Genomic DNA, 144,179 nt, shown 5'->3' with positions numbered 1-144,179 from the left:
AGTCATTCAGTTACTCAATACAATTACAATTACTATGTTTTTTTGTTTTTTTTGCCCTAATGCAATGCAACTTTGTTTGCTCTAATAATCACATGTCAACTTGTAATGATAATGACTGCTGACTTCCATAAAATCCATGTAATTTCTTGCAAAAGATTGCTAGTTTGACTCACCTCTTGCAAAATTTTACCCACTATCCTTTTACTTTTCCACTTTCTCTCCCACTCAGAATTCATTTTTGTTACTTCAGTTTCATCTGCAAATGGTTGAGGTGAGGAATCAAATGCACATGTTAGGGTTAGATGCTTAAAATACATTGTCAGGGTTTTTAAAGTACACTTAAGGCTTATGAATGTTAACACTTGTGAATCTGTGTTCCCCTCAGAATACATACATAATACAAAGTCAGTCCTGCCAAATACATTTTGTACGTCTGTAACTAGATTCCCACCTTCTGATCAGTGTGCTGTTAGTCCTTCATAATTCAGTATATGTGAGTCCTCATTGATACATACTTTTGTGGTTTCTTCCTGTTAAAAGGGAATTTTTTTCTTTCCACAGTTTCCTCATGCGTGCTTAGGATGGAGGGGTTGGACCAAAGAGAAGTTTTGGTGCAATCTGTTGGTTTCCCTAGTTAGGAAATAGTTTTTAGATTGGCTATGTATGTATGAATTTGACTAATTTTGAATTTAATGAATTGGATTTGATTGGATTGGATTGAATTATGATTACAATGAGTTGGAATCTAATTGGCTTGGATCGGACTATATCATTGACGTGCCTTGATTTGGCACTACATAAATAAACTGAATTGAATTGAATTGAATTAAGTGTCCAGCTAAACATGACAGGGAACCAAATGCACAATACCAGCATATCTGTTACGAATAATAGTATCTGATTCACTCATAGTGTCAGCTATGAAAATGGTTCGTGGTAGTTATTGTTTGACTCTTTTCATACAGCCCAGGACTGCTGAAGACAGGACTGCTGTGCCTTTGTTGTGGCTTGCTGTATGGAGGCAGAATGGGGGGTTAAACTTGATGTGCCACTGAGCCAGCAGCTGTGGTGGTCATTGAGTGGAACAGGCTACACTAAACACCTACACTCTTGTCATATGCTGCTATACTTTAAGAGTTCCCTTGATAAAAGCAAAATTTGCTGTTTCGGCCATTCATAATGTAGTGCTGCTATAGAACAAAATGGTATACAGTACACAACATTTGCTTTTGCAGTCATCTTGAAGCAAATGCATATAAGCAATTAAATCAGATTTGACAGATTTTGTTAAAAGTACTTGATTTTGGTTCAAAATGATGATATTTTTAGTTTTTGAATTATCATTATTGTTTCTTAATCATTCGTTTGTTTTACTTATTTCTTCTTTAAATTGATCTTTGGTTGGTTTATTTGTTACTCTTGTCTTATTAACAATTAGTGAAGAACTTTGAATTGCTCTAACTTTGGTGAATGGAGCTATAAAAACAAAGCTCGATTAATTATCCGATGCTACATCATAACGGTTTGTTCACTCAGTTGACTGCTGCTTTAATATTTGCCTTGGACAATGGTCCACTCATTGTCCACTCAAGAATTCAAAATATAGAATGATTATCATGTGTATAATTTTTTACAATTCTAATTTCTTGAGTATTAAAAGGTTAGACTGCACCATTAGGTTGACTGTGAGCACAGGTGCTGATTAAGTTGATTCACTGAGGCAATTACGGCCAGATCCCCTTTAATTACTGTGGGTTTTATTGCAACTGCGTGATAATGGTGCACAGGGCCTGCAGGAGTTTTAGATGGTGATGAGGTGGCAAAGTAGCACACAAAGACACAAATCTACAGGATGGGGAGAAATCCCTGACACACACACACACACACTGACATATACACACACAAAAATGGTGAAAAAAAACTTACATTGCATTCTCTAATTTTTTTTTCTCTTGATTTATTGCTCTCTGTCACTGACACAAAATCACACACACACACACAGCCCACTGTATGTCATTAAGCAGGTGTATGTTAGGGAATAATAACCAGACAAAACTTTTAGGCCACACCATGGCAGAGACTGATGCAAGTTAGAATTCTAAAGTGAGGTTAAGCTAAGACTGGAGTGTGTGTGTGGTGGATGATACACATTCTTAGATTCATAGCATGTCCTGCCACGCACATTTTACACACACAGACAGGCTGACAACCTCCTAACCTCCACTCCCCTACCCCTTTCACACATACACACAACACACTTGCCACCTTGCTCAACACTGGCATGCAATAAGAAACAAGTCGACAGCTACACAGCAGGCAATATCCACTGCCTTCAGCCTGAGTGCCTGTTTCGGATGCATCTGGTTAGTAAAAGCTGACAGTGGGCTGGCCATGCCTCAGAGGACACCAGAATGAGGAATTTCGGCGTTCCTCCACATCACCTCAGAGATGCAGGGAACACAGAGGTACCCCCCCCCCCAAACACTTCCCCACACACAACACCCACAACCCGTGATGTGCTCCTAAGATTCCCTGTCACCAGGAATGGAAATCAAAAGCGGCACACACATCCGTTATCTAAATGTTAACTCCAGTGCCCTTCTTGTTGTCACAGCCGGGCAAGGTTAGCCAACAGTAGGTGAGGAGCTTTGCTTTGGGCCTCTGCCATGGGAAACTCCACTCTGTTGGAGGAGAGAAAGACCCCGATGCAAACTCACCACAGCTACAGAACATTACTTCTTGTCCTTAAGTTTTAATACATTGTCAAGGCAAAGTAAAGAGAGGAATATATTTTCACATAATATTTTGCATCACAAAAATTTATTGCATTTCAATTTATTGTATTGAACTTTCTGTTTGTTAGTAGCCTGATCGTTTGGAAATGTAATAGATTAATTCTTTACCAAAGCCCAATGAATTTACATTTTAATTGATTTATTGATGCATTTTTACAATATACAAATAGTCATCACTTACACTAACACCGAAAAGAGTTGTTTCAAGGAATTTTGTGAAAGAAGTGATTTAAGTCTGAAGATGCTCTAATGCAGCAAAATCCTGATGACAAGACTTCATTTCACAAGACGATCTTTCATGGCTACTATTTTAAGCACTAGTAAAACTGCGCCTGGCAACAGTTCTCTTATCAATATTTATTTATTTAACTAACTGATAAGTTCGAGAAAGCCTTGCATTATAACTGTATCTTCTGTTTCTGAATTTGTTACAAATGTCTTGGTTGGTTTATTCTGCTTTATGGTTGGAGCAATGTTTCAAGTCTGCAATATTTATTGTAAATGAGATTTTAAAAGATGTTTTAATTATACTGGACATACAGTGTGAATTCACAGAATATCTGTACATACTGTGTTTGCTGCTGACCCCATGAAGATTCCAGTTAATTTCAAGATCGCCTACATTTCTTTTGCTGCCACATTTATCGAGACATACTGTGTAAACAGATTTACCCTTTTATTTCTGCAAAATGATGTATTTGTGATTATTAAACTATTCAACTCCGGATACATCCCAGAGCACATTTTTGACCAAAGAGGGAAAAGAGGTGAAGGACCTTTGCCCTAGTATTTGCTGTAGGTCATGTTCACGGAGTGGAACGCCCTTAAAGCTGCTGTCTTGTGTGGTGCTGATTAATCACAGCAACATGACATTTGTCTGGCTTCAGCCCAGAGGAGATGTGTTAGGCATGCAGTGCCTCAGCACTTCTCCAGGAGCTGGTGGGGGCGTCGGAGGAGACGGGTGGAGACAAGTGGACAGTTGCATGGACAGACTTGAGACTCTGAATGCAGTCTGATGCAGCGCAGGCGGTATTTACGCTCCGACGGCTGCGGGATCCGGGAGTTGGGTATATTTAGCCGCCAAGAGATCACGCCGAGATGAGATTTCAAAGTGAAGTACCTGTTTGAAGATGCATGGCATTCCACAAGGGTGGGCAAGGGCTACTGGGTATAAATCATGCACCCCTGCACCTGGTGTGAAGACAGGGAGGGAGTGTGACACCTAAGATTTAGAATGTCTAACACACAAGCTGTACATGTGTAAACTTTCATCCATATAAATGCCATGCTTCTTATGAATGAAAAATGAAAAAGACATCACATTTACAAAAATGCACAGACTGTGCATTTTTACGTTTTTCGCTTTTTTGTTCGATCAAATTCTTCTGGATGTTTTCAGGGACATCCATCATAGTCTTATCTTGGTTAGAGGAGATTCAGAGAACCACTGGGTTTGAAATGGTTCTTGGTGTGTTGGAGCAATCTTCTTTGATACATTTTTTTTTTTAAATGTCATGAAAGGCAGAGTATCCACTAAGAATATTTGCTGCTTTGATTGTCCGATGTATATATAGTTTAAATTTCAGATAAATAAATGAATTAAATAATAAATCATTCACTGCTTCCACGTGTTTTTTTTACGAGGGTAAAAACTCAAGCAGAGTTGCTTTAACTGCTTGTCTAAGTATCAACAATCATCTGGCTACACTCAGCTCACACCTTTGATTTGAGTGTAAAGTGCTGAAGGTCTCCTTGTCCTGATGGAGGCTCTATGCCAAGACATGATCAGGTGTTCCAGGTAGCTCCAGTCTTAAGACATGAGAAGGATGCCTCATCCCCCTCTCTGCTGAAAGGGCTGCATGCCACAATTTCCTCCAGTGGATGACACCAAAATAAAAACTTTTCTGGGGCATTTCTGTGTTTTAATGTCCAACACCCCCCCCCTCCTCATCCAACCATCTGTGGAACAGAGAAAGGCTCATGGACTGCCTCTTTGTGAGGAATTTGCTTGGCTACAGTTTAGATGTTCAGGAATCTGCAGCATCAGTGACACTTTAGGCAGCTGTGTTAAACAGCACGGCATTGTGTATGTGTGTGATCAGCTTGCTTTGTAAAGCAACCTCTTAGTTATTGCATTTCCTCCGAGCCTGCCACTCAATCAAATATTCATACATCCTCTGCAAGTACATGGTGAATAATTGACCCTCAGATCACTCTGTGCCCCCCAGCACAAATGCTCTTTCATGTTTCTGACAAAAATCCCAAATGTTCCATCCCCTCCTGTCCATTCAGCCCTTCCTTTTCAGATCTACACTCCAAAACAGAGGACCATCTCTGCAGATCCTTTCCTTTTGCATGTTTGATGCTCCCGCTCTATCTACATAGCCTGACGCCAAGCCATGAAGAAAAAGAAAAGGACAAAAACACAGATCAGACAGAGGATCTAAATGATGCCTTTATGTGCTTTGCCATTGCTTCCCCATGGCAGAGAACAGATGAGGGATTCTAACGGTCTGTCCATCCTCACCCTTGGCCCTGCTTCCCAACAGAAGGGACAGATCCCTCCTTTAAAAAGCACAGCTCATCATAATACAAGAATTTGTATTGTACAAGAAAACAGTCCAGCATAGCTCAAACTGAGAGGGCAACAGACAGATTATCCATGGTAACAGAGCTTTGCACACAAGGATATTTTCTTTTCCTCTACAGAGGAACACAATTGCTGCCAGTGTCAATGGGTCACATTTTTTCCGGTTCCTGGTTAATGGGCTGTAGAGATGGTTAGCACGTACGATTAGTTTTAATCTACTACATTTGACTGGAAGGGAAAGGGATTGAATTCATTTCAACACACTGCTGAGGTTTGTATGTAGCAGTTGAAATGAAGCAAACATTTTTTTTTTATTCTTCCAGTCACTTTAAATTATTCAAAGGAACCAAAAAAAAAGAAGCTAACTGACAAATTGAAATACTTTGACTTTATTCAGTTTTTTTGCCCGGCAGTGTTAAAACTTTTAAAGACATTTTGTAAGTTATGCAAACAGACATGCAGTGCAGGTTTTGCTCTGGATAAAAACACATGACAATGATTCAGGATACTTCAGTGTTTTTCATTTCACAAAAGTGCTTGACTGAGGTTTGTATCTTACTTCTACTATTACTTATTGTTTGTTTATTTGTAGTTATTGCACAGAGACAGATCTTCACTTACTGACTGGTGGAGAATAGAATCAAGATAGAAAAAGAAAGCAGGAACCACTAAGGGACGTAACATGAAATGTAAAAAAAAGTCCCTGTTGAAGAAAAAAAAAAAAAATTAAGTAAGTTGTGAAAATTGCAATGTGTACATCAGATATACAAGTATTAATATTGATCTAGACATTTAATATAACATATGTATGTCTGATTTCATTCAATTTAATCTAATGTGTCTTCTTAAGTTTTGACTTCAGATGCTGTTGTAAAATTGTACAGGTCAGAAACACAACACACACATTAGAATCTTACTGTGAAGGATACTTCATAAAACCTGCTGCTTTGTGAGGTATGGCACAAGACTGTTATCCCTTTGACTCCCGCTACCATGAGTCACTTTCAACTGGATGCATGAAAAAACAAAAAAACAAAAATTATACCATCTCATGACACTGTGCTATATTATTGCTGAGTGAAAGAAGTATAAATTGAGAAAATCGTTTGCAGAATTCTAAGATGTGTTGTTCATAGCATGTGTCCCAAATGTCTCTGTTTTGTATGCGTTTCAGAACTCCGCCCGTTTTTATGAAGTATTCTTTGCAGAAAAGTTTGAAAAAGACATTTGGCTCAGTCTATCTTCAGACAGGCCGTGGCTCATACTAAAGTCTTTTAGCATACTTCTTAGGCAAATTAAGAAACTTCAAGTACTTTTGGTGTAGCCTTAAGAAAAGATACCCAACACTGATCATAGAAGTAATCTCGACATGACACTAGCCTGGAATTCAGAGCCCCTCCATGGGAAATGCGAAAGCGGACCAATGGATAATCATATGCAAATCTCAACTAAATCTTACGTCAGGGGCTTCATTTATAAAAATGTCCTTAGATTTATACTTAAACTAAGTATTTGATCATACCTGATAGTGTTCTTATGCATGATGTGTAAAAGATGCAGAACTTTAAAAATAATTATTTAAGCAAACAGAAATGTGTGGCCCCTGCCTGACTGAGCCAACACAAATAATGATGAGGGTTTAGTCAGGATTGGCCTTAGTTACTTCCTTTTAAAAATATACACATTTTATAGCATCACACGCTCTTCGAGTACCCCGAAATGTGGAAAATTATTCCCCAATCTTTTAGTTGACAATCACGTTCTTCTTTAACTTAATGGACAGTCTACAAGATAATTGGATGCATACGCCTCCCAAATGGTAATACTGACATACAACTATTGGGAAAAAAAATCACATCAAGTCTAGTAGTAGTTAAAGGTACAATTGTTTCCATGTTAAAGTAAGATTTTATAAATAACAATTTAAACATTGTATCTTCTTGAGCCATATCTGAGAGCAAAAGTAAGCCAATTTTATAAATGATGCCCCATGTCTGACAATATCTATTGTCTCCATAAAGTTTTGATTACCATCTTGTCTAGAAAAATACAATTAAAGGTGCAAAATGTATAGCATTCTCCTTAGCGCTGGTATTTTTAAAAAAAACTTAGGTCTTCAGATTCAGCAGAGCACCAAAAGATATCCAAGAGGTTCCTGACAAGTTATTCAGTGTGTTCACAATTCCAGGACACAAAGGGCTTACCAGTGAGTAAGAGTTTTGTCCAGCAACAGCTTTTCCAGGACATAAGGACTGTGTTAATGTAATTTTAAAAGTTCTATAAACCTCTGTATCACAAAAATCTAATACATGAGGCGTTGGATTTCAAGCTGTTCGACTTTTTAAAAGGGGACTTTCCCTGTCAGTACTTTGAAACAGGGTTGTCAAAGCAGCACAAAGTCCCCAGCGGTGATGACCGTTTTCTGTGTGTTGCGAATGAAGGGCCATTCTCGCTTCTCTGGGGTCAGGCCTGCATACAGGTCGTAATCTCTGCCGTGACCTTGCATGAACGTGAACGCCGGGTATTTTTCCTTTGCCGATGGCTGCAGAACCTGGAGCAAAAACAGACCTGCCGTTTTTGTGTTGAATTTCAACACTTAACAAAATAGGAGGTATTCTCATTCTCTGAATGCAAATTACATTCACTCCAATACAAAGAGAGAAGAACTCTAAGCAGAAGCATGATACATTTAAGGAGGGAAAATTGGTCTAAAGCATCTATTCACATAACGACTGTGTGGAGAAGCCAAGCACAAATTAAGTTAGATTCTTGGCTAAATGGTGCCACCTACTGGTCAACTAAAGTAAGACTGACAACAAATGGCCACAGCAAAAAGTAATAGACGTGAAGTATGTTGAAATCAAAATAATTAAAATATCTGAGAAATTACTTATTAGATTGTGGCATTGGATGAGTTATTGTCTAGGTGTGCTGTGTCTCATTTTTCCACACCTTGGACAGCTCTTCCCTGATTCTCTCATAGTCTTGAACACTTCTGGAATAGAAACCAATGGTGCAGCTTGGGTCCATCTTGCTGAAAGGCATCTTTTTTGGCGAGGGGCAGTGATATGACTAGACAAAAAGAGAAAATATATCTGAACATATTCATCAAGCCGAGTAACTGCAGGGCATATATACACTCCACGACAGCATCAACAAAAAATAAGACGTATTCTGCATCATTTGATGAATGAAATCCTATTTATCGGCTGTCACAGTATCCATAAATTTACACCTGTGGTGTGTTGTCACATTGTATGCCACAGCATGTAAAAGCATAAAACAAAGTTGCAACACAATGCTGAGTGCTGATTTTTATTTATAGGTTCTGAAATATTCAGCCTCACAGTGCCAGATCCTGTATTTGGAGTATTTCTCTTAAGTGGCAGCTTCACTTATCTGAGCAGCAAATAAATCAGTAGAAAGGGACTCTGTAATTGGTCTGAGCGGTGCTTTAAGATTCACACCCTTAAGTACTAACAGAAACTATTAAATTCACGTTACTGGGGCTCCAGTCAGCTCGTCTGTGTAATTTCACATTACCCGGAGAGGGAAATTGCTGGTGCTGACATCCACAAAAGACTGACAGTAATGAGGGTCCATGTAAATCAAGCTGTCATCTGCAAGGACAAAACAGAAGACAAGTTATTCAAAAACATCAGATTATTACAAAAAAAAGAAAAAAAAAAGCGCCTTTTACCAATTTCTATGCAGAGTAGCTCAAAGTCACCCGCTTGGCCTAGTGTTGGGCTTGTGTGCGTCAAATATGCCTCCCAGAAGGTTGTTGCTTTTTAATATCCACCAGGGTGGATTAAATTCTGCATAATCAGATCAGTTTGTACAAGCACATTCTTTATCTCTAAAAAAAGAGGCTGTCATTTAATTTTTGTGTGGGGGAATTACTTTTACAAACACGCAATTATATTCGACCATTTGCATAAGATAAATGCATTGCTGAGCCGTGCCCTGGCAGGGAGAATGTATTGCTTGTCATTTAGACATCATCCACCACTGTATTTCAAATTGGTAAAATGTAAATGCGTAAATATTGACTGCCAAGATGTACAACTGAAGGTTCCTTCTGGCTCCTGAAGGTGATGAAGAGTGGCTCACTTTGGGCCCCGGATAAAATTTAATGCATGCCTCCTATGGAAATCAATTACAGCTCACAACTTGGGAGGTTTACTTGTGATAAATGGGTGAGGCTTTGATGGGTCAGAGAGAATAAAGTAAGCTCTGCTTCACTTGCTTTCATCTCCACTCCTCACCGTTTTCCTCACGCAAATGTGAATACATTAACTTATTTTGTCTCTACACATACGAAGGGTATATTATGCAAAGATAATTTGTTATTCACTCCAACCTCTGTGTGTGTCTTTTTCTGTTTTTCATTATGCTAACACTAACCTTGAAATCCCACAAAGTAGCACGCCTGTTTGGGCTTTCCTCCGATTATGCCAATGCAGTACTCCAGACTCAGTATGCTCTGAATGAACACACAGGGACAAAGCAGAGAAGCATACGTTACGTCTGACCGAGAGAGACAAAATACTTTCATTTTGTTTAGTGCTGACTATCATCCAATTAATTTAAATCAGACATTCTAAATCACCCATTCCCACTACCTGATTTACTTTGCAGCATAATTTGACTTGCTTTAAGGTTTTGAAATCTCCATACAACATTTTTTTTTCTAGCATATGTAATTAGGTTAAATGGTAAGTTTAAAAAACGGCATAGACTTAGATAAATCCCTCACCTTTGCAAAGTCAAAATACTCAGGGTTAGTCCTCTCCCCTCCCAGCCTCACAGGGATAAGGATGATGACAGCTCGGTTGTCTGGGAGGGTGGGTGCAGATGCTGGTTTGTCATTGTGCTCCAGAGGAGGGGTGTGCAATGCCTCATCAGAGGCCTCCCCTTCTTTGGTTGCCCTGTGGCAATCAATGACATCGGCACTGTACACTATGAAGGATCAATAACACAAAGATTAGATGGGGGCGTATATCCCCGTTTGTCCTCTCTTGGCTGTTTCAAAAGTTTCTGGATTTTGAAAATGGAAATAAATGGCTTAAAACACTTTTTCCCCCCAAACATGTATCAAATGTTATCAGAACATACACATTGAAATTGTATGGTACCAATCAAATTATGTTGTTATAAATGTTACCTAATTTTGAATGAACAGCAAACTCTTAATAACAAATTTCTGCTTTTATTTTCCCCTCTTTCTTGTCTTATTTTTGACTCTGAAGGATCAGTCTGATTTTCTGTACTCTGCATGGATCTTTGATTACACATAAGCGTAGATAAGTTAAACTTGTTTATAAAGAGTATAAAATGTAAAAGTAATCGGAGAGGCAGCAGATTTATATTCACATAAAACAGAAAATTCTCATATTCTGTTGAATAGTCTAATGTTTTGGTTATTATATGTAAAAGCATGGGTTCAAGAGTCTTATCTCCCTGTGATTCTAGCATCACATTTTCAACACACCAAGATACTGTCGCTCACACAAACAGCTATTTTCTGCTATTGAAAAGACAAACATGAATCAACACCTAAGATATTGAGGTTAAGAGGAGGTCGGACTGGGAGGTTATAGATTTGGAATGGATGTGTTTGTTGGGGAATAGACACAGTGAGACTCCTGTCACCACTTTAAGCAGCTCCAGTCTCGCAGCCGCAGAGAGATGGTGGAAAAAAGAAGGGTCGGCTCGGCTCCGTGCCCAGTATCCTGTTTTTATCAACAGCAGGATCATCTTTCATACCTGTGCAGTCCTGGGAGACATAGGCAGTTATACCCGCCAAGCCAGGGTCCATCGCTTCCTCGACAGCTTTCCTAAGAGAAAGAGAGAGGAAAAGAAGACCAGAAGAGGCAAGTAAGGAGAGAAAGTGAATGAGAAAAGCATAAAGCTTTAAAGGCATAAAGGCTTTGTATACAACTTCATCATGAACTTAACAATAAAATTACTAATTGAATATGCTAATTGTCAGATTGGAGCATTTGTAAAGATTTTTCTACAAGTTATGGGTGTTATATTCACAAGCATCTTTACCAACAACCACAAAGCCTCTGAAACATACATCACTGAGTTAATAAAAGGGTTGAGGGTTACAGCTGGTGTGGTCTCCAGCTTGAACACATTTTGCTCATCTACAATATGTTTCCACTTTTTATGCAACTCCTGCGGTCATCTATGAAGTTGTGAATGTGCATGTATAATGTTGCAAACAAAAATCAAGAAAGCTACTTTACAACAACAGCCAGAAGTCACGCCACATTTCCACAGTTAGACAAGACAACAAAAAAACTCTCTTAATGCTTAGATTTTCATTTTAGGCATTTAAATAGTCGTTGTGTATACTGCGTTTTATACAGTTTTTGCTTGTGTGTCTCTGTGCTGACTTTTTTTTACTAATTTGTCAAACAACTAAAATTTCCTTTGTTAAACTAAATGATGATGATTCACTGCATAGAAATAGCTATTCAAAAACCTCAAAATTATTCAAAGGAAGTGTCCAAATATAAAACAATTACAATTAAAAAATATGCCAAGTTTCCTAAAGTTCAGCTCAGGAGTTTCACTTGATGGCAGGAATTCATAGAAGACAGAACTAGACATGACTTGTCAGAGTCAACTGTTACAAATGCAGCTGACTGAAACTTACTTGAGGATGTGTGCCACCACAGCTGGACCATACCAGTCCCCTGCCTGTCTTCCCATCGTCAGGCCTAAGTGGACAAGCCTATGCAGGCCCAGTGGAGCTGATGAGCTGTCCCCAAACCAGGACACCAGAGTCCGGTGGTACATATCCTTCAAATGTGCATCTGCCTCCTCTGCCGATACAGAGGCTTGGCCCTGGGGTGGAAGAGATGATCTGTTATCGGACGTCCTGGGGGAGGCCTGCAGAGAAGCCTCCAGGGAGGCGACGAGACGCTTGGCTGCAGTGATGGTCCACGTCTCTGTGTCCAAAGGCTGGAGTGTCAGTGCCTCAGACCAGGTCCAATCTGGACAGTTAAACAGGGTTGAGTCAGATTACTCTGAGAGGTAGTCATTAACTAAACTTTACAGTAATATGTAAAGCAATCTATCGATTACAAAATGTAATGTTACTTGCTGGTATGCGTGTGTATGTATAACATGTGGGATGTTGTTCATCTCTTGTAAAAAAAAAAGAGCTTATCATGAAAATGCTTCATAATCTTAAGACTATAAGACTGTAATATCATCATAAGACATAATTACAACAGTATTATTGTGATCTGGTTATGTAATCTTAATTATTTGTAATCCAATACCGACTCTAATAATATCACTTTTTTTTTTATTTTATTTCATACTTCACAAATAGCTATTTTTCAAACAGACACTGACCCACTAATGATCATTTAGGGGTGATTTTTTTTCTGTATCTGACTTTAGACATGGAAGGAAGCAGTAACTGATAAACAGACATCCTGGCCAGTGGACAACTAACTGCTCCTTCTGAGTATAAATGTGTAACATTTTGTTACACACTTTTAAAAAGCTCTCAGAGGAGGCATTACAGAACAAAACACATAAAAGCAATTTGGACAACATGCCAGCACAGAAAACCAATAGAAATTATACATCACATTTTAATTGTAGTGCAACAAAAAAAAGTTTGAAAATCTGACAAAATAAGGAAAACGTCCCCTCCGAGGCTTCCTGAACCTGATCATTTCACACATCACTCTTCCTTTTAAGAGCATTAAGAAAAGTCATTCAGACCTTGATATTAAAGTTTTTTTGTCTTAAAACGTCTGAATCTCATATGCTTCAGCAACAAATTAAGTGTAATTCTGTTCAATTATAAGTTTGAGTATTCCAGTATTTCACTTTAATAGTATCTTAGCCTTACAAACAGGGTGGGAGCTGAAGGCGGAGAGAAGGGGAGTGGCCCGGGCTATAAAACAGACACGAGCCGAGTGTAAGGAATTAACTAAATGACCTTGATTCAAAGTGAATAAAAGCGAAATTGATCAATAAATATCCCGAAGTGGACATTAGTCTTTTTATATGGAAATATTTCATTTGTGACATATTTCAGATTGGACAAAAGGCCAGTTTTAGATGTTGTTTTCTAAATGACTGCATTAGACCGACAGCCATCTCCATATGTGGACCCATAAAGTTTTTGATACGTAAGAGATGACAGATCTCACAAATATATGAGGAATTCAATCATTCTGATGTCTTAGATTTCTAATCAAACTTTTAGTTTTAGGGTGAAAATGACAAAAATCGTTCTTTAAAACCAAAATTACCCAGATAATATGAGGATTCAAATCAGAGACTTCCACCAACAAGCCCACTCTTAGACAAAGAGGATCCAACTTCTTTGATCAATGAATGACCCTTCATAAACAAATTCAAAATCTCCAGAACAACAAAAGTGAACCAAAACTCAAATCCGCTCATAGCATTGGTCCCATTTCACGTCTTAGTTGTGGTACCATCCTTTGCCTCACCTCTGCCCAAAAAGTGCAGGACAAGAGCCTGTGCCAGCATCATCTGTCCAGCCCTCAGCATGCAGCCCCAGCCACAGTCGGAGGTGAGGGTGCTGCCTGGCATTGGAGGGAACTCTTCCCTGTATGTCAGCCACACGCGCGATGCAAAATCCTTCCGGAAAGCCTCCGCATTCCCCATGACAAAGTCCTCATCGGAGGCTTCGCAGGAGGCTTCAGTAAGACTGCCATCATCTGAGGAAAATGAATCAGAAAATACACCAAAGATCCTGATAAATGCATCTGTATCGTTATTTAGATAATCCTATTACTGTCTTTTAAAGGCTTATGTCAAAAGACACAGTGGATTTGTAATGTCTTTCAGAATCTCTAGAAACAGCTGTAATGTGCACCCAAAACATAAAGACAGGAGAAAAAATATGTTTTGGCTGCTTTAAAGCCTAAATTTGGCAAATGATGTTTAATCCTCTCATCAATCATAATGTTCGTTTTAACAATAACTACTCAGAAAATAACTTATTGGTTTACAGGAGGCTGACATGCGTTAACACTATAGAAATTGTCTGTTGTAATCGTTAGTCCTTTGGATCGCATTATGTAAGAAGTTTAGCAAAACATGCTAAACTAAGGCAATATTTTGATTTAAAGAAGAGATTTAATTGACCATTAAGTCCTTTCTAGCTGGGTCCGGCACAGATTGACAAATAACTGTAATACATTATGTTAGAAATATCAATCATAAATTTGAACAATTTCTATGTTTCCTGTTTACATCTTTACGAAAAATACCATTTCCAAAATTGTTTCATAATCTTTCTCAGTAACCAGGCTTTGACTGCCATCACATCAATTAACAGTTCTTTTAATTGTTAACCCTCTTTCGGCATGTTTTCAATAGGATTTTGGACAATTTCTCTTCTGCAACAGTCATCAGGTCGTTTAGTTTTGAAGGGTTTCTTGTTATTACTCTGGTTTGTAGTCTCCAGATTTTGGATGGGTTTCAGGTGTAGTTTCTGGCAGGGTCACTCCGAAATGCTGAGAACGAATCGCATTAACCGTTTCTCAACTGCTTTGGGTGTTTGTAACTGAGCATTGTGTCATTCAAAGGTTCAATCCTGCCCAGTGGTGTGTTTTTCTGCACACTGTCTAATGGTTTCTGCCTGAATCTTAATATAATCCATCCTACCAGAGACTATCCAAAGCCTAAGAATTACCACTGTGGACCTCCTGAAGAATCTGAGCAATTCTGGTACCAACATCTCAAAGCATATTCTGGGGGAAGTCATCTTTCAGCAACAATGGATCTTACATTACTACAAAGACATACAACAAACAAACATGTTTGTGAGGATGCATAGGCACCATACCTTCAGCCTTGAAATGGTAGCATTTTCCCAGAAGCAGCACAGGGGAATTTCTACTAAATGACGTCTTTGATTTGAGAACCCAACCTAAGAGACAGAATAAAAAGACAACAGATCGAGGTGTGGGTAAGGTTAAAAAATGTTCTATTTACCCAGTTAAGTGGCACACCCACTCTAAACCATTCATCATTCAACAGTTCCCCCCCCCCCCCCATCACTTGTCACATGAGAGGCATTGTAACCACTGTGTTTTCTGGGTTGTTTTTATTTGAGTGAACAGAAAGAGAAAAATACACGTTTTCTCACAAAACAGTGTGGACAGTATGACAAAGGACTATTTTAAGGACTGACTCAGCAGCAGCAGGCTCTTGTCTCATTGGATTCTGGAGACTTTTGATTTGTAATGGCACTCGCGTTCACAATATATCTAATTGTTTATTTGTTTCAGTTGCAAAAGTCCACTTTAGACAACCTGCTTGTTTAGATTTTCTCAGTAAAATGCTGTAGTTGGGTTCATTGCCAGGTTAAAACAGCACCGCGTTGATGCATGAAAGCAGACACGTTGAGGGTAAAGCATGGGTGGTAGCAGGGTTATGAGTGCGTTTGTGTTTCTGTCCTATACTCTGGTGTAAATTACTTACTGTACTTCACATTGTGCCACGCCGACAAGAACTTTGTCTTCATTTTTTCCACCTCGTCGCTCCCTTTATTCTCCATTTGGACCAGCGAAGGAAGTAACCCATTCCAACACAGCTTACAAGCCTGAACACTGTGCACACATACACGCGCACGCACACATAGCTTTGCGTTGCAGTATCACTGCACTACAAAAGATTGCATGAAATTACAGCTTTAAATTAAAGCGTGGCTACCTTGTAGCGCTTGTTCAGTCCAGCAGTTTCCCACTTAAAGACGCGTTGCTGCTCTCTATCCAAGTTTAAACAAAACATTGTGTATTACAGATACTTTAAAACACAGCTCCTTTCATGACCTACTGTGCAACTTCGCACTCCCCAGCGATAAATAGTGTTTACATTTTGAGGAAGTAGAGTGTCAAGTCAGGCGATATCGCGGTGTTTCCGGCGAGAACTCGAGTGAGATGCGATGAGAGAGGTTCGAATTGGAAATAAGCATTGCCCGAGCGGGCGGGGCTTCACGAGGTTTTCCGGATTTTAAAGCTCTGTTTAATCATACGTGCCTGGTTTGGGTCTTTCCTGTATTAAATCAAGCATCCAGGTTTTAAAAGGACAGGCTGTGGAGTGACACGTTTTCGTCACAAAACTTCAAGTTTCCCCCCACTTCAGCGCAGCTATTACACCGAGATGTTAAAGTTCATTTTGAATTTGAAATATTCCGCTGTGACCCTTATCCAAATAGCTATGGTGACGTCACATACAATAACAGATAGTATTTGGACGAGTATCACGATTGCATCAATACACTGAAAAGGTCATTTAAGTTCTGGCAAACTGTGAGCTCTTGAACACTGCATGGTCATGGATTTAATCAAAGAATAAATCCATTTCAAACAAACATTGTAAATGTGTCACTTTGGACATGATATCTCTCATTTGTTTCTTAATGTTCACAATCTGGGGCTTCAGTTGGTTAATTGTGAAATAAATTAAATCAATAATAATAATAATGATAATAAGTATAGTAAAACATAGCTCCAAACATTTCATTTAATTAAAATGTAATCAAATTCTGCTAACATTTTACCTTTCCTGTATAAACTTTATGCACTTTTAGTTTGTAAAACACAATGAAAATTTGTGAGACCAAAGTTGACAGGGAAAAACTTCAAGTACAAGTTCTCAGCAATGGTGAACAAAGAATAATTGGAGAAAATTGCTCTGCCAGGTCATCTGTCCATAGACGATTAATACTAAGATGTAAACAAATTGTCTTTTCAATTTGTGTGTATGTGTCAAAAATATTGATAAGCATGTTCCCTCTTCATACAGATTAATCCTTTAAATGTCAAGATGACCAGACTACCTCACGATAAAGAGGAGAGCCTTGCACTCCCATATTGACAACATTTTCAGGTCCATAGTAAGGTTTATTACCAGTATGCCTTCTTCAACAAACCTGACATGATAGGAAAGCCTAGCATCCTTGTTTCATCTGAAGGGACAGGCCAGGTGGTGAGGCCCAGATTTAAAACCAGTCATGGTCAAAATGCCTTTTGACTACTAAGCTTCCCACAGCTGGAGTAAGCTACCACTGCAACTGTAGATACCTTTATAACACCGCTAATCACTGTTGTTTTCCCACTGTAATTAGTATCCCACCCTTAGTAAACAAATTCTGATTTAAGTTTACATATGCTTTTGTTAATACACCCATACATGGGTCATAACTTTACTTTGCATGCTTTATTGTTTAGAAGCATACTTTCTATTTATTGTGCATTGCTGTAGCATCTTATGATATGTAAAAAAATTGTTGAGTACAGGCACCTACAAATTATTTGTTGGGGATGACCCAGTTGCCAAAAAAGTACATCAAGATGGTGAATACAGGGTTGGACATAAAACAAGATGTATGCTTCAAGAACAGTGCTTCTTTTGAGATAGAATAACTTTTTTGGTGTGGGTTGCTGGTTTTATAACTTTGAAACAACACACTGAGCCTCTTTAGACTCATCTGAAGTTTTTTATATTTTAAAGTAAACTCCCGTTACAAACGAAATAGGCCTATCAAAATCTTTATTTTCAAACTGAAACGCGCACAAACTTTTCATTGGGTGTGTTCGGTTGCACAGCATTACAGTTTTTACGGTAATAATCCCGTCCTCCCGTTTTCCCTGTGGCCGTAGTGAGTGAGTGGAAAGCGGAGCGCCTGCTGCCTGCCTGCCTGGGAATTCCGTTAAAGCACATCAGCGGCCACTGCCATGGCTGAACGCCGCGCCTTCGCCCAAAAAATCAGCAGGTAACGACTTAAGGCTCAGAAACGAGCTCACTAAATGAACACCGAACACTTTGTCGCTCTTATGTAGGTCGCCCTTAGACCACCGCTGCGGGAACCCTGTGAAGGGAGGCCCAGCAGCCTGGCTGCTCAGAGCTAACCACTCGTTAGCTGTAACGGCAGAGATGCTCAGACCCACCCAGAGACAGCGCAAGCTGCCGTTTTCATTTTACACTGAATGCTAACAAAGGAGTAATATCGTTGGGTTCATGGTAGTAAATTGTCTAGAAAGAAATCCGCTTTCCATTTATATCCCGCACTCACAGAGTCTCTGCTACTGTAAATTATAATGGATTTTGAACAGCTAGCCATCTCGCATACTGTAGCTAACGATGGAGGCTACTGTAGATACTAACAGTGGCAGAGATGCGACTGAACTTTGTTGAGCTATGTTTTCAACTAGACCTGATAGTGCGGAGAGAGGAGGTCTGGGAACTTACTTGAAACAAAAGCATCCTTAGAGTGCCATCAAATACTGACATTGTAATCTCCTCCCTGCCTCTCAGACAGATCAAAGTAATCTCCTTAACAAAGGGCTTTGTGCAAGCTGTCAAATGCCAACATCCCAGTGGTAATACAGAAGGGGAAATCCACATGGACACGTTTATTCGCTATTCTTGATTATGCCTTAATGCTCAAATCATTTTATATCATCAGTTATTTGACAAATCATCAACTCTTTTTGTTATTATATGCGATGTGTTAATATCAGGAAGGGGCATGACTCTGACCTCCGATTAATCAAATCTACAGCTTATTGGGCCTTTTTATTGGTTAATGTGTAATGTGTTATATTGTATATTATGTTACCTAATTGAGTTATAAACTAAACAAACTAATCCACTGGTGAATATGCAGGCTTTGCAGTACAATGGCATGGCAATGTTTTGTCCTCGGATATTACTGTCGTAAATTTCAGCTTACATGATATCATGATTTTCACTCAATTCAAACAATTATGACCAAGAAAAAGAATTACAAGTATGATGTTATTATCATAACTGCTTTTCAAAAGGCAAAGCATGATTTCAATCAAATTGATAATTGTTTATTGTGTGTTTGGCCTCTTCTTTTTCTTAATAAGTACACTCAAAATATGAGTGTAGGAAGATGGAGTGGGTTTTTAGTCATAATTGTAAGAAGGCACACAATGAACTGAATGAACTTAGAAACAAAAAATCTACAAGATCTGCTGTTAATTAGGGTTGTCAGGGTTATAAAGTTTTAGTCGACCAGTATTTGTCATACAAATGATTGTGATTAATCTTTCCATTTTCTCTCTTAGTTTAGTGCCTCCACTACATTACAAGCCCAGTAATATTTTAATTATTCACATGACAGTATTTTCATCAGTCGTAACACGTTTGTTTGGCTTTAAGGCTTTTTGAATAAAATGTCCAAGCAGCGGACAGATAAAGGCCCGACAAAGGACAGGCGTGCGACAAAATGACGTCATTAAAAGGGCTCAAACTCTGCTGGTCAGTCAACTCTGATAAATATGACATTTCTGTCAGTCTCACTCAGCTATTTTCAAACAGGTAAATGAGGACAAGACTAAGGACTAAGATTATCTCAAACAATTGTGATTAAACAATTTAATTGTTAATTGTGACAGATCTTCTCTACAGATAGTTTGTGTATAACACCACATGAATGTGTATGACTTAACGCCCTCTGATCAATACCTCTGATCAATTCCTCTGATCAATTTCTCTCAAGCTTTTCTGACTATGACAATTTTTTAAAAACAAGCATTCAGTTTAGAGTAAAACACTGAATATTCCCAGAACAGCTGACAAATTATTCAGATCTGTGTAATAATTATGATATAAACGTCTTATTGGTTTGGCAGCAAAAGATTATTCTTATTCTGTTTTGGGGAATATTGCAATATTGATTATGAACGGTTTTATTATTATTATTAATAATGCATTTTTTTGTAATTTCACTGATAATAAAGGGAAAAAGAATGACCAAACAATTGGTATCGGCTATCGGACAGTTTGTTTTTAATAGTGGCCCATGATGTCACAACTGGTGCATCGCTAGTTGTTTGCCTTTCTCACAGACTCTTATGAGTAGTGGACACAGTTCACTATAGTTTGTCTTCTGGAAGTCTTTTTTTATTCTAAGACCCAATTTCTAAATACTTTACCTTCACGTTCATATCATAGATTAATGATAACAGTTTGCTTGTGTTTTGATCTTCAGCTGCTGTCTGTTCATGATTTGTTTCGTGGAAGTTGTTTAGCCTGTTTACCTAAATCATTTATTTGCCTGTGCGGTGGTCAGTTCTAAGTAAAGATCTGGTGAGAGACGTTGGGGAGGACTGTGGAATGTGTTTGTCAGTTCAGCTTTTCTGCCGTAGGGACGATGCTACTCTGCAGAGGCCACCGGATCTCTTCTAGCGAACATTATCACGTTCATCTTAAGCTGGCAGTTTGGATCTCAGACTTAAAACGATGAGAGCAACTTCTGTTTGGCAGCACTCAAACACTTAAGAGTAGACTTGAGAGCCACAGGGACAGTGGGCAGTTCATTGGTTGTATGGAAAAGTTTAATAAGAAAACACAGATAATCATGGACCGTTTTAGCCTCTGTCTTATCTGTTTAACCTTGATTCTTTTGTGTGTAGCCCTTTTCCAAGGTTGTAATTTGTTATTTGTTTGGGTCACTTTGGGCGGCTTGCTGTGTTGTTATTTTCTTCAAGGCAAAGGTCTCTGGGTGGTAGTTGGTGTGATTTAAAGGGCCTGTTTGAGGCCAGAACTTTGTGCTGACCACTGGGATCCAAGTATTTTTATTTTTGTTACATTGTTTATGGTGGTGGTTTTTTTTATACATATACAGACATATATCTGTCACAAGATCTGATCCATGAGCAGTCATACCAAGTTGTTGAGCTCCTTTTGATGCATATGTTCTTTTCAGTAACAGATCATATGTATATATACATAAATATATATATATATATGATCCCGCCTTTATTTTTGGAGAAATTTTAGGCTAGGACTGCATAGTGAGTTCTGGTTATAAGTAAAACTGCCATGTCTTGTTATTTACAACTACACTGAGTTTTTATAGTGATTGTGTTGACTCTCTTCCTCTCCGCATTTCTCTTCTGTTTGCAGGACTGTGGCAGCAGAGGTTAGGAAGCAGATTGCTGGTCAGTATGGGGGGTCCCCGCAGCTCTTCAAAAACCTTAATGTTGGGACCACAACAAGCAACACAGTAAGTAGTACACAGACCTGCGTTACTGAGGTTCATTTCTCCAGGACATTCTATCGCAGCTCCCGCTCAAAATCCAAGCTAATGTTTGAAACATGTCTGATAAGCCTCTCTCCACTTGCGTTCCTCACAGTTCTAGTTTCCCTGCCTGCCTGAATGTGTTGTGGATGTGACTATGCTTTGACTATACAATGTCATAATGCAACAGCATTACATTGTTTGATGAGATTAATTGGCTTTACAGGGTGTGTATAATGTGCAAAGTATAGTAGAATGCCAATGTCTTGACATCGAACAGTAAATTTAGGTGCATCTCAGTGTCTGGCATCCTCAAATTATTACATAACTGTGCATTGCTACTTTGTCATCATCAAGTTGCTCCTGTCATTGGAAATTTCTTTATGGCTTTTATGACAAGCAGCGTGCCATCTGAGAACAGTGACTGACCAGTTTAGAATTTGCATAAGTCACCACAGATGGATTGACATACCAGGAGCCACGTTAGGATCTTAATTTCACGTAGGCTGCAAACTTTGTCGCTGCATAAATCTTTCACGCCTGCTTCTTGAAACATCTTGAACTGAGAAATTTCCATGCCTGTAGTTGCAATGAGTGCAGATTTGAATTTATCTTTAAAGATTTACAAGGTTAAGATGCAGGTTGGACGTGCATCATCACATCATCACATATAACTTTTTTCTGTTGAATTTGTGGTTATGTGAAAGGTCTCACAGCCTAAGTGTATTAACGGCTGCCCAAATATGTTTGACAACCCACATACATTTATTTTTTTAATTGAAATCTGAAGTAGTGGAATCTACTTCTGCAAAGATATGTGCAGTGCTTTGACTCAGCCCACTGCTCCTCTCTGTCACAGACATGGTACATGACCCCCTTCCAGCTTAATTCCAACTCATCGGATCACCAGTCACCCTACAAACACTCGTTACTGTCGCCAACCAGGTTTAGCAACTTTAAGACTTCTTTTTTTAGAATCTTTCAGCACCTTTTCACAAAAAAGCACCCAGACAAAAAATGGAGCATCCTTTTGAACAAACCTTAATTGCTCTCTTTGCAAAACTGTCTACCTCACAGTGTTCCTTCCTGCTTCAAGCACAGAGAGGGAGACCTCTTATCGCTACATTACTGATTAGATACTGATTAAATGTCGTCTGTTCAGTGAATGCAGCATCCCCCTGCTTCCATACGCCACAATACGCCTCTGCCCAAACACAAGCAAATGCTCCCCCTACTCTTCTCAATTAGGCCACTGTTGGTTGTTGATTAAACTTTGAAAGGTTGAATTTGTGTTTAAATTCCTCTGGAGGGGTGAGACAGATACAAACACACACACACACACACACACATACTTAACAGTCTGTTGAAACCCATCACCCCTGTGTTTCTTATTTTAAAAGCAGAGAAAGACCAAATAAATCATTAGCTTGTGCTTGAAGTAGCGCACTTGGAAATCTGATTAGTTGTTACTGAACAGAAATGAACACATATTTAAGAACTGTTTTTGTTACACATGGTCTGTAGTTATAGAATGAAAGTGTTTCCTGAAAAATGGAGATTTCCAAACTAAATTGAGACTTTTATGTACAATATAAAAGAAGCAGTAGACACATCAGCAGTACACCTCAGCTGAATAATATTCCCATCTGTCTGATCTGACTCTTTCTCTTCGCCCACTAGGTTCCCCTCACAGAGGCGGTGGAGCCTGTGGATTTTGAGGAGTACCTCGTCACTCACCCTCCCATCGTTGAGTCCGGTCCCCTCAGAGATCTGATTGAGTTTCCCCCTGATGACATTGAGGTCATCTACACACCCAGGGAGTGTCGCACTGTGGTACAAGCTGTCCCAGAGGAAGGGTAAGTATATACTGTGGCTGAGACTTAAGTGGCACGTTTGGAGTTAAACCACTTCATAGTGTAAGAGTGCTTTGAGTCGTGACTTGAAAAGCGCTATATAAGTACAGTCAATTTACCACTGAAAACTGCATTGAAGGAAAATCCTTTTTAAATGTGACACATATTAGTGTATGTTTGAAAAGTGAAGGAGTTTAAAACAACCTCCAGAAGAGTAGGGGTGTATGAAACGTGCAGAGACATCCTTTATTTCTCAGGCTTTCAAACGGTTGCCCTTCATTCGATGTTCATAGACATTCTTGGTCATAATTTTGGATTACATATATACATAAAGCTTTTTCGCTTTGCATCAGACTTGAAAAGGAGAAGCAAAGGCTACTTCCTACTAAGACAGATGTACAGGCATAGATTGAATAAATGTTGACATTTGAAGAATGAAAGCTTTTGAAGTTTCAAACATTTTGAAGGCAAAATAGAATCACGTGCTACATCTCCCTAATAGTTTTCCACATTACTATGAGGCTGTCTATGTTGTCCCGTGTTACTTCACAGACACTAAAGGATTCCTATGCAGAGTATTCGCTAATGAGATTAATGCTAGAGATCAATCCATCTAATAAAACCACGGAGTGACATGGAAACAAAGCACTCTCTGTTCATGGATTATAAATTTGGAGGGCATTGTCCAGCTTTGACCATAATCACATCTACATCATCCAGTCACTAAAGGTTGATAAACAACTTCAGGCTTGTCAGAAGAGGTAGCACAAACACTGTAAGCGTACCTCACTCAAAGACATACCAGAAAGATTTAATGACATCAGTTTTGTATCTTAACATCTATAGTTGCATTTAAAGTCTGACTCCGCCAATTAAATAAAGCCTGTTTGTTTTGTCTGTCTGTCTGGCTGCAGGGACACTGACACTCATGTCAGAGATTGTGTCAGATCCTACACAGAAGACTGGGCCGTTGTCAACAGAAAGTAAGGCTTTTCTTCAAATTAGACTAATTGGATTACAGATATTATTACTATTATTATTATTATAATATTGAAATATTATTGTATGCTGTATGTAGAGTAATACTTTTAAGATCGTGACTATGTTTAAAATGGCTGCTTGCTCCCTCAGATACCATAAGCTTGGTACAGGTTTTAACCCCAATACTCTGGACAAACAGAAGGAACGCCAGAAAGGCCTGCCCAAACAAGTGTTTGAGGCTGATGAAATGCCTGACAGCAGCAGCTACCAGGATGACCAGGTACCAGTGTTTAGGCACTCTTTAGCTAAAGGGTACAACCTAGACAACAAGCAGCCCACTGCTTTTTTTTTGCACCCCACGTGAGATTTTCAAATATAACATGCAGTGTTCTTTTAATTGCCCATTTATAGAGATTATCTTCAAGACGTTTCCTCGGTTGTGTGAATTTTTTTAGGATGATCTGAAACGGCGGTCGATGTCTATAGATGACACTCCACGGGGCAGCTGGGCATGCAGCATCTTTGACTTGAAGAATTCTCTCCCCGATGCCCTCCTCCCTCACCTCCTTGACCGTGCCCCCAATGAAGAGATTGACCGACACAACGAAGAACAGCGCAAGTCCAACCGCCATCGTGAACTCTTTGCGCTGCACCCGGCCCTAGATGAGGTACAGCATGACTCTAAAAAACTTCTCGTAATCACAATTACTTTTATATCATTCATTTTCTCATTTTCACACATAATCTTCTATGAATGTGTAGGAAGAGCCCATTGAGCGCCACTGTGTGCCTGAGGTACCTAAAGAGCACTTTGGCCAGAGGCTACTTGTCAAGTGCTTGTCCTTGAAGTAAGTGGTGGACAGCCCTTTTCGGAAAAAAAAGGCAGGTAGTTCTTTTATTTAACTGCTGCTTTCTGCTGACCCACTCCTTTTTCTCTCCCACTTGAAGGTTTGAGATCGAAATTGAACCCATATTTGCTAGTTTGGCCTTATACGATGTCAAGGAAAAGAAAAAGGTAAGCTGTTATGCTTTCCTCAGTGCCTCCTCAGCTCTGAGTTGTGTGGTCACTTCCGCAAACCATTAAAACTGTTGGGAGGCCAAATCGAATCTGATGAGTGGACGATAAAATTTTATGTTGTGGTCCTGTTATGTTTCTGAGAATGCAGTTAAATCATACACTGGAACCATGTTTCTATCTGAACAAGCCCATCTAGTGCTGCTTCGTTCTGCTCTCCTTCAGCTACAGCAACAAACACTAGAGGGTAGCAGTAGCCTTGATAAGTGGATTTCCAACATATATTGTAGCAGTCTGGAGCTCATTTTTGACCTATGAGCAAGAAATCAGGTTGCAGTAACATAGCCATTGACTTGAACACTTTGATTTTATAATGCATATCATTATTTTAGCAAACGGTTTTATCTAAAGTGACTTAAAGTGAGGAACGGACTGGATCCCATATGGGGTTCAGCATCTTTGCTTAAAGACAGTTTGACGTGTGAAGTTTGGAAATTGGGTCAAACTTGTAACTGGAGAGAGACCACTTTACCTCCTGAGCTACAGCCGCCACTAATAACAGTTGTGACAGCGTAGTCATGGGAGCACATTTCTGGTCTATTTTGATCAGGATTGCGATGACCTGTTCTTCTGTTTTATGTGTCCCTCAGATATCAGAAAACTTTTTCTTCGACTTAAACTCTGAGCAGACGAAAGCAATGTTGCGTCCGCACATACAGACAGCAGCCATCTCCACGCTGGCACGCTCTGCCATTTTCTCGATCACCTACCCCTCCCAGGATGTCTTCCTGGTCATCAAGGTGAGGCAGCTTTACAGTGGTGTCCTTTCGCTTATCAGTTCTTATTTTTCAAATAAATGGATTACAATTATTCAGTTTGATTCAATGCTGAGTGTTAGATGAATGATTTTGGGATGATTGTCAAAGTGATGAGGTCAACAAATGACTTTATATTAACCTAATGTAACGAAACAGATGATTGGTCCTCAGTCTGTAGATGCAGTTAAGACATCAGGAGAGGCTTTCAACTAATTTCCATGTGTTCGTTTTTACTTTTTGGCAGAAAAACACAGAATACGAGTCATGACATAAGAAACTCTTATGATGCTTGCTGTCGATTTGTAACGCTGACTTTCCCTGAAAGACACTGTAAATCAGCTTGCAGAACCCTGCTAGCCAAGCAAGATTAGGGCTGCCAGTAGTTCATAATGTAATACTCGGTTAAAGAGGAATTGTTCCGTTGATACTCTCTAAATTCAAAAAGAATTTTTATACTGTGGGTATATTCTTCTGGAAAAATATAACCTCCATAGCAATTTGAAAAAAACTCATCTTCTTCTTACTAATGAGCTTAGTTACTGAAAACCAACATGTTCTATGTCAACAGCTGGAAAAGGTACTGCAGCAAGGCGATATAGGAGAGTGCGCAGAGCCCTATATGGTCTTCAAGGAGTCAGATGCTGCCAAGGTACGATCAGTCAAAGTTGGATCTTGAATGTTCCAATAGTCTGAATTAGTAATTACTATTAGTAATATATTGTTTGTTATTAAATCACAGGTAAATTTAACTTAATCTGTCTTCCTTTTTTTAACAGAACAAAGAGAAGCTGGAGAAGCTTCGCGGTCAGTCAGAGCAGTTCTGCCAGCGTCTGGGCCGCTACCGAATGCCCTTTGCATGGACCGCCATCCATCTAATGAACATTGTAAACAGTGCTGGCAGTCTTGAGAGAGATACAGAGTTGGAGATGAGCCTCTCAGGTCTGAGCTTCCTTTTAAACACCAGATGTTAGACATTAAATGTAAATAAAGACTGGATTTCAGTTTGAAGTTGCTAGTAGCCACTATGGTGAGAAACAAACCTTATTTTTTATTCCCACTTACAGTCTCAGTGTCACTTGTTGTTATGAAGAAACAGAGACCCTTACTAAACCTTGCAGTCATGCATGAGGCTCATGGTTCTGTCAGTGCATCACCACACGTGAGAATCTTTATCTAAAAAACTTTCCAACAACAAATAGTTGAGCAAATTTAAACTGGGAGGGAAAAAAAACAACAAAAAAACAAACAACTGCATTGATCCTTGGTGTGTAATTTTGTGTTTGACCCTTGTTGTTTGTCTAGCCTTTGACCTCGTACGGTTTCTTTGAAACTGACTGTGGGGGTTGCCTTTTGTTGCTAGGCAGATGAGAAAAAAATGAAAAGTGTGTGGCCTTTTAAATGTTGGATGACTTTTTCTTGTCTGTGTGCAGAGAGAAAAGGCTCGTGGTCAGAACGGAGGAACTCGAGCATCATGGGAAGGCGTTCACTGGAGAGGACCACCAGTGGAGATGAGTCGTGTAGCCTGACAGGTTTCAGACCAGCAACACTTACTATCACCAACTTCTTCAAACAGGTGTGCACATATTTTATATAAATTGACTCTTACATTGAAGTGTTATGCTTTCTTTTCAAAAACGTTCTCTTTTTTTCAGGAAGGTGATAGGCTGAGCGACGAGGATTTGTATAAGTTCTTAGCTGATATGAGAAGGCCTTCTTCAGTCTTACGGAGACTTAGACCCATCACAGGTGCAGATCATTTTAGAACACATCAGCTTCAGTTCCTTTGTTTATCATGATGAATTTGAAGATTAAAACTAGTTTTTGTTTGAAATTGACATTACCACTTTTTTTTTCTTAATTTCCCCGTCACTCCCTTCCTCTTCTGTTCACAGCCCAGTTGAAGTTGGACATTTCTCCAGCTCCAGAGAACCCCCACTATTGCTTGACTCCTGATCTCCTGCAGGTTAAACCTTACCCAGACAGCAGGGTACGCCCCACCAGAGAGATCCTGGAATTTCCTGCCAGGGATGTCTACGTGCCAAACACCACATACAGGTACAGTAAACCATTTAAGGGTGGATTATTTACTTCTCTCACTTGTCATTACTGAGGTGACTGACCTGTACCTCAGCCAGCAAGTAAAGACCTTAATAAGAGACCTAACTACACTAAAATTCAAGGCTGTGTACAGTGATGTCCGACACTGTGGCTCGTTAATGTTTACTTCATGTCTGCCATTGCATGCACGTCATGTCTGTAAAGGGCAAACAAGAGCTGCATACATTAGCAGATATGATCTGTGTACTTAATCCACATTGTCCACCTGAATAAACGGGATTTTTGCCAAGGTCATTCAAAGAGACAGTTATTACCAGACATGGTATCTGACAGGGCCTCACCACCACAGGCTTTGATTGTCTGCAGGTAGGGATTTAACTAATGACAGCCCAAGCTGAGCATCCCATGTAATCCCAAGGTTGGGTACTAACAGATTACATGTAGTTGTAATTACAGTACAATAATCACTTGGTGACACCTGTAAACATTTTGAATGCATTATGTTAAATGTCTGTTAAAGTAGTTGTCTTCTTTCAGATTGTCTGTTTTGTTGGTGTTGATTTACCTAATATTCATAGCGATTCTCGCGTAAAGGAGTTTTAATTTCTTCTTCGTAACACTGGAAATGGAAGATGAGCATTTTGAGTTAGTGCTCGCTATGCATTAAAACAGCCTTCAAGTCATTCATGTTGAAAGCTGCAGCAACAAAACTAAACACGCTCCCACATGTTGTAGTATTGTAGTGTACACTCGGTACGCCACGAGATTGCGCCAGGTCTGTTTGTGTGGAAAGAAAAAGAAAACACCACGTTGGTTAATTATTTTGGCACCTTAATTTTATTTTTATTCATTTATTTTTGTTCATAAATATAGTTTGTCAGCATACAATGCTTATTGTGAGGATGAGAACAGGTTGTTGTGTTGTAATGACGACAAGAGTCAATATGACTCAATAACAGGAAATATACGAACATGATGTTATCTAACAATACCAACATATTATATAATACCATGAAAATGCTTTAAATACTTTACAGAATAAAAAAGGAACAGACAAAGAAAAATACTACATCAGTGCACTGCCAAAGTTTTGTATCACCAATATTTTGTAGACAACTCAAATGCCGGTCCCGTACCCATTGTGGTTTTTTTTCTATGACAGCGGTGTGAAAGAAGAGTAAGAAATTAAAAGTCCTAACCAGTATGGGCACTTTTGCAGCTGTTGGAAATGACATGTTATTTCTTTGACTTTTACTTATATAATTTGCATGCATTATATAACAACCTACTGGGGATTGTGCCTGTAGCCTGAGGGAACAAACAGTGCAGTTTCACGTCACAAAGACAAAATACACCTGAAAATAGCTTAGTTGATATAGAAGCTGTCAAATGTGCTTAAGTTCACCTAAAAAATGGGAACGTGATCTCAGTTTTGAGATTGTAATTTCCTCATAGTTTCCTGCAGCACTGTGGTATTTTTCTGCCAGCTTGGAAGCGGGTTGCTGATGTGGATCAATATGTCTATTTTGCAAATGATTGCAGGTGTTGCATAATAACAGTTCGTCTGTCCTTGCTGGATCAGCCGACATGTCACATTTGAATTATTGCAACAGATCTGCAAGTTTGATTTCTGACGTTTTTGGCCTGCTATCTGACAAAATGTTTGGAAGCGATAAGCTTTTTGCTGCAGATGAATTAGGGATTTAGTGTGATAGACATATCTGATGTTTGTTCTATGCAATTGCACTCTGTACAGATCTTTTTTGATTGGACATTAGATATCAATAAATGTGGAAAACTATCAATAAAACTATGGGAGAATGTAAAAATTGTGGTGCTCAGTTGGCACCATCTGCATCTGGTGCTGGTCGTAAGGTGATCTTGGTCTTCTTAAAGGAATACGAGGACCCTGTGCCAGGCTTCCAGTGAATACCCTTCCTCCTCATAGAGCGTCCCTTTGCCCTTAACCACAAGTACTTTCCATTTAAGCTGGTTTCGCCACAGGCACTGGCCCACCAACCACCTGCCAAAAATAGAAAACAGCAGTTCATCAACACAAGTTGGTCCGAACAAGTTACTCTGAACTAAACGTCTAAACTAAATCTTTTCCTCAACTTATCTTCATTCAATCATCGTTTGAAAAATAACAAAATAATCTGACGCTGATTATTTTGGTGTTGTGGTTGGGATGCAGCGTTTTTTCTGAATAACCACAGCAGATTCTGTACCTGTGTTATTGCGAGCACAGTTGGAGTTAGGTTGGTTGTTGGTGTTCCTGTCTTTTGTCGAGAACCTCCTGCCGTTGAGGCTGGTCATTGCATCTGGTAGGTCACCTGAGAAGTTGCTGACATGAAGGGTGTAGTCACTGGAGGGTCCTTCCAGGGAAAATCTGTACTCAATCCAATGATTTTCATCCTCCCAGTCCTCCAGAGCAATACGCAGAATGTAAGCTCCCTCTTGTGCAATACTGTGTATCTTCTTTAGGCCCAGCCAGAATTCTTCTGCATGACACATCAATCAGTGAATTTATCTTGTTTGGACATTTTATGTATATAAAATAATCTCCTTTGTAGGTAAAAGGTCTGTTTATTAGCCCATTGGTTGGAAGAGAACCACAAGTAATTACTAATTCACCTCCAACATGCTCTTTTTCAACCATTTTTTAATAGAAAAGGTGTGTCTCCAGTATCATATTCGCCTTAAAACAGGTAGCATTAGCAGGTACCTGTGAAAGAGTGTATAAAATTCATAGGTACAAGGGCCTCTTTTTCTTTTGAATTCAGCATGAATGATCTTAGCACTGCAGGGAAAGCTGCCAAACTGGATGTGTACTCAGATAATGCAGGAAGTCATTTTGCCAGCTTATTATTGATATTTAACAGTTACTATTTCTTGCAACCGTGACTATAGGGAGTACTTTTAAATCCACACCATTCTCAAAAAAAGAGAAAAATAGGCATCTTGGCATCTAAAGAGCAACAATTAATTCAGGAACAAAAATGTATCTTATCTATGTATTTCTTGTACAAATTCCAATCTTTTGCACCTGTTCAGTTTATAGTTAAACACACAGGGTACTTACTTTCCATATCTCCAAAACCGTTTTCATACTTTTCCCATGTCTGATCAAAATGCACTGAACCATCAGCCCTGCGCTGGATGACAGTTGAACCTCCATCTGGTGAAGAAATAAGAAATGCAACTGGAGTTAGGTAACTGTTGTACAAGCCACTAAACCAACAACTGTCAGCTGAAGGATTACAAAGTCTGCTTATTATTGATCGTATCGTATCTGTCCTATTGTCTACCCTTATGGATTACCTATTCCTGTTCCTGTTCCTATCTAACTTTTTTTTCTTCAGAAATCGTGTTTTGCTGTTCTGACTGAGAACACAGATTGTTTTAAGTCTCACTCACCTGAATCCATGTCGCAGTAAACGTTGAATGGCTCTGATTGGTTTGGTTTGATAACATAGATTCCACTTCTTACTTCTCCTTTGTTAAACACCCCACTGCAGTCTGCAGGGAGTTCTGAAAAACAAATGAAAAAAACACACATATATATACATATATATATATATTAATACATCCTTAATATCACTCTTATTTAATTTCACAGTTTTAGCATCTATTCAAACATTTAAGTACAGATTTTACCATTTGTTTCCAGGCCAGTTGTGTTTCCCGTTAGATATTCAAACATATCAGGGACGGCATCATCAGAATCCACTGACTTATCGACCGTATCTTGAAAACTGTCGTAGCTCAGCTGCAGGAGAATGTAAACAATTCCTTGTGAATCATGTTTTCACCCCACGTAGAATCTCTTATTCACACCGAATCAAAGAATTTGCACAGATAATGCAAACTGCTCAATCAGATTCTCAGAGATGTCAGATCGTTTTCCTGCTGTCAGATTTTCCACAACTACCTTTTCCTCCAGGTTCTTGATCTTGATTTTCTGGTGGTCCAGCTGGTCGTGCTGCTCTCTCACAGCTGTAAGAAGATTGTTGATTGTTTTCTCTTGAGTTTCAATCACGTCCTAAAGAAATAGAATTAAAGTTTTGTTTATTTGTCTTACGCTTTTACAATGTTGTAGATTTTTTGAGAATTTTGAGTTATGGAAAATGTACACATTTGAAATGTTTCTTACTAATAATCTGTAATGTATTGTGGTCATATGTACTTCTCACAGTATGGTCTTTCTTAAAATCATACTGCAGTGGTTAAAGTAACCCATTTGTTGATAGTGTGCAGACAAATTGCATGCATTTTAATTGTGAAATCACTTTTGGGGAAACTTGTAGTGTGGCGATAACTTTTGACAGTTATTGCATTGCAAGCTTCTCACCTTGAGTGTTGTGATTTCACTGAGCTGGTCAACGGGGATCATGGTCTGCGACAGTCCTTTCAGCCTTTCCTCAAGGCTCCCCACTTTGCTCTGCAGCTCTGTACGCTCCTGCAGGATGCTGTTGATCTTAGAGTTTATTTCCAGTGACAAGTTCTTGATCTCCTCATTATTGGCCTTCAAGATATTGGTGGTCTTCTTGAGTTCTTCCTCTTCTTCTTTGATTTCTGACGTGACCACAGAGAGCTGGTAAAATGATCGGTCAAAAATGTTAAGCTTTTGGAAGATGTCGTTGATTTGACCTTTGGTCTTGTGGACGAACTCTCTTAAACTCTGGCCAAGTTGGAGGAGGCCATTTGCTAGTAAGCGAACATCATCCAGCATGGCAAAGCGAGACTTTGCCTCCGTTGGGCTCGATGGCGTGCTGAAAGCCTCGGAAGGCATGGTGGGGTACTCTTGTTTGCCTGAGTTGTCCAGATTGACAGCAGCAGTACAGCTGGATAGCACCAGCACCAGCAACAGACAAAACAGCTTCATAATGGTATTCTTGTCCAACCCTTAACTATGGAACTTTTTCTAAAACTTCTTTTGCTTTCCTCCTCTTAGTGCTCTTTTCAACACCCTTCTCTCTCCCTCTGCTCATGAGCTTGTCTCCCTCACTGTTAAAATGATGTGAGAGCAGCAGGCTGCCCTGTGTTATATACTGCCCTCTCAGTAGAGGAGGGGGGATTAGCTGATCATTAAACCCTACTATGTTTTTAGCTTTGTATTCCATCTCCTCCCAAATCCCCCCCAAGCCCTCCCTCTCCTGAACAAACAAATCACAGTAGTGTGCAAATGACATCTACACCCCCTCTCTTTCTCTGCTAACCATTTAACCCCAATCCACTGTCCATACCACACCCTACCCTGCCCTGCTCTCCATCTGTGGTGCAGCACTTTAGCTGATCAGCAGAAAGCTAACAATGGCCATCGCTGTTTTTGATGGATCGTCAGTCTAATCAATCTCAAACCTTATAACTCTGCACACACTTTGCTCTGATTGATAATGCTGTGTGTAATTAATGTTCCTCGGTTTGATTTAACATCCTGCTGAATCAGCCCAACCGGTCTCTCTCTTGCTCTCTGTCTCCATCTCTCTCCTCCTCTTCTCGTTTTGTGTGGGGGGTGAGGCGAAGGTCAGAGATCTGTGCCAGGTTTGAGCTCCTGGGCATGTATGATGGTGGAGTTTGGACAGTATGTACTTTTGTTGCTCAGTCGTGTCATCTTTTATGTCATATCATGCATGCTTTGTTATAGTGAATATAGTGTATAGTTTACAGATTAACTTGACTTGCCTTCCTGTGCAGTGTGCTCTGATGTATATGAATAAATGAATAAATGAATGAATGAATGGTGATTATGAGAATCACTGAAATGACAAGATGTAGTATTTAATTAGACGATCAATATGCCGTTGGCACTTTACGCTGCATGGTTTAGGCACCGATGGATTTCTGATGTTGTTCTTGGGATCCATTGGAGCCAATCGCAATTCGGGTCACGACCTTAAGTGCCACAGTCACCACTGGGACCAATAATGTTGCCTTCCCTTCCCCTTACTAGCTTTGGTTTAGAATTTTAGCTCGTTGGCTGTGACAGCGCACCTTGAAATACCACACAATCATCTTTATGAGCTTATTCGTTGTTTGCTACTATCAGGCGTGATTACCTCATGTTCCAGTAATGAAGAATTTTTAACATGAACTAAATTTTATCAGCTCAAAGCTGGTAACAATATTAATTATCTTTCATTACAACAGGGTGGTTAAGAGTTTTTATCTGAATTGGCATGCTAGAGTCAGGGCATCTGGAACTGACATGGTTGGTTCATGCTTGTTCTCAGGTTCAGTTTCCAGTGGAATTAAAAAACATTGCACTGATTTTTTTCTCTCCTTTTTTCCCCAGTATCCATACCCAGATGTCATTGGAAGTCACCCTTATTGGCCCTTTATCCACCTATATTTTCCCAAAAAATGTCACCTTGTTTGTATTGTTCATTAATATTACTTGTCCTTTTTTTTTTTGCAACGTAGCATCATCAGTAAAATAGTTTGTCATCTCGTCTGTTGATGAGGAAGTAAACGTCTTAATGCAGAGTGTGTAAACACCAACAGTTTTCCCTTTGTTTAGCCTCTTAACCAAAAATAGCAAAGCCTCAAAACTGCTGTCTGTAAGTGTCACGGAGAGTTGGAGAGTTTGCAAGGTTAAGTTTGCTTTCCCATGTGTACTGATTAACCTAAGTTCAGTCTGATGAGATGAACTGACCAATCACTGCTGCTTTCAGGATATTTGAGGTCTGTTACAGTAGATTTTTCTTTGGGTCTATTTCAGTTCAACTACCCACTTCAATGGAGCCATCACAATTTTGAGGAGATGTTAGACGAATGTTGATAGAACAGGAAAATAAGTAAAATTCCAATCATCAGTCAAATATTCCCACGGTTCCCTCTCTGTTGTGGTTCCAGCTGTTGTCTCTGTGGATTCATCCCCCACAGAATCAACAACGTCACTGTGGTTTGTCAGCTGATCAGAGGTTATTTTATACTTCCTATTCTGTGGCCTCCTCCTCCTCCTCCTCCTTATCTACTACATCAGTATCACTCTTGCTGGAAATAATGACAAAATGGGTGAAACAAAACAACTTTGTTTTCTTCACCATTCTATTCATACCAAAAGAAAGTTTGCTAATATGTAGAATACGTATTTTTTTATTATTATGATCATATAGGATTTAGTAAATCATTTAATGTTGGATCATACAACGAGGCGAAGCCCCTGCAGTCTCACAAAACAAGGTTCCTAAAAGCTCTTGATGCAGATTTGTGGGTATTTGGTAAATTGATTAAATGCACAGTAACTGAACACATCAACTAAGCCATACGTCTGCAGTATTAGCTTATTTTCTGATTTTCTGTTTTTAACATGACACATACTCCTGACTAACATGATGCTTTAACAAATAACAAGAAACCCATTGTAGGTATCTTTTGCCCAGAGGTCTTAGAACCTTTTTAAAACTAGCTTTCAAATGGCTTATTATTAATTTCTTCTTAGCTTTTGCTGATATTTATTGTTGATATCTGTAAAGCCCTGTATACACTTGTTTAAAAAGGGCTTTACCGACATAGCTTATTATATCACTTTACTATAAATCTATCCAAGCTTTAATGTTTCCCTCTCTGCACTGTATAAATGTAGATAATTGCAAGTTATTACCACCCATCACTTTAAAGACAGAATATTCCTGTACTTACAGTAATTTACTGGCAGACCAAGCCTCCAGTAGAAACCAATCAGAGTATGGGTTACCTAACGAAGAGGCCTTTTCCCCTTAAATTGATCAGTTCATGGAATCTGATGTAACTATGTTGGGTAACTAGGTCAAACACTCAAAGAAACTTGGTTTAATTATCATAGTATTGTAAGAGTTCATGGATATCGGTTCAAGTTGATTTATATTTTGTATGTTTGACGTTTTATAGAAGAAGTGTGGAAAAATTCCCTTTTAAATCACCCACTAAATAATAATGAGACTGTTGTGACAACTGGGATAGACTCAAGATCCAATACATATTCGAGTTTGTATTGTGAATTTGGAAATATGTTGTATGCTCTAACTTTTTATTTTTATTTTTAAATTATAGCCTTCACGACTCTCAGGCTTTGTTTTCTGTGTTTCTTCAAAATGAGACCAATTTGTGCTCCTTTAGGCTCATCCAAGACCTAAAAAACTATTTTAAAAACAAGTTGTAGGATTGCATTGATTTCATAAACCCCTCAGTTGGGAAGAAATTGAATGTAGTAACAGTTCAGATTCTGTTTTTCTTTTGAAAGGAAAAACACGGAGATGGAAAATGCTGTCAGACATTGTACATGCTCTAAAATGTGTTTTGCTTCGGCTGTGTTTCTCTTTATCGTACAGGTTCTTTGGTACAGTCTATGTTCTCTGAATAGGTGGATTTTTTCTTCATTTCAGGAATCTGCTGTATGTGAACCCTCAGAGTCTTAACTTCGCCAATCGCCAAGGTTCTGCCCGCAACATCACAGTGAAAGTGCAATTCATGAATGGGGAGGATCCAAACAATGCGATGCCGGTATGCTTATTTATGCAAGATAATCTAGTCAGACAAATGTAAATGTAATGTTTTATACATACCTTTCTATACTGGCAGCTTTGGACTATTTTATCAGAGTAATTGAATTGTAGTGCATCTGACAGGTTGTATTATTCTGCAAGTGAGGATGTATCAGTTACAAATGTTAGGATGTATTAATGAGTAATGTTTACATGTCATCAGAGTGTTGTAAGATTATTGCTTTTATTCTGTAGGTTATATTTGGGAAGTCAAGTTGTGCAGATTTCTATAAAGAGGCCTACACTGCAGTGGTGTACCATAACAGGTGAGTGATGAATCCACAGTGTCGCATGTATACAAAATCAGTTTTTTTCCTAAAATATTGGTGATTCAGCTCAGAAAAATAAGAAAAGTTACATTTACCCAGATATCCAGACATTTTGGCATTACACTGGTTATGGTTATTTAGTCCCTTACCATCCCAGTATGATTTCTCACCCCTGTGGGCAGGTATGGCAACTTCAACACAAACTCAGTATTCGTTAGAAGAAAGCAGTGCCAACGGAATTTCTGCAGATACCACAGAAATGTTTCCAGGGCAGATTAGGTTGCCAGATATTAAACTGGAAGTCTTTACCTGCGTTGTAGCTACTGATGGAGACCTGAACCACACCACTACTTTAACTCACACGTCATATTTAAGATTAAAAGTATTCTTATCGGTACGTTTTTATTTTTCTTGAAGAAAAAAAGAAATGTGGTGAATGGTCATTTCAGGCTGACATCAAGAACGCATCCATAGCTAAACAGCCAGCTGACCAACGGTTGCTTTTAGTTAACTTTTAGCTGAGTTAACTGTGTGTGGGGCCCCTGGCGAAATTTAGTTCCTTTTTGACTTTTTCTTGAGGTATCTTTAGATCGCATTCAAGAGATTTGCAGCGCTTCTGGCAATGGGTTCTGTGACCGTTGACTATAGTGCAGCTTAACCACACTTTTGAATTTTTAGTTCTGTCTGCTATTGTCACTGAAAGCAGAGTCTCTAAAAGCAGGTGTTGGTGTGAAATCTCCAACATTGCATAAACAACGTATGCATAAACTTGCATAGCGTTGCATCAGGTGAATAGGCGCTCCTTCAGTGACACATTCACAGTGTTTTAAGAATGTGGAAACAAGTGCCCGATACAACCTCTGAATGTGGCCTTATCAATCTGAATCAGGATCATCCAGGATTGACATAGATTGATGGCTTCAATTAGGAAACAAAGTATATGTAACAATAATAGATGGTCCTTGAAATGTCTCTGGTAGTGAAAGCAAAAGTAACAATGCTGAGGCTTATTGTTCCTCTGGTCTTTAAAGATTTTTCCTTGGGGGCTGACCACTGTGATTAAGATGTTTAAAAAGAAGTAGAAGTAGTTCTTGAAGTCAAAAATGGCTAATTGTTCACTTCTATAAGAGATGATTTGTAATTCTGAAAAGATTCCAACATTTTGCTGCTTTTTGATCTCGGCTCTCATGTAATATGCCAAGCCAATCTTTTCCACAGCGAGGAAAGTTGCTGATGGTGTTCTTTCTCTTGGATTTTTCCTATTCTGGGCCGGAACCAAATAATTGTTCCCATGAGAAATGAGAGCCCTTCTCTGACCCCTTTAAACAGTTTTGTTTGTGGGCTTGCTGTAGTTGTGGGTTGCTTGTTTCTGAACCGGGGCCTGCAGAGAAAGTTTTCTCCAGTGGGACCTTAAAGTATTCAGCTGGAGTAAATGATGGTGTTGTGTAATTTCTCTCTTTTTAGACCAATTATTATAGCTGCCACTATGAACTCCTGCTGTGCCTGGAAACAAAGATTGCCAAGTAGCATATGGATGGATGGAACATGTGCAGACCTCATTGATCTTCACATATGTATTTGAAGGGCTGCTAGTATGTAAACCTGTTTGGACAACTTATGTAAATATTTGCAGGAGCTTACAGAAGCAGTCAAAGTCTTAGAGACAGCAGTGGGATAACCCGTTGGTATTTACGAACCACTTGCCTCTTTTCAAAAAACAGTTCTGCTCTTCAAACCAAGAAGGTTAAAAAAAAAAACTGCCAGCATAGTACAGAATGTGATGCACATCGAGGGGGATTAGGAAATGGGTACAGTCAATGTTGAGTGATGGCCCTGCACTACACACCTTCCTGTTAATCAACAGAGACTTTGTCTATGTTTTGGTTATATAGTCATTTCTGACAGTGGCAGACGGCACATGGCAACTTAAATTCATTATGTGTGATGGGTGGACCCATTTGATTTGACTTTAATTTAATAGAAAATATTATTTGTTTGAGTAGCTCAGGTTAAAAAGGAAAAAAAAGCCACATGTCAACAGATTTATTGTTGACTTGGTAGGCTACAATTACTAGTCCACCCAACCCTTCTCCTCCAATCTCATTGACTCTCCTCAAACTCACAAGCGTCCACCATGAATAATGCAGTTGTCTGTCCCGGCTGCTGTGAATAATTTACACATTAAGTAGCGTGTTAATTACCCTTCTTTACTAACGCTGGCCTCTGCAGGGAGAAAAGGGAACAAGTTGAAAAAAGACATTATAGTAGAATTCGAGCTGTCAGGCATCCTGGAACAGGCGTTCCAAATCAGGCTGGGTTCAGATGATTGATTAATGAATTATTCTAGGTCAGGTGGTGTGGAAATTAAAATGCCTGCAGCCATCACTGGACAAACTGCAGACATCACTGCAGCCCGTAGCTTACAAACAAATCTATTTTGGCTGATTTCCATTCCCAATCCATCACATTGTTTTGTAGAAAGTAGTTGTTGTGGAGCAGATTTTACATCATTGTTGCTAACTGTTGCAGATCCCCTGACTTTCACGATGAGATCAAGATCAAGCTGCCGGCCTCTCTGTCAGATCACCACCACATCCTTTTCACCTTTTACCACATCAGCTGCCAGCAGAAGCAGAACACACCGCTGGAGACGCCTGTGGGATACACTGTACGTAAAACTACAGTAATATATATATAATGTATATTACAACTCTTTATGCTCTCACTTGTGTTGGCATAGTTTCACGTTTAAACATGTTCAAACACCACAAGCCACAATAAATATACAAATATACATACGCGCACATCAAATGAATCTTTGTATCTTTTTTGTTCTCTTGCAATCTGTTTCTTCCTCGCTAGTGGATCCCCATGCTGCAGAATGGACGTCTGCGAACGGGACACTTCTGCCTGCCTGTATCTCTCGAGAAGCCACCACAGTCATACTCTGTTCTCTCCCCAGATGTAAGAAGCAATTAATTGGTCATGCAGATGACCAATTCTTAAAGTATCAATTAAAGTTAAAGTTCCATTCTGCAAAAAATCGACTTTTTCATCTTGTTAACATGTTCATAAGGAGGTTTTTTTATGTGTTACAAGACATTACACTACAAAATCAGCCATTAACACACCATAGCTGAGGAGCTCTGCCGTGCACCATGCTTCAGCTTCTGTCATACTTCCTACATTGGTCATTACGCTTTCCCTGATATATTAAAAGGAAAAAGAAAAAAAAAATTTTTAAATAAAAAGATAAAATGAGGTGAACAAGCGTTTGAGCCTGTGCACATTAGTGTTTAAAGCAGAGCACATTTCTCTCCTGGGCCCTTACGTTTATAATTGTTTCTTTCCGTTTTGCCAGTGCAGCCCAAATTTAATTGAGTATTGTTGGATTTCAGGTTCCCCTCCCTGGAATGAAGTGGGTAGACAACCATCGAGGTGTCTTCAATGTGGAAGTGGTGGCTGTTTCAACCATCCACACACAGGTAATATTATTTTGTGCACCATTGTTACTGTAGCTTAAAGCATTTTTATTGATTATTCTGATTACCTGTTGCGGCTTCTTGTCTGCAATACTGTTTCATCTTGCCTGCCTTTATCATTAGTTTGTTTTTCAATATGAACTCTTGATATCGCTAAGATGTCATATTAGTTACCATAGGATCATTGTCATAACTATCATATAGGTAATGTTTTGGAATTTCAATTAAATTTAAGAGAAACAGCAACACTCTTTTTTTTTCATTTAGACAGTAATTCCTTACCAACACCAGTTCATTAGTGGGTGCATCTTACCTTGCCAGTAATTTACTGAGGTCTACTCCATCTCTGTATTGGCTGTGGTACGGAGGGCTTGACTCTGGTTCCGAGGAGCCTCACTGAGAGTAATGTGCTCATAAATCACTGTTCCTGGCACAGATTAGATTGGCTGGATTCTCCTGTGTTTTTGTGGTCATTTTCGTTTAGCAGTTTTTACTCAGTGAGCCAATTTGCGGACTCAGACTCGAGTAAAGATGAGAATATCTAAGCTTACTTTTGGTTTTTGACTTCTCCCTTCTTTCCCTCTATTCTTTTACCTCCCCCTTTTTTTATATATATATATAACATTTTGTGCATTATATTATGAACCTCTGTTTTGCCAATTCATTTTTACTAGTTTTTCCTTTTCAACCCCATCATTCCCAATTTTCTTCTCTAGGACCAGTATCTGGATAAGTTCTTTGCATTAGTACACGCCCTGGATGAGCACATGTTCCCAGTCAGGATAGGAGACATGCGTATCATGGAGAACAACCTGGAGGCTGAGCTCAAGTCCAGCATTGCAGCACTTAACTCATCCCAGCTGGAGCCAATAGTCCGATTCCTTCATCTTTTACTTGACAAGTTGGTGCTGCTCGTAGTTCGTCCACCAGTCATTGCTGGGCAGATCGGTAGGATTCTGGATTATACTGATTAAAAATGAGAGGGCACGTTTAACACTTTTAATACTTTCTGTGGTACATGTAGCTGCATTTGCAGCGTATTAAGTTTTAAAGTCCTCAGTGTTTTGTGCACATAGCACTAAATCAGAACATGGTTGTGTGTGTGTTTAGTGAATCTAGGTCAAGCATCCTTTGAGGTGATGACTTCCATTGTGAACCGGCTTCATAAGTACTTGGACACCAGCCAGGACATGCATGGCCGCAACAGTCTGCTGTCCTCCTACATCCACTACGTGTTCCGCCTGCCCAGCACCGACCCCAACTCACCATCGCCAGGTATTTTACAGTCAACGCATTTCATGTTAAACTTTTCTTTGTTCATGCTGTTCTTTTTCTCTGCTTTTAAGTTAACTTCATCCAAAGTCCAGCTCCCCCTCACCGCTTGTCTATGACCAAACCGGCCTGCCATAATTTTTCTTCTTTTTCTTTTTTAAAAAAAAATCTTTTGCCGTTTTCTCCTCACACATCCATTTGTCCTCTGCCCGTTCAACACAGATCCCAACTCATCTCTGACAGGTAGATACGGTCCGGTAGTGTATATCTTAGTCTGTGTGCAATTGCTTTACCCTTTGAATGTGAATTACAGTTTTATTTTCAATTAATTTGTACCGTGGCAGAACATTTGATGTGTGACAGTTGTTTTTTTGGAATCTTTCTTTATTAGCTCATAAATCATCCACTACCAGAGCACATTGATTTCCTTACATTACCATTGTTTAATCATGATGTTTATAAGTGATGCTGGAGTTGTGTGTTGTGTGCACCCTATCTCTACTCTGTCACCTCTGACAGAGTTGGACTAGTGGGTTTCTTCTATGTAGTTTATTGTTAGCTTTTTGTATAGCTTGTTATATCTTGATTTGTAAGTCGCTTTGGATAAAAGCGTCTGCTAAATACATAAACATAAACATAAACCACCATTGGGTAAGGTGCTGCGGCACCTCCTTTTACTTCCCAGTTGACAAATTCACTTCTCTTCCTTTGTGTGTTGTACCAGGTCCTGGAGGGTTGGGAGGTTCTGTTCACTATGCCACCATGGCTCGCTCAGCTGTGCGACCAGCCAGCCTCAACCTTAACCGCTCCCGTAGCCTTAGCAACAGTAACCCCGATATATCTGGTACACCCACATCTCCTGATGATGAAGTTCGCTCCATAATCGGCAGTAAGGTAAGGTCATCAAGGAGCCTGTAACTTCTCTTATCTCAGCACCATTAGTTTAGCAAATTTGAGCAAAAAGCATAGAAGAGGCCACTGTCTTAACATTTAACCTGTGATTCCAATGTGGACAGAACCGACTGTGCAGATATGCTTTTGGGTACTTAACCCTGACCACCTTTAGGCTTGTCAAAAGCAGATGTGGATGATAGACATCATAGTTAATTATTTAACATTGCTGTAATTTTATTGATTTGCGAAGTATTTTAGTCAGACTTGGGTAAGGTAGTTGAATATTTCTTAACCTACATAAGGTGGAGGCATCCATGTGCACCGTGACCCAGTGGAGTTTTTATCAGCATGTAAACTGTATAGCCAATGCGTAAACATAGGCTCGGACATCTTATCTCTCTAACCGCTGTATCATCAACCCATCACTCACAGACACGTGTACAAACAATGCTGAGTGTGTTCAAGTTATGAAAAGCATACATTGCATTTACTTTTCAGTTTGTCGGTAAAGCAGGTTCTATGAAGAGAAGTCACAACATTTTAAAGGCAGTAACCGTAGCATACTTCCAGTCTTTATTGTGTTCTTTGCCCCCCTCAATTTAATTTATGTTGTCATGTATTTTGTCTTGTATGATTTTTTTATTCAATTTGCCCTCAAACATTTTTTTTGTTTCCCTCAGAAAACACATGAGCAGTGAGTGAATGATGTAATGTGCCTTTCTAATGGTCTTGCTGTACTTGTAACCATGATATGATGGATGCAGCCCCGTTTTAATGAATGCTCCCTTTCCTGCTAATGCTCTGCTAAACCTTTCCTCTCTTGTCTCTGAGGAAGGGGAAGTTATTTTTAATTACCGTGACAAAGGGAGAGAGAACCTGTGTGCTTTGTTCTTCTGTGGTGCTGATTTGGATTTTGATTTACTGACAGCTAACCTTTTTGGGGCCTTGGCTTCTTCCAGCAATCTTGACCTCTGAACCTCTTTAACTTGTCATTATTCCTTCCCTCCTCCTTCCCCCGTGCTGCTCGCTTGTTCCCTTGCTTCCTGCCTGCCTTGCGTCCTTTGACCTTGGCACCCCTAGGGCTTAGACCGCTCCAACTCGTGGGTGAACACCATGGGCTGTAGTGCCCCCTGGGGATCCAGCCCTGGGTCAGCTCCAGAAACCATGCAGGTGGTTTTATGAATGCCCCATCCTCCACTTTACCTCACTACAAAAGCAACCTTATTCACACTGAATAGATACTGGAATATGTGGAGTTTTGGTTCATTTGTGTACTGTACTAGAGTCACTGACAGGGAAGAAGATTGTTTGCATTGTTACTGATTCTTATTGATTTTTATTTTTCTTCCTCTCTCTTGTTTTGCTATACTCAAACCTTCCCTTTATATACTCAGCCTATTGTGAAGCTGCTTACAGTGGTTTTAAGTCACATGACTGGCTGCCAACCACTTTTTACTCAATTTAATCAAACTGAAAGATTTCTAAGCCATGCGCAGTGTTTCTTGTATAACAGAATGACATATAAAAGACCAAAACTTCAGAATATTACAGTATTCTCTTAAACTTTAAATCACAACTCTCCCATGGTCCCACACATGGGAGTCACAGCCGTCTCCATGACCCTTTCATATTAGGCCTTGTTCACACGTGGCATTAACATGCATTGTTAGTTATCTGATCATAAGTGGACAGCCCCAAATACAGATGTGAATGTGCACACGATGCGCCAACAATGCCTTGGGACCAGATTTCACACCAGATTGACCTAACCCTTTCAGTTGGTTAGAAACAACCCCCTTTGGCAGAGTTTGCGCCAGTTCTGTGGGTAACAGTCGATTTTTTTTACTGAACATTTAGTGCCAAAAGTAGTGAAAATTTAAAATTGGATCCATGCAAGACCTGCTCTTTAGATATAAAGCAGAGGAGTGAGTTCTGCTCACAAAGGGCCCTTTCAGACTCAAATGGAGACATTCTTTTGTCAGGTGTGAATATAATGCTTTTAGGGCTGTGCACTTGTGATGAGATCACCCTGTACCCGCATTAGTGCCAGGTATGGAAAGGAATTTAGACTCTCAGATGTCAGTTCTCTTCTCTTATCACATCAAACACTTCTCTTTTTCTCAGTGCTTGCGTAAAAAAGTCACGGATGTTGTAATATCAGTTTCGATTTTAGACCAACACCGTTGACCTTCCTTTCCTTCCATGTCTGGTTTATGATCCATCTTAGGTCTACATCAGTTATTGCTAAACATAAAATTGAGACATGTGTGTACATATTCCACAGAAGCATTGTTGGAATAGTAAAGAAAAAGAGTTGTGTTAGAAATAATTTCCATTAGATTTTTCACTCTTCTTTGTAATTTCCTTTCCATCTGCTCCCAGCCACTCTCCCGGCACGACTCTCCTCTAACCCCACATACCATTCACTATGTCATTGGAGCATGGTCTGTTTGTGAGTGTGAATGTGAATCAGCATGTGAGGCCTTTGCCTCACTTTACATCTTTATGAGATGTTATGTCTTCTATCATTTTGAGTTGTCATGACATAAGACTCTATTCATTATTGATTTACAAATCAAGTAACCAATATTGAATTTTAATTGAATATTACAATCATAGAAAGGGACCTAAATTACCGTCCAACCAGCAGGAATTCCTTTGATATTTTAGGGTAGTCTCCCTGTCTGTCGTTTTTTGTCTCTGCAGTATTGTATTTATCTAAAGGGATGCAGAATGGTGCACTATTAAACGACGGCTGTAAAATTTGGGAAAAAAGTTACTTGATTACATGGCCCTGTATACAGCCATTTTGCATCTCTATTTTAGGGCATTTAAGCTGCTGGTGTTTTAGACGATGGGTACAACACATAGGTGTTGTGTCCTTGTCCTGTGTCTTTAGTTTGTTGTGTAATCATGTGTGAAAAGTCTGTGAAACAGATCACAAGTGTGTTTTATGCATGTGTGTGGGGGTGTGTGTGACTCAGCACACGGAGTTGCCTGTGTGCTGAGGAGTTACCCCACACTCCTGTTGCTCCTCCACTAACCTTGCTGTCACCGTTCCATTCATCCCACTCATAGGCCATGGAGCGCTGTGGCAATCGCATGTCTTCGCACACTGAGAGCGCCAGTTTCTTGCAAACTTTAACAGGACGGTTGCCTACAAAAAAGGTAGAGCCACTTGCTCTGGGGGAGGAGCCAACCCCACCCTCCTCTTTTTCACCTCCTCACCTGTCCTGTCTGTGGTGTGTGCCTATGGATTGGTTGATGTTGTGTTTGGCTGTGTAGTCTTGTTGAATGCTTTATGTCACTGATGTGCCTCTTTTTCTTACTATACGGAGAGGCTTTGGATGTTGTTTACAGTCTGGCTAATGCTGTCTGTGAGGTACAGTGAGCTGCATCCACATAGTCAGGGGAGTCTTCACTTATTGTGAACCATTCCCTCAAGAAGAAATCCCAAGACTTTGTTTTGTAACCAGCTGCTGTGATTCCACAAGAAACAATGAACAAGGAAGTATACAGAAATGGGAATTATTCAAAAGCTATTTAAAAGCTTTATTGAAATAAGTTGTTCTTTCTAGGAACCTTTCAAAAGCATTTCTCAGGTTCTGCATACTTAAGAAAAATGTTTATTTCTAGTAAAGACTGAAATAACCTGAAGAACAGTATTTATTTTCTGTTGGCATAATGGTTTTAGAATTTGATTATTAATCATGAGGTCCTTCCCCTTTCTTATATTCATTATGTTAAGGTTAAAGGAAGACTTTGTACAATTTTTTTACAAGAAAAAATATCTGCACAATATTTCAAGGAAATGAGTAACAATAAATTCTTGATACCATGCAAAACTAAATGTAATTTAAAGACATGAAAGCCATATTATCAGACTATTACACAGCAAAATACTGTGGTGTGCAAGGTGATAAGAATGCACCTATTTTTTTTTAAAGGTGTCTATTTAGAGTTTGTAGCCTGTATTATAACACCTAACCTTGCTTTGCCTTTAATGAAGTTCATTTCCAGTATTGGGGAGCAGGAGCCTTACTGGACTGTTTTATTCCTTCATGTGGAGCACATAGTTATTGCTAATCATTAAATACTTTGAATTTAGCCCCCAGGTTAATAAGTTTTTTTTTTCTTTTGTGAAATACCAACATCTATAGCCAGTTAAAGTTCAATTTTACATCATGACCCCCATAGTGTTTAAGTACATTTTGAAGTCCTGTTTCCATTTTGTACCGGACGTAGATGTAGTCACAGGTTATGACAGCATAGAGGGGGATACTTTTCCAGGCATCTCACATTATCTCCATCTGGTTATATTGCTTTCTCTTTCCCTCTCTCTGTCTCTGTCCTTTTCTTTCCACCTGTTGGTCTTTGTGTGATTTTAATTTGCTACTCAGCTCTTCCATGAGGAGCTGGCTCTGCAGTGGGTGGTGAGCAGTGGAAGTGTCCGGGAGGGTGCTCTGCAACAGGCCTGGTTCTTCTTTGAACTTATGGTAGGACACAAAATCTTGGTACATACAAATAATGAAAAAAACAAATAAATGAATACTTTGACTTACACAGTGTATGCCTTTCATTGTTCCTTTTCTTTAACCTGTGACATACGTGACAATAGCTCATGTTTCTTCACCACAGGTGAAGAGCATTATCCACCACCTCTACTTCACTGAACGACTAGAGTCACCCAGGAAGAACCGCTTCCCTGAACGCTTCATGGATGACATCACAGCCTTAGTCAGCACTATCGCCGGTGACATCGTCTCTCGCTTCCAGAAGGTAAATAACGGCCAAGTCAGTTGTCTTATTGTTTCTCTGACAGGCTTACTCAGAGACTTCCAACATACACGAGCAGTTAGAGAGGGTTGGTAATGTAATGAATTTTAAAAATGAGTGACCTTGTGTCTTTATATTATAATATGACAGTGCACATGCCCTTTACATCATCTTTGGCAATACAAAGCATATTTTTGACTTGTGTTTCTCTTCCATACAGGATCTGGAGTTGGTGGAGAGGCTAAACACGAGCCTGGCCTTCTTTCTTAATGACTTGCTGTCAGTCATGGACCGAGGCTTTGTCTTCACCCTAATCAGGGCATACTGGAAACAGGTATAGTTTTTATTTCTATGGCAGAATAACTCAATCCATGGGTGTCATTAACTTTTAGATTAGGAATAGATTGTGCATGGTAAATTGTATTGATTGAGGATCTCCTTTCAAGTGTGCAACTTATGTTCCGTTTAAGAATTATAAATGAACGAGTACCAGGATGTATTAAGAACCAATTTCAAGACTAGTTTTTTGACAGCATGTAGTCCCATTTTCAATTTGAAATACATCACAATTTAGGTCTGTTTCATCTCTTTAGGTGTCCACAAAGCTTTACACCCTGCAGAACCCAACCCTGGAGTCTTTGAGGCTTGATTTCTTAAGAATTGTTTGCAGTCATGAACACTACGTCACCCTGAATCTGCCCTGCAGTCTTCTCACCCCACCTGCCTCGCCCTCCCCCTCAGTTTCCTCAGCGACTTCACAGGTCTGACAAAAACAGATGGAGGGAGATTGTACATTGTCATGTCACAATTTTCACTGGAGTCTGAAAATCTCAAATTACAGTCAAAATAATTGTGGTCTCTCTTTTGGAATTTCGCTGTTCTCTTACAGAGCTCTGGGTTCTCCACACATGTCCAAGACCAAAGGATAGCAAACATGTTTGAGCTGTCTGTCCCATTTAGAGAGCAACATTATCTGGCAGGACTAGTACTCTCTGAACTGTCAATAACACTGGACCCGGACAATGAGGGGTTAGTATGTTTGTGAACAAAATGAAAGTGTTTAAATGATGGTAAATGTGTTTTAGCTTTAGAATAAGTTTTCACTTAAGATGAAAATACCGTACGTCATCGTTCCTTTAACTTATCTAATACCTTTTCCTTTTGAACTGTTTGCCTGTAGAATGTTTGGTCTACATAAGAAAGTGGTGAGTGTTGTTCACAACCTCCTGTCCAGCCATGACTCTGACCCACGCTATGCTGATCCTGAGGTCAAGGCTCGGGTTGCCATGCTTTACCTGCCTCTCATTGGCATTGTCATGGAGACGCTGCCGCAGCTCCACGACTTCACAGGTACAGATGAGGCACTTGTTTTTAGCATAAAGGAGTATAACCGATGAAGACCTTCTAAACGTGTATCAGATGTGAATGGGTTAAAAAAACAAACATAGGATTAATATCAGAAATGTTTCCCATCAGTTCTCTTTCTGCTGTACAGTAAACAGTGCTCCATCAGATTTCCCTTATTTAAAATAAAATTGAAAAGGACTTGTGGAACAGCAAAGACTGAGTTTACTACTGGTATCAAAGGCATCGGTAGAGTTCTATTTGTACCTTTAAATAGCATCATCCCCTGTAACCTGAAAGGTTATCAGTTGAGCTTCAAAGGATATTGCCTAACATAGTGTACCAGCTAACCTCAGTTCATGCTGATCTCATTTTTTAGCTCTGTTTAGCCGCTTATTCTCATTAGCATGTCCACCCTGCCTTCCTTTCGAGTGAGATATTGCCTTTGAGTTTGTTAGAATTAGGAGTTTTAGAAACGTTTGAATAACAGCTGCAGTATTTCTCATCTATTATGTGCTTATGGCATCTGTAGTTCTTATACCACACAGTGAAATATAACATTTTCATTTTCCTGTATTTTTTGTCTCAGGTGTAGTTACTTAGTAGGGATGCTCTATTTTTACTTTTTTGTTACCAGAGTCCCACAACCAATGGGGTCGGCCAGGTGGTCCCCAGGCATCAGCAGTGGGCAGCGGCGGAGAAGAGGCAGAGGGAGAGGGTAACAGTTTGATCAGTCAGACTGTTGCTATGGCAATAGCGGGCACCTCCACTGCATCTCCAATGTCACGACCGAGTAGCTTCTTGCTCAACTCGCAGGTAATTTATATTCCCTGCAGGGCATAGTGAGAATCATATAGAGCTATGTTAATGGCAGGGTTTCACCACATTATATTACAGCCCATGCTCTCATTTGTTTTCTTCCTCCGGGGTCTTTATCTGTCCCCCGATCCCTCCTGGTCCATATCTTCAGGCGAGTCGTCAACACGGTAGTTTCTCTGCTGAGTCGAGTCGCAGTTTGCTGATCTGTCTGCTGTGGGTGCTAAAGAACGCTGATGAGCTGGTGCTACAGAAATGGTTCACAGACCTGTCAGTGTCCCAGCTCAATCGCCTGTTGGATCTTCTATACCTCTGCGTCTCCTGCTTTGAGTACAAGGTAACATCAACAGAGAATACACTAACTCAATGATGAGCTGGACCAGTCAACCACTATATTATTGTAAAGAGCACACAGATGGTTGGGGCATCTGCAGTCCAGAGCATGTTCATATCTTCAATGTTATATTAATTGGAGTGGGCTTCAAAAAGGAATGATCCCTCATGCACTGTCCTCTTTAATGTGGAATAACTGCTTCTGTGTGCTTTGACTACTGTGGTGATGGAGAAAAGTAGACACCCGCTGCTCTGAGTGCTATACTTATCTATTTCCTTTTATTACATGTCAAGGACTTCCTGCTATGCCACATGTTTACTGTTTGCTCTTCTTTGCTTGCACCTTTGCTTTCATGCCACTAACCTGCTTTGCTCACTTCTTGCTGTGCTGCAAATAATTTCCCTGCTATGTGTTTTCTGCCTACCCACTCACCGCCTTCTTCATGGATACAAGGCCCATGTTGTGTTCACCATGCAGGGGAAGAAGGCATTTGAACGCATGAACAGCCTAACCTTTAAGAAGTCCAAAGATATGAAGGCCAAGCTGGAGGAGGCCATACTGGGCAGCATCGGGGCCAGACAAGAAATGGTGCGACGCAGCCGGGGCCAGCTAGGTGGGGGCACCTGTTCATACATGCATGCACAGATACGAGTAGATCAGCAAAGAACAAGTGCAAAGAATTTAGAAATTCTTAACTGAAGAAATTAATTTGTGACAAATACAAACTTCTCTCTTGTGTGCATAAACAAATATCTATACACAACTCATGAGGGCAACTGTACCCTTTAATGTCATTGTACATACTGTTATAGTCGTGTTTTCTAGCTTACACACAGCTTCTGTCACTGACATTCAAAAAGTAAATAATGTTTCCTCACCTATTAGAGAGGAGTCCATCGGGCAGTGCTTTTGGCAGTCAGGAAAATCTCCGATGGAGGAAGGACATGACCCACTGGAGACAAAACAGCGAAAGAATGGACAAGTATGCGCTTTTCATCATTCTTGCTTTGTCACAGAAATACTTGCTGTTCTGTGAGAACAAAGACATGTCAGCTTTCGATTCAGAGTCTCAAATCCAGAAAATCAGAAGAAAATTCAATTCAATGTGCATATCCATCCTCAAATATCATGTAAATGTAAGGAGTTGTGGTACCAGACCATCAAACCAGAACCACCAGCAGTTTAACTCTACAGTTTCCTCCTCAGTCCAGGCGTGTGCTGTTTTGATTTGCTGCTATTAGTAAAGATTGGAGTGACAAATAATCCACATTCTTCATTCAGGCAGTGATTTTTTTGCTGTGTCATGATGTCACAGTTTGATTTTCCTGATTCTCCAGTTTTTCCTCCTTGCCCAAGCCAAAAACTTTTCTGGTGTATTGAATCCGGGGGACATGTGCTCTTATTACACGTTTTTCACATTGTGTCATTAAAAAGCGTAACCCAGTTCAACGTGCACCATGCTGAAATGCGAAATGTAGAAAACATTTATACTTTTTAAGAATTTTGATGCTTAAGTATAACATAGAAGACGCAAACTCACTGTTCATTATTAACTTCCATTTGATTTCTTTAGACTTACAGAGGAGCGCAGTGAAGCTTATATAGAATACGACTTTGCCAGTGCTGCTATGCGTGCGCTCTTGAGGCTTAAGTTTTCATGTCTTGTGTCACAGTTTTTGTCTGATGACAGAATAAAACATTCTGCTTTTTTTGTCTGTATTTATTTTCTGTTCTTTTGTAAATCCTGCCTCAGCATGTTTTTTCTTTGTGTTAATTTCCATTTGTTCTCTTATGTTGCTGTGTGTTTATGTAGGAGTCACAGATCACTCAGGTATTGTATGGTCCACATTTGCTGTGTGCTGCTTTCAGTTACCCCCCTCTTTAGTGCCTCTTTTAAGGCGTGCCATCATGCATGTGGGACATCAGACAGTTGAAGTGGAAGTGGAAATTGATCAATTAGTTTGTAAGGGCTCCTAGCTGATTTGATCATAACCAAATCATATCTTTTTTAATTGATATGATTTTGGGTAAGACACACTAATGCTACAGCCACTGGTGTTTTTTTAGCAATGATTTCTTCTCCATTTCAACTAGTACTCACATGCACATGAAAGCACAATCAGAGACCCCTGATCCTGGTTCAGTCCCTTGATTTCCCTGCCCCATCAGTCCCTCTGTCCTGGTAACAACATATGTCTTGGGGTTGGTAGTGGTTGCTGTGGGTCTGTTTTGCTTTTTAACAAGTATGCTTCATGTTTTCGGGTTTTGACTCATGTGTTTCTCTGGTTGCTCCTGCAGGAAAAGCTAAGTAAAACAACATAAATCTAAAAATAGTTATTTTGGGTATAAAGTAGAAGTTCATAGGTATTAGCTGCTATTCCTTCCATTAACCTGGAACAGAATGCTTAACTCTTCTCTTAGTCAACATTGAAGAACTATCTCCTTCATTCCCTCAAATCTGTTAACCCTCTGGACATGGAAATAGTACGTATGGGCTAAACCTCTCTTACTGGATTAGTATGTATTGTAACAGTTGGTCATTTGAAAAGGAAAGAGTACAATTAGGTTAAGAGATGCCATTGAGTGCAGTCTAGGATTTTACCAGGATCAAGAAACATACTTTATGCCATATTATGTCTCAGAGCAATTAAGTTCATATAGAAACCCTTTGTGAAACCCACACTTCAAACTTCATTATTGCTATGATCCTGTGCAGTTGGTGGAATGAGGAGGTTTAAAGATCATCATACAACATACACCATCAACATTTTTTGTTGAGGTTTTTTTTGTGACATTGTTTTCTGGTTTCTTAATTATAGGACAAGAGCAGAGCTGGAACATGAAGCTCTTATTGATGGTAACCTAGCAACGGAGGCCAACTTGATTATTCTTGATACTTTGGAGATCATTGTTCAGGTATACAAGCAAGCACACAGGAGCACATTTGTTAGTTATAGGATTTAAAGCTTGTGCTGTACACGGACTTCCGAATCAAAGTTCAGATTTGTATGATCTTTTGTGATGTTTCATGCACCTTCTTGCTCCTTTAAAAACTACATGTGTCACTCTCCCTGCAGACGGTATCGTTGACAGAATCTAAGGAGAGTATTCTGGGTGGTGTATTGAAGGTCTTGCTCCATAGCATGGCCTGCAACCAGAGCGCCCTCTACCTTCAGCACTGTTTTGCCACACAGAGGGCCCTGGTGTCTAAGGTTAGAGAACAGGCCCTTCATGATTCAAAGTCCTTGATTTCAGCTCATCTTTACTATTTCTTCTCAGATTACTTTCTAATGATTTGTCAACCTGTGTGTATTTAACTTTTCCCGTGTAGTTTCCTGAACTGCTGTTTGAGGAGGAAACGGAGCAGTGTGCTGATCTGTGTTTGCGACTTCTGAGGAGCTGCAGCAGTAGCATCAGTACAATCAGATCCCACGCCAGCGCCTCCCTCTACCTCCTCATGAGGCAAAACTTTGAGATCGGCAACGTAAGCACAGCTGCAGAACTAGAAGCTAGCAACCGAGAATATTGTTCATTTGTTGCGTTCCAGGATTTTTTTCCTTCACCTGGGATGATGGATTTGAAATATTAAAAAGCTCTTGATCTACAGCTTTCATATTGGCACCACTTCAGGGATAGAAACAGTTGTGTGATGTCTTGTGTTTCCTAAACCAATTTATACAAAAGTAAAAAGTGCAGTCAGTTACTGGTGCATCATGAGCTTTGTTGGGGCTTTTTACACCCTACAAAAATGACTCTAAAGCTGTAAAAGACAATGCTCACTGACCGCACAGTATTTCATTGCACTGTCCACATCTGTCACATGCTCGGTAACAGCATTGACAAAATGTTAGTTTTTGTAATGCGTTAGTTTCTGCTCTTTGTGTGTGCACTTTTAGAATTTTGCAAGAGTGAAGATGCAGGTGACCATGTCTCTGTCCTCGTTGGTGGGAACTTCTCAGAATTTTAATGAGGAATTCCTCCGTCGCTCTCTGAAGACCATCCTTACCTATGCAGAGGAGGACCTGGAGCTACGGGAAACCACATTCCCAGATCAGGTACTCATTTATCTGTCAAGGTTGTGAATTGTTATATACCACTATGTGAGAGGATAGACTTTTTTTATTTAAAAGACTTCATTTTGAATATTTACTGGGAAAATGGCTTTTTTTTTAAATCCCGAATTTTACATTCTTATTTCCAGGTTCAAGACCTTGTGTTTAATCTACACATGATCCTGTCTGACACGGTAAAGATGAAGGAACATCAAGAGGATCCTGAGATGTTGATAGACCTCATGTACAGGTACAGAACACATTAGCACCCAAGAAGCTTATTTTGGGCAACTGCAATAAAAAATAATCACCACATTATCAGTAGTATATTGGTAGCTGTGTGCGCCCCTGTGTGTGTTCTGGCTGTGACCTTCGACGTTCACCAACAGGATAGCGAAGGGATACCAGACATCTCCAGATCTGCGGCTGACATGGCTCCAGAACATGGCTGGAAAGCATTCGGAGAGGAACAACCATGCTGAGGCTGCTCAGTGTCTGGTGCACAGCGCTGCGCTCGTGGCAGAATACCTCAGCATGCTAGAAGATCGCAAGTATCTCCCTGTAGGCTGTGTCACCTTCCAGGTAATGACAATTCTCTTAGAAATGTAACAAGTACGTGTTTCTTTTACCAAAAAATTTCTAATAATGAGCTTGCATCATCATGTTTTTGTGCATGTGCTGATGTGCATGTGTTCTCCAGAATATTTCTTCGAATGTGCTGGAGGAATCTGCAGTCTCTGATGATGTGGTGTCCCCGGATGAGGAGGGGATCTGCTCAGGGAAATACTTCACTGAAATCGGTCTCGTTGGGCTCCTGGAGCAGGCTGCTGCCTCTTTTTCTATGGTGAGAGTTGATTAGTTGAACTCTTATAGGGAATATTCAGGGATTTTTCCTGTAACAAATTATCACATTTCACTTGGAGATGATCTTAATGAATATTTTAGACACTAAGTTACTTGATATGATGATACATACTAGAAAAAGAATTCTGATTCGCTAACATAATGATTTCTTAAATGCATTGTTTGGTCAGTTCACATCCAAAGTTCTGAGTACAGTACAAATGCTCTAATCAGGTGCCCATTTATCTTCATTTTGGCTTCCACTTCTTTTCCTTTTTTAAATCTGAGAATGTAGGCTGAGGTTTTGGTTATTTTGGGTGATTGACTGTACTCTACTGGTGTTTGTGTTAATGTCCCTCCCAGGCTGGGATGTATGAGGCAGTGAATGAAGTGTACAAGGTACTGATCCCAATCCATGAAGCCAACAGAGATGCAAAGAAGCTAGCCACCATCCATGGTAAACTACAGGAAGCCTTTAGCAAAATTGTTCATCAGGTAAATACACAACACTTCCTCTTTCACACCAGGGTGCAGTAGTTTAAGGTGCCAAACTGACACTGAATTTAGAGAAAAAAAACAAAAGAGAAATACTTGTATCAGTGTGAACAGACTGATTATTTTTCGTTGTCTGTCCTTTGGTTTTATCCAGTAATTTATGGATTTTATTTCTAATATACATCGTGTTAGAGATGTGTAATTTAAATTGTTGTAAGTTATTAATGGACAACATGTTTCAAAATCATCACCAAGTGGAAAACCCGGAACCTCACGCTCAGGAACTGTTGAACAAGTGCACCTTTCTCTCACACATTAGGTGTGACATTAATGAGGCAGTAAGAGGCTAAAGGCCCTGACAGTGTTGCGTGATGCTATTATTTTGCATTTTAGTTTCACTGTTTAGTTTATTTTGTGTGCTTTACCTGGCATGCTTTATTTAGTCTGTGATGTCTGAGATGTCGGAAGAAACTCCAACTTTGTTTTTTGTTAAAGTCCAGTTGTGTGACTTGGAATGATGACGCCAGGTTACAGCATGAGCATGGTTTCGGTCGTCTGGTGTGCAAAGCAACTATTCTCGCACAGTTTTGTGGTGACAGAAAAAAAAACCGATCAGATGCTCTGCACCACAGTAACCTGGATTAGTTTCAAAGCGCTCGTTGTCCTTTTTGTAACATCATGTGTGTGTGTGTGTGTGTACCACACTGTGTGTGGGGGGGGTGTTTAAGTCTTGTCGTTCACATGTTCTATATTCTCTTTGTTACACAGAGTACTGGCTGGGAGGTAGGTGGTTAAATAGTTCCTGCTTGGCCCTGCTCATGTTTATCTTTTTGTTTTTTATTTACTTGCATCTTTTTTATTTGCCAGCTGTGGGCATTCTGTTGCTCTCTTTGCTTTGTTCCATACATCCAGTCCATTAACATCTGCAGACAATTTCAACTGTCTGCCTCGCTGGAGACTCTTGCTGTATCGTCAGCAATGTCCTCACCTGTTTTCCTGTTTCCTCCGTCCTCTTCTTGTGCAAGAGGAGCTTGTGTTATCTTCTTTAATGTGACAGTGCTGACAGGCTGTGCATGGGAGCCACGGTGTGTGCCACTAATGACAAAAGTCTACGTGAATGCATCACCTGCACAATCCACACTTTACCCATCCTCATCTTCTGTCTGTCTGCTGCTGTGTCAGTCAGCACACACTCATTGACTGGCACCATCTGCTGTCGCACTTCATCTCATCCTCATCCACAGGGCTCGATTTCAGTGCACTCTTATGACATGAAGAGTACGTGTTAGCCCCCCCCCCTTCTCTAGCCGTGGATCATTCTCGCCACACACAAAACGAAAACTTTTGCCCAAAGCTGGAACCAGATGACTAAAGAAGTTTCTTTTTCCCCCCAAGAGGGTTCAACTCTAAGTAATCTCAGGGTTACTTGATTTATCCCTTTTGATTTGAACTCTTATTCTTGTTGTTTCCTTTAATGATTTAAACTAAATCGACCCCTGCTTTTTTTCATCCATTCTGACCTTTTGTTAACAGTATTAACCTCTCAGTTTACGTGGTTTTTTGCATGATTTGGATAGAACTCTCAGTGTTCCCATTTGGAAATGCTCTATGGTGTGCTAAAGGGCTGTGGACCTTTATTTTTCTTAACTTTTTTTCGTCACCACCTTCCCTTGCATGTTCCGGACTCTCCACAATGAGTTTCATTTCTTTTTCAAAATCAATGGAGATATGTTTGCTGTTGTGTGCTCGTTTGTGTTGTTTTTGAAATTATCTGGTACAACCCAGTCCTGATTAAAATCTGTTCTGTTCTCTCCTTTTTTATTTTTTGCCGGTTGCTGACCCTTCCCACTTTACTTAATTGTGTCTTTTGGTAAGTTTTCAGGGCATCTAAAATACTGCTTAAAAATCTATTTGAAATCAGAAGTTGAAGCAACAACGAATTAGCTCTTTTTTCAGTTTGCTCTGAGGAGTTACTAAGATGGTTTAAGAAGAAATTGTGAAGCTTTTGCCTCAAATTCCCTAAAGCTGCTTCCTTTTTCATTCTGTGCACACACCTCCACATTCTGTACCTCCTGACACGAAGTGTTGGCTTACGGTGGACCTGCAGGATATTGCTGCCTGTGCTGAGCAGGGTTTTGAGTTTCTAGATTTAATGGGTGCTTTTCCTCTCACTGAGCACAATAAGTTTAAAGGATTCCATTTTTTTTCTTAATGAGATGATTATGACACGCTTTGGTCAGAATACCGCAGAAAAAGACAACGGCTGCTTTTTCTGCCATAGATTTACACCTCTGGTCACATCGGCCTGTTTTATGGCGTGGAGTGACACTCACCAACCCATGAATCATTACCATAAAAAGGAGCATACGATACTCAGCCTGAGAGCTAACGCTAGCAAACAGGTCTCAAAGTGACAGAGATAAACTTGTCTGGCAATTTTATTGTTAAATACTTACATTTCCCTTGCCTGTTTAACCACAGACGGGGGGGTACTGATCCCTCTTTTTGGCACAGTTTTGCTGTGACTCATGCATTGGACGGGCCAAGATTATTAAAATAATGGTCAGCTGGTGGGCGAATACACCAGTACCTCTGTGTTTTGTTTTTAGAGGCTAATGTTAAGAACTTTAGCTTATATGGGCTTCTTTTCACTTTTCAGTAATGGCCAAGCTGCTGGTGGTAAGTTTGTTGGCAAATCTGAAATTCCAATCTGTCTAGAGAAAAAAACAACTAGCAAAGCAAAAAGCAAGAGCAAAGGAGTTTTAACTTCCTAACTCCGAGGCACAGTGAATACAGCTTGGTTTGAAGCTGAAGCAGGGTGGAGGTAAAGATGAGGAGGCGGGACATCTCTACTCTGAGGTGGAATATGTTGCATCAAATAAAACATTTTAAGTTTTCAATCGGCTGTTATTTCAGATACCCAAATAATAAGTATAATAAAGAGCACTGAAACAGAGAAAAATACATTGAAAGATAGGAAAAGGTGATCAAGTTAATAGTTTTAGTTTCACAGTGTTAACTCTGCTAAGGGTTTTTGTGGTTGATTTGTAACTTTTCTGCTGCTTTGATCTATGGTGATGTCAGACGTAGATACTAACTGTTTTTATCTCAACGCCGCTGTTAAAGCCTCTCGCCTGATACTGGCTTTCATGCACGTCCCATTACAGTCCACCTGTGTGCACATTGAGAGGAACAATCAGATTTGTCACACATTACATGAACTTGTTATTAACCATGTTCTTTATGATTGGAAAATCATTTTGAGGATTGCTTTACAAATGTTGCACTTTTAGTTGTCGGTTCTGAAAATGCATCTCAACCTCTTTATTTTCCTTCACCCCTGTGAAGAGAGCTAAAAGCTGTTATCGCTGTGTGAAATGATCATCAGATTATAAAAGAAATCTTTTTTTTTTTTTTTAAAAAAGCCATCATTTCATTGAAATGCTTACAGGTTCACATTAAGGAATGAGTACAAGTTTCTTTCTCATCAGTCCACTGGGATGATGTCATGTTTTTATACCTAGAAGTTTGTTTTAGTTGAGTTTTTTTCCATATGCACAGCCCTCTAACAGCTACTGTCCTCTGCTCACAGGTTGGGAAGAGGATGTTTGGCACATACTTCAGAGTTGGATTTTACGGCTCAAAATTGGGCGACTTAGACGAGCAGGAGTATGTGTACAAAGAACCTGCCATCACGAAGCTGGCCGAAATCTCTCACAGGCTAGAGGTGAAAACCTTGCAACCTCTATTTACTCTTGTGATTAAGTTATTCTTAGAAGTCAGTATATCTAATATGTTAGCATTTAGTTATCCGTTTCCAAGAAGTGAAAAGGCCCTGCTCTCTCTTGTTTTAGGGCTTCTATGGGGAGCGGTTTGGAGAGGACCAGGTGGAAGTTATAAAGGACTCCAACCCTGTAGACAAGTGCAAGCTGGACCCCAATAAGGTCAGTGTTGGCTAAGCTGTACATCTCCTTGCAGGTTTTATTTGCAAAAAGGTTTTTTTTTGTTAAGTTGTTGTGTTTCTTTATGCAGGCATTCATCCAGATCACATATGTGGAGCCATACTTTGACACTTATGAGATGAAGGACCGCATCACCTACTTTGACAAGAACTACAACTTGCGTCGCTTTGTTTACTGCACTCCTTTCACCCTGGACGGGAGGGCCCACGGGGACCTGCACGAACAGTTCAAACGCAAGACCATCCTCACCACCTCGCATGCCTTCCCTTACATCAAGACACGGATCAACATCATCCATAAAGAGGAGGTAGGGGGACAGTTTTACATCTGTTAACCAGCTGAGAACTCTAACTAAAGCCATTTTTACATGAGAACAACATGTCAGGGTTTTTTTTAAGATTTGGTGACCATGTGAAGGTGAGGAGGGCTGTAAACATTCATCTCGCACATCTCTCTGATAAATAAAACCGCCTGACTGTTATACCACAGATTATATCCACACCCATAGAGGTGGCGATAGAGGACATGCAGAAGAAGACTCAGGAGTTGGCCTTCGCAACCCACCAGGACCCTGCTGATGCCAAAATGCTACAGATGGTTCTACAGGGTTCTGTGGGCACAACTGTAAACCAGGTGAGACATGCAGAAGAAAATGGCCGCTGTCACTATTCATGGGATTGGTCATGAGGAGAGGAGTTGTCGCTTCACCCTAAGCAAGTTGTGCTTTCTTTTTTTTCCTCAGGGTCCTCTGGAGGTGGCTCAGGTGTTCCTGTCAGAGATTCCCAGTGACCCAAAACAGTACAGACACCACAATAAGTTACGGCTGTGCTTTAAAGACTTCACAAAGAGGTACAGTACAGATGCATACATCAGGGTTAATGACTTATGTGTGGTAGCAGACTATAGAAAAGTGTTTTTTGTGTAATACACATGCCCGTATTACACTGACTTCTCATCCAAAGGTGTGAAGATGCCCTGAGGAAGAACAAGAGCCTGATTGGACCGGACCAGAAAGAGTACCAGAGGGAGTTGGAGCGGAATTACCACCGACTGAAGGAGGCGCTGCAGCCCCTCATCAACAGGAAGATCCCCCAGCTTTACAAACCGGTCCTTCAGGTCAACTCGCACAGGTAGCACGAAACACGGTTGCTGCGTCTGTGAGAGAGCGAGTGCTGGTTATTTGCTTTGGATGTTAATTTGAATTCGTCTTTGTTTTTTTGCTTCTGTAATAATCATGCAGCAAACGGACAGCTTGATAAGGTAGTTGTCAGACTACATTTTGTGTTCTGTGTTTCTGTCAGTTAGAAATCACTTTTAAAAATAAATTAGAGCATATGTGTAGGAATGTAGTAGGAAAGCCACACACAAATAGCAACAAATCATCAGTAGTTTAATCAGACTTAGCGGGAACCTTAAATTTATCATTCCTTTACGATCACAGCCCTGTGGATGGTGACTGAACTATATCGACTTTTTTTAAATTGGGACAGCTCACAACACATATTAGATGCAAGTGAAAAGAACGGCCGATAATCCAGCAAACTGTAAATGTGTTTTTCTTCAATTTGCAGAGATTCCTTCAGCCGAATGAGTCTTCGCAAGCTTGATATCTGAGGAGGAAGAGAACGCACTCACTCGCTCACAGATTGACCTTCACAGACGTAACAGAAACTGCAATATTAATTTATTCTCCAGTGTAAATAGGAGTGTCTCTTGACAGACGGTAAGTGTTTTGGAAAGCGTGTAAAAAGCAAGGGTTAAAAAAAAAGAAGAAAAAAGCCGCAGCTTGGTACGTCATTCCAGTGTCTTAATTTGTTTACATACCAACTGTTACACAATCAGCAAAGCGAACAAGTGGATCTTAGAGATTAAACAGATACCTTGGCGTTTATAAGTTGTTTGCTTGTCATTTTTTATTTTAAGGGATGTTTGGCACAATGTTACCCTAAAAAGTTAACGTTAGCCCTGACCTAACGCCAACAGAAAACTAGCTGTACACTGACCGACAAACCAGCGAATATGAAGAATGCGCAGAGACCCGTTTAAGTGCCAAAAAAAGCCCCTTTTTTCAGCCAGAATTTGTACAAATGTCTGCAGAAGAGGTACGATTTTAAAAGCCAAGGTGTCTTTTTAATCATGTACGATGTGTCAAAAAAAAGCTGTATTCAATTCAGTGTGCACTTTTTTATTATGGCGTAGCAGTGCATTTTACAAGTTGAAACTTTGTGTATTTCAAAGTCGAGGGAGCAAAAAGAACCCCAAAAACCTGCAAACACGCAAAAAAAAATGGTACCAGTATTTATCATGATGCTTTATTATCATTTTTAGTTGAAGCGACAATGTTTTAAAGTTAGGTACTTTAAACATCCTTGTATAATTTTATGTAGTTTTTGTTTTATTTGAAATATTTTACTAAATAAATATTTTAATGTTCACAAGGTGTGACGTGATTGTGTTATTCGTGTGTTCGTGTAGGAGAAAAGTTCAGTTGGAGAAAACGTATCGGTAAAGAGGACGTGAAGGTAAAAACTTTATTGCTCATAAAATTAACCCTCCAACTCAAAGTTTATTACAGGTGGGATGCAGGTGGTTTAACTGACATGTGTAATAGGGCTGCTTTCATATTAGATTTAAGTGAAATACCAAAGTCTTAGAAATCTTTCCCTGGTATACTTCAGTGTCCATAAATTAACACGGCTAAATGAAAAACAAGTCAATCCTCCAAGCCATGATCAGACTGAGAACATTGTCTCCTTTTCCTGAGGCGTTGAAGCTTTACTGACTTAATAAGCCATGTAACTATATAACAGATCACTGAGCAAGTGTAAAACACTCAATTCCTGATGAATAACGTGGACCATAAAACTCTGAGATTTCTGGGAAATTCCAGACTTGTGTTTAAGAGCGTTCCACTAGTACTAAAATCCAAAAAGAGGGGATAGATTTTCTGAAGGTGGGGTTTCATTCCTCCATCCTCATTCCAAATCAGAGCCACGTTTCACTCGGGTGGTTCTGGTAGCCCAAAACAAGACAAATCTGCGTGTACACAACTGCAACTGTCAAAATACAGCTCAATGTGGGAATTTAGTCTTACGAAGCTCGTTCTTGTGCATTTCGCTCTGGATTTTTTCACTTAAAAAGGTAAAAGTGAAAAGAAACTGGAAATGGGCGGTGTGCAGTGGGAGTCAGGATGCCACTGCACAGGGTCTCTTGAGTATTAAGCCCTTTCTTTTATCCTCCCTTCACACAGCACAGAACTCAATTAGAGCTCAAGTTGTACAATTTAACAGTGAAGAGGCTATAAAGCCTCCTGGATTGCACATTTGAATGTGGATTAGATGCAATCAAATAATATACTGAAGAACTCTTAAAAGTGTCATTCGTTTTCTTAACATGAACACTGAAAAATCTGATATCCGACCTAACAAAAAACCCCATATTCTAGTACCAGCAAAATCTTTTTAAGCTCCCTAACCAGTCTACAAAACATCAAGTGAATATCTGTTGCTGATGTGACTTAAATCTGTCCAATATGGCTGGTGTCAAATACACAAAGGAAAAGAAACGTATGCATGTACCTGCTGGTATAAACCCCATAAATAAGGGGTAATTTAAAAAAAGACGGGTAAATTGCACCAACAGAACAGAAAAACAAAGTGTCCACTATTTTGTATTTTTACTTTAGTGAAACTTTAGTTCAAAAGTGCTTATTCACTCGAAAAAAAAAAAAAAAAAATCATCTTCATTTGAGAGAGAAAAAAAAGACAAGACAGAGTATTAAAGCCAATGTCAAAGAAATTACAGTACAGACAGCAAAAAGACTGTACAAAAAAAGAGAAAAAAGACATCCCTGACAAATAGAAAATGACCTCCTCATAAAACGTGACTTTGAACCCCGCTGGTGTCCATGTGATGAGTCTTTGTGCATGGAAAGGGCCTTGGTCCCACAGAAAAAATGACTCATGCAGGTACAGCTTTCTGGCTTGGGAAATAACCTCAGCTAAGATGGCCGAAGAAGTTTTTTTTTCCTTCCCTTTTGGCACTGGAGAATTACAAAACTACAGCCGTCTTTCAGCTGCCAAGATAGCCACGTTTGTTTCAGTGTCCTGGTTCAGGCATCCTTTTGTAGAACAGCAGGTAAGGCGTTGACGAGGAGCACGTTTCAGGACAGCAGGCTCGCAGAAAATCCTCCTCCTCAAATAAACGCACCTCAGAGTCATCAAACAGCAGCCATTTACCCTCATATTCCAGGAGGTTGTTCAAAGCCTGCTCAACTCCGCCACAGGAAGTCACTGCTGCCTCCTTTGCAGCCTCTGGCTCCTTTTTAAGTCCAGGCTCAGTGTTTTGACTGGAGCTGGTGATGGTCTTCCTCCGTTTCGATCCCCCTGCTGCTCCGCTGCTTCCTGCTTTTTCCGTATGTTTGTTGCTACCATTGTTTCCAAGCTCATAACTGGACAGGCTCCTCTGTCCTCCCAAGAGTCCAACGCCACCCTCTGACAGCTTTTTGTTCCCTGATTTAGAGTTTTTAGACGCCAAACTGGAGCGTCTCTGCCCCCTTGCACCAAGGCTGAAAGACACCTCTCCATCATCGTAGTCCAGAACTACGTCTTTCTGTGCCACCTCTTTATCTTGTTTCTCCTCCTTCTCCACTTGAGTTTCTTTTTTGTCCCGCAACCACAGCTTAACATCTTTTAGGTCAGACATGCGTATGTAGGCGGTGTAGTGGCCACTGCTGATGGTGACACCACTATGCATGACAACTGCAAATAGCTGATAGCGTTGACCTTTAGTGGATGAGGGCTTTGTACACCACTCCTCCAGAGACAAGGTCAAGGGTGTCTGCAAGGGAGTGTTCACTTTAGAGAGGCCTGCATATGGGTCCAACCTGTGAGAAAAACACAAGGAGATAAGGTTATGATACAGAGAGGATCAATAACACTGTCTAATCAGTCTTTGTCTTTTTTATAGCTGAGCATTAAATGAGACTCCTCCTGTTTGCGGTACTACCACAAAGATAACGCTAATGCAACAAGCTGTTTGCTAACTGCTGTGAAAACAAAAGAAGAGTGCTCAACCACTGCCAGGCTCGGGTACAACCCATCTCCTCCCAAGAGCCCAACACCACCCTCTGACAGCTCCCCGATTTAGAGCTCGCCATGAGTTTAGATGCTAATGGTGCTCCAACGAGAGAAACAGAGCTAAAGCTAGAGAACACAGCCGTGAAACAGCTCAGTGTGAACTCCTTCAAAAACAAAGGAGAACGACACCCATTATAAACGTCAAGATAAAACGAGCATGCCATAGGTTTCCCACGACTGTCACCTGACAGCAAACAAAACGATGGGGATGTATGACAAACATTTTGCTCAATGTGAATTACAGCACTGCATCACAAATAAACATTGTAAAAAGGGAGAATGGCTGTCAATGGCACCTTTGTATGCGTTGAGGTGGTGGGGATTCCTTGTAATTTCAAATGGTATTTCTTACGAGTTTAAACCTGCTAAAAGTAAGACTGCTTCCAAGAAATAAAGAGGAGAGGAAACGGAAGCAAAAAGACCATTTTTTGAGGATGTCCTATTAAATTGTCCCGCTCAGGTCAGCTGCTGCTCTGCATTAACTCGATCAGAACTTCAAAATGCAATTATGCACAAAAAGGATTTATTTTGTCCTGTACAAGTATTAGTGATGAGAAACACAACTCTAGTTCACATTTATTCAAACAGTGTAAAGATGAAAAGTTGTTTTAAGAACTCACTCCAAGCTGTTGGCAGAGAAGCGCTTCAGGTGAATGGTGATGACTTCAGGAGTTTTGTCAAACAGCAGACTTCTCTCAGCCTCGGTGTAATGATGGCAGGTTTCACAGAAGTATTTGTCCTCCCCAACGATGCGCTCCACTGAGGCAAACTGCGCAATAGCCCATTTCAGGGTCTTCAACTCTGGTTTAGGGTCTGGAGAGACTGGGAAGAAGAAGAATAGCAGTTAATGCCATTTTTCTGACATTCGAATTTGCTTGACGTTGCTTTTTTTTTTTATAAACCATGACTGATTGTAATCATTGACGCTAAAAGTCCTCACCCTCAGAGAGGTCGTCCGGGCTGCCAGGTTGGTCATCGAGGACGGGGACACTGATATCCTGAAAGTCCTCTCTCCTCTCTGTGAAACTCTCACACTCCAGACATCGAGTCCTCAGAACCAACTGGCCCTGGAACAACTGTTCCATCCAACCCAGACCCTCTGAACCCAACAGAAACACAGACACAAGGCTGAGTGATCCACTATAATTAACATCCAAGGCAAAAGAATATTTTTCCTGTATGCCTTAAAAGCTGTTTTGTTTCTCATCTCATACCTTTATGGTTCTCTGCGCTCTCTTTCTCAGCTGAGTCTTGTCCAGTCTTCTCATTCTGCTCGTCTGTCAGTCCACTTTCTTCCTCTGCTTTGTTCTGGTTTTTCACGGTCATGGAGCTGATCTTTCCCACGCTGCAGAACTTTGAGAAAATACTCGGCTGCTTCCCCGACGGTCTGAGCCAGCTTAGCTTAGATCTCCTCTTCCTTTTCCCTTCTGTCTCTTTAGATGCCTTTTCATCATTCCCTTCTTCATCATCGTTTTCTTTCTTCCTCCCTTCCTCTTCTTCCTCCACTCCATCTTTATTCTGAGTGCTTTCTGCTGTGATGTTACTGGAGGACTTCCTCTTGGAGCGAGTCAGGGGTTTGCTTCTACAGATGTTTTCCTCCCCGGTGTCAGACTTCTTAGACTTGGCAGACTTTGGCTTCTTCTTAGCATTTCCCACCTCAGTGTCACTCTTCCTCTTGCCACTAACTTGGCCGTCCTCGTCTGCGGGACATTTAGATTCTTTCTCAGAGCAGCTGGAAATCGAATGGATGCTGTTCTCCATTTTAACTTCTCTACCATCATCAGCACCCTCACGTTCCACCTCCTGTTCCTTCCTGATGGTGTCACAGGCCTCCTGGATATATCCCAGGATGCACTGCAGAACCTCCTGAGCGTCGTGCTGGAGATAGCCTTCATACATGGGGTTCAGCTGCCTGTAACACGAAAGCAGAGTTGACACTTGAAACATGAATATATACATAACTTATCAGCTTGTTTTGAAATAAGCTTTCTGTTTGAATACACATCTGAAGTAGCAACTGGAATACAAACACTGCTCTAATTTCCCACAACAATACCTGAGAGTGTGAAGTACTTTACGAGGCGGCGTGGCCAGCTCTCCTTCACTGAAGCTCACAGGGTTGACCAGAAAGCTGGACTGCAGCTCCTCGACTGAAGTTATCAGACTGTTGAAGCTCCCAAGGAGCTCAATGTGAGATGGCAGAGTCTCAGACACAGAATCTGACTGGTGACTTTGTGGCTGAGGAAATGAAACGCATCAAAAGCAAGATCTTTAATTTTACTCTTTATATTGCAAAGGTTAAAAAATTACACAAGTCTGAACTCAAGTCAAGAATGTTTTTGTAATACATTCTGACATGTTTTTTTACATCATTTGTTTTGGACCAACCTCTTCTTTTTCATTAGTTTCTTCCTTTGTTTTTTCTTTTCTTTTTGAGAGGCTGTACAGCTTCTTTATGCCTTCTCTGAACCCTGGGCAGTAATACAGAACCTGCAGAAGCAACGAAACAACACAAAATGTATTACATTTTCAACAACACTTATTCTCAAGGAATCCATCTATATAGAAAACTCAAAACCTTTGTTTTATTAGTGTGAAGGAGTGATGCTGATCAAATGCAGCAAGATCGACTTGTATGAAAAGCTCTTAAAAAGGAGTGTAGTAAGTTATTAACTGTTGTCATAGAAGATAAACGTGTTCATCTTGTCCAGGAACTATGACCAAATGCTAAAATCATTATGTGTTGCAGTCACCAACGACAATATATAAGATATCAGTGAAAAACAACAGTGATGGAACAGTCCGTACTCAAAGTACATGAAATTTTAATCTGACCTGTTCAAACATAACCAGCCGCAGCTAAGCCACAGGTGAGGGTTAAGGTCGGGGGTCTGGAACCTTTGACTTTAAAAAGATAAAATGACTACAAAAACACTGGAACATTTCCAGCATGTTTGATGACACAAGCTATCACCTTCTTGTTCCTTGGGCCTAAAGAGAACACTGTCCTTTTATCTAATGTTCTTGACACTAAAACGGGAGACATTTCTCTTATTCCAGACAAGTGGTGAAATATGACACCACAGCTACAGACACCGAGTCAGTTGTGACAGATGACATCATCCAAGTGCCCCGACTCTGTCTTTACAACCAAACACTGCCTCTACAGATAAGCTACAGTGTGCTGATCTGGACACACAGTGCGTCACAGTTAGGAGGACAAACAAACACTGGAGCAGCAACTTATCTCCAGCCTTAAGCTGTTCTAACAGAAGACAATGTTTTGTTTACTATTTCAAACACCTTTTAATAGTCTTAGTAACAGGAAAATCATTTTGTCTGCTACAGGAATCGTTTCGTTGCAGCATGCTTCTTTATTTCATGATTCTAAATGCTGTGATGCATTTAGCACATTGTAGGATACTGAACTTCATCGCCAATGAATACATGATCTCATTTTGGACCGATAAGCTAATTTAACAGGTTCTGCATAAACTTGAATAAGAGAAAACAAATAATGAAATACTGTGAAACACAGAAGCTGAAAATGCAATCCAGCATATTCACTGATGGTCTCAAACTTGTGAGACTCGTTTGTTCTAAGATATACATGGACTCTGTTCCAGTTAATGACCCACCTGTAAGATACTGTTCAAATAGCAGGTGTTGCCCAGATTGTTGAGCCCCACAAATGGCACTAAGTTTTCTCTCTTCTCACATGGCAGAGGAATGCCAGGTGATGCTGGACAGGGAGAGGGACCAAAGACCACCTGCTCACTGCTGCAGAACAGTGAAAAGAAAGACAGCAAGGAAAATTCCTATGTGTCATTTTTACATTCATTTAATCATGCAATTATTCAAATCAGTTATTGAGGGGTTTGAGACCCTTGAAGGGATCTCAATGCATATTTTTTCTTGTCGGATTTGTGATTCCATTACTAGTTTACCAAATAAAGATAGTTGAAAAATGAAGAATGACAGCGGTGCATATTTAAAAAGGATGAACACAACATTTTTTTGGAAAATGAGAATAGATTGGAAACCAAATATAATTTAAGCATCAACATCTAGACCATGTTATCAAAAAGGCTAATAAGTTAGCAGAATTGCATGATTGAATACTGTGACAAGGGTGTGTAAGTAAATGCTTGTACAGTAAGTTGCTTGGAACCTGCCAGAGGGGCACATTATCGTCCAAACAAGTTAGGTCCTAAAGAAAAATCATCAGCTTTGTGTGACCTACAATAAACCAAACTTAACCGAACACTGGCACCAAAGACCTACCCTGCCTCAGGCTCCTCTGGTTCGGATGTTTTGGGATCATCGAAATCCAGAGCCCGTTTGGTTTCTTTCTTCTGGAAGAACTTCAAAGAGAGCTTATTCTTCTTCACGGGGCTCCCCTGCGCCGCCACAACGTTTTCACCTTGTAGACTTGGCATCTTTTACCACGGCACCGTGAGAGTGAATCTTTCCTATTGAGACGCAACAGCGCACCCCACTGGCAAAAGAAGGGAAATACAGAATTTAATTTTAGTGGGCGCCATAAGAGCTCAACACGAACGAACGTAACTACGCACTTAAGTTTATGCTTTAGTGATGCCACATCCAACAAACTGTCTCGATTTAATCGATGTAGACTGTTCTATAGTAACATGCCAAACACATTTACCAACTGAATTGCGCTTTATTTAACATATTAGCTGGCTAGCGTCAACTTGATAATACCTCGATCAATGACTCCCTCCTTAACAACTGCTGTGAAACCATTAGTCATTTAATTTAAGGAAATATCGACAACACTGAAAAGAGTGCAGAATTAAACGTAGTTTTTGAGTACTTTCGAGTACCGCGTCGACCTAGTTTTGTTGCGGTGTTGTGAAGAAGTGGGAGGAGAAAACAGACGGCACGCTGTTCCTAACTGTTCACTTCGACCAAACTAACAGTCATAATACACACATTAAAGACAGCTTTTTAAATCTTACCAATGTAAGTCATCCCAGGTTTAAACTCGAAATACGTTCCCAAACATCAAGCCTTTGAACCATTAGACTGTTCAGACGGTGCAGCAGAAGTTGGCGCTTTTTCCTGCTGGAAGATCCGCTGGCCGTTACACCGCCGGTGAAACACCAACACGGCTTAAAGATATCAGACAAAAATGTCCATACAATGGCCACATCCGTCAGTAAAATTACATTCTACGTTTACGTAAAACTTTAAAAGATGAGTAGATCAACATAATATTAGATATTCAGAAATATTTCCAGCCACGCCGTCAGGACTAGTTTAAGACAACTAAATTGATTAGGCCCATACGGTGCGGTACCAGCCGCCATGTTTGTAGTATTTTGTGTGGCTCCATCAAGTTAGAGAGGAATATCCGCAGTGGCGGTTGGGCCTTGCCTTCAAATTATAAGCGGTGAAGTAGTCGACGGGGAGTTACTCTTGAATGCAAATGTAAGAGCCCATATGCTTTATTCCAAAGAAAAAGAAGAAGCAGCAAAAATAGATAAATAAATAGAAATCATATATAACTTTTTAATGTGCATTTGCATGTTAGACGATTTGCATGTTTTTCCCCTCACCCTTAACACGTTTTCTAAGATCAATACTTTAATTGATTTATAAAGCTTTGATGAAGAAGATAAGCAATACATAAGGTCGAGTAAGAATATAAGAACTACATGCAGAAAGCCAAATAGGCTACTGTTCTTTTTTTTTCTTGGTCACTTCAGCATTTATTTTGAAGAAATTAAACAGATGTGTATTTTCCATTGTCTACTTTGACAGTAACCCTTCCCGAGAAACCCAAAATAGCTATATAAATTTGATAAACTTATAATTTCTCTTAAAAAATTTAAACTGATTTCATACACGCAATGGTAGAAAATAAGTTTTTACAAACAAGAAAACATTGCTTTGATAAACCTGACGACAATACAGTTGTAGTCATCTTTAACCGACAGGGGGCGACATTAACCAGGGGAAAGAGATTGGACTGTCCAGCATCATCATCAACATCCTCACTGGACCATATCCTCATCTGACAGTCAGCCTCCACGATTTTAACGGTAAGATACAGTTTACGTTTTCTCTGCTCCCTGCTTTCATATATAATCCTAATATCTGTTGAATTTCATCGATGCCAGAGCAGTTTAATCCCCTTTTCAACCTAATTGCATCAGTTTCACTGTGTTGATGTTAATAGCGCTACAGAGTGTTGATGCTGGCGTGCGTTTTTACGATGAGGAGAGTATCGTAGCGCTTGAATGCTGTGCAGAAATAGGAATCGACAGGTACGTCGTTGTATCCTCGTATTCACCCTGTGTAGGTATTTGTCAGTACAACGGTATGTGCGCTGGACGAACCGCTGCTGCTGCAGTTGCAGAGTGGCTGCTTGGTCAGCAGCAAACATGTATCGATGAACCTGAGCTACTGTGCTGGAGCTTCCAGAAACCACTCAGGCTCTCTGGCTTGGTAATCAAGTGATGTTGCAGCAGAGAGGCAGATACAGAGATGGGTAGGAGTAGTTGAGGGGTGCAAGACTTCCTGGGACTGCCTGCAATTACTGTACTATCGCCATCCTCAGTCTAATGCCCTAGAAACGGTTATCTCCCCAATTTCCAGCTCAGGGCTGACTAACAGTAAATGTTTTCACTAACCAAAAAAACCCCTAACTCAGTTATATTGGGTCCAATTGATCCAAAATGACATCAATGATGTTTAATAGTTGCCTAATGAAATAGATTTAATTATAGATGTCATTTGTCCAGATAAAACAGGGATGGTGGGGCTGTGTTAGATATGCTGCCTCACGTCCTATCTAAATCCTAACCAGGAGATGCATTATAAAGGAGGATTACTGTGTTCCACTTTCCTCATCACCTCATGATATCATCTTTTCTCAAGCAAGCCTGCCACCCATGTCTTAATCTTTACAGTAAGCTGTGAAATCCTCGTTTTTGATTTGCTTTTTCATCACACATTGGATGGAACAGCATTGTGAAATACTGACTGAGAACACTTGGCAGATTTGAGCAAAAAAAGCTTTGGAAGAAATAGTATCTCTCCAGAAATGTACTCCTAAACTTATGCAATACTTTTTGAAAGGGATGAAACCACTCATTCAAGGTTTAAAATGCATTTGAACACACTGCATCTGCTGCAAATGCTGGCACCTCAAAGATATTGCCGTTTTTTACCCCATATAGCAAGAATTTAACCTCCCAATCTTTGGTGATAATGAGGACCATTCTTCATGCGCTGGGCATTGGCCTTTATCAAGGCAGGCTTTGTCCCAGGAGGCACTGAGTTCTCATGACCAGAGCAGTAAAGGTGGGTGCTGTAGCAGCTCAAAGCCCAAGACATGAAAAAAACACCCCGCCTCCATCCTCTGTCTCTGCCAGGAAGGGAGAACTGGTGGGAAAATGAAGGCATGTTGAACGACTGGCAGTGGTTCTCTACAAGAATGAAAAGCATGTCCTGACGTCAACAAATATGTAACACATGCACACAGTGTTTCTGACAACTTCTTTATTAACATCACATACAGTATAACACTTTTTGACTGTCTGAGAATGTTACCCTCAATGTGTTAAATCAGTGTGGGCTTCTTTTTTTCTGGTTTCATTTGAATAATTAACTGAAGGTCCCAAACAAACAAAATAAACAACTTTGTTGAGGAGTTATGTTTCCTGCCCTATGTGGCATCAACCAAAGGTGAGCAGTGCTGGATTTATTACCTAATATTTGGAGCTCTGCAGATTCATGAGAACACATTAAGAGCAAGACATTTAACTCTTTAGTAGTAGTTTTAGGCATGAAGACGGTCTTTGCCATTTATTTTTTTCCACTGAAAATCGCTTACAGACAATTCTTGTAGGCTATGTTCAGCTAAGAGAACAGTTTTTTTGTGTGAGTGTGTCAGTAAAAGTAAGTTAATGAGTGATCACAACCCCACACATACATATATCAAGTAAGATCAGATTCCAGGCTACACACAGGATTTCTCTCTGTCTGCATACTTTAGAGCAGGCTACCATTTGATGCATGCTGAGGAGGTGGGTGTATCCAGCACAGCCGCTCTGATGTTAGGAAGGAATAGCTCTTGCATCCTACTCAGTCTGCGCTCTACTCTCCTTGCTGTCCTGTTTCCTCCAGCCTGTCTGCCTTCAAGCGTAGTACTCTCCTTTTACTCGCTGCTATTTATCACCATCTAGGAGATATTTACAAAAAATCACGTAGGTAGAAAGAGCACCGTCCTAGAGGATTGAAGAGTTTGTGATAGGCTGATAGGTGCAAGTACATTGCCCTGGAAAGACTTAGAAAAAGGGGATCTGTAGTGGCACTGCTGAAACTGAAGTTTCTTCCTCATTATATTTTTAATCCCAAAGGATACAACACACAGCTGCAGAGGTAAGAGAAAGATAGATGTTGGAGCCTTTTTTTTTTTGTATTTATCTTTCCAGCTGTTAATTCATTTCTTGTTTCTCTTTCTTGTCACTACTCTTGAGATTTGTCCTCTGTGTCTTAGATTTCTTCTTTGTCTTATTTACTCTTTTTTACTTTACTCTGGTGCTCTTTTTTTGTATTTCTTTTCCTCCTGTCTCAGCACTAGTTATTCTAATGGCAGAAGCAAAAAAAGATTCTTGCAGCACCATGAATGCTGAAGTTTTTATCATCTCCCTTTCTTCTCTGTGTGCAGACTGTTTTCCTTATGCCCTGAGCTTAGGAATCTTCAGGATCAGTCTGATAATCAGATGCAGCAAGCCAGGCGTGCACATACATACTTGTTCATAAATGCGCAAACATACCACTAAAGGAAATCTCTTTTTTGTCTTCGTGCCTTCTATGTCTCGCTCATTACCAGTTGATTCTTCCTCTGAAGCTTTTCATTAGCTTGGCTAGGTTTCAGAAAAAAATCCTTGCTGGCCTGACTAACATTTTTCAGCTGGAGCCTAACATGTGCACATATGTATGCAATACAAACATTCTTCAAAAGATAACCAGGCAGGGGATAGATAAAAAGATAAAAAGCATTGATTGGTTGTTTTTTTTTAAAAATGATCATATGTGCAACTTTTGCGCTTGGCTTCTGCGTGCACATGCTACATGTCTTTGCTTCTCTATCTAACCTCCCTGCCTCTCTGCTCTCTTGTGTCTGCATGTATTCACAGTTAGTCTCAGTCACTGCTCTGCTATCCTGCCACAGACCATTGGTTGGTTGACTAACAGCAGTTACACATTAATATAGGAAAAAAAAAGTTCCTTATACACAGGGTATGTGCACAGGATGCCACATTGTGCTTACATGTATGTTGTATGCTACCTGTAGTGACTCCATTTACGCTCAGGATAAAGAGCATATTGTCACTCGAAAATGCCTCATCTGATTCAATGGCAACCTACATTAGCCTACAGTCCTGCACAGTCTCTGTGTTTATGTTTGCATGTGTGTCAGTGTGGTTTATTTGGAGGTGCAGAGAGGTGAGTCATACCAGCTCACATGCTGGTGGCTGCCAGAGGCATTCAGTGGAATGATATCATGATGTGTGATTTGCAAATTGACTGTGTTTGGTGAAACAGTGCATCGGCGAAATGTCAACCTTTCTGAAAATGAAAACAAGCAAATCTGCCTTTTTTTTCAAGGCATGATACCCATTAAAGATCATGCAGTGCAATCTGAGAAGACTTTTGTAGTGTAAGTCTGACCAGAATCTTCTCAATACCCAGAGGAGTTTATATTTTTTTAGTTCAAATCTTAAAATTTGCAAAAGCAAAGTTATACGGTTGGTTTCGTGCTTAGCAGCAGTACTATGATGCATTCATTTTAATCTAATCTATAATGTACCCCGTGGAAATGTAGGTGTGTTTGTGGGTATGTGTGCAAGCTATAGGTGATAGTTGGGGTTGTCACAGTCAATTTAATTGACGATTGATTGTTATATAAATGTTGTGATCTAATAGTCTTCTTCTTTTTGATTTAGATTAGTGACTTTGATGGCCACCTTTTGGCTTTAAACAAGTTATTGAGCTATCTTAATGCAATCAGCTTGAAAACCAAAATGAGCCGCAGTGATGCATTAGTGTTATGCTTTTCAACTAAATCTATGATATGAAGGTTAATTGTTGCCCACTGAAATTGCAATTTGTTGAATATTTCAAGTCAAGCTTTACAAGATAAACAGTTGTTACTTTAAACCATTGCAGAAGAAGGGGGCACAAAGAGTGAAAAACATTGTGATTTCATCTAGCAGTCTTAATACAGGTGAAGTCAAATAATTCCATTGATCATGCAATAATTGATCATGCAGTGACTGTGCAAGCGATCACAGTCAATTCACAAAATTGCAATCAGGTGATAATGTCATAATTAACTACAAAGTAACCAACAAGTAAACTACTTCTTTTTGTTAACATGGGGTTTTCTTGTATGAATTGCTAACGTTTAGCCATGTAAGCACAGTAGTTCTATGGGTGGCAACATCTGTTTGTCTGTTGGTTTTCCAATCTATCCAACACCGATTAAATCTTAACAGTTACTAGTTAATCTCTGTTAAACTGTTCACAGACTGTCATGGGCTCCAGAGAAAAAACTGTAAGATGTGGGTTAATTTGAGACTTTTGCTTACAGAAACTTTGACTTGATGGTCAAAGTGAACTGCTGTTGACCTCGTTAGTGGAGTGTACAAAGACTGCAGTCAAATTGGACACATTTACTAGCACGAGTGGTCCACAACAATGGCTTAGCTCTTGGGAATACCTGCCAGGTCAACACTGTTAGAAGCATAAGAATATTTGATTGAGAATCATAGACATTAGAATATTCTATATTCATATTGCTTGGAGTGTTAAAAGAAAAATAAATCTGAATGATAAAAAAAATATGACTTCCAAGGAGATTACAAGTTTGACATTAACTGCAAAAAGGTTTCCTACTGGAAATGAAACTATTGTGTGTAGGGCTCAGATAAAAGATGAGCTGCCAGAATAAAGTGCTTCCCATTTGGGAGAGATAACCATAGCATATGACAGACGGAAAGTGTCACACATCATGTCTCAGTGAAGCTTTAAGCCAATCAGGGAAAAGGTGCATTTTCACAGAAGTGGTTCCCAGTTGATTTGGAGAAAAGCACCTGCAGTGTCTCACCTGCCCTGACTGCAGCTGCCTTGTTCTCACAAGTTTTAGATAATCTGACTTGTAGATGAAGTGCAATACCAGCTGAAGACCACCGTGGTATGATGGTCAAAGTAATATAATAGTATTATAATAATAACAAAGTATGGTCAAATTCTCCCTCCTGACTTTGGCGATCACATGACTTTTTCTCTAGCACCAAACAGGAAGTTGAAGGATTGATTACAATCACTTTGATCTTCTGACATTTCATCCCAACGTCAAATGTGTTCAATACTTTGGTTTAAGACAAAACATCAGCAAAATTACTGTCACTGACATCTGAATTCTTTAGGTTTACTGCTTAAAATATGAAATGACAGCACAAACAATGTTTAACATGGCTACCACATGCATGCTGGTGTTACCATTTAGCCCAAAGCTTTGCTGTTAAAATTAACTTTGAAGAAAAACCTAAAATGAACAATATTTTCTGAGGAAAACTAAATCACATGAATACTAGATTTCCCCAGTTTGGTTCCGCAGTTGAAATCAGGCCATTAGGGACCAAAACCTTAGATAGAACTGTACTATAGAAAAGGCTTAGCAGCCTAATCTGATGGAAAGTGTATTGAAGCACTGAAGCAGACACACTAGGCCCACCCAGAATCTGTAGCCACTCCAGTGAGCATCTTAGGATGGCTGCTCTTATACATAGCATAGAACAGAGCTGCTGTACTGTGAACAACTAAACATGCAATGCTTTTCTTTCCTCAACCCTCTTGCAGTGTTTTCTGAGTTTGTGATTGTCAAAATAGTAATTTTTTATTATTCTGTGGATAGCCATCATCAAAGAAACAACGCAACACAAACCACATGGCACCATCCTTTCCCACAGACATTGTAGTGATCTAAGTGTGTTTGGCATGTTTTGAGCAGCATGTCAAAGGCTGAGATGGCCAGTAATGTACCTGTTGTGTGTGTGTGTGTGTGAAGCAAGACGGTGCCAGTAGATGCCAGTCTGTGCTCTGTGTTGACTGGCTGGGTGCCCGGTGTTCCTATGTGGTTCATTTTCTACAGTTTTCCTCATCCACTGACTTTTCTTAAGGCTTCACTGAACCTATACATGTCATTATTGGCCCACACACTGGGAGTATGTTTATGTGCAAACGTGTGTGCTAAGATGATTGCTTGAAGGGATACATGTGTTTGATGTCCCACTGAAGCAAAAAAAAAAAAAATCCACAACAAAGAATACCAGCAACAGCAAAAAATAAATAAAAAATTCTTTAAGGTTGTGTGTGAGCTTTCATAAACACTTGCTTACAGTTGTGTTCGACGTTGAGCCACGCTGTGCGACTAAAGGATGGATTGTTAATTGTTTTATTTTCATGGTGTTCCTGGTTTAAAAAGATGTGCTTTCATTGAATAAATGGCTGTCTAGGAAGCTTTAGGCCTTCTTAGCTGTGCTGTGGGAGGGATGGGACTCCTTAAACTCTCTGTCTATGTCAGTCAAAGAAGACAAAAACCCCTCGCTGAGAACACACACAGATACATGAGAGCCAGGAGTCAGAGCACACACACGTACCAGCTGAGTGAACGCCTAGGGAGGGCACGATTATTTCCATTCTCTGCAGACACACTACTCATCAGCTGTGCCATGCTTTCACATCTCTCTCTCTTACAATGTTGGTATCCTGAAGCTTGAAGTGTATTATTTTCTATCACTGTCAGCAGAAGGGAAAGTTCACAGCAGGCCAGAGGTATTTGTACACTTTGTGCCCACAGCACTTCTGATCTGCAAACCACAGCTTCCCACTGATTGCTCCACTTTAAAAACTGAGCACTTTGCAGAAGTTTAAATGGAGTTGTGTTGCAGTTCCTGCATGAGTTTATATGGTATATAGAAAATAACTAATTATTAGTAACCTTTCTCACTGAGAGCAATACTATGCAGGAACGCAGAGTACATTTATCCATTTATCAAAAAAAAGAAAGAATCAAAGACAAAAATGAGACTTTATGAAAGATTAAAGTATGAACCCAGAATAACTGTGCATTGTCATTTACCATTTGTTTGTAGACTCAGCACTTTGGCCCAAGACAATCTATGAGTTTGTTGTTGAAGTTGATCCAGTCCATGATTGGACAGAAGCCAGGCAGTACTGAAGTCACTGCCAAGATGGGCAGATTTAGTTATTTGCCCTGAATTCACATTTTGTGTTTAAAGGAATGCCAGCTGGCTTAGATGTACCTGCAGTACATTCTGAACAGATTTGATGTACGTTTTAAGTTGGGTCATTTAGATCAGAATAATTCAAATCAGCATTTGATCACAGACACTGGTTTACTATCATGCTATCGCATGGAGTATCACATCCTGAAAAGCCTCAGTTTAGCTAGTTTTTGTGGATTAGGACATTGTATTAATATAGATTTGTGTTGATTAAATATTTGCAGTTCATGTTCAACAAATTGCAGTTTTATAAGTTGCATCAACTTTTATGCATTGATGTGGAAGATGATGAATCTGCTGCTGATTCACGCAGTTAAAACATCTGATTAGTCACCCTTTCACTCAATGCTCTGCTTTGTTTTGTGCTGCCAGTTGAACCACATCACTCCTCTCTGTGCATTTTTTGCTCTTGCTGTTAATTTTCCCTGTGTAATATTCTAATGAACTTCTTGTTCTACATCTTTTTCACAACAACATCGGTCACTGAACATGTTAAGATTACTGTAACTACATATTTTCTTGGACACATGTCTAAAAGAATTGGTACAGGTTTTGAAAAACAGTTGGTTATGCTTGCATAGATCTGCTTTCTTTCTGAGCGCAATTGTACGTGTGTTTTTGTGGAGCTTTCATTGTGGATGCATGAGTGGGTGACAGCCTCACAAGGGTCACTGAGGTGGGTTGCAGTTCACGTTCGTATTGGGGGAAGGCATGAAGATCAGAGGATACTGTAAGACTTTCCTTTGTTCTATGGTTTCAGCTTGGATGGAACATACTAACATGCTTTTAATTTTCCAGGAACCCCCCCCCCATTCAAATCTTTTAGCTTTTCACTGTACCGACAACTTCTAAGCAGTTTTTTTCCACCTCATCTATTATGTACTTATCTTTGTTATTATTGTTTTTGTCTTTATTTTACTATTTAATTGCTAGGTTGGACCATTGTGAGTGTGTCTTTATGAAAAGTTTAAATATATAAAGGGGAAAGTGTATAGTGATGGCAACAGACTTTCAAAGTTGTTGGAATTATCTTAAATAAAGCTAAAACAGATAAAAAATTGTTTAATAAACACTCTTAGCATGGAATGTAGACAACCAGCAGACATATGGATTCTTGAGAGGTTAAAGTGCACACATACTGTAATTCATACTTTTCAAGTAAAATCGTAAGCGAGCCTCTGTCAGAAATAGAGCAACACAGTTGGACGTTTCTCAAGGAACAAAGCTGAAAAACAATAGCTTGGTCCATCCTTGCATTGTTTCCCCACCACTGCTCCTTAATGGGTTCCTGACATTGACAGACAGGAAAAAACAGAGACTGTCGTGAGAGGAGTTAAGAGTGTCGAGGGTAACTCGGGACTTCCGTAATGGAACCGGCGTTGTGAAGTGTGTTTTAATTGGCTGAATGCAGGAACTTCCTGTTTTAATGTTATTGGAAGTGACCACTCCCTGCATCTAGACTTGTTGAGTGTGTGCATGCATTTGTGCATGAAATTGTGTGAGGATCCTGTCCGTTTTAAACCAGAGATCAACCTTGATTTTCAGATTTAAAAGGAGTAGATACAAAATCCTGAAAGTCGACAGAGATGGGTTCTGTTCTTGTTGTGAACAATATGCATCAAAGCTTTAAAGGCGATTCAGGCAAACTGTGAAAGTTGACCTTGTTGGATCATCACGTTACACTGAAATTGGGAAAAATATGCCAAAGGGGGTTGAACGTTTTGATACATGTTCTGTGTTTGTAAAGTCCATCTTAACTCAGTCCAGTTTTAAATGCAGTTTTATATTTTCTCAGATTATCGCAAGAAACTTGGGATTTGTCAAACCAATCTACATGTGTTTCTAAGACTTGGAAAAAGCTTTTGACTAAGCTGCTAGGGCTGCTTCTGAATGCTGTTGGACCGCTGTATACAAGGAGTTTGAGCTTTGTCCTTTTAGCATGGTCACAAAAAGGCTAACAGCCCGCACTGCAGTGTTTTGCACTATTGTTTTCTCCCAGAAATTGATGGTGTCCTCTATTCAGGTAAGAGAAAATAGTCTGTCTCAAGGTGAAGATTAAATATCTCAGGATCTTGTTAAAATTGATGGGAAAACTGACTTAGGTCGAATATAATTTGTGTATGACTTATCCAGTAATGCAGTTGCTGTACCATATCTCAGTAGTGGTGAGGGATCTGAGCCTTAATGCAAACATTTCAGCCAGTCCATATTTTGGCCAATCCACCCACCTTTGGGCAGTGAACAAGATTGTGAATGTGGCTGCACTCAATTCCTGAGATTAGATGTTTGGAAATCTGGAAGAAGTTCAGACTGATCCAGCTGCTCCTCCACATTGACAAGAACCATATAGTTCAGGCACCTGATAAGGATGCTCCATGCAGAGGCTTCCTGGGCAGAGGTCGATACAGGAATCACTTGAGGGAGCTGGCCTAAAAGTCGCAGGAAATCTCCCAAGTGGGAATATTTGCTCCCGTTTTGGTACAGTGACCCTGAAATTAATTAAGTGCTTTGAAAAATCAGGCATACATGAATGGATTATAACCCAATCAGCTCTGACATCAGTCTACTTTACTTAAACTTCTGCCTTCTGTAACAAGTAGAAAAAATGTTGCCTTGACATGTCTGAACTGCACTTACAAACTTGTTAATTTCCAGCATAGCCTTCACCTTTATAGCATTGCAGTTCCACACCATCCACCTGCAGCTCTGATTATATATTGTACTCAAATAAAGGTTCATTACAGTCACTTCCAAGTCCTCCACTGCACTGAACTTAATGTACACCTACAGGGGGTGATAAGACCAGTGCTTAGTCCTTAGTTATCAGCACTGTGCACACATCCACAACTATGTTCCATGTGAATTTGCTGACAGAAAAACAGTATCAATGTGTGTGGTTTACTGTTTGTACTGACAGCACAAGTGATGAGGAGGGACTGAATGTAAACAAAAACTATTTGAGAGTCAGAGAGTCGGTGTAGCTGCTGGACAGAAGGAAGATGCTTAATGTATCAGTGAAGTGTTATATCAAAGTGGAGTTGTTGTTCACCCCTACATGATAGAGTGACACTTTTCCATCGACAGTTTGCAAAGTTAAAACTGTATTCTTTAAATATGGTAGAAGATTGAGGCTCTTTAACTGTCCAAAAGTACAGGAGGAACAGAGAGAACATTTAAATCAATTTAAAGCAATTTTAAACATTAAAACATTTAAAACTGCTTATGCGTTTTTTTTCCCTTTATTCTTTGTTCAAGCTGATTTTTAAAAAAAATAACTGCGCAGCAAGTTATCTTTGCTGTATATTGCTCATTTTAGACTTTTGAGTTTGTGACCGTCTAAAGCTAGTTCCATGAACAGTTTCACTTCTACAGTCTCTTCCTCTCAGATTATATAGAGCGGCATTTATTTAAAGGTTATTTATGACTGTCTGAGCTACTGGTATCCTCTGGCATTTCCATCTCCTTATCTCTGCAGATGTGTTGTTTCTTAGTTTTATTCACTTTGCCCTTTCCTGTGTTATAGGTGGTGTTTAACGTGCACCCCCTCTGAATTTGTGTGCACACGCGAGGTCTGAGTAACATTTTTTTTTTCTGGCTTGTGCTTGAAATTCCCAAACAATTTTTTCAGGACAACCTAACACATGCTTTCTCTATCCAGCAACTCGTATTCCTTATGAAAGTTTTATGTATCCAAGCCAAAGAAAATTTGGCTTCACAATTTCCTCTTACCCACACAAACACACAAAAGACAAAGATGCTCACTTCTGTTCTTTTCTACGTAAATATTGTATTTTCACACCTGAAAATGTAGAAGTAAAGAAGAAATAAAGACAGGAAACAAAGAGGGAAAGGGAAAAAAGAGCTGAGATGGTGCACAGGTAGATGTGAAATATAAGATTTTTTATGTAAAAGAGTATATTTATGTGTGTGTGTGTTGGTGTGGGTGGGTTTGTGTGAGTATGTGGAGTTCAAACAGTCATTTGATCTTCTTCCCATCTTTCAAACCAACTGTGGTGAGATATGCTGCCCTAATGGGTTGCATGAAGCTGCGGAATGTAGATCAACAGATGAATACCTTGCTGGTGCATAGAACTTGCAGTGTGTATTTGGTTGTGTGAGAGTGAAATCCCAGTGGACAGAAATGCAGTATCTACATCTACACGCATCTGCTTTCAGTGGTGTGTGTGTGTGTGTTTGTGTGCATATGGTCAGTGCAGTTTCTTGTGTGAGATGCAGAGAGTTAGGTCTCAGTGGAGCTGCTGGCTGACCTGGATTTAATGAGCCTTGAACTCTGACTGCTGTTGCACCTGTGTGTGTTTGTGCTTTTTAGTTTCTCACAGTTTCTTATTGGAGCTGCTAAAACACTTGTTTCCCACCGGGGACCATGTGGAGGTTTCTATGTTTAGCCAGTGTTCTACTTTTAAATATACAGTTGTGGTCAGTGTTGTTTCAGTCATACCCAACAAGCTCACAAAGCATGTAGACTGAATGTTCACTAAGTCGTTGTTGGAGACATCAAATCAGAATTCGGAGAATACAGTGACAACATAAAAAAAGAGCAAAAAAGAAAAAGAACATGCAAATATTTCCATATAGTTGGTGCATCAATGAAAAAGTATCCTATATGCAAACATGCAATTCAAAAAACTATGTGCTGTCAGAGATAATAGATAAGAACTAGGATTTTCTGGCAACTTGTTCCAACACGTTTCAATTGTTAGAGAAAAGGAAGTTCACAGAGGTTAACACTTTTATTCAGTGAGACGAGGGAAGGATCAGGGGCACCAAGACTGCAGTCTTGGCAGGATGAACATCCACCACAGAGAGGTGGCAGACAGGAGGCAGGCATAATACATGGCTCAGTTAAAGTAACAAGAAACCTGCAATCAGAGAGACTTCAGGCCAAAAAAAGATTTTGAATAGATTTGAAATAAGATTTGTCAAAAGCGGTTTTCATTTTCATTACTTACCTTCTGAAGTGAGAGGTTAAATAACAAATACATAGCAGCAGAGTGACTGAATTTTGCATGACCAAACACATGGTTCACATACCGAATCCTCTACAAACTGACTCAGTGGCATAAAAAGTGGGAAATATCAAAGGTGCGGTTGTCACTGAGACACAATCAGGCTATAGATTATAGAACTCTGAGCTCCCATACCCATGATGAATGACTCTAATCAGCAAGACTTTATCATCAAGAGGACCTCTTGTGACATTCAATCAGGGCCAACTGTTCGAGGCACTTTTTCATATTTAAAATTAGCCTTTCAAACGTCTTGATATTAAAACAAAATCCAAGTATATATTTTAAAATGTTTTTGCTCTGAAATCAGTTAACGAAACCAATCAATTAAAATATGGTTAAAAGTTTGTGGATTTTTAGCTTTTATTTAAGCTTACAGGTTACAATCTAAGAATTTCAATGTGGACAGAAAGCTTATTATTCTGGTGGACCTTAAGTTTGTGTAAGTCATTAAAACTGCTGCTGTGCCCGCTCAGACAAAACTCTGTACCAGTGCAAAAAAAAACCATAGCTGCAACGGTTCACACAGCTTTCTCCTGAGAAAAGCTCAGAAGCTGAGAATGATTGAGATTGGCTGTAACTGTGATTATGACTTTGAATAGTTACAGCACAGCCAGACCTTTTTCATAGCACCAGAGATTCATTCACAAATGCAGCTGGAGTCTAAGCAGTAATTATCTACAACAACAGTTTCACCTATCATAGCCGGGCAATGCAGCTGCAGCCTTGACTTCAGTCTGTGGCAACAAACAGCCAGAGACCGGCCCTTTGACAAGAATGGTGCGGTAAATGCATCATACAAAATGTATTCCTTAATTGGCAGTGTATTAAAACCTTAAACATGCTATAACACACCAATGGCTCGTATGGATCGCGAGCACAAAATGTATTGGAATAATTTTCAAATATCTCTTGGCCAAATATTGAAGAAAAACTGTAAGGAAATGTTTATGCATTTCCTATTCATCTTTCTCAGGCCCTTGCAGCCCCAGAAGTTGCTGACATGGTGCCATTATCTCCTTATTCTCCCCAGTAACTAAAATCCACAGACAGTCCTGCATTTCAGCCAATCAGATAACAGATAGCCCCTGATTTATAATCAGCCATGCATGCTGTCATCCTGGTGCTAGACAGCATTTTGCTTGACAGATAGGAACCTGCAGAATGTTTACTGCATGTAGCATTTTCTCAACATAATGAGATATGGGAAATAGATACAGATGAATGATAGTGTGCAAAAAATTAATAGATGAGGTAAAAGAACAGGAAAATAGATAAAGACATGAAGGCTGAACACAAATAGAAAGCAAGAATTGAACAGAGAGAGGGGGTGATGAGAGGAGGAAGACAGAAACCCTCTTTGAGTTCAGATGTCTCATGTCAGCTATTTAAGAAAGCCGGAAGGAGAGACGTTAGAGTGAGGAAAATGCTGTCAGTACAGCATTCCAGAGGCCAGGTTTTCCTCCTGTAACCCTCTCTGTATGTATGCCTACAATCTGATAGTTCTATCAGTCAGCATGTGTTTGGGAAACTCTGAGATGTCTTTTTTTCCCATCCAGCACATGAGATGTAGAGAGATAGGTTAGGGGAAGGGTGAACGAATGAGGATGGAAAGGGGAGCGAGATGAGGAGGCAGCAGTGACTGCTGACAGAGAAGTGAGAGAGCGCAATCAGCAGATATATTTAGCATTTTAAATGAGGGTGTGGGTAGCACTAGTGCACCGATTCTACTTTGTGTATTTCATTGCATTGCTGTCATTTCCCAAGCGACATTAATGAAACAAAGCCTCAGATGGAATTGCTTTCCTCTTCAGTGTGATCACTGGTTATTCCACACCACACATTTGCAAGAGGACTTTCCTGTTCACATAAGCCAGCTTGGTCTGTCAGTGAGAATTAATTTAACCATTAAGAGTAAGAAGAGAGCAGACACACTGACAACTGAGTGCAGTTTGCTTTTCTTCATCTTTTCTTCATTCCTCAGAGGAATGTGCAATATCTGACCATCAAAGCAGAAACCAGGTGTACTAGGTGGTAGAATACTCCATAACTTCTCCTTTTTGTAATAGTGAGCATTTTTGTTTAGGCTTTCTGTCTTATGACAAGACTTAGTTGTGTATAGGGACATTTTGAGAGATCTGTTTCAACATTACTACTGAGGATTTTGCAATGAGCTGAGGGAAACCTGGAAACTCAATACTGTGGGGAGGTGATTGGTGATGGGGTGCAGCTGTGAAACAAAGACAGGTGACTTGAGTGAACCTAATGTGAAGAGGGAAAAAACATGACAAGAACTAAACCTAAAACCTGAAAATAAGATATGACAAAAACAAATCTCAAAACATGACAAAACTCAAAAACATGGCATGGCAGGTTTTATGTTAACAAATAGAGAGTGAAATAACTTTTTAAAGCATTTCTTTTTTGTCTAAAGGTAATAAATCTACATAAAGTAAGCATGACCTTTTACTCCACAGTACTTGGAGGCACCTAATGTGTGAAAATGAAATGCCTGACAGCGACCAGCTCCTCCTTCATTTAGCAAATGGTGGTAAGAAGTTGTGCTCATTTACGTATGTCAGTCAAACTAACTTGCTTGGTCACCAAGGTGACCAGTGTATTCTTAACCAAACACAGACTGCACTACACTCTAAAAACAATCAAAGAATAGAGAATGAACTATCTGGTCTCTTGATTTAAGGTTTTGGGGTTTTTTTTCAGGCTATTTCTGTGAGATCCGAAAGTCAGATCACATGTCATTTTTCTGGATAGCTAACTGTTTCAAAGTTTAAATGTATTATTCTTCCGGTACGATATGCTGATTAGAAGCTGTTGTTGTGCACAAGGGTTGTGTCACCATATGTTGATGCCAAGGACTGAACCATCAAACATGCAACTATGATGGCAACAATTGCAGCCAAGCCAAAACAAAGCAACATGTTAAACTTGCCAAGTTAGCAATGTAAGTTCATCTCTTTCTAAAAACGGCACATCATAGATCACTACTTGAATTTCATGACCTGTTATTTTAGCTTTTTTTCTTGCATGATCAAATCAGAATTTAACCAAATACTTGCAAAACAAACATTCTCCTCAGCTTTAACTGTAGCCTACTTCACTGAGCTCTAAACTAAGATGGTGAATGTGATAAATACATGCCAAACATCAGCACGTTAGCAGCAACATTTTGAATACATTAGCATTTAGCTGATCATAGCATAGCTCATACTGCTGTGGTGTGTAAATACAGTTTCCCTGAGCAGCTTGCAAAGCTGGACTCTTCGTCTTTTCTCCATTTTTTTGCTTTTCGTTTCTACAGCCATCTGGGATATTTTAACAGTGACTGTCGCACTTTTGTTGTGTTGGCGGCTGCTGTAGCACATCTGAAATTAATTAGAATAAATGACAGATTTAAGAGACAGCTCTCAGCTTTAATTTGAGTGTTAATCGCTTTTGAAAAATATCTACAGGAGCTACTTGCAAATATAATGTAATTATTGTCAAGAGACAACCAAAACCAGTAAACAACTGTTAAAAACTACAACTGTTACCACCATGAAGCCATTGTACATCACTGTTTTGTCCCTGCTGTGTGGTCATGCCATTTCCTAGCAGATTGCTAAAGGCGCTAATGCTTTGCCAGCTTGCATTGTGGCACAAACACAAGCCAGTAATGACCCACTGCTTCTTTGCTTTTCTGTGTCATGATGTGAGCACTGTGCATTGTCTGCTTCTGACTGAGCCTCTTCAAATCTCCCAGTGCAATGCGGCAGTTTGGCCACAACCCAGAGCCCCAGATTTATCCCTAACCATTTCAATTGGGAGAGTCCCGCCAACTGTCTTAATATGGAGAGAACTAACTACCCAGCGTAACAAACCCAATTTGTCACCAGGATGAGGCAGATGGGCAGTATGTCTTCTGTTTCCAATCTCTTCATCCAAGTAGTTTGCAGTTTTGCACGCTTGTCTGACCTAGCCTTGTAGGTGGTCGTTTGTTTATTGCAGAAAGGTGCAGGCTATCTAAAGCATACCTCTATGTATTTTATCTACCAGTAGATTTATGGTGAGCCTATATCTTCAGTATAAAGCATCATTGTATTTACAGTGTGTATTTGCACCAATCCGTCTTCTTTATCGACATTAAACATGCCTCTCTTCCTCAGCCTCCCTCAGAGCTTTAATACAGTGAAGACACTCATAGATAAACACACACAAGCATATAGACAAACATAGACGCAAATGGACAGAGAGTTCTGCTGGATAAGAGGAGTTTTCTGTCTTTTTCTGGCTCTTAGGGTTATTTTTATCTTGAATGCTGGTAAGCTTGTGAATCTTCCTTTTTGCATACCTATGTCCCAGAGTGACTTTTTCCCTCCTTTTACATCTCCCCCACTCCTTATCTACATGTATTCATTAGGTCTGTGTGAGAGTGAATTTGAGGGAAGAGATGAAAGACTCCAGAGTGTTTTTTTTTAAAATCATATATACACATGTACACACACATGCAGCTGTCCTAACTACTGTGTGTATGTGTTGGTCCTGAACTTATTCATGTGTTCGCGTTTTTTTCTTTCATTCTTCCAGTGTTTTAAAAATTTCAAGGGTCAATGTACTTAAGTTGTCTAAATTAGATGTATGTTGTCATTGTGTCTTCTAGCCAGTGTGTGTCTGTCAAAAATAACCAAAAGAAGACAGTTACCATGAAACCGTGACAGTGCATTCTGAACTTTACAAGGAGCATGTGTGTGTCTGTGTGTTAGTGGGCAGACAGTTGCATGCATAATACTGGATGTGAGTTACTGATGCCCAATTTGCATATTTTTGCAAGAATATGTACACACACTTTCTAACTCAGGCAAATACATAAATCTATATTCCACTGGAGCTGTAAAAATAAAAGCAAAAATGATATAGTAATATCGACACAAAACAAAGACAGGCAAGAAACTATCATCTGACATATTGAAACCAGCAAGTATTTAGCATTTTATTGATTATTTCAGTCTTTTAAAAATCTTTTTACCTTTTTTTAGTGCAACAACACACTGTCTACAGATAAAATGCCATCTAAAAAGTCACTGACTCAGCCACTAAGAATGGAAATAAATTTAAATGTTGTTCTTATCTCTGTTACTTTGAAATGTATTACCCCATCTAATTTACTTTGACATTGTGAAAATCCTTTTTGCAGCATGCTGAAATTGAATTGTTGCTGGATTGAATGCAATATTCCTGAGTGGGGGTCCAATGTCTCAGAAGCACACTTGACTCTTGACTTACAGCTTTCTGTGACATTTAACATGTTCGTGAATGGGGCGAGGATAAGATGACGGCAGGAAGAGCCCTCCTTTGATGGGATTAGCACAGTGACAGACAGGGACTAGTGCGTTATATTGATTAAAGTGTAATCCTGGTGGATAATCATGCCTCCTGATGTGACATGTGTGGTCAGGACCCTTATGCAGCACCCCCTATTTCTGTAAATACACACTTAATCACAAACAAACAACATCACAATCACATTTGTCTCTAGCTGTCGGTCTCATTCTTTCTTTTGATGGTGTTCCTCAACTGTTCCTCAACAAGAAAAAGGTCAAGAATCAAAGAGAAGAAGGCAAAGATAAGAAATGATCTTTATATATCTTAAGATTTGAGCTGAATTTTACAAATAACGTCTTGCTTTTATATGAGATAATGTATAGGTTGTGTTCAGTTCATGTTAAAGTAAAATGACTCCCTGACTGAACAGAACTACTTTACTACTTTACTCTACTTGGTTGGATAGTGTATGCAGAGGGCCAGGGATGATGCAAAAAGAATTATGCAGTGATGTAGCTGGTTCATGATTTGTTTAATGATTTATAACTTGATGCATGAGATGGTTTGTTTCTCACAACCATATATTTGAAAAAGGATAGGTACTTTTCAAAAATACTTGGCAGGTGATTGAATGAAGCATCTACCACCATCTTACATTAAGAAAGTTCAATCAGTCTGATCAACAAAAGGTGGTCAGTCTGTTGATCAGACCATTTTTGATCCATTCTTGCCTGTTGTCACCTAAAACCTGCTCATAACTGTCATTATTTGACATTGATTGGTCTGAACTATTGTGGTTTTGTCTCAAAAAGCCGAACAGCTTTTTTCTTTTGATTGTGATCTTGCAGATCTTGCAGATATTCAGCTGCCTCACAAGATAAGATAGTTTTGTCATCGCCCCTTGCTGTCAGAGGTGCACAAATCTTGTTGGCTCTCAACCTTAACATTATGTTTAAAACCTTTGTTTCTAAAATTTCTTCGTCACCATCAGGTATATCTGTTCTTCTAGTTTTGTGCCCATCACAGGATGGAAATGTGATTCGTACACATATGTGGTTGCTGTGATTTAATGTGAGAGTTACTCTGATTAATTACTCGCTCTTTTCATTCATGAGCTCAATCAGACATCCTTCAGAATATGTGGTAAGAAACTGGCTGGATAAAGTCCACATTAAAGTCTATTCAGATTGATTCTGATATTTTTGTATTGACATACAGCTCATCCAGGTGATCTTTCATGCTGCAATGCAAGCATTAAAAAGGAAAATGGGGCAGGACAATGTAAAGTTTAGACTGGATTCCACAATGATACACACACCACATTTTTTCCTCCAAAATAAAAACAAAACAAACAAACAAAAAACACTACAAAAACCTCAAAATATAGGATATTATCACTGGACATCTAATTTAAAAAGCTAAGAACAATGGGGTTCTGCAAAAATACATTCTTTACATACCGTCACTTGTAGTCTCTTCAGTATCCATAACTGACTCACGATAAACTTCATTACACGTTGGAATCAGATGGTTGAAAGTAAACACTCAAAGCATCACATTATCTGTTGACAGAATGTTTTTCTTGGCTGCTCATTCAATTTTTGTTTTTGTTGAGTAAATCACTTCTTTGTCTGAAGCTCATTTTCATTCTTCAAGTCCAAGTTTGGCTCACAACTTGTAGGTTTTCAGACACTTCATTTTGTACAGATTTGATTGGGCAGACTCCTGCAGAAATGTCATTTATATCTTCCCATTACTTTGAAGTCATCTAGCTTACACTGTTCTTGTTACAGACCTCTGAACCATATCCCACATATCAGCCCGATGGTAGATATTTATAGAATGGTTGAGCAGAGGTTACCATGTCAGTATGGATTCAGTAAACACAGTAAAATGATGACGGTTTGCTGAGCGGTGACATACTGACAACTTTAGCCGTCCAATTTGGTACAGACTTTCTTCAGTGTTGTTGTTCAAACATGTTCTTCATAGCAGAATGGAGATCACAACTGGAAATGCTCTGGAATGGTTTCTGCGTAAAGCACTCACAAGGCGAGACGTGTTGATATCAATACCACATGTATCAGGATGTCTTCAAAGTATTGACGAGCGAGAGGAAAGCAGCATACAAAATCAGCAAATCTCAGCATGCACACTGGTACACAAATAGACTTATTTATCTTACAAACGTCTTACAGGGTTTCTCCCTGGGCACTTTTCTGCTCTCTCTTTCAGTTTCTTGGGAACATTTCTGAGAAGTTTCAGGGCTGGAGTGCATGTGTAAAGATGGCTTTAATTTATTTCAAATTTTGGGCGGGTCAGACTAAGGAGAGTTTTAAAGCTGAGAGAGCTGAGCTCAAAGAGCATGCTGCCTCTTTCCTCTTGCACCTCCTATTTATTACTCATGTTATGCAGTTATGCAGACTAGTCACAAGTGCATGTTCATACATTTGAGGGTCTATTGGAGATATTTATTTCACTGAATAAGCCACCTTTTTCAGTCAAAGCCAATCCAATAAACAGAGGGACGAGAACACAGTCTATATTGGGTTGTGTTTTTATTTTTTTTTGTGCTAGAGAGATCTTGGGCTCTATGTTAGTTTTCACTCTTGAAAATGATAAATTTCTTCTAGGCTTTAAATGAACATTCATATTATTATCCTTTTTTTTTTGCACCATCTAGTACCAGTACCCCAGTAAGTTTTAAATTGATATTCATTGTCAAGCAAAACTACGTCAATTTTCCAAGCTTCATACCTGAATATATGATAAATCAGATCAATGTGCAAGAGGGACACTGACATTATGGAATGGACCACAACAATTGGTGGTTACTGAGGCATTTTCATGATGGGAAAGAAAGCTGTAAGCTCTAAAGAGTCATTGTGATAGCCCTAAGTATGATAACTCTCCTGCATCCCAGCAGAGGAAAAAGGCCACTCATGGTGGGTTTATTTAATACATCCACAGTCCAATTAAATCCATCTTATTTTTCATGTTCCCACGGAGAATGATAATGTTATTATAGTAGGTTTTTTAAATTTTATTCATACTCTTATCCATTATTTATGCAGTTTATTCTGCAAATTGAAGAAGAAAGATGACAGAGAGGGAACCGTACCAATATGGACTGTGGGAGAGTAAAAAAAGAACAAAAAAAACTGGTACCCCACACTGGCAATTACAAGATTTAACCAGGGCAGAAAAACATGCAAGCGGCCATAAAACAACTCCATATCAGCTCTAAAAAGCATTCAGACAATTGTATTATGCGTTTCTGTAGTTAGTCATCTCAATCTCCTTTCTTTCTTCATTTTTCTCACCTGCATGAGCTCTAAATTTATATCCTTTCCTTTTACTCAAGGCTTTCATAATATCAGTGCAGCTCTAGCAGTCACATTTTATCCAGCGAGACAAAGCAGGGAACTGGGAAGGAAATCAATCTTGAGAGAATAATAGAGAGATGACATGAGATGAGATGATGCTTGTTGTTATGTGCAAGAGAGATGAGTTTGGCACAGATCCTGGAGTTAGTCACTAGTCATAGAGCCTTCAGAGAACATGTTTTGCATGTTAATACATGGAGGCACTTAATCCTGGAAGTAGTGACATTTTTTACCCATATGCTATACATAACTGTCTTTTGATGTCTCATTAGATTATTTATGTATTTATTGCCTCCCTTACATAAGTTTTTTTCTAGTTTCTGTTACTATTTTTCTATATCGCATCTTGATCAGACTCTGGCCACAGATTCTGATATTATCTCAAGCCATCTGTACGGTTTGTGTCTGACCATCTGTTCATTTACTCTCTCAGTGGTCGAAATGATAGTACTTTCAAGGCAAGTGAGCAGATTATTTTTTATTCCTCTAAATCACTCAGTGTGCAACACAAACCACCTTAACAGTAATACAGACTTGCTTCATTACAGCATTGTAAGGAAAGAGGATGTAGGATCTGAAGGACACTTGTCTCTGATAAACACAGCTGCTTTAGCTTGTTGTGGGTTGCTTTCATTTTTTGGGAAAAACACCTCAGGGGACACTTTAATATGAATTCCTGTGAGAGTTACTAAATATGCATGTAATGTGTTGAAATTATGTGCTTAACATATAGACAGTGGCTTTACAAGTAATCTTTACACTTCAACCGAGAACAAAAGAAATGCCTTTTCTAAACATGTTGAACTATTTATGCAAAGACTGTGGTGTAATTAGAGCTAACTAAAGTAAAAGTGCTCAGTCATTAAAATGCATAATTAACTTCCCTCTAATACTTCATATTGTGAAATAAATCATTTTTGTGGACTTTTGGTAAATAACTAACTATGACTATTCATAAGGTGATGTTGCAGCTTCATATTTGGTTAATTTATTGTCACTATGAGTGGTGACACCCTTAGGGTTGTTATTTATTCAAATGTTTTTCATCGTCTCCCTTCATTCTTTGTAATTAAGCTTCCTTTGACTCCCTTAGAACTTAGAATGTACTGAAAATGTACTCACTGTCCAGAATCCCAGTTGTAGGACATGTTTTTTATCTATACAAGTTTGCAAAGCTCCAACCAGTGATCCTCCTCTGAGCATTGGTTGTGCATGATCTTTGAAGTTAACACAAGGTTATGCAAGATGTAGTATAGATGTGACCTGTATTGGTGGTGAAGGGCAAGTAGAGCTTTTTCATACACAAGGTATAATAAGACTTAAAGGTTTCAAGTGGTGTTGACATGAATGTCACGAGTGACAATGAATACATTTTTAAAGCAACCAGTGACAAATGCAGTGACTTTTAGAGCAAACCATGGCTCCTTAATAAATGGGAGTTGCCACTGCCACCCGAGGGCAGGATCTGCTGTGTGTGTGTGTGTGTGTGTGTGTGTGTGTGTGCGCGCACTGCAGTTGAAGGTGTGGACAGGATCGTGCTCGCAGCTGCGGTGCCACCAAAGTGACAGAGGAGGAACTGGAGCAGCAGAGGCTTTCTGCCATTTCTAACTTTCTCTCTGAGTGATCATCGTAAATGTAAATACAGCCTAAGTAACGGCACAGACATTTTCTCTAATTTAAACACGACTATACGCTACATAGAACCCCTACTTGTGATGTGATCTCTTGCAACAGTTTACGCAGGCAAGAGTGTGAACAGTTACACTGACCACGGAGCCACAAGTAAATGTATTAGTTGAATTGTCTTTGAGGATTCTCCAGCCCTCTTTCACACACGCTCTCTAAAGTACACTTCTATGGTTGTACAACAGAAAACTTCCCATCAGCAAAAAACTTACCTTAACAACTGCAGCACCCATATAAATGTCCCTTGAACAAACAGTAAAGAGCTGTGGTTTAACTAGACAACAACTAAAAATGCAATACATCCTTTCACAACTGTGCAAATAATGTATGTGGGGACCAAAAAAAATTCCACATACAATCGGAACTTTCATTTTTTATGATTGTACCATTAAATCTCACTTTTCACCTAATCTTGCATCTTCTTTTGCATTCTTGGACCATCCAACGCCATTCTAAGTCATGTTAAATCATAATCTGATTGAAATGCAAGGATTTATGTTTTTTTTTCCTTGTTTGAATAATCTTTATCTTTGGTAATAGAAAAGTGCAGAGCGAATGCATGAGCAATATTATGCCCTGAGCCAGCAGAGTCGTCTAAATACAGCCAGGTTTTTTCATGGCCTGTTCTTTTCTCAGTTGAGCGTTGTCTCTTCTTCGAAAGTTTTACGACTGAGACCGCTTTCTTCACAGCTGCCATGACTCTGTAATTTAAATGGTAAAAAACTGCTCTTTCCTTGCACATATAAATCTGTTTTTTATTGTGCTGACATTAAGAATTGTATAAAGCTTAAAGAAAAGTTTGTATGCATCTGGCATGATGTCATCTAGCCTTAATTTGTACCATTTCTATTAGTCCTTTTGTAACGTACTATTATCTATCATGTACTTTTTTACATATATATAAACATCTGAACTGCCACTGAATAGTCTGCCTCAAGTCTGCCAACCAGCTTTTTGTTTCAGAGTTTAATCGATGACACAACCCAAGTCTCTGTTAGTAAACCAGCTCCCTTCAAGCCAAACCACACTGTGTTCCCATCAATTTTATTTGATGGTTGTCATTGTGTGTCAATATGCAGTTTGATGACTGAATGCCAGTGTCCTTACTATGTCAAAACTTTTTGTGTTGCTGCCTTAAGCTACAGTTCTATATTTTGACCACTAGAGGCTAGCTCCAACAAATCTAACTGGACTTTAGGTGAAGGGAAAACTCTTCCTTTATAGAAATACCAAGTCAGTGAAAATTTTCTTTGAGATGTGGGGGCATTTCTGCTTGATTTACAGATGTCTTATCCAATCAACTTCACCTCAGGCCCATGTAAGCTGCAGCATGTTTGCCCAAATTCAAATTGTATCCCGACAACAGACATTATGACAGCTGGTAACAGATTCAGCCCCAGGGTATGGAATTACTCCTTTTCAAAACTATTGAGGACATCAAGGAGGCTAAGTTCTTACAGCTTGTTATGCAAGCATGAAATTTGCCAGCAGAACAGAGACATGACAGCAGCTATATAAGATGTGGATGAATCTTAGTCTCAACCAAAAATTTCAACAACTGTGTGTTTTGTGTTTGTATCCCTTTTGAATCTCCTCCCTTTGTCCTGCAGTGAACATAAATACATGTATCTCACCAGAGAGCAGTCTATTTCAGGAAGCTGGTAATTTGGAAAGCCTTGGAAACAAAACGATGATGGAAGAGTTGTATTCTCACTCCGTCTGTCTGCTCCCCCTCAACTGACTAATATGGACATGAGCTTTCTGAGGTTTAGGAGGGGAAACAGAATAAAGCCTCTGTCTTTTACTACAGATTGAAAAAAAAAAAGACGGTATGTGAGAGCAATGTGAGATTTTTTTTAAGCTTATTAAACATCTTAAAAAGTCTTGCCATAATCTTGGTAGGGTTAATCATGTGTAGCCATCATTGTCTTGACCTTTGTTTTTGGGTTTTGTGCTCAAACTTCCTGTGCTTTGGGATTGTGTGATTAATGTGCACTCATGTTATCATTATTTTGTATTCCAAAAGAACTGAGATATATATAGCTTGACAGTTGGATAAGGCATTGCAAACCTTTTAACCTCAAACTTTTTTTACCACTAAAGTCCCATCATCTCTGTCCATTGTTGTATTATTCCTAAAGTATCCATCCATTTCTTCTTCTAAAAGAAAAAAAAATTGTAAAGTAGGAAAACACTGCCAGCAAAGAATACAATTATTTTGTGATATTTGTATGCAACATGCTTACAAGGGTTAGGATTGAGTTAAAAAAGAAAAACAATTGCGTGTTGCCCTACATTACCCTTATTTAGCGAGTCTTATCCTCTGACAGTTAGCATAATGGCTAGCTTGATATGCAAATGTCGCATTTATTTAATCTTATTCTATAGTTTATATATGCTGTAGTTTATATTGATTTTGGATACATACTTTTAATTATATAAAGATTTCAACTATGCCAGTGATGTCAATACATTTTATGTGTTTCAATTAACTTGACAGTGATGTGACTGATGCTAGAATGGTTTCAATTTTATTTGTTTAAAATCTTAGTGGGCATTAACGGTGCTTATGCATGTATGTATGTATGTAGCAGTCAAACATTGCACTAAGTAATTAAAGCACTACTCCCATTATCAGTGAGAATGTTGCCTATCCTCTGAGAATATTGATATGAGTGTGCAGCTGATTGTGTACAAAAGATAGTACGAGAGAGAACAAAGTGACCTTGACGACCCTTTTTTTCTGTGGAAGAGGCAGCAAGGACAGGAGTGGGAGACGGATTGAATTTGATATCCCTCCCATGCTCTGGGAATACTCCCTTCTTCCTCTTTCAGTTGAGCTATCTGTGTACCTTTTCTTTTTGGTTTACAGCATGATAAAAGCTGCCCTTGGAATTAATTGCTTAGTTCTTTGTTTCCACTAACATGGCACTTACAGATGATACTCTCAGGGATCATGGATGGATTTAGTTTTACTCAATGTGTTTATATAGAAGCCCAACAAATTAGGATCAAATTGAGATTAGTGCATTAAATTACGGTATCCTTAGATCTTTTTTTTGCCCTTTTAGAGCTTTTATACACACACACACTCACACATTTTTTATATTAACAATATGGACTCTCCACAACCACAATGCATTCCCGAGCCCCTTTTCCTTATCACTATCAAACCTAACTAACCTGAAAAACTAAATCACTTTTCATCTTGGGAACAGTGATTATGTCCTCAAAGACAGTCACAGGGAGTCCCCTTAAGAAGGTGTACAATCAGATTTCCATTCAAATCATGAAAGGAAAAAAAAAACAAGTTCACACAGACATACACACAGGTTTATTTAAAGAAGGCTTCTCCTCGTAGCTGTAATGAACTGGTCAGTCTGGACTCTTTGACGTAATTGTGACGTAATGCAGTGAGCTTTTGTACTGTCAAATGAGTTAGAAACACCCAGACAATAATTATAACATTAAGTGTGTGCTGTAAGTGGTTAAATGTCTTGCCTGTGGAAGTAGAGGAAAGTAAGACATTCCACACTGGGCATTGAGCTCAACTGGACAAAAGAGGAGATGAAGAGTCATGATAAAAAGGAATATAAGATAAGAGTGAGAGAAGAGAGCAGACGGCACAGAAGGAGGCAGTCAAACAGAGAGAAGACAATAGTGGAGGACTGGCAGTGTAAGTAAGCTGACAGATCCTGCAAGCTGTGGGTCAGAGGAAATGTATTTTTTGTGTCTGTTCCACATTTCATCTTCTCTTCACAAGCAGCGACATGAATAGGCACCACCTGTGCCACAGGTGTGACCCATTTAAAGACTGCTGACCCACACAGGTCTTTTCACTTCATTTACTGAAGCTGATTAGACATTTAGTGGAGTTGAGTATGGCGATCTCTGAACGCCACTGCCTCCTTAAAATCCAGAGGCATAAAAATGCAATTTATTGGTATTCAATATAGGGAGATGTTATTATAGAATACATAATTATGGTAATGTAAACCGGTTTAAAGGAGGATGCCGTGCACATTATTGTGCACTGTAGTTAATTCAATCAAAACAGGAAGAAGCTAAAATACATAAATCTGAAGCAGAACAGAAATGTAGCTCAAAAACATTATAACGTACAGGATAAGGAACCAGGGAAGTGAGTTCATGGGATATTTTATGGAACTAGTTTAAAAAAAGAATGTTTTTGCCTTTAAACCAGAATTGAGGATAGGTGATGGTACTGCATGTGTCTTCAACTGGGTTTTATTCCTGCATGGACAAAGGAAGAAAAAAGAAGGGAAATGCCTAGATTTCACTTATTTCTGCAAAGATTACAATGAGATGTGTCCGCTTCCAGAAACCAGTTGATCTTATAAGGCTTTGCAGCATCCAAACAGGGTGATGGAGGAAGTTTGATTTATATTCACCCTACAATTTAATCTGGAAATGTGTTTCATACATATAGTGAGGTTAATGCCAATAAAGATGCTGTATAGAATATAACCTATAGGCTGCTGTTGCTGTTAGGAGGCAAGTTATTCAAGATCCGATATATTCTGACATATTGACATATTCCAGCCTGATGTAGTTGCACGCAGGCCAAGTAACTTAATTTTTCTGTGTGATATGAAGAACCTCCATCCATCCATCCATTTTCCATACCCGCTTAATCAAATTTAGGGTCGCAGGTGGGTTGGAGCCTATCCCAGCTGCCATTGGACGAGAAGCAGGGTCGCCAGTCCATCACAGGGCAAGGACAAATAACCATGCATTCTCACACTCACTCCTAGGGACTATTTGGAATCACCAATTAACCTAACGTGCACGTTTTTGGCCGGAGTACCCGGACAGAACCCACGCATACAGGGGCACAACTCTACACAGAAAGGCCACAGCTGGGAGTCAAACCAGGAATCCTCTGGCTATGAGGCATGCAGCCCATATGAAGAACTTTTACAAACCATTTATAAGATTTATCTCATTTCTTAAATCTGTCACTGGCCACATGTTTCTCCCTCCTGAGCTGTCACCTTATCGTGGTGGGGGAGTTTGTGTGCCCCAATGAGTCTGGGAGCTATGTTGCCCGGGGCTTTAAGCCCCTGGTAGGGTCACCCAAGGCAAACAGATCCTAGATGAGGGACCAGACAAAGAACAGCTCAAAAGACCCCTTATGATGAACAAAAAATTTGGACCTCGTGATCCCTTGCCCGGATATGGGACACCGGGGCCTCCCCCCGGAGCCAGGCCCGGGGGTGGGGCCCGGCAGCGGGCGCCTGGTGGCCGGGTCTGTGCCCATGGGGCTCGGTCGGGCATAGCCCGAAATGATGACGTGGGTCCCCCTTCCGACGGGCTCACCACCCGTGGGAGGGGCCAAGGGGGTCGGGTGCGATGTGAGCTGGGTAGCGGCCGAAGGCAGAGGCCTTGGCGGTCTGATCCTCGGCTACTGAAGCTAGCTCTTGGGACGTGGAATGTCACCTCTCTGTTGGGGAAGGAGCCGGAGCTGGTGCGCGAGGCTGAGCGGTTCCGGCTAGATATAGTCGGACTCACCTCGACGCACGGCTTGGGCTCTGGAACCAGTCCTCTTGAGAGGGGTTGGACTCTCTTCCACTCTGGAGTTGCCCGTGGTGAGAGGCGCAGAGCAGGTGTGGGCATACTTATTGCCCCCCGGCTGTGTGCCAGTACATTGGGGTTTACCCCAGTGAACGAGAGGGTAGCCTCCCTCCGCCTTCGGGTGGGGGGACGAGTCCTGACTGTTGTTTGTGCCTATGCGCCAAACAGCAGTTCAGAGTACCCACCCTTTTTGGAGTCTCTGGGGGAGGCACTGGAGAATGCTCCTACCGGAGACTCCCTCGTTCTGCTGGGGGACTTCAATGCTCACGTGGGCAATGACAGTGAGACCTGGAGGGGTGTGATTGGGAGGAATGGCCCCCCCGATCTGAACCAGAGTGGTGTTATGTTGTTGGACTTCTGTGCTGGTCATGGACTGTCCATAACGAACACCATGTTCAGACATAAGGGTGTCCATATGTGCACTTGGCACCAGGACACCCTTGGCCGCAGTTCGATGATCGACTTTGTGGTTGTATCATCGGACTTGCGGCCGTATGTCCTGGACACTCGGGTGAAGAGAGGGGCGGAGCTGTCAACTGATCACCACCTGGTGGTGAGTTGGCTCCGCTGGTGGGGGAGGATGCCGATCAGACCTGGCAGGCCCAAACGTATTGTGAGGGTCTGCTGGGAGCGTTTGTCAGAATCCCCCGTCAGAAGGAGCTTTAACTCCCACCTCCGGCAGAGCTTCAACCATATCCCGGGGGAGGTGGGGGACATTGAGTCCGAATGGGCCATGTTCCGTGACTCCATTGCCGAGGCAGCTGATCGGAGTTGTGGCCGTAAGGTGGTCGGTGCCTGTCGTGGCGGCAACCCTCGAACCTGCTGGTGGACACCAGTGGTGAGGGAAGCCGTCAAGCTGAAGAAGGAGTCCTATCGGGCCTTTTTGGCCAGTGGGACCCTGGAAGCAGCTGATAGGTACCGACAGGCCAGACGGGCTGCAGCTTCGGCGGTTGCTGAGGCAAAAACTCGGGCCTGGGAGGAGTTCGGTGAGACCATGGAGAACGATTTCCGGACGGCCTCGAAGAGATTCTGGTCCACCATCCGGCGTCTCAGGGGGGGGAAGCGGCTCACAGTCAACACTGTTTACAGTGGGGACGGGGCTTTGCTGACCTCAACTAGGGATGTTGTGAGTCGGTGGGGGGAGTACTTCGAGGAACTCCTCAATCCTACCAACACGTGCTCGGAAGAGGCAGAGTCGGAGAGCTCGGAGACGGGGCCTCCCATTTCTGGGGCTGAGGTTGCCGAGGTGGTCAAAAAGCTCCTCGGTGGCAAGGCCCCGGGGGTGGATGAGGTCCGTCCTGAGTTTCTCAAGGCTCTGGATGTTGTAGGGCTGTCTTGGCTGACACGCCTCTGCAGCATCGCGTGGACATCGGGGACAGTGCCTCTGGACTGGCAGATTGGGGTGGTGGTCCCCCTCTTTAAAAAGGGGGACCGGAGGGTGTGTTCCAACTATAGGGGTATCACACTCCTCAGCCTCCCTGGTAAGGTCTATTCGGGGGTATTGGAGAGGAGGATCCGTCGGATAATCGAGCCTCGGATTCAGGAGATGCAGTGTGGCTTTCGTCCTGGCCGTGGAACAGTGGACCAGCTCTATACCCTCGGCAGGATCCTGGAGGGTGCATGGGAGTTCGCCCAACCAGTCTACATGTGTTTTGTGGACTTGGAGAAAGCGTTCGACCGTGTCCCTCGTGGAGTCCTGTGGGGGGTGCTCCGGGAATATGGAGTGCCGGACCCCTTGATAGGGTCCGTTCGGTCTCTGTATGACCGGTGCCAGAGTTTGGTCCGCATTGCCGGCAGTAAGTCGGATACGTTTCCGGTGAGAGTTGGACTCCGTCAGGGCTGCCCTTTGTCACCGATTCTGTTCCTAACTTTTATGGACAGAATTTCTAGGCGCAGCCAGGGCGTTGAGGGTGTCCGATTTGGCGACCTCAGAATCGGGTCTCTGCTTTTTGCAGATGATGTGGTTCTGTTAGCGTCGTCAGGCCGTGACCTTCAGCTCTCACTGGAGCGATTCGCAGCCGAGTGTGAAGCGGCTGGGATGAGAATCAGCACCTCCAAATCCGAGACTATGGTTCTCAGCCGGAAAAGGGTGGAATGCTCTCTCCGGGTCGGGAATGAGATCCTTCCCCAAGTGGAGGAGTTCAAGTATCTCGGGGTCTTGTTCACGAGTGAGGGACGAATGGAGCGGGAGATTGACGGGCGGATCGGTGCGGCGTCTGCAGTGTTGCGGGCTCTGCACCGACCCGTCGTTGTGAAGAGGGAGCTGAGCCAGAAGGCGAAGCTCTCTACTTACTGGTCAATCTACGTTCCCATCCTCACCTATGGTCACGAGTTGTGGGTAGTGACCGAAAGAACAAGATCGCGAATACAAGCGGCCGAAATGGGTTTCCTCCGCAGGGTGTCTGGGCTCTCCCTTAGAGATAGGGTGAGAAGCTCAGTCATCCGGGAGGGGCTCGGAGTAGAACCGCTGCTCCTCCGCATTGAGAGGAGTCAGATGAGGTGGCTCGGGCATCTGGTTAGGATGCCCCCTGGGCGCCTCCCTGGGGAGGTGTTCCGGGCACGTCCCACTGGGAGGAGACCCCGGGGAAGACCCAGGACACGCTGGAGAGACTATGTCTCTCGGCTGGCCTGGGAACGCCTCGGGGTCCCCCCGGAAGAGCTGGAGGAAGTGGCCGGGGACAGAGACGTCTGGGTTTCTCTGCTCAAGCTGCTGCCCCCGCGACCCGACCCCCGGATAAGCGGCAGATGATGGATGGATGGATGGCCACATGTTTCACAATAACAAAAAAAATCTACAGGCTTTCAACAAGATTTAGATCTTGGATTTGCAACCCTCTTTTGCAGGTGTGCAGTCACTGTATTATCGGCTTACTACTCATGTTTTTGATATGTGATAATGAGTTGATGTCAAAATCATGAAATTCACATATCAGATTACCAAGAACACAAGGGTAAGATTTGCAGCTCTTTATGTTATAAGAAGAATTTAGTCAGAAGTGGGGGCAGGGCGACAGCTAAAAAGTGATAAAATTCTCTTCGTTATTTTCCTGTAGCTCCATCTGTTGTACAAGATGTAGTGGTTAACATAACATTGATACATAAATCATAAATAAACCAGTTTATTGCATTTTAACTGCTTGAAAAATGAATTTAGCACATTTGAAGGCTACTTGTTGGAGCTGGAATAGTTACAATTAAAGAACAGAGAAACAGAGTCTCTTCCAAAATTTGTCCCAAATACATATGCACTTGGATAAGGATAGAGAAAGGTTCTGGCTGGTGTTAAGTTAGTTTTCTGAAGCCGGGTTGGTTCTTTTCAAATCTTCTTTTTGCCTACAATTCAATCACTTTGAATCAAATTTCACTAAATAAATAAATCACTGTTTGATAGCTTTTTTCCAGTCTCCTAGTAACGCCTGCCCCTTAGGCTGCTGTCAACACAGAAGGAGTGATGTTATATGTTCTCTCATCCATCATCAGCTGTTTTCTAAACCTCATGATACTGCAATGACAATAAAAATGAATGCTTAAAAATTCAGGGGAGGCCTTGGTTCAGAGCGTAGAGTGGTTGTCCTCCAATTGAAAGGTCAGTGGCTCAGTTCAAACCATGTCATCTTGTCAAAATGTCATTGGGCAAGACAACAAACCGTACATTGCCCCTGATGTGTTCATAGGTGCGTGACTGTTGACAAAAAATGCTGCATATTCTATATACAGTGCATATATGTTGTTAATGTAAATGAGAATCAAATGCAAATTAGAAAGACAAGGTTAGAAAAGTGCAGTCTAACACACCTCACACAGCTATATGCAGCAACAAGCCTATATCTCTGACCAACATTTTCTTCATGGGCTCTGCAAGATGCAAAAGTGATGGATCATGCCAGTGCAACCGAGTGGAAAATCAATTTTCCCCTGAGAAAACTTTCTCTTACATACATTACATTTTATGCTGTGTGACTCAGACTGAGATGTTTTATTTTCAGAAATTTTGATTCCGCTCACGGCAGTACAGACAGCCTGGTGATTGAAAAAGTGGGAGTTGGTTAATGAGATAGGGAAATACGGTACTTTGGAAGCAAAGCTGGGTGATGCAGAGTTGTAAAAGTGTTTGTACTCATGCAGCTTTTTGGCCTATGTTGGTTATTAGGGCAAGCAATCATCTACAATGCTGTATTGCTTGCTGGGAAGTGTTTATCTGTGGCTCCTAGAAATCTAAAATGGTAATAATTTGCTCTGGTAAATGGGTTGTGGGGAGGGAGGGTAATGAGAGACAAGTGGTCAGGTAATTTGGAAAGGAAAGGTGGAGAATTGTAAAATTAGAATTTGACCCGTGGAAAAAGAAAGCAAAGAGGAAAGAGCTTGAAGAAAAACAAATGAGTCATGGCCTAGAGAGGAAATTAAACCACATCCTGAGCAGGGAAAGGAAGAAGAAATAACAAAGATGATGTGATGTTGATAATTAAAAATGTCCAAATGCACACATTTTTGTTTACTTTTGAGAGGAGAGCGTATTTCTCCACGTCACTGTCGGCTGAGAAAAAACATTAGGTTGGGTATCAGCAAATTGATTTGTAGAGAATTCTGAAGGGGAAGTCGAACACATGTTTTATATTAATTCAAGTGAGGGGTGTGCTTCTTCCCTCCACTTGTCTTTCTCATCACGTCAGTCGTGAAAAAAAAATAAAGTTTTGATCTTGTGCTGTAAGCATTTTCAGTATGGCCTGACAACCCTCACTCAGCCCTGCTGCAAAATGTAGCTACTTGATGTTCATGGCAACAGCAACTTAGATTATTTGCCCCAGAGATAATGAAGCGATGCAGTCTGTGGCTGCTGCAGTATCAATCAATCTGTCACGTTGCCACATGAGCAGGTGGATACAAATTTTCAGAAAAATTCATACCACTTCACTCAAATATGAACAGCTCTCAGGAAGCATGCAGTATGTCCAAAAACTGAGATGGTAGGGAATATCTGGGACACCTGCATTTTATCAATGGATATATCCTTGTAACCTTCCAATCCACTGAGGTTGGAGCTCAAATTTTATTGAACCCGCATCTATCAAAACACTTTGTCCCATGGGGTGTACCTGCTTCTGTAGCCAACCCCCTGCTCAACTCACCTCATTATATCTATCACTGTCTAATAGAAGTCATCTATCTCTGCAGCAACCATAGGAATAGGTAATGGCAAATTCCAGCTGGAGATACAAAAACAAACTAAAGCTTTATTCGATCTGAAAGACAAACAGAAAAACAGAAGGCGAGGAGTGAAAGAAAATGTGAAGTAAAGACATCAACATTTTAACTGAGAAACGTGCCAGCATGCACCGATACAGAAGCAAATATTTCACAGTAGAGGCAAAGGTCTGAGACAACGGCTCAACATTTGTGTGGCCACGAACATGTCAGGCTATCTCAGCCAAGCAAACTTGATACAGATATTTCCTGTTAGATAAAGAGTTTGAGGTTGAGCGATAATCAACCATAGCAAAACATGCTGTAGCCAGTTGAATGCTGTTAATATACTTGTACTTATATACTCTGAATTTTTTTTAAGACTGCATACTACATTATCTTTTTCAATAGATACATACACATACACACTATTACAATAAGCTATTAAATTTAGAGTTCTTTCATCACTTGAAATCTCTTCAAACATTTGAGTTGTCTAAATTAAATGGATTCAGTTCTAACCACATAATACGAATAATATTTTTATTGTTGATGTTTCCAAAAAAATAAATAAATAAATAAGAAAAGGACCAGGTCTCACTCCCACATTATTCAGAATGTATAGACCTAAACCTTACTTGCTTTTTATAATGGATAGGCATGTTTATCATGGCTGCCTCGCGTAGTCTGCATTTGTTTGTGCGTGTCATCAGAAAATAACGCTATGCGTTTGCAAGCTGCAACATGTAGGTGCCCAAAAGGGTAGTGTATGGACAAATTCGATCTGAGGTAGGGCAGTAGGGTCAACTGCGGAAAAAATGGTGTGAAGTTTGGAAAACAAGCTTGTAGAACAAGTCTGCAATTACCCAAATCTTTGCCACTGCACAGTGACAAATATGCTTGTAAACACAAGTGTATATTTTTACCCATACCCATCCAGCAACCCAAATCTATGAAAACAAATCCCGAAACAAAACGTCTTACAAAGAAGCCCAAGGTATCTTATAAGCAGATCTGTCAAATCTGGACTGGAAGCCACGGATTGTAAAGAAGCAGCGAGTTTTGCCAGATGCTATGAAGACTCCATTTGGAAGTAATAGTGTGATTAAGGTGTACACACAGCTTAATGTGACTATTGCTTACTCTGAATATGACATTATTCAGGTTAAAGTAATCAGAAAATGCTGTTTATGTAGTGGTCTTTTACTCAGTAAGGTCAATTTATTCACTCACTGCTTTGCATTTAAGCCAGTGAGTATTGCAACATCTTTTGCTATAAAACCAACTGCTCCTTCTCCGTGCAATCCTTCTGCCTGCAGTACTGTGTTGTCTTTAGTGGGCTCATCAGTGTGGGGAGGCAAATAACGTATAGGTGGACAAAGAAGGACGGTGAAAAAGTGAAAAGGTTTAACCGTGACCTACTATTTTACAGCCATGGGCAGCTTTTACTCTACAATGTCATTTAACAAACCTCTACCCTTTTGGTTGTACTTAATCTCTGAGATTAGACACTTGGCTTTTTTAAGATGGGGACCCATGCAGAGTGTCAGGAAAGATAATATAGTGGGTGTGACATGTGAAAAGGGCTGCGAGTCAAACTTGAACTCTTGAAATAGATGGTAGGAAGCTTAGCAAGCTTAGTCACCAGCCTTGCCTCTCCTTACATTCCTCTTTTTCTTCATCTTTATTGATAAATTTCTTCTCTACCCCTCCTCAGAATGATAAAGAAAAAACAATGAGTAGGAGTAAAATGCCACAGTCCACATTCTTCTTGTTTGCTTATAATTGGAGCTAGTCCAAATAATTTATTTCCATTGTTATCAGCAATTATGCAAATCCCTAAAGTCATTCTCAACATATGGCCCCAGTTTTTAAAGATTCCAAGCATTTTTGTTTGAATTATAAAGACTTAAGCATCCTATGTTTTGGTTTTCCCTTTTTAAGTCACAGGGAAACATTAAATAAACACAATAGGCTCCCTGAAGGCAAATGAAGATGGTTCTGATTTATGTGAGTAATATTCAGCGTTCTGGACTATTGCAGACTATAAGATGAGTATATGTTGTATAAAATGATGTTTACATTCCTATGGTTTTTACCCCATATTCTGTCAGGCCTTTTGATAGTAACCATTTTATTACCATATTGCACATGATATGCTTAAAGACTGAGGAACCGCCATAGATTAAATCAATATAACATCAACACACCTCTGACCTACAATGCATTATTCCTCCCTTCTGTTTTCACTTATGTTAGGAGAGATTCCAGGGAATTGTTCAGACAAGGTTGTGACCCCATGTAACTTCATGCTAAAATCAACAAATTGCCATCACTGAGAGTATAGGTTGCCATGTGGCAAACACTGCTGTTTTTTACGAGTACAGGGTGGCACTGATTGAGTTGTGGAGGTTTTTCTTAATTACTGTTAGTGACCTTGAGAGATTGTTTTAGGGGGTCAAATTGACAGAGGATTACACTTTTTAGATAGGAGGTGGAGTCCCCAATATTGGTGAGACTTGTGTAGAGAAGTTTGACTTGCAGCATGTTGATGTTGTGAAAATATCTATTAGGACCACAAAGTACAAGCTTTTCTTAAACCTATCCGAGGAGCTCGGTGGCCTAAACTTAGAACAGAAAAAGTAATGAAACCAAGTAGAAGCCATCCATCAATCATCCTATTCAGAGCGGTGAGGGGTGGGGGTAGGAGCCCATCACAGCTGCCATCAGGTGAGAGGCAGAATACACCCTAGACAGGTCTCCCGTCCATCACAGGGCCAACACAGAGACAAACAACCAAGCACATTCACTCACTCCTGTGATCAATTTTGAATCCACATAGAAACAGCGACAGACACACTCAAGAAAAAAAAAAGGATACTACAAATATAAATAAAGAAAAAGCTCCCATACAGGACTCCACACTCTGCTGAGAAAAAAAACCTGTCTTTGAGACCTCAAACATTCTGAGTGGACTTTAACACTTGTATACAACTTGTTATTTCCAAACATTAATATATGTAATCTTGGAAGTCACTTGCAGTCCACCAAATCTATATTTTTCATGAATCATCATCTCCGCTCACAACATCTTCATACAAATCACCCACAGCATAAAAAGTAGGTCTTCTTTAAAATTTCTTAAGGTATGTTGTCTCATAAAGCAATATCAATTTGCTTAATTTTTCATTTTCATATCAAGGTACTGTGGACTCCAGTTGGGCTAACATCACACAATAGTAAACAAAACTTAAAAAAGGTACATATATGCATCTTGAATCTGATCCTTCTGTGTCCTTTCAGAGTAAGGCTATGATGAGAGCAAATGAAAAATGCAGGTGAAATACAAACACTGGGAAGATGTCATGATCTATGGATGGGTTAACCAAACTGTGGTCTCATTATTTCATCATTCCTTTATCTTAAAGCAACACTAGAGAAGCTAGTGAAACTATGAGCCAACTTGTTTTGAAGCACATTGACTTTTTTATGCATACTTCTAGACCTGTATCTGCCTTAATTTTGCTTTATGGTCGCTTGACATTTTTGTGGTCTCTTCAAGATGACAACAAACTCATGTACATTGGTGTACATGTGCAGGGCCCACACGGATATTTGTATTTATGACAGTTGTGTCACATCCCACAACTCTAGGGGGAGGCAAATTCTCTGGTGTTACTTTAATGTGGTCATTCTTTTAGCTCTTGTGCAATGCCCTTTTGGCCAAACCCATAATCTGTGCTGAACATTTAATATCATCCAAAAATTAAAGTTAACCAGCAAAAGAACCCAGTAGCTAACAATAGAAATAAAAAATCCAATGAATCAAATTAGTTAAACCAAGGCAATAAGGGAACATGTCAGGGCAGTTAAACAGAGACTGCAGGTTTAAGTACCACAGTGGGTGATCAATTGAGTGGAAACAGGTGTGCAAATTGACAACAAGGAGCAGGTGAGAAAAACAGCAAGAGTGGACTAATCACAGGCAGATGGAAAGGTTAAACAAAATAAAGACATGATTACATATATGATTATTGAAAAAGCCCAAAAAACTGACAACCATGACAGTGATATTTTTAACCTGAACTTTATGTATTGTTTTTAGCTTGTTTACACTTGTGTGCTGTTAAATTACTGTAAATCATCTTCTCTAAGCATATGTGATGGGCTTGGATAGATTTCTTAACTCAGGGTGTCTGTCCCTCAGGTAATAGAGTCAGTTTTCCACTAACCACAGGGTTGGCAGTTTGATCCTCTGCTCTCTACAAGCCAAACTGTCCTTGAGCTGGACATTCAGCCTCAAGCTGTTCCTGATAGCAAGTTAGCTCCACTTGTGTATGAGTGTGTGTGATCATTTGTAGGCTTTCAGTGACTTCTGGCTGATGGTCAAAAATATAAGTCAAAGTCAAATTTATTTGTATTGCACATTTCATGTACAAAACAATTCAAAGTTCTTTACATAAAATAAAAGCATTGCAGCAGGGAGCAGAAAAAGAACATAAATAGAAAGAAATAAAATAATTAAAATTAATTAAAATTAATAAAAACAAGCAACAGTCTAGATAAGTTAAAAGATACAGTGCAGATTTCATGCATAGACACATGAGAAAAGAAATGTTTTTAACCTGGATTTAAAAATGTTTACATTTGGTGACAGTTTAATCTCCTCTGGCAGTTTGTTCCACTTATTTGCAGCATAACAGCTAAATGCTGCTTCTCCATGTTTAGTCTGGACTGGACCAGCTGACCTGAGTCCTTGGATCTCAGTAGCATGCCAATACAAAATGTACCGTGCCTTGACAAACACCGTAAAATGCAAATAAAATAAAAGACATAAACTATATCAGTGCCTCATCCTTCTGTGTTCTGCTGCTGTGGTTTTCTTGGATGTAGTGATTCTGAGTGATATTAGAGGCCAGCTTGCTGTCTGCAATGTATCGCCCCCGTGGGTCAGTATAGTTCAGTTCGGCAGAAAGAGGCAGTCTGTGGGAAGGGAGATCTGCTCAGCCATATTTCACGTGCACTTGAAGATTAAATTGTTTTTTGTCCCTTTCAGTCTTTTAAAAGAGTTTATGTTTTTTTTGTTTTTTTTTATCTCTCTCTCTGTTTTATTAATTTTTGTCATTCTAAAGTTTTTCTTTGACTTTGCAATTTGACTCAAGCCAATTCTTACTGAAGAGTGCCTTGTCCAAAATCAATTAAAGTTGATTATGTTGTGGCTGAGCTTTGGTTGCACTGTATCGCATCTGATGAAAACGTGCACGTTCAAAAACTTCTCTGATTAAATTTCTGATACTGATACACATCTTCATCTCAGCGTAGTGCATTGAACCAACAAGAAATGTAATCGATTTTTGTGTTGTGGCTTATTGGCTAGAAAAGTCAGAAATCGCATGGACAATCATGGTCACGTAACATCTGCAGTGCTTCATCTGGGAAAAATCGGAATTGCATGTGCCAGTCTGTGGTATGGAACTATTTGGCCGTCTTTTCTTGCTCAGTTCAGTTGTTTACATTTTTCACACTGAGGAAAGCTCTTGTTAGGCACATGTTGGACCATGGCACAGATGCTCTCCCTCTGTGCGTCTCTTTCAAAGCAAGGATCTCTATTGGAGCTAGAATGACACATTGTTATATTTAGCATGGACTTTAGTAAATCTTGTAGGGTTCTGACGAGAGTCTTAAATGACAGGGCAAACCACTTAAATGTGCTTTTAGTTTTCATAAAGGGAGGCATCTGGATTAGTCAAAATAAACAGAGTAAGAAATACAGATGGATACAAAATATGGGGCTAGAGTAGAACTCTGTTTTCCTGTTGTTGTTTTCTAGCATGAGAATAAGGAGGCCTCTGCCTAATGCATTTATTTTTGCTTCTCTGTCAGCTGGCACATTTATACAGTGACTGCACCTAAATATACAGTACAAATAGAGATGAGAATGAAAATATGACTGAGGTAGCATGAAATACCCCCATGGCTCAAGAAAGAAAGTTTAAGACAGTGCTTTAAAAGCAGTGCCTTTAGTTCTTTTATTCTGTTTGCATGCATACTATTTAACTGGATGGCCAATGAACCAAAAGTGTCAGTTATGGATTTCAAGCTGCAGTCATGTGTCTTTTCAGCTGCTTTTGACTTAATCTTTTTTTCATGTGCATGCACTGCTCAAGATCGTTCAGATGATTTCCACTTGAGTAGGGAGGTGTGTACTGTGGTCAGCTCTGAGGGCGTCTGTTTCAACGTATAAACAGTCTTTTCCCTGCCTGAAGGCCTTATCAGCAACTGGCCTTCCTCAGGATATCTGCAAGTCATAGACCAGCAACACATAAACACAGACACACATGCGTCTACCATGGGAATTCTAGTCATAGCCTGAATCTTTTTTTATTATTATTTTTCTGGTTTCCGAGCATATTGTTTGAATTCAGATTCACTGCTCAGTCAACTGTCAAAATGTCTTTTTTTCTGGGTTTTGCAGACAGAAAAAAAAAAAACTGTCAAAATGTCAAGAGCAGTGCTCCATTTCACTCCTAAATTACTAAAATTTTTATCGTATTATGCTACTGTCTCTCCTCCTTGCGATATATAAAGTAACACACATTCACCTACGCACAGAACTAAATATTTGACCAGACAAACGCTTTCTGGAGCTGAAAATTCACCAGTAGTGTCTGCCAGCAACACTTTGTACGAGTGTGTATGTTCAGTGTTATTCTCGTCTTGTGTATACATGTGCTTTTGTGGAAGGAACGAAAGAACAGAGCAGTAAAAACAAAGCAAAAACATTAAGCACACATTCTTTTTGTCGATAGGGATTTGGTTGATATCAAGATTATCACGAGCTAGTGCTGCGAGGCCAGTCGAGACTATATATGGACTGAAGCTTGAGAGCTTACTCAAACAAAGATGTATGTATGTGTGAACTCAAGCAATGATGTATGGTCTCAGTAATACATACACACGACAAGTGATGTTTGTTATGAATTAAAACCAGATTTAAGGATCCATTGAAACAACTCATGTGCTCAAAATTGTAAAGCTTTGCTTGATTAATGAACCCACAGTAATGCTATGAAAAGAATGCCAGGACTAAACATTGCTGTATTGGTGCAAAATATGATGTACCCCCTAGCAGATCATTGTCTCACTTGTGAATAATTACGTTACTGAATAAAAAAAAGTGTTTCTTAAATGAATTAATACCAGATTTTTTTTAAGGTGTAAGATGCAGTCCCATTTTCACACTCAGGTGTTGTTGTGCAGAGATAATATACATCCTAAATTGAAAATTTGAAATTAGATAACTTTTTGTTATGTGCTCATCTAGTACTTTTTTGATAAACTTTTATGGATGTGATGTTTGAGAACTGTGAGCTTTGCCAGTAAAAACAGTTAATGGTATTTTGCACCAACTTAGACAAACTCACACACCAGCTGCAGACAACACATGGATAATTGTCCGTTGCAGGATTGCAAAAATCTCACAGTGCCAGTGTTCCAAAACTGTGGAAACAACACGCAATATTATGTTATTGAGCATTTTTACTGATAAGCTGCAGTGTTTACGGCAGCATAATGAACGTTGATGTTAACTACAGTTCCCAAAGCTAATATCATTTTCTAAAAAGTGCCTGCTGAGTTTAAATATCTGACAATGAAACTCCATTTTTGGTAGAACCTGTGTTAAAAGAAAAAAAAAATCAGGTGCCTGGAGGTTTCTACTAATCATTAGTTATAATTAGATGCAGCATTTTACAAATATTTTTGAGATTAGAATGTATCTTTGTAACTCCCACAGTTGTTAAAACATTCTGTATATAACTTCAAGCTGTTAGACCAGATTACATGTTTATAGGCTTTGAAGTACAGCAGTTTTACATTTTCACACTTACGCACAGCCAGACACATTCAGACACATACATTTGCAGAATCCTGGGGTGTCAGACTTTGCAGAACACTGATGGTTGTTATTTTAATCGTTTTAACTGTGTATTTTTGCCTGAGATGGAATGTTGATATAAAGTACTTTCTTTAAACATACATATCCTTTACAAATGCATGTTGGCTTGCCAATTTTAATTACTTTACATCATAAAGGTCTCTGAAGCCAGAAGTATGTCCACACCAAGTTATCCATATTAGCCTACTAAGTTGTTGCATGCAGCAGGTTTCTGCAGTAAAGCTACTATTCTTAGAAATACTTGGAGTTATTTTCACCCCATAAATCTTGGTTTGTTTTAACATCCAAATGGGAACTTTAAACAGCAATTGATGGGGAACTCCTGCCACAATAGCTTTTTAAGGCCATAAAAGTGTTTATGGTTAGCATTAAATTTAGGTCAGGATAATGATTAGTGTTAGGTATTCACTTGTAGGGGTTAGGGTCAATGAAGAGTCTCACAGAAATACAGAAACAAGGCTGTGTTTGTGTGTCATATATCACAAGAGTGCAACAGGCAGATGCAAATCTTTAAATGTGTGGTTTGATTACAGAGCTCACTGAGTAATCATGAGTTGGAATGTCATTATACTGGCTGATGTGAGCCCATAGTAAGGTGGTCTCTGGCTGATTTCTGAGGGTCTTTGATCAGACTCAGGTCATCCTATGCTTCAAACAGGTGTGTGTGAGTTTGATTGATGACCAACTGGCCTTCTCTGAGCATATAGCCTCTGTTGCCCGGTCATGCCGCAATGCACTATTCAATATAAGAAAGATCAGGCGGTTCCTGACACAACAAACTACCCAGCTCCTGATACAAACCATGGTTATTACTTGCCTTGACTACTGCAACACCCTCCAAATGAGCCTCCCGGCTTGTGGAATAAAACCGCTACAGATGGTCCAGGACGTGGTGGCGTATCTGATTTCTCGATGTCCTGAAAAGGGCATGTCACATGTTCATTGAGCAACACTGGCTATTTGCATCTGTTCGCATCAAATTCCAATTGCTAATGCTAGCAATGCTAGCAAATAAAGTGATTTCTGGGTCTGCTCCCACCTATCTCAGTGCTCACATAGAGACCAGAGTTATCCCTGGACTCCTTCGTTCCTCCAAGGAATATCATCTGGTGCTTGCCACCCCCACCTTCAAGAAGCTCTCCAGAGTATCTCCCCTCATAATAAACTAGTCACTCACTATATTTATCATTCACTCATCTTTGCAAAAGAATTCAAATAAAAAATATGTTTGTAAAGAATAAATATGGCCAATTCTCGCCTACAAGAGAGAATGATCAATGCACACCATCTCTAACTTGAATTTTATCATAATGGTATTTACATGATATGAGACAAACAAAAAGCGTCTTACCTTCACATACAAAGAAAAGACCAAAGAGCAGCAAGACTCCAAAGGTCCTTTGAGTTTAAAATCTGATCACACCTGACAAGAGAAGGCTCATGTGATCAGCAAGAGAGAAGCTTAACCCCCGAGGGTACATTACACCCTGTTTCACCCCACTGCTTTAGATGAAAGGATGAGAACCAATTTTATGCAGTGTTGGACATATACATAGAGGGGAGGATTTAGTCACAGAATCTGTGACCGATGTCTTAGTTTATGTCTGACTAAGGGTTTGTGTGTGAGTCAGCACCCTTAAGAAAAAAGGTCTTCACATGAACAGTGTTGTCCATAACACAGTTAAGAGGCACATTAGCAGCTGAGCCTACAACAGTGTAAATGTTAACAAACCAAAACCTTTCCTCTCAGTCTTGATTCAAATGAAATGTGACAGCTTTCCCATATACCCCTATGATTAAGTCAGGTGCATATGAGCACTCACATGGCATGCCAGTGAAATGTGCGTATTTAGTGTTGTGTGCTTGATGCTGTGCTGTTTTTGAATAGGTGTTAACTCATATTCGCTGTACAAAGAATTAGAATTTGCGGACTGAGGGATTGGTGCAGGAAAGATAAAAGAGGACCCATTAGCCTGGGCAGTTAGCCTATTTAAAAGGCAGTAAATTATTTAAGTCATTTACACTACAGAGCCGTCTGGGCTCACTACGGTTTACTCATCACAGCTTTACCGTTAGTGAGCCAGTCAGGGGTATCTAGGGGGGTTACTTGTTAGATTTGACAGATGTATGAATATGTACCTTATAGATCACTAAAAATCTGGAGCTTCTGGAAAGCATGATGAAAGCATTGATGCAGCATGGATCTGGACATGGTGAAAGTTGGACCCATGTGGCCCTGTGGCAGCTCAGTTGGGGTAGTTTTTACTCCAGTAATAATTGGACTGGTGCATGGTGGGAGTTTACTGTAGGGCGAGCCGTATGGCTCAAGGCAAACATGCAGACATTACCACACATGCACTTACTACACACAAAATGAGTGATCACAACCCAGCACCAAAAAGTTTGCATTGGCTTTAAAACAAAAAGGCTACTGTGCTTAATATTTCCTTTGTAACCATTTGCACTAAAGGAAATCCCATACTTTCATCAACTCTCTTCCCAGTTACAGTTGCTGCACAAATAACACAGAGGGAGGTGGTGGATCTCTGTTTTGTGTTTTCACATTTTTAGTTGCAATTGGGAGAGCTAATAGTTTTACCAACTGTCCTTCTCTTCTCTTCTTTCTCTTCTCTTCTCATCTACTTCATCTGCCAAAACGTCAGCCCTTTCCCACCCTTTCACCCTCCTCTCTCTGTTTTTTTCTTCCTTTCTTTCTTTCTCTCTCTCTTCACAGACAGGGTCAGTAGCTTTCACAGAAACAGAAACAGGAAAAACAGGAGGTGAGAGGAGCTCCATGGCAGGTGAGAAGCATATTCCACTCTATGAATTAACTCAAATTCTCTAACGTATCCTTCCATTTTCCTTATCTTTTAATCATGCGCTTTCATTTATTTTATCTTTAAGTCTTATAGTGTCTTGTGAATATTTAACTCTCTTCATATCTGTGTTGACATCTACCTTGATTACATTTTTTACTTTAAAATTGATAATTTAATCTGTTACCCTCAGCTCTCTTTTTCTACTATTTTTTCACTCCATTTCTGCAGGATAAAACATAGTTTACACATGTTTATTGGAGATATGAAGAAAATTGTGAAAAGATGAAAAGGCAGTGTGCATTTGTGTGCTTGTGTGCTATATGTCTGTGATATTTTTCTAATTTGTGTTATCCTACTTGTGTATTTTTCTGGAAGTGGAGGCACAGCTGGGAGGTTGTGATCATGTCAAAAGAGTACATATTTATGTGTTGATTTGCTCCCAACTATTCTGTCTGCCCTGTCGAATGTGCTGCCGTTTTGGACCTCTTGACTTTGTCTGGCTAACTTTTTATCACAAGGAGAATAATTATGTGCTTGCAAGAATTTTGTGAGTGCTTGCATGCACTAAAGATTTAGTTCATGAATGCCTGACATTTTCTAATGCTGCAGGATATAATCTTGTAGGTGCTTCATATGTTTTGCCTTTTTCAGTAAGTAAAGAGCGGGGACATATTTATTTAGAATTTATGTTTATGTGAGAGTGTTTTAACTCATCTGCTTTGCTTATCTTGTGAGTAATTTTGTGTGTTTTTACAGTGGCGCTGTAATGTTTGTAAATTATTGAACATGAAATGAAATATTAGATTTTCATCCTAGTCTTAAAAGGTAGATAAGGATAACACAATTAAATAAATGGGATAAAGTTATAATACTTATACTATAAGTTAAGTTAAGTTATAAGTTATGATGCATTCTTTTTATTAACTAATAAATGACCATTACTTATCTGTGGGTGGTTCAGGAAGTAAATCTCTTGGGCTTAATATAAAGGTGAAATTAGTGTCTATTTTCAGTCAATAGGATTTTAGTGAGGTGCCCTGTTTCTCTTAAATAGCAGGGCTATATCAAAGTCTGAGCTTCACAACACAAGATTGTAGATGTATCATTACACAAACAGAGGAGATTCTGAGAACTTAAGAATAAGTACTGCTCAAAAGCTGGAAAAGGTTACAGTACCAAGTTTAAAGAGTTTGCACGCCACATAAGTTCAAGACCATTCTTATCCTACACAGAATGTAATAGAGCTCAAGGTTGAGAGCCAGACACAAAAAGAAGGGTAACTTCTAAGCAACTGACGTGCTCTTGCATTGACTGATGTTAATGTTAATGAGTTCATGATGTAAAAAGCAGAGCACACACCTCAGCAACTTAACTCAGCAGCACACTTTCATGTCAGAGAATAAAACAAGTGGATTACCAGCATTTATTGTGAGATTAAGATGGGTCAGTATAAAAAGACAGTGGAAACAAAACACTAATCAGCAAAAAGATCTGTGGATGGAAACTGTACCTCCCAGTAAAAGACATGTGACTGTCAGAGGCAGAGACAGTATTTGTAGGTTTAACTTCAGGGGAGCACTGAACGAGAAAAGTGTTCACAGCAATCCTGCAAGAACAAAAGGCACTGCTCTCCAAAAGCAGCAGTGCAGTTGATCTGCAGTTTGCTGGAAATATGCTTGTGAAATGATAAGAGCTAAATTCAACTTTGATTTAAATAAGAGTGTTAATGTTTGGAGAAAGAGAAAAGTGATTTGCAAAGTAAGAAATGTGTTCTGTTGGTGAAACATGGTGGTGGTAGTATTATGATTTGGGCCTGCTTTGACGCTTTTCAAAATTGGACAGAAAATGATCAAGAAATCTGTTCATGAACAGAATCTCAAAAGAGGTCACACTGGAAGCCTGCAGTTCTAAACAGACATTCCACTGAAGCGTGGTTAAAAAAGAATAAAGTTAATGTTTGGGAGCATCCAAAGCTCTAATCTTAATGAAAAAAAAATCTTGAAAATGGGCCCGAAACAAGCATTATTTGTCAACTAACCTACAGATATCCTAGAGTTGTAACTGTTCTAAATACAATACAATAAATGTATCAAACGTTAATTGAAATATTTAATTACACTTATTTTTGCACCAGTCATTTTCCAGTAGAAATAAATTGCGAAGTATCTATTTGTCTTGTATGTTTAATTAGATTCTCTTTATCTTATTTAGGATATTTGTAAGAAGCATGTTTTAGAACTTGACAAAGATTCAAGGCTCATTGTATGTGTGAGATGCTCACTGTCAGTCAATAGGAGAGAATGCGTTGGGATATTGTGCCATTGTAAATGATCCAGTGTTCTATCGCAGCATACTCTTTTGTCCTTCTCTGATATATTTCTCTTTTATATTTTACCACCCACCCCATCCTCTAAATCTGACTATAAAACTGACTCTCCTGATATCATTCTCTTCCACTTTGTTTTTCATAGATTTATGCCCATTTCCCATCTTGTTTCTCTCTCTGTTATCTCTTCTTCTGCCTCTTTTTCAGTATCCTTCAACATCCGCTACTGTTGGTATTGTCAGATGGCCAAGTGCTAATTAGCTTCAACACTCTCATTTACATCCACCAACGGAAGCAGCCATAATAATAGCTAAGTTCCAACTAGAGGGGCTTGTGTGCTCCAATGAATAATAGATGTTGTGTCACTTCCTTTTTCACTAATGAAAGCAGGCAACTGCTCCTCATACTGGAAAACTCCTACAGGGCTGTAATGGTAGTCTGAGGAAGGAAGCTACTCTCAGTCTGTGTATGAAGGCATAAAGCTCATGCAACAGAGAAAAAAAGATAAGTAACCGTTTTAAGGAAGGCGTGGCGAAAAAGTTATCTTTTCCTAGACAGAGGCTCGACAGGTGGTAGCAGTCAGGTCAAGTCCATGGCAGATAGTCCAAAGTGCATCTTTTTAAGCTGTCACTTCATTTAAACTTTCTACATTCTACATTACCCCTTAAAACATCTTAATTTCTGAATTTAGAAATAACCAATCATTAAGTACATGAATCTTAGGTCTGATAAGGAAACAAAGACTTGATTCTAAATGTTGAAGAGATGGGTGCATTTAGACAGTTGTGTGTTTGCAGGTGATCAGGTATGTCAGAAGTAAGTCCTTGCATCATTTCTTTTAGTTTACCGACATGGTGCACAGCATAGCATATTTTGTGGGAGCATTATTCCAAAAATCTTAGTTAAACACAAAGACTACACACATCACACACATCATCTTTTAAGTACTAGGAGGAATTCATTGGATTTTACAGTGACTGATGCGTTTACACCCAATCTCTTTTCTGTATATGGGAGAAAAAAACTGCAGCTAACAGTAGACAGACTTAAAAGGCAAAGGTTTGCGCCTTTTGGTTTCTTCGGGGTTTTGTGTGTGTGTGTGTGTGTGTGTGTGTATGTGTGTGTGTATGTGTAAGGACCAATTTCTATTGTTTGCCCTGAGCTTAGACAGGAAATGATTATATCAATCTTTTATTATTTAGAATGTGGAAACAATGTTTAGTTTATGATAGAATAATGAAAACACACATTTGTAGAAAGACATTTTGTTTCTTTGTCTCTGTTTAGTTCAACAAATGACTGACTGTCAGTAAAAAAATTTAAGGCAACCAGGTTCTCTAAATGCATTGTCCATACAATTAGGTATTATCTAGACAAGATCTGCTTATTATTGTTCAAATTCAAGGTTTGAATTAAACTATCCAGTACATACCTTAAGCTGAATTTGAATTTAAAATTACAGTCTTGCCTATAGTAAAACAGCAGTCCACTCACTATGGCCCCGTGGGATCATTTTCATGTTATTTAATGAACCCCATGAACAGACGTTCCTTCTCATTTTCTCTGTGGAGTTGAGAACCAGATGTTGTTCGGCACAAAGTGAAAAATCCAGCCTCTGCTGAATACAGACTCTGTCAGACTGGACTTTGCTAGATCATAACGGGTTAAAACTCAAAAGAGGATGTCTGGAAGATAAACTAGACTGGATCCAAATGACTGAGGCGAAGAAGATTAAAGGCAAGTTGACTCAGAATGTATCCTACAAGAACAGCATTGCCAATGTACTATACATAGACAAAGATAATCTTAGACAGGCGTCAGATGGACAAGACTGTTCTCAAATATCTGTTGTAGAGCAGGGAGATTGATCTGTTCCTGCAGAGAAAACACACACACACTATGATGTGCGATATCAAATAATCCCTGTCTTCATGATGTGGATGCTAACAGCGTCTGTCATTTGATCTGGTTCAACAATCATAAACTCTGCTGTTCCCAGTTGTCATGTTGGTGATTTTTCTCAATTTTCTCAGGTCACTGCACAGGAGCATCTACATTCTGTGTTATGCCATTATGCAAAATTGTCATCCACAGCTGCAACTCTCTATATAGATGTAATTGAGTCATCAGCTGCGTCTCTCTGCCTCACACTTGTATCATAGGAAAATTCTCGATAATGTTTAATTTACCGTAAGGTACCACGTATACGCAAATTGGTCTCAGAGCAAATCATGAAATAATAACCAAACAACATCTTTCACTTGTGAAGAGGGATTCAAGGAGTTTTAGCATGTCATCTACAAAAAGAAGCTTAGTGGTTTAATTCTTAGCAAGATACTGAACTACACATTGACTGCAATGTGCTCTTTGATAATTGACTGTGTGTATGAGTGAGAAATCGTGCAAAGTACAGAATATAAAAGCATTGTGTTGAATGTGTGAATGTGACTTTTACTGTAGAGCACTCGTTATCAACAAACCCAGTCCAATTACCATTACACAAATAATCTTTTGCAACAAACTTCAAAACTATTTAACTTTAGTTATTTTAGTTTAGTTTCCTTCATGCTTGCATCATGTTCTGTGACATTTGTGGATGGGGTGGGATTATCGTCAGTACCATTGGAAGTGGAACTAATATATGGTAGACATTGCAAGAGTCAGTTTTATACCAAGTCATGTTGTTATGGTAACGTAAACAAGAAATGTCTGAACCTAACCAAGTTGTTTTAGTCCCTAAAGCTAATCAAACAGCGAGTAGTGTTTATTTTGTTATTAGAAAACAATTAGCAGAGGTATTACTATTTGGAATTGTTTAGCACATGTCCAGGTTACATGTTTTTTTTTTTACAAAATGTCATGAGATTGTGCCATCATACCGAAAAAAACTAAGGCTGAAGGTGAGAGATGTGACTTTTTTGTAAGATGAAAGAAAATTGTCACTATTCATTTCCAAAATTACATATAGTAATTTTAAAGGTAGGGACATTCTAACTCAAGTTATATAATGGTGCTTTGAATAACTGCTTAAAATAATTTAAATGTTGTTAACTGGTATTGTTCAATTGATTTCTCAGGTAAAGAGATGAAGAAACTCCAATGATAATGCAATGTCTGATGTCGAAAACTGCTGGATTCTTTTAATCCAATAACTTAAAATGTCAGAACTTCCCGGTTACCACCTTTAGATGTGTTAAAATTACACCAGCAATTTTGTGCCACAGTAGACTTTCAGTAAAAGTATTTTGTATCTTGTCTGCAATGTCTATCAATGTGTCTTTGTCTGCACATGGCTTGTATTTGTTTGTGGAGAGTTGGCATATTAAGCTGGACAGTCTGCTTACTTTCTCAGGATAGTACAGGGTAAACAGAGATAAGTGGTCCCATGTCAGGGCAGTGATAACGACTTGACACCTGCGTTATAGTTGCTCGACTTGCCTGTTTCTCTCATCTGCAGCTGCTTGCAGTTCTTCACTGCCTTTTTCACAGCTGATGAATACTTGCTTTTAGAGCTGCAGCTGCACTTCATGGACATACTTCATGTGAGAATGTAATGTATTCATAAGCATTTTCAAAAAATTATGTATAAAATGAAAACAATGAGAAAGGACATCTTGAAGAGTAGGAAACATAACAGTAAGCTTCTCTGCATATATGAGATATGAGTACCACTGCCACTCCCACTGCAGCCTCTTTTGCACAAATTTCTTCTCCGCCCACCTCTTGTCCCCTGCTTGCTCTCTCCAATCTTATTTCCTGCTGGTCTGTCTTCTGTCCAGTCCTGCTTTTTGTCAGTATACCACTAATTCAATCTCCAGTACACAGGCACTGCAATGTAATGACCCATGACATTCAATTAATGCTTCTTGGTGAGTTAGGTCAGCAGTAATTTTATGCGTGTAGATGTGTGTCTGTCTGATGTGCATGATGTGTGAATCCCTCAGTAGGTGTAGTGTGTAGAATTTATCAAGGAAGGTAATCAGTATAACCTTACTTGATATCCTCACATACTTCTCTTCAGACTCTTCTTGACTCTCTAAATTGACTTTTGCCTTGTTTAAACTCAAGTGTTTTGGAGCATTTATCTGAGTGTCTTCTTCCTTCAAAATAAGTGCAAAACACAACTATTATGCATGATTGGGTTTCCATGTTGGTGATGTATGACAGCCCCTAGCTGTCAGTATGAGCTTATTTACTGTACTGTTATTACTCCTGTCTTCCGGCCTTCACATTACAAATATCGTTGCCTCTCTCCCAGCTGTCACATATATTGGATTGGCGCTGACAGATTACAGCATGCCCTTTAAGAGGTTATGTGCATGTGTGATACGTGGTTGGAGTTTCCTGTTCAAACACCGTGACTCAGTCAGACTCATTCTATATGAGCTTACATAGTAATCAATGTTCAAGAACACACAAACAAGACCTCACAAAAGGGAGTGACACACACACAAACAGTTTTAGATACACTTACCCATGGTTTCATTTAAGCTTTGTATAGCCTACAGCAAATACTTTCAATTTGGATTAGCATGCCCTTCATAAGCTTTCAGCTCATAGTCATTATGACTGTAATCCAGAGTGGATCGTGCGTTAGTGTCAACACAGGCTTCCAAAATTTAATTAACCTAACCTGGTTAATCTACAAGTTAGAGTCATAATATTATAAGGCTCAACATCTTCTATTAATTGGATAGTGTAGTGGTATGATTTCTACCTTTTGTGTGGGAGACCAGGATTAAAATCCCCTGCATGAAAGGTACTACCTCTAGTAGGGGTCATTAGGCAAGACCCCCTTACCTGTAAGTCGCTTTGGATAAAAGCGTCTGCCAAATGCATAAACATAATTGTCCATATTACTGTGCTGAGGCTCACCAAATAAGCACGATTCTTCTGTTGCTCTGAGACTGTCATGAGACATATACACATTAGGAGTGACTTTCATTTTTAATGTTGCTGTATGTTCATTTACAGGTTCACAAGTGAATTATGGGGGGCCTGAATGAAAAGGTTTACGTGTTTTTATTAAGGACATTATTATTTTTATAGTGTACAATGATGCAACACCTCTTGATCCTTTTGCCTTTGTATTAGCTCCTGTCTCTTTAAAGCTCCATCAGTTGACTGATCAAAAATGGTGGAGTGCAACGCATATTCTAATTGTTTAGGTGCAGGCAAATAGTAAAAAAGACTTTACCCTCTCATGAAGGAGGGACCAGTGTTTATTATGCCAAAGGAATTTAAAAAAAGAAAACATTTTAACCTCCTTTCCTCACCATTTACAGATTACAACATGTTACTATCATGGCTAAAACTCAGCCTTAATAATTCCAGATAGTTTTATTCAGTTAGGAACCTCCCTAAGCAGAAAAAGATGATTTGACCGCACCCAGCATTCGAGATGTGCTGAGACTCCCTTGCTTGTGGACTTTGTAACATTGTAGATCTTTTTCTTGCACAAAAGTCTATGAAACAAACTGAAGAAAAGTAAAAAATAGCACAATATTCCCTCTTTAAATATTCTCACATTTTTTTCTTTAAAAGTTCCCTGAAGTTCAAGAGATTGTGACTACCATATTTTCTTTTCTTTTGACCGCATTTTCTTCTCGGTCACTTTTGCCCACCATCTTCCATCTGGACAAACCTGTGTGCCCTCTTTGTCTCTTTGTCTTCTACGCTTCATCAAAATTTCTCATCTATTTTTCTTAAGCTTCTCTGTTTTTGTCTCCCCTCCTTTTCCTCCACCTTACCTCTATGTCTCTTTTAAAAACTGATCTAATTAAAGAAGGTGTTGCTGCTTGCCCACTGTGTGCAAATGCCAGTAAGGTCTGCCTGTACTTTATTCAGTAATTACTTACACATTCTTTTGCTCCCATATCGGCTAATTAAGCCTCAAGGACAGCGAGCTGATCGTAGTTGCATTAAGAAAAAGGAAGAGTCAAGAAATGCCTTTGCTCTTCTCCCTCCTGGGACACACAGAGCGAGTGGATTGTAGAATGGTTGCCATGGTAACAATCACACAGTGTCAGATGCTTTCAGTCAGTAGATCTGTGAGTCTCTCCTAGGGTGTGTTTATCTGCTCATCTGTAACAGAGACAACAGTTCTGCTCTAGGTCACCTTTTTTTTTTTTTTTTCATTATTAGGACTCAATCTGTGAAGACGGGACAACGGCCAAATAGAGCTTGTCACATTTCCTGTTAAGGGTGGACTGCTTGTCATTTTGATTGATTACTTTGCCAGCTCATGCTCATGCTCGCCTTGCAGTATGTCACCACTCATCATTGCACAATTCACAGTTTTCTTCACGCCAAGGGCTATGCACTTCATTTCGTACTGGTGTCAATAGTTTTTGCACTATGTGGGACAGACACACAGGTGTCTCTAATGTTTTGCTGTAAAGGTGATTTTGCATATTAGATTGGTATCCTGCACATGGTCAAAAGCAGCAAAGGGCTCTATCACATGAAGAGAATAGTGATAACCTTTTTGAAACACAGTTTTGTTCAAAATCAGTGAAAACTTGATCTGATACTAAATTATTATTTTTTTAAATCATCTTTATGGTGCCAGAACAAATGTCAACTTTTTACTGATAGCTGAGTCTTTTTGCAGAGAACATTTTTCTCTTGGCAGCACATACTTCTTGCAGATAGAGTCAGTGTGGGGGTGTATTTTTCCACCCTTTATCAAGACATCAAACAAATAATATGAATGGGAAAACCGCCTCCTAAGAGAGTCCCCATATTTCGACAAGATTTTTGATCTTCTTTGAGTGTAAAAATGGCACCATAATAAAGAAGCAAATGGCAATTTACAGAGAGAAAGCTGCCAAAATGGAAATGCACAATTTAGTCTTACATCAGCTTTAATATTCCCCAGGGGTATAATTTAAAGCAATGCATGATAAGAATCACTTGTGAAAAAAACAAAAAAAGAGAAGAAATCTGTTGTGTTCAAATACATGTTCTAAATACACTGTGGTGGATCCCCTTCCAAGATATTGGACATGTTCAATTTAAACTGCCTCACAAGTTGAAATCTGAACTCCAGCACTTATTAAACCACAGCTTCAGGCATATATGCACTATGTCTCCTGCACAGCATGTATTTTTTTCCTGGGACACAAATTTGCATGGGAATCACATGAATAATGTGTGCCCCTTTGCTAAATACCCTTAGAACTGATATTTGGCTTGAGGGCTTAAGTGTTCATTTAAAATAGATTTGACTTGTGCAGCTTACTCAAAGATGGGTAAATTGCCTGTGTTTTATTATTAGGATTGGATATTTTATTAGACAGCTTTACAAAAAGCCTTTAAAAGTTTGGACTTCACATTTTGAATTGCTTTTCACTTCACTTACAGCAGCTCTGGTTTCTTGGCTTTTCCATCTGGAACAAATGATATAAAATGGCACCAAATGGCCCCTTCTGTGAACCTGCCGAGGGTTGTGTCTCTTAAATTGAATCAGACCAATGGACGTTGCAGCACTGTTTTTAACTTTCCTAAGCAATTATTATCTAGTTTTACTCAAAGCTTAATGTAATTTTGTCTGCAGTAAACTAGCTAAATTTACAATGTTTGACTGTTTATTCGTATGTAAATGTGATAAAAAATATGCATAGTTTATTTGATTATGAATTTATGAACAGAAATGTGATTGCCTCAGTACAACCATCTGGACTGTTACCACAGCTGCACATCTTTACATTAAATGAGGTGGTGGTAAAAATGTGTTCTGTTTTATAGTAACCTTGAAATACTGCATTATTATTCAACATTCTGTCTGGTTCACGTAAATACTTTTTCAAAAGATATAAGTTGGAGTTGACCTCTGGAGTCCTATTTTTAATCACAATTTTTGTTCTCTCTAATTTGATATAATCTTGTATTTCATATCATTAACAGTTTACTTGTTTAAATTTAGTTGGAATCTGTGTCTTGGTGTCATTATCTGGACTTTTTAATGTTACTGTGGACTGTGAGTTGTATTTGGCTGATATGAAAGGTGACTGCTTGCCATGAGTCAGCCTATTCTATGATATTTTTCCACCCAGCCAAGCAAAAGCTGAAGTAAGGTCTTAGAACTAACCATATTTGTTGTGTCAGAGAAATAATTTTGCCATATTTCAGTTACCTACTTTTTATTTCAGAAAATATTAAGCACATCTTCTTGAACGTTGTGCATAAGTTTTCCTTTATCTGTTTTTAAGTGTGTGTATTTCTTGGATGTGAACAGCACAAATATTACCCTTGTTTAATTTTGTGCCTGTTATTTCTCTTTTATCCAGGCTGCAAGCTCCAACTGTAGCAAACACAAGTAGATGACTGAGAACTCTGCCTCCCATGATGGACAAGAAAAGTGGTGAGTGCCTCTAAACCTCTATGACACCAATAATGTCCTTGCTTCTAACATGTGCCACAGATCACATCTTATTTTCCAACTCTAAGCCTAATAATTTGTCATGCAAAATGCTATTTTTGTTCATTATGTTCATCAACATCAAGAATAGGGAGTGAAACATTTAGCTTGATTGTCCTGTATGTAGCCAAAAGCAGCAAAGAGCTTATTTTCATCAGGTGATAACCGCCCTCTATTTCATACTGTATTCATAAGCTGGCACAGCATGAACAGCATTTTACATGCTAATTAGTTTGTTTTGGCACAATCACTGCATGATAATTACTTCCCAGTAAGTGATATGGCTTTACATAATGAAGAACCATCTGTACAGCACAGTAGACTATACAAGAGGGTGAAAAGGAATGATATGGCTGATAATAATCAGTGATTTGGTTTATGTCAATTTTGTCAGTAATGTACCTTACACTCAAGCATTTATGTTAATTCCTTGCAGCCAATGGGTTTCAGACCAAGGCCAGTGAAAGTGGTGTTCAGAGAAAGCAGCTCCCTTACTCAGTGGAGACTCCCTATGGCTTCCACCTGGATCTTGACTTCCTCAAGTATGTTGACGACATTGAAAAGGGCAACACAATCAAAAAGGTCCACATCCAGCGCAGGGTGAAGGGCCCACCTAAATTCAGCACTCTGCCAAGAAATTTCAGTCTTCCTGGGCATGGAGTCAGGCCTATCTCTAAGGAAAAGGACAGTGCATGGTCTGGGACATCCACCTTGGGACCCAAGCCTAAATCACGGGTGACAGAAGTGCAACAGATTTTTGACTTCAGAGCAAGTGAAGGGGGATTGCCTGGCCAGATTGGCAGGGGGACAACCAGTCAAGGAACTGGATATGTTTCGACAAAACCCAGAGATGAAGCAGGTGCAGGGGTACGAGGTGTTGAAGGCAAGGCTGCTACGATTCAAAGTCGTCCAAATCTTCTCAGAGCATCAAGCATGCCTATCACCCTACAGCAGCGTAAGGGTTCAGATTCAAGCAGCCCTGACTGCGCTATAGGAACACCAGAAAATGGCTCAACAGAGAACATATTTCGTGCTTCACCCGACATAACAGAAAGACGATGTCTCCCACAGGATCGAGCAGGTCTTCACCAGCAGATTACAGTGGCTCTAAAGCGGGTCAGAGAGCTAGAAGAGCAGGTCAAAACCATCCCAGAGCTAAAAGCTCAGATCTGCTCTTTGAGGGAAGAGAGGGAGCAGCTGCTTCTTCAGCTACAAGCTCAGGCCCAAGCACAGATTTCCACATCATCACCTGGAGCAACTACAAGTAATGATGCTGGGGCCAATGGTCACACACGATTACATGAACCCTCAGAAGGGCTCAACTTATCTGTGATGCCTCAGCCCACTGGGGGTTTAGAAGCTGTTGAATGTGTGCTTGAAGAGCCAGTAACGGTGAAAAAGAGACAAGTTGAGACACAGGGGATAACAGTGTTACCAAAGGAGGGGGAGAGTTCCACAGTACAGAAGCAAACACCGCTATCAGAAAAATTAGACAAACGAAAAGAGACATTAGAGAGTCTACAGGAGTGTGCTATGAAAAAGCTGTTGCAGGAGAGTGAAGGACAGGATTTAACATCATTAAAGGTGAATAAAAAAGAAAAAGAGACAAGTCAAGATTGTAACAGAGCAAAAGACGGAAACTTTAAGGACCAAGATGGAATGCAGAATGTACAGGAGAAGTTGATAGTACTGGAGGCAAAACTTACTCAGGCTAGCCAAGAGCTGGAGAGAACTAATGCTCTTTTGAAGGAACAAATGCAGGAGAACAAAGCGAAAGAAGAGAGAATATTAAAATTGAGTGAGGGAATGAGAGTGGAAATTTGTACCACACCATCACTTGCACAGCCAAGAAGAGAAAGCATTGACACAGGAACAGTAACAGAGAGAATAGATTTAACTAACCAAGAAACAGAGACAGAATCACCAGGCACAGTAGATCAGGGGACAGACACTGATAGAATCAGTGTTGAAGTGTGTATACCCAAATCAAGGGCTGGAAGTGTAGATCGAGGAACAGTGACTGGTAAAGTTGACACACACGACCAAGTGACAGAGATGGAGGCAGAAGTAGCATTGATTCCTCTTCGGCCTCGAGCCAATAGCATGGACCAGGGCACAATTACAGAGACCATCATCACTCAGGATCAGATGACCGAGACGTCTGTAGCTGAAAGAGTAAACCAAGTCACAGAAACAGAGGGAGAGATAGTAATAGACCATCCACAGAGGCCAAGGGCCAGCAGTATAGACCGAGGGACAGAGACAGAAAGAGTGGACACAGTGGACAGGGTGACGGAGACGGATGTAGCCCAAAGAACCGACCAGCAAACTGAAACAGAGACGCAAAGAAGACAGGACAACAACCCAGCTAGACATGCAGAGGCAGAGAGTCAAGCAAGTGAAAATGAAGGTGGTCATCGACAAGATGTGGGTCCTATGGTCAGTGAACAAACAGAATATAATGGCGCAAATGAAAGAATTCAAAGAGAAAGTGAAAGTTTAGCTGTGGAAGTTTCTATAGAGAGTAGACATACTGCAGATGAAGGCATGATTGTGCAAACTGTTTCAGATGTTGGAAGCAAGGTTGAAGAGAGTCTAAATCTAGTTTCTGCAGCAGGAGGCAATAAGAATGTAGTGAGTCCTGCACAAGATGGTTCAAAAACAAAAGAAACTAAACTCCTGCAGAATGTAGGAACAGAAAACATTGAACCCAAACAGGATACCTTAGAGATGACAGAGAAGAAAGAAACAGGAGAAGGTGAGATAGTGTGTGCAGCAATCAAAGAAACTGGAATCATAGACGGTGTTATAGTAATAGCAGAGAGTTCAGCTGTGAACACAGCAGTTCCTATAAGACCACAGCGAGGCCGAAAGACCTCCATGGAGCAGGCACAGCCATCATCTTCTGAACTTCAAGCAGCTCCTGTGCTCCTTCGTAGGGGATCCAGTGAAACTCAAGTGCAGCAGACCCAGATAAAAACCCAGCCCCAGTCACAGGTACAGACTGGAAAACAGTCAGAACCTCAGTCCTCAGTACAGCACTCTGAATCACAAGAAAAACATCAAAACCCATCTGTGTGTGAGGCTGAAAGCCACATCCTGGCAAAGAAGCCTCCTAAGGAGTCCAGTGGGAAGCAGTCTCAAGCACAACCTCGGGCTGAAACTAAGAGCCCCTCCCCAAGCTCCAGTGAAGTCCAGATAAGGCCCAAATCCATTCAAGCCCCATCTCAGTCTCAAACGTCTGCATCTCGTCAAGACTCAAAAGAGCTGAAAACACTACAGAGGGGATCCAGTGTGTCACAAACTACTAGACGTGGATCAGGGGAAGCCAAGACCCGCCCAACTCCTCAGGGTTCACGTAGAAGCTCTAGTGAGACTCAACCGCCTCTCAAAGATGCCAGTGAATCACAATCCCAACGTAGAGGCTCCAGTGAAGCAGCTCAGCGACGTGGTTCAAGTGAAGCCCAGGCTTCACGTCGGGACTCTGGCGAGGCCCAGTCTGCTCGCAGAGGCTCAAGTGAATCGCCAACGTCGCCTGCAGCTTTAGGCCATGTTGTGACACGGTTAACAGGGCTTCTGGGGGAGCAGTGGGCGCAGCTGGGGAGCAGCGCCGGAACACAGCAGACGGCCAGCCAGCAGGAGAGCCCCAGCACACAGAAACAGACCACAAGCAAAAGGGCAGAGGTAGGAAAGGGAACCTCGGCCAAGCCTGCAGGGAAATCAGACCCTGCAGCAACAACAGGGAAACCGGCAGGGAAGCCTGGTCCCTCCAAAATGAGCTCTATTCAGAGTCAACTGGTCAGTTCCCTCAGTGTCCTTTCTGCCTTCTACTCACCAGGCCAGAAAGCGGCTGCTGCCAACAAACAGCAAGAACAAGGTAGGCATGTGGTTAATTTGTGTAACTGACCATCTGAAAGCTGCTTACCTACTTGTTACAATAAGCTGAATCTGTTCCACTCTTGTATTTATTCAAATCAAATCAAATGTATTTACATAACCCTTTGCAATAGCCCAAATGTACCCAAAGTGCATTACAATTAAGCCATAAAACACAAAAACACCATTTAAAAAGTACTGTAGTGCTGCAATGCTGCAGGGAATTAAAAGCCTTCCAGAAGTACATAGAAAGGACCTGACAGAAAGAGTACACCTAAAAAAGCCAGACCGCCCGAGTCAGAAACGTACGCCAGCCTCAAAAAGTGGGTCTTGAGTCTCAATTTAAAAACACTGAGATCAGTTGTTAGTGCGAATGTCCGGCGCAGTTTGTTCCACAGTCTGGGAGCAGTGTTGGCTAAAGAACGATTGCTCCACTGTTTGCATCTTGACCTAGGGACCTTGAACAGAAGCTGACCCCAGGAGCGAAAGGCTCTGCCACAATTGCAAAAAGTTAAAATCTCTGGCAGATAAGAGGGGGCCTAGCCATTCATGGCATTAAAAACAAACAACAGAAGTTTAAAATGAATTCTAAAACAGACTGGAAGCCAGTGGAGTGATGACAGCACAGGAGTAATTAGTTATTGTCATGATCCCATCACAAAGCACAGTGACTGCATTAGCCACTTAGTTACAAAACATCCGTTATGATCTCTAAATGGGTAGTACTCTTTTTATTATTGAGTTTATAAAGTCAAACGCTATCAGAATGCTTTGACAGATTTCAGCTGTGCCCCTTGGATAGGCAAAATCTCTAAGTCCTGTAAAGCAGCACATTTCTCAGCTGATGTTTAGAGAAGCATATTATCAACCTGACAATAAGGTGGAGTTTTTACAACATGCTGGTGTCTCATAACCTGAAACCAAACAGTTTTATGCTAGCAATTGGAAGCACACCCCAAGTGATGAGCTTTTAATCATGTCTTTGTCAGTAATCAACAACAATTACTGTGTCGCTGATTCATTTATATGTAGCACTAGCGTTGGGATGAAAATAATGTTGTTTGACCTTTTTTAGGATTCGGTGTGTTCATCTCAGCAATGTTCACACTTAAATGTAACTGTACATTCTAATCTGATTTTATTATCATTCATCTTTTTTGACTGAATATGAATAAGCTGATTGCTGAGGTATATTGCTGTAGAGCACAAACAGAACGTAAAGTGCAGTTTAGCTGCTTAAAAAAAGGGATTTGTGAGAGTACGAAATGTATTATGTTGTTGCTATTGCTGAGTTTTGTCAGCCCCTTGATTAAATGTCACATTCTCACATTAACACTGATTATTCTCAGTGACTTCCTGAAGAATAACTGTTAGCCTTTTCTGACAGTACAAAATTGTGTTTTTTCTTTGTTTGCCATCACAAGTTAAGTTAAGCTTTGTAAAGGCATCTTTATTACATTTCATTTATATTTATAGCTGAGATAGCAGCACATTTGTACATCTATACATGGAGTGTTTCTAAGACACAGTAACCTCTGGTTGTCATGTATTTGGAAGGAAAAAGCACATGCAACTAAGCAGTGGTTAATTAACATGGTTTAATGACCCCCCCAGAGCACATCAACACACAATGATACAGAAAAGTGGTGTCATACATATCAACACTTGGTACAGCATCCAGTCAAGTGGACTCTCAAGCAAAGGCCCTCACACGTTCATTAAACAGATGAGGTCTATCTCCCCTCCCCTGATGTCTCATGGTTCAGTTTGTGGACAGGAGCTTGGGCTCAGAATAACTCTGCGATAACACAGAGAATTTATGTTCAAAGTTCACATTCAGTTCAGTGCTGGGAGTACTGTGTAAAGGATTGCTTTTAAGTGGGGTGTATATGCCTGGATTTATGTTCTCTTAAGAGTGTCAGTCTTTCTCTGAGGCTGCTGTTTACGTCTTGGACATAAAATTCCCAGTCTTAGTGTTAAGCTAATTGTATGTTGACACATAAACCACTGTTGTTGCACAAAGAACCCATACTCAAATCACAAAGTATATCAGACACACTGAAGAAAGTTTAGATTACACTATTTGTCATCTCTTGGTGTTAGCAATCAGATGTATTAAAAAGCTAAATATATTCCCTTCTCTTACTTTCTCCTGGGAGATGCTTAGCATTCTCCTTTTTGGTGGTTCCTTTAGCTTGGATCTTTGCTTGGAACTGGTGTTTTTTGGCTCAAAGCCACATCTTTGTTCTTTCATAAAACATTATAGATCCTCTGCACTATGTGTGCTGTCAGGCACAACTGAGACACCCAAACCAGGCAAAGAGCCAAGAGGAATCAACAAAAGAGCCCACGCAGAATCAATTATTGGCCAGTTACATACATAAGTAGGCCTGACAATGTCAAGGTTGTACATTGTCAGTGGGGTATATAATGCTGACCTGTGTATATACTGCCGTGGGGAATACCTGTTGAGACTGAAATAAGTTGCATGCAAGTACAAGTCTGTACCTTGTTGTCGTCATTTATTGAATTTTCTTGTTTGACATTGTTCCTCTACTACTAGTTTTATGATTGTCCTTCCAAGAAGTGGACAGTATGAATCTTTCCACATAATTTGACTAGTAATTGCAACTTTTTTTTCATTCAATGTATCATCCAGGCTTAAAACTAGACATTTACAATCAGACAAAAGTACACAGAAGAAAAACCAACATACACTTGTACATTTGCAAACCACTGTTCCCAAAATTAACTTGATGCATTGCTTTGGCTGAACCCTTGTACTTATTTTACCTATAAACTTGAGAAAAATGTTGCACATCTTATTGCCTCCAGTCCTTAAAGTGAACTCAGACTGGATTTGTTATTTGCAGCATGAGTTTTGGAGAGGGCGCTACTCATAGCACACTCATCAACAATGGCTGTAATCAGCTTCTGCAGGCTTTAAGAGCCTGGTGGTCAATTACTACAGTTTCTCTGTACAAAATAAAAACAGCAAGAAAATAGAGAAAGCGTTTTAGACAACTCAAGGGCAAAATGGAAAAGAAAACATTGAATAACGTTGTTTTGTTGTTGTGTTTTCTCTAGTGTTATAAAGTTTTGATCCTCAGTTGCACTATAAGTTACATAGTCAGTTGTTACAGTAGCAGCATTCTCCATATTCTGAAGCATTCGCTGATTTTAAGACAAGCTTAATTTGTTTTATATAAAACACTTCAGCGGTGACATATCATAAAATAATAACAGTGTGGAGAACTAATAATGCTTCAAATTGTGTAAGTTATATTTATGCAGCCACAGTCAACAAAAACACACCTAAATTCCAAAGAAACCTAACACATTTTTCTTCTCTTTTTCATCTCTTTCTCTCCCTTCTCCTCTCCACCAGGTCTCAAATCTATTATGAAGAAAAATGGTGTTGCTGACAAGCAGGGCAACAAGGGAGCCAAGAAAAACCTTAAATTTGTTGGGGTGAATGGAGGGTAAAATCTTCTTTTTAATCATCATCCAAACATTTATGATTTATATCTTCGTGTGGGCTGCAGTGTCATTTTGAACATATATATAGACTACCCAGCTGTTTTGAATATATATATATATATATATATATATATATATATATATATATATATATATATAGGTGTGTGGGTGCATGTAGTGTAGGGAAGTTTTGTGAATGTGTATTGTCATTTTAGGTGCCTTCAGTTAGATTACATTGTGTGAAATGATACATGGAAATAGGAAGAGTAAAAGGTTAATTATTGTGTGCTTTCTCCTGACGTATTGAGCATCAGTGTTTGTAGTAACATTTATCTACACAAATGCTTTGACAAGATGCAGTGCTTCAACTTCATTTACAATTCCGTGATAGCCAGTTTATCTCAGAAATGTTCACTTTTGGTCTTATTAGTTCAATTCTTATTCATCATGGCCATTTTTAACCACATAAATATTAATTCGCCCTAATATGTCAAAAGTTACTGCACCAAATTCCCCTTTAGTATCGTCTTTCAGCATGCAGGCTAGTGATGAACACTTGCATCTTGTCATGGAGGGTCAGATGAATAAAACTTGGTTAGAATCCCATAATTTGAACTCCTGTCTGGGACCCTTTATGAAAGACTTTTGTTTTGTGCTTTTTGCTTTTAAAAAAATATTAATTCAGTGTTTTGTTTGGGAATAAAACTGTTCAGGAAACATCAGGAAAGGAGTTAAACCTTCAACCAAAAACCCTACTTTTTTTTTTTTGCTAACTCATAGCATCTATTTTAGACTCGACTTCATTCCATGAATTGACACCACATTTTGACCTTCCATGTCCAGCTGTGTCCCACACATCTCACATCTACATCTTGCTGTGACTGTCCTGAATTTGACTCCACTGGTGCTCCTGCAAGTGCAAGTGTGTTTCTGTGCACATAACTATGTGTTTTACATGAGCCACAAGTGCTGATGGTACTTCACTGCTTTGTGCGAATGTGCTTATGTCAGCAACTGCTGATGGTGAATGAGTGTGTGAGTGTATGTATTTGGATGTACATGATGCATGTGTGAATCTGATGAATTTCAAGTAAGGAGATTGCAAAGCTGGAAGGACAATGGTGTATCTTTTCATAGGGATGCTATTTCTGTCTGTGTAGTCTATTCTGTTAGCTGTCTGGTGTCAAATTCATATCATAGATTTAGATGTATGTACACATTCATGTTTTTTGGTAGCTAATTAGGGCATTTCCTGTGGTGACAAAAAAAAAATCTATGGATGCTTTATCAAACCTTCAACCATAAGAATGTTTAGCTATGTATTTAACTTTAACTGAAAACAAAGTCTAACACTAAAATAGACATCTGCTAAGCTTGTGGGTTTGTCCCCACAGTGTTACTCTTAGGGCAAACTCCAGGCCTCACAGTTTAGACAGCCATTAAAAACAGACACACTCGCATATATAGAAACTAAAACGCTCACACACCTGAGTTGTATTCAAAGTTCTGAATCCATGAGCCAAGAAGCTTGACTTGATGATAGAAACTGTATGCTCACTTTGTGTGAAACCCCTCTCATGCAGTTTCAAATGTTTTTAAGCTCCTAAAGGGTTTAAAAGCTAAATCTGGGGTTCAGATACTCATATGAGAGAAGAAATATGTGTTGACCCTGCACAAAATTGTAGTCATTTTTTTAAATGATTCAGTGGATTGCAAGAACTACTTTTTTGTGATACCTATCTGTAAGACTAAAACCAAATATCTTTCTTGCTTCATGTTTGTGTTTAATCATAGATATGACCACTTCTGTACACTTACATGAAATGGTCTGAAATTCTTGAGTGATATTGTGTCCTGCACATGAAGGAAATGGCTGCCATGACAAAACATATTCTTACATTCTTGTGCTTCACTGTTTTATGACCTTTTCACCTTTACAATGTTGTTTCAGAGTGTTGTTGTGAGCTTGATTCCTTCCTCCCTCCTACAGAATGATCTATAAACATACTCTGACAGACATTGTTATGCATAATGAATTATAAATGTTATTGCAAGGATCTACTCCTTATAAACTTACACTAATATGTTTTAGAAGCTCTGGATAAGTCATATAACTAGTCCATATCTCCTCCTTGTCTTTATTATAAATATCTCGCCAAGTTTTTAGTGGCTTAGCTACTAATAAAATTGAGCAGATGTTATTCATAATGAGACAAACATGTCAGACAACAATATTTTCTCTGGCTTCTGCGCACATCAGGAGGTGGGCTGCTGTTTGTATTTCTTCTCTTTGGATGGTCTAACCTATCTTTGCACTCCCTTGAGCTCTTCTGGAATCCAGGGAATGCTGCGGCCCCTGAGCGCTTCTTGTGTAGTGTCTACAAATATTTAAGAATCAGTGGCATTCATATAAGACTTACCTGATCACTGGCCTCACAGAGTTGCCTTCACGATGCACTCCAGTGATCACGCCACACCACACAACCTCCCGAGCTTTAAACTGAACAGCTTTTCCTCGCTGAACAAGGCAGTGTTTGTCTGAGGTTGCACATGTGAGTGTGCAAACATACCTATAGATTTTTTTGTACATGGTTAACTATAACAGGGATGTTTTCAGACATCTCTGCTGAAGCTGCACTAGACAGGCATCTTTCTCATGCCACATTGAGAGGCAGATGACTTATTATTATTTATTTAGCCTTGGCTGACGCTGATTTGACTGCCCTAATATTAGTTTACCTGCTAAGGTGTGTCATTGATGTGGTTACCTCTGAATGTATCTAAACTCTTTACACATGCTTACCTTTAGGTAAGAAACATATCACATGACAGACAAAAAAAAATAAAAAATCACTTTTAAGATGAAACCTTGCAAATCATTTAACATTCAGGGTAGAAAAGCATACAGAATAATCTGAATGTTTTTCATATCCAGCTCCCTAATTGTGCATATTTCTTTTTGTAGCTATGAGACAACTTCCAGTGAGGAGTCCAGTGGGGATGAGAAGCCAAAAGTGGATGTGGAGGAAGAAGACAGCTCAGAACCAGAGGTGGAGAAGGAAAAGGAGAAGGAGCCTGAGAAGACAGAGGAAATCCAGGCAGTAGATGCAAAGCCCTCAGCTGAGGAAGGAGGTACTGTGGCTGCAGAGAGGGAGCTTGAAAGAGGTCTACTGGATCCAGAAGGTCTGCTGGATCTAGAAAGTAACCAGGAGTTCCTGGAGGAGCAGGCTGAGGGGTAAGACAGACGAGAGCCTTTTGTGTTTCTGTGCCAGTTGAGTCCACAAACATTTAGAGGTTCATCAGTGCTCCTCTCTTTAATTAGGATATTTTGTCACAGAGGTAAATAGGAATACTTATCGTGATAAAGGTTATCATAAACAAATACAGTATGGAATTATTGGTACATTTATCAAGTTTGAATTGAATGAGAGAGGAGTCAATTTTTTAAAGAAAAACAATTACTGGTACATTATGATATCTACAGGCTATATTTTTAGCCTGTATATTTAGCCTTTTAAATTCATCACAGTAAGTAAAAGGAATTACACATTGAGAGTGCAGAAAAAATTAAAAGAAAATATTTCATCCCTCAAGAAAATGATCTAAAAAAAGTATAAAAGTATCAAGTATATAAAAGTACCATAATCAGTAATTAAACACATCTCCCACCATTGTTCATATCAGTGAATAGATCAAATGTGCTTACAGTGAACAGTAGAATTAGAGTAATATACAGCTAGATCACATGATCGCATACAGCATAAAGATAAAGCTGCCCATGATGTCCGACGGCACAAATGGGTGTTTTGTTTTGTATGCAACTCCATCCTATGTACCTACCATGAGAGACGTGCTGAAATTAGCTTCAATGCACATAGATCTTCCACAACTGGAGAGCCACATGCCAAATATAGTGGAGGTTCTCTCATGCTGGCCTGACAAATTGGGCATGAGCCAGGGACTGTTGAAAGTGTTGTTTAGTGTGCATTAGTTGTTGACAGTTTGGGTGGGGGAAACATTGATCAGGTTTTTCCAACACAATTTGCTGATGTCTGGGAAGTTTGGAACTTTAGGCTTTTTATTCTGATGCTGGTGCTGTTCCTGAGCAGTTTATGTGGCGTTGTGCTGCTGAGGAAGGCTGCTGCTCTTTAGGTGGTTGCCTCACATCAAAGTACCATCCACATAAATACAAGGACTGAGTGTTTCCCAGCAGAGCATTATACTGTAATAAAAAGCTAACTGATATAATTTCACCTGTCAGTAGCTTTAATATTCTGGCTTTTGGGTGTACAAAGAGATACATGTACACAAATCTAGTTAGGGCACATTTATACCTCCTTACACGTCCACAAATCCCTGGTAACATCTTTATATCCTGAATAGATTCACTGCTATATTCACACATGCACATGTTTTGTTTTCCTCATATACTTCATTATCATCTTCACAAGCACTTGCTGCCTCTCTTGCACTGATTGAGGCCTGAGATAGTTACACATACACTCTTTATTCCATGCAGTGACAGCACTTCTAACACAAAAGCAAATAACCAACAATGTTGTCCTCTCTGTCACTAACTGATCATTTATCTGTCTAAGGTATGCAGACATGGCAAAGGGCCATGGGGCTAGAGAGTTGAAGGCCTGGGAGAAGGCAGAACTTATATTAACTCAACATTAAGCACCAGTCTAACCATTCCAATGTCTGTGTGTGTGTTAAGGCTGGAGGACAGATTGTGACCTACTCAGTCTTCATTCAGCCTGTGTTACACAGCGTGTATGACGGATGACCAGCTTATGCCCTATGTGGATATTATCGGTCTGTGAATCAGTGCAAACTGTTACCATATAGGTTTGCATGTGCTATCAATGTGTCTAACAATGACTCATCTCTTTATTTTAATTTTAGACAGAATTTATTTAAAAAGCAAAGTCTTGTCCGTATGTGCTGTGTGCTGAATGGTATTTCCACAGTAAATTGTGGAGAAACATTCAAAGTATACTGGTAAATACAAAAATACTGAAGAACCTGATTTGGACCAAGGATTAATCAAAGCTATTTCTTACTGTGTCATATGGTTTGTGTTTTCAGGGAGAAAGTTGATAAGGGATTCATTGATGCCTGCCTGTATGTAAAGGACCGCATGGAAGAGGTTTCATCCCCAGATAAAGAAATGGTAAGGGTTTTTTGGTTGTATTTAATCAGATTCATGCTAATTTGACTACAAAATAATGTTATGTCTTACACTTAAGATTCAAAAATGTTTTATGAAGAAATGTTTCAGTTTTGTGTTCATGCTCTTTTAAAGTCATAATATTGGGGGGGGGGGGGGGGGGGTGTCATTTAATTTTTAGTGCTGGTCAGAAAATGCTGGTAGAAAATACCAGCTTCTCAAGCAGAGAGAAATAAAAAACACAAACAGAGAAAAATGCAGTTGCAGATGCTTTTTAAATTTCATATATTTTCTCTCTTGCATCTCTCCTTAGCGTCAGGTGTTAGTGGTGCTCTACCAGGAGTGGTTCAGGATCTCCAGTCAAAAAGAATCACAGGCAGATACCGTTAGATTATACCTGCGACGAGTGGGACTGACCACCCCCACTCTCTTGCCATATGTTGTTAACTTGACAGACGGCAATGGGAATATGGCTCTGCATTACAGTGTGTCACACTCCAACTTCCCTGTTGTCAAACTGCTGCTAGATACTGGTGAGATGCACAAAACACACACAACTGCAGTGACAATTGAATTTAGGACAGATTAAGATAAATACAGCAACAGATTGTTCACTAATTCACTCCTTGTCATGTGTCTAGGTCTATGTGAAACAGACAATGTTAATAAGGCGGGCTATACTCCTGTGATGTTGGCTGCACTGACGGCTGCTGAGAGTCCTGATGATCTGGAGGTGGCACAGCAGCTGCTGAGATTGGGAGATGTTAATGCACGCTCCAGACAGGTAACATACTTTGCATGATTTGCTTAAAGTCAAACATGGGTTTTCCCAATTTCTCTGAATTTGACACAATTCATTGTGTTGTATATTATGTATTATCATTGAACAGAATATTGTATTTCAGAAACACCAAGTCTGGGGATTAAATTAATCCCCCAGGGAAATCAGGGGTCGTTGGGAAATATCTATAGTGTAAGTGGGTCAGGAATGAAGGAATACTGCTGGACTTGGGTGGGGGTGGGGGGGTAAGGCTGCAATCTTTCTTTATATTACTGGTCATATTTCTTTATTTAACATACCTATAGCATGGATTTCTTAAAACAACACAATATTTTCACATTATTTTTGGTCTTTTATTTACAGTCATGAAGATTATTATCCAATAATAATAAAATTTTGAACATTCTAAGGGATTTACAAACTTTTAAGCACTACTGTACTTTATCACTTCAAGTCTCATTCCCTCTGCCTTTTTCTTCCCTTTTCTTCCCTAACAAGGAATCAGTTTTCTTACATATCTCTATTAAGTTCTCCCCATACCTGCCCTCTGTTAAACTCTAATTCTGATGCCTCATTCTTTCTCCAGGCAGGCCAGACAGCACTCATGCTTGCTGTGAGCCATGGCCGCGTTGCCATGGTGAAGCTGCTACTGAGCTGCGGTGCGGATGTAAATGCCCAGGACCGCGAGGGATCTACGGCCCTGATGTGCGCCAGCGAACATGGACACACACACATCGCTGGTCTGCTGCTGGAGACAGGTCAATGTGATACCAGCCTCACAGATAAGGTACACCGTTACATCGTAAAGTGGAAATTACACTGTTTACAAGACGATTACCATAGGGATTAGAGAGCAGAACAGGTGCAGCAAATCGAGACAATTAAGACAATGAAGCACATGCAGCAGCCAAAGACTCCTGCACTGTCAGTCCGAAGCTTGAGGGGATGCAGAGGGACCGAACATTTTCAATCAGATGAAAAAAAACAGTCTTGAAATGTTTTGATAATGACTGAGGGTTAACGCATAGTTTTAATGGGCATGATGAAAAATGGAAATGCCACTTAATAACGTGTGTGTAAGAAGTTATAAAATAAAGCAGTATAGAACAATAACACTGAACTGAGAACCATTTTTCAATAAGAAAAGCACTGTTGGGTCTCGTTACTACCATATATTCCATGTCAAGCCTTTGATTGGAGAAATAACTACCACAACATGCTTCAAGATGGATGCAGGAGGTTACAAATATTGCCACAGAACATTGCCTGTGGTTTCAGCTGGGAAAATTTACAGCTCTATTATATTTGATTGATGTCTCAGTGTCAGCACACAACCACCTCTTATGCTGGAAAGATGAGGCTTTGCAAGTGTTTGTGTCTGGAGAGGTTTGTTCTCTGAGCTGCAGGTTAGGGAGACAAGGACACCAGCACAGAATTAGCATTTTAATTTGTAATAATTGCTGCTGGAGCATGAGTTCAGTGTTGAATAGCTACAATTGATTGCACTCTAGATTAATACACAGCTGAAAGCTAAATTAATTTCACATTATGGCCTTGTGATGGACTGGCAACCTGTCCAGGGTGTACCCTGCCTCTCAACCAGTGACAGCTGGGATAAGCTCTGGCCTCCCTGCAACCCTGAATAGGATAAGGGGGAGTACTGACTATAATTTATTTCCATTCAGTAACTTACAGGAATATCTCCGAAAACAATATGTATTAAAAGTTTTATTTTGATATCTAATAATTTGGTGATAATACAACAATGCTCCTGATGACAAGCCAGTGTTGAAATCATTACATTTTCATATTTGAATATGTACTTGTTCACAAGAATTTTTTATCATCAAAGTACACAAAAATATTGATAATGTCTTATTTTCAGGAAATAATATGTTAAAATGTAAGCTGTGCAAAAATGGATTTGGAATTGATTCATTTATCTATTTACTTGCCTTCCAGGTTTCATAACGTTTTCAACTTTCAGAGTAAATGAGCAATTCATGCACATAAGCATATTAGTTTATGGAACATCTGTATAATTTTGGAAATTAATTATTTGATGAGTTTATGGTTTGCCATGTTTCTGTGAATCTTAAATCCCATTTAACATTACAATACTGAGAAAATACTAATTTCCAGATACTGAGCCCAGCCCTTCTCATGATATTATCTGGGCAGGTGCAGCATTAACTTAACACTTTCTGTTTACCAGAGAATGAGTTTAAACCGACACAACACTGCCACTGTGAGGATTCCTACTGTCACTGCAAAGTGTTTGATGCGATATCTACGTTTCTTCTCTGTCTTCCCCCAGAATGGTCAGACAGCTCTGTCGGTGGCAGAGGCAGCCGCTCACCAAGACATTGTTAACCTCCTGAAGGCCCCTGCAACTGAGCCCACGTTTGCCACAGAACTCCTCTGAGTCAGAGTTTACAAAACCATTCCAGCTTGACAACCCGCCAACTCTTCCATTTTAATTGCCGTCCTCCAATCGACAGAGAGAGAAAAAGCTGAAATAAGTGCATAGCACTCAATAAGATATACGTCTAAGACATGAATCTACATTTTAACTGCTGGGACTGGAATGTTTCTTTTATTTCTCTGCCAGCATGCCCTATGGGTGTTTGTGAATATGCTGCATCAACTGCTCAAAGAGTGAAAGGGGAATGGACAAACTGATGACTAGACATTGCCATAGCAACAAGTGTGATTGGCAGCATTTCTAGCAAAACACAGGGTGGGAATATAAAGCGGAACATGTAGTGGACATAGTCTGAACTGCTGCTTCTTATCATCAACTAAATCTTAAAGCAAAATACTAAGCACATGATCTACCTTTCAAATATATATTATTAGATATACATTAATCTCTATTTTCCTTTATGATACAGACATTATTCTTTTCATATTTGGACATAAAAGCCATTTATTGAGAACATGGTGTATGTAGAATGCAATTCTAACAGATTATAATCATACAAACAGAGACTGTATTTTCTACCGCACTTTTTTTTATTATTTTGTTTTGTACAGTGAATAGACGTATATGATATCTGTGTCAAGAAGAAACTATATAACCTCAGTGGCGTTAACATTTAATCAATCCCCACAGTGATCATGTAATGAGTGATCATCATTTGTGAATTAGGCTTAGTCAGAGAGAGAAATTTTCTGTTTGAAAATCATTGAGTGAATAATTTTTTTGATAACATTATGAATAACCTGAAGAAAGACAGACGTCTGTATCAAGCTGTGGAAGCTGCATGCCAATACAATTCCTCCCCCTACTGGCTATCTTGTGTATAGTACTGCACAGCAGTATGTTGTAATACTGTGTGTTGTCATGATTTCTCTCTGATTTCTGTCCTTGAGTTCAGACATAACGTATGCCTTGTTCGCCTGCTTGTTTCAAATCAAATCATGTATGCAACTGATACAAAATGCACAATGAATGTCAGGCTGGCTGTGACACATTCCAAAAGAAAAATGTAGCAAGTTTAACTAAACCGGCATGAATCACTAACACTTTGGCTGTCAGTGGATGTGGTAGACAATACAATGAATCTGGAAATTTAACTTTAGTGTTACTAAAGTTATTTAATCACCTGATCTTATGTCTTTAGATTTCCAAGAAAATTCCCAACTGTTCTGACCTCTAGGAGTTTAAATGTTACAACTGCAAAATGAAAATCTACAGAAAGAGGAAACGTTTTGTTCACAGTAAGAAGCAATATCAATTAAATACTACCTTATCAGTCAGAAACTGGGTAGGCCGTGTGACATTGGTCTAGCCTTAATCAGACAACTGTCTTCTGCTGTGGAGATGTTTCTTTCTCCACCTATTCTTTAAGCACTGTAGAACAGAAGTAGTGGTCTGATCAAATGTTTACAATTCAACATTCCTCCCTCTGTGACCACAGCAAATGCCAATCAGTTTAGTACGTTTACATAAAACAAGGGAATAAGGTGAAATGATAAAGTCATTTCAGTAAACGTAAAGGATAGCACCACTCAAATTAATGACTGCCATATCTGGAATCAACAACAATTCAGTCTGCATTTACATTTACAAAATAAGTCCCTTTGTGCTGAGGTAAAACTTCAGGCAACTAATGGAAGTCTGAAGATTTTTAACATGTTTCTAAGTGACAAAACATCTTAATTATATATAAAGTTTTATTCAAGTGTTAATGATTTGTTTCCATCATGATTAATTTACTTTGACATGCGGTCTTACAGCTTTTTTTTTAGAATCTGATCACTGATTCTGACCACGAAGAGACACTAATTACAGAAATTATCCTCAGTATTTGGAGCTATATACACTTACTGCATTTCACAACAGTATATATATTTTTTTTATTCAGTGGCTTTGTCACATCGTAGCACAGATTTTGTCATGAATAACGCTGCATTTACAAAGCTGAGTTTTAACTCAGATCTGTACAATCTGATCAATCTATGTACCATCCCACATTTCAGAGAGCCAAGGGATAGTCACATCTGTGCTGAGAGACGTATCTGGTTTATCTGGTCTTCCGTGCCTACAAATAATATCGTTATGGAACTCTATATGTTTAATCCAGTGTGATCCAGATAGAAAAAAAGATTTCACATCTGGCTGATCACCAAAGAACTGAGATCAAATCTGCTTCATACTGGGTTGAATGTCTGTATTTTAACTGTCTCAGCCAAATACATGTACATATAGTATTGTGAAAAGTATATAACAAGTATTGTCTGACAGTCTAAAAATTATATGAAGTATTTATTCAAAATGCTATATTTTTTATCATATATGAAAAACTTATGTATGCATGGACAAATATTCAAGTGATACTGCTCAATGGGAATTTGGATGATTGAAAAGTGTTCCCTGATGATGTGATTATATGACTTAACTTTGACTGATTGGATGTTTGTAGTAAGTGCTTGACTTGATGAGGCTGTGGATTGTCATATGCCCTTAATGCCACTTTTGACATTTGGAAAAGTGTGGAAAAGTGAAGATCTGACACTGACTTGAGCTATGAGGACAATGTCTCCCTTGTTTCAACCCCAGTCTGAGCGTCAGAGACCAATTACATAATGGAGTCAAATGTAAAAATCTATACCTCTCTGTAATATTCTGTGTGGAACAAGCTTGTATCTTATAAACCAGAAAACTTCTAAATAAAGTTTAAATATGATTAAACACTATTCCTCATTACATTAGCATGCTGCGTTTTAACCCCAGTTCTTTCCCCTCTTTTTCTTTTCCCATATCACCAGATTGTTGAGTCTGATGATGTGCTTTTTATTTTGTTTATTTCTTCTTTCGTCTTTGTTGATTAACTTGCTAATAACTAAGTCTCTCCTGTGCTTTAGGTTAATACCACATCACATGGCACTCTATTCAATATCCCACCCAAATAA

General features: G+C 39.8%; 5 protein-coding genes across 17 annotated transcripts; 2 read left to right on the top strand and 3 right to left on the bottom strand.

Annotated features, from left to right (window-relative positions):
- Positions 1 to 5,755: 5,755 nt before the first annotated feature.
- atg4c (autophagy related 4C, cysteine peptidase) lies at positions 5,756 to 16,324 on the bottom strand. Of its 2 annotated transcripts, XM_072389082.1 has the most exons (11): positions 16,114 to 16,324; positions 15,883 to 16,010; positions 15,245 to 15,328; positions 13,881 to 14,111; positions 12,056 to 12,395; positions 11,155 to 11,225; positions 10,145 to 10,347; positions 9,793 to 9,871; positions 8,929 to 9,005; positions 8,338 to 8,457; positions 5,756 to 7,936 (listed from the first exon to the last, which is right to left on the bottom strand). In XM_072389082.1, the coding sequence occupies exons 2-11, from the start codon at positions 15,956 to 15,958 to the stop codon at positions 7,769 to 7,771; spliced, it is 1,449 nt and encodes a 482-aa protein (XP_072245183.1). In that variant the 5' UTR covers positions 15,959 to 16,010; positions 16,114 to 16,324; the 3' UTR covers positions 5,756 to 7,768. The 2 variants fall into 2 exon arrangements, with proteins under 2 accessions (XP_072245183.1, XP_072245182.1); XM_072389081.1 differs by having other exon boundaries at positions 15,883 to 16,324.
- Positions 16,325 to 18,059: 1,735 nt separating this feature from the next.
- Positions 18,060 to 61,684, top strand: dock7 (dedicator of cytokinesis 7). Of its 10 annotated transcripts, none has more exons than XM_072389086.1 (50): positions 18,060 to 18,178; positions 21,343 to 21,442; positions 23,138 to 23,313; positions 24,225 to 24,293; positions 24,442 to 24,571; positions 24,747 to 24,959; positions 25,054 to 25,139; positions 25,240 to 25,306; positions 25,957 to 26,106; positions 26,693 to 26,773; positions 26,901 to 27,063; positions 27,555 to 27,697; positions 27,777 to 27,870; positions 28,017 to 28,179; positions 36,549 to 36,666; positions 36,903 to 36,973; positions 39,506 to 39,644; positions 39,839 to 39,940; positions 40,375 to 40,461; positions 41,175 to 41,406; positions 41,569 to 41,733; positions 42,455 to 42,624; positions 45,703 to 45,792; positions 47,025 to 47,120; positions 47,263 to 47,403; positions 47,621 to 47,734; positions 47,994 to 48,161; positions 48,290 to 48,429; positions 48,581 to 48,750; positions 49,382 to 49,560; positions 49,715 to 49,897; positions 50,348 to 50,507; positions 50,780 to 50,876; positions 52,714 to 52,810; positions 52,972 to 53,106; positions 53,226 to 53,378; positions 53,791 to 53,949; positions 54,096 to 54,196; positions 54,336 to 54,528; positions 54,647 to 54,790; positions 55,153 to 55,284; positions 56,053 to 56,067; positions 58,886 to 59,011; positions 59,139 to 59,228; positions 59,317 to 59,553; positions 59,736 to 59,879; positions 59,989 to 60,095; positions 60,209 to 60,376; positions 60,487 to 60,506; positions 60,818 to 61,684. In XM_072389086.1, exons 1-49 carry the CDS (start codon positions 18,141 to 18,143, stop codon positions 60,500 to 60,502), a joined length of 6,312 nt encoding a protein of 2,103 aa, XP_072245187.1. In that variant the 5' UTR covers positions 18,060 to 18,140; the 3' UTR covers positions 60,503 to 60,506; positions 60,818 to 61,684. The 10 variants fall into 10 exon arrangements, with proteins under 10 accessions (XP_072245187.1, XP_072245190.1, XP_072245186.1 ...); XM_072389089.1 differs by lacking the exon at positions 60,487 to 60,506 and adding an exon at positions 43,705 to 43,794 and having other exon boundaries at positions 50,372 to 50,507; XM_072389085.1 differs by lacking the exon at positions 60,487 to 60,506 and having other exon boundaries at positions 50,372 to 50,507.
- angptl3 (angiopoietin-like 3) lies at positions 29,009 to 33,208 on the bottom strand. Its single transcript, XM_072389080.1, has 7 exons — positions 32,534 to 33,208; positions 32,114 to 32,224; positions 31,840 to 31,951; positions 31,600 to 31,713; positions 31,265 to 31,360; positions 30,411 to 30,683; positions 29,009 to 30,205 (listed from the first exon to the last, which is right to left on the bottom strand). Exons 1-7 carry the CDS (start codon positions 33,065 to 33,067, stop codon positions 30,021 to 30,023), a joined length of 1,425 nt encoding a protein of 474 aa, XP_072245181.1. The 5' UTR covers positions 33,068 to 33,208; the 3' UTR covers positions 29,009 to 30,020.
- Positions 61,685 to 62,992: 1,308 nt separating the features above from the next.
- Positions 62,993 to 69,504, bottom strand: usp1 (ubiquitin specific peptidase 1). The gene is made up of 9 exons (XM_072389096.1): positions 69,367 to 69,504; positions 68,669 to 68,882; positions 68,023 to 68,164; positions 66,773 to 66,874; positions 66,441 to 66,622; positions 65,599 to 66,296; positions 65,325 to 65,483; positions 65,005 to 65,206; positions 62,993 to 64,131 (listed from the first exon to the last, which is right to left on the bottom strand). Exons 2-9 carry the CDS (start codon positions 68,821 to 68,823, stop codon positions 63,345 to 63,347), a joined length of 2,427 nt encoding a protein of 808 aa, XP_072245197.1. The 5' UTR covers positions 68,824 to 68,882; positions 69,367 to 69,504; the 3' UTR covers positions 62,993 to 63,344.
- An 898-nt stretch (positions 69,505 to 70,402) lies between these two features.
- kank4 (KN motif and ankyrin repeat domains 4) lies at positions 70,403 to 143,958 on the top strand. Of its 3 annotated transcripts, none has more exons than XM_072389094.1 (11): positions 70,403 to 70,452; positions 114,548 to 114,685; positions 125,321 to 125,394; positions 125,888 to 129,328; positions 132,716 to 132,809; positions 135,773 to 136,042; positions 137,899 to 137,983; positions 138,294 to 138,513; positions 138,622 to 138,764; positions 139,348 to 139,548; positions 141,079 to 143,958. In XM_072389094.1, the coding sequence occupies exons 3-11, from the start codon at positions 125,376 to 125,378 to the stop codon at positions 141,184 to 141,186; spliced, it is 4,581 nt and encodes a 1,526-aa protein (XP_072245195.1). In that variant the 5' UTR covers positions 70,403 to 70,452; positions 114,548 to 114,685; positions 125,321 to 125,375; the 3' UTR covers positions 141,187 to 143,958. The 3 variants fall into 3 exon arrangements, with proteins under 3 accessions (XP_072245195.1, XP_072245194.1, XP_072245196.1); XM_072389093.1 differs by lacking the exon at positions 70,403 to 70,452 and adding an exon at positions 72,494 to 72,796; XM_072389095.1 differs by lacking the exons at positions 70,403 to 70,452; positions 114,548 to 114,685 and adding an exon at positions 72,494 to 72,796.
- Positions 143,959 to 144,179: the final 221 nt, after the last annotated feature.

This window comes from Leuresthes tenuis, unplaced genomic scaffold (genome assembly GCF_036924035.1).
Source record: "Leuresthes tenuis unplaced genomic scaffold, fLeuTen1.0.hap1 SCAF_7, whole genome shotgun sequence".
Lineage (NCBI taxonomy): Eukaryota > Metazoa > Chordata > Actinopteri > Atheriniformes > Atherinopsidae > Leuresthes > Leuresthes tenuis.
Note: the sequence above shows the minus strand (reverse complement) of the source record. Positions and strands in the feature narration are given on the sequence as shown.

Coding starts and splice junctions, on each gene's coding strand:
- usp1 (XM_072389096.1), bottom strand. CDS start 68,823: ATGCCAAGTCTACAAGGTGAAAACGTTGTGGCGGCGCAGGGGAGCCCC. Junction 66,623..66,772: donor AAACTAATGAAAAAGAAGAG/GTTGGTCCAAAA, acceptor TCATTTCCTCAG/CCACAAAGTCACCAGTCAGA. Junction 64,132..65,004: donor TTCTCTGCCAACAGCTTGGA/GTGAGTTCTTAA, acceptor TTTTTCTCACAG/GTTGGACCCATATGCAGGCC.
- atg4c (XM_072389081.1), bottom strand. CDS start 15,958: ATGGAGAATAAAGGGAGCGACGAGGTGGAAAAAATGAAGACAAAGTTC. Junction 14,112..15,244: donor CTACCATTTCAAGGCTGAAG/GTATGGTGCCTA, acceptor CATTTTCCTCAG/ATGATGGCAGTCTTACTGAA. Junction 8,458..8,928: donor CCAGCAATTTCCCTCTCCGG/GTAATGTGAAAT, acceptor CTTTTTGTCTAG/TCATATCACTGCCCCTCGCC.
- kank4 (XM_072389094.1), top strand. Junction 137,984..138,293: donor CATCCCCAGATAAAGAAATG/GTAAGGGTTTTT, acceptor ATCTCTCCTTAG/CGTCAGGTGTTAGTGGTGCT. Junction 139,549..141,078: donor ATACCAGCCTCACAGATAAG/GTACACCGTTAC, acceptor GTCTTCCCCCAG/AATGGTCAGACAGCTCTGTC.
- angptl3 (XM_072389080.1), bottom strand. CDS start 33,067: ATGAAGCTGTTTTGTCTGTTGCTGGTGCTGGTGCTATCCAGCTGTACT. Junction 31,952..32,113: donor TCAAGAACCTGGAGGAAAAG/GTAGTTGTGGAA, acceptor ATTCTCCTGCAG/CTGAGCTACGACAGTTTTCA. Junction 30,684..31,264: donor CGGTTTTGGAGATATGGAAA/GTAAGTACCCTG, acceptor TGTGTCATGCAG/AAGAATTCTGGCTGGGCCTA.
- dock7 (XM_072389089.1), top strand. CDS start 18,141: ATGGCTGAACGCCGCGCCTTCGCCCAAAAAATCAGCAG. Junction 52,811..52,971: donor CTTTGGAGATCATTGTTCAG/GTATACAAGCAA, acceptor CTCTCCCTGCAG/ACGGTATCGTTGACAGAATC. Junction 59,554..59,735: donor ACATCATCCATAAAGAGGAG/GTAGGGGGACAG, acceptor GTTATACCACAG/ATTATATCCACACCCATAGA.